This window comes from Mytilus galloprovincialis, chromosome 1, assembly GCF_965363235.1.
Source record: "Mytilus galloprovincialis chromosome 1, xbMytGall1.hap1.1, whole genome shotgun sequence".
Lineage (NCBI taxonomy): Eukaryota > Metazoa > Mollusca > Bivalvia > Mytilida > Mytilidae > Mytilus > Mytilus galloprovincialis.
The window spans coordinates 47381648-47525826 of NC_134838.1; the positions used below are offsets into that span (position 1 = coordinate 47381648).

General features: G+C 31.9%; 2 protein-coding genes across 7 annotated transcripts in view; one reads left to right on the top strand and one right to left on the bottom strand.

The window, feature by feature from the left end:
- Positions 1–16922: 16922 nt before the first annotated feature.
- On the top strand, positions 16923–78657 carry LOC143076212 (angiopoietin-4-like). 2 transcript variants are annotated; one of them, XM_076251925.1, is made up of 7 exons: positions 16923–17141; positions 20461–20589; positions 23913–24043; positions 39188–39284; positions 41322–41495; positions 66957–70876; positions 78101–78657. In XM_076251925.1, the coding sequence occupies exons 1-6, from the start codon at positions 17024–17026 to the stop codon at positions 66974–66976; spliced, it is 669 nt and encodes a 222-aa protein (XP_076108040.1). In that variant the 5' UTR covers positions 16923–17023; the 3' UTR covers positions 66977–70876; positions 78101–78657. The 2 variants fall into 2 exon arrangements, 1 of the variants encoding a protein (XP_076108040.1); XR_012978568.1 differs by lacking the exons at positions 16923–17141; positions 20461–20589; positions 23913–24043; positions 39188–39284; positions 41322–41495 and adding an exon at positions 65743–65841.
- A 19577-nt stretch (positions 78658–98234) lies between these two features.
- LOC143076223 (uncharacterized) overlaps positions 98235–144179 on the bottom strand; it is a 46058-nt gene continuing 113 nt past the window's right edge. The window contains exons 1-21 of one of the 5 annotated variants that reach the window (XM_076251962.1): positions 143248–144179; positions 124976–125210; positions 123027–123164; positions 121900–122191; positions 120734–120763; positions 116991–119542; positions 113338–115132; positions 112975–113096; positions 112171–112255; positions 111621–111749; positions 110641–110749; positions 110127–110218; positions 109583–109854; positions 108283–108321; positions 107937–108067; positions 107045–107229; positions 106164–106351; positions 105403–105472; positions 103640–103750; positions 100835–100886; positions 98235–99677 (exon numbers count right to left, since the gene is read on the bottom strand). The exon at positions 143248–144179 is cut by the window's right edge and continues 112 nt beyond it. In XM_076251962.1, coding sequence (XP_076108077.1) covers positions 100879–100886; positions 103640–103750; positions 105403–105472; positions 106164–106351; positions 107045–107229; positions 107937–108067; positions 108283–108321; positions 109583–109854; positions 110127–110218; positions 110641–110749; positions 111621–111749; positions 112171–112255; positions 112975–113096; positions 113338–115132; positions 116991–119542; positions 120734–120763; positions 121900–122191; positions 123027–123164; positions 124976–125210; positions 143248–143684 — 7020 coding nt within the window. In that variant the 5' untranslated portion in view covers positions 143685–144179 and the 3' untranslated portion in view covers positions 98235–99677; positions 100835–100878. Of the gene's footprint in view, positions 99678–100834; positions 100887–102320; positions 103751–105402; positions 105473–106163; positions 106352–107044; positions 107230–107936; positions 108068–108282; positions 108322–109582; positions 109855–110126; positions 110219–110640; positions 110750–111620; positions 111750–112170; positions 112256–112974; positions 113097–113337; positions 115133–116990; positions 119543–120733; positions 120764–121899; positions 122192–123026; positions 123165–124975; positions 125211–143247 lie in introns of those variants that run through there. The other 4 variants (XM_076251971.1, XM_076251940.1, XM_076251947.1 and 1 more) reach the window with 4 other exon arrangements.

Here is a 144179-nt window from a genome sequence, read left to right on the forward strand (position 1 = left end):
CTGTAATTAATAATTCTTCTAGAGGAGAATTCTATGGTAAATTCAAAAGTATATTTGAATTAGAACCCTATCTACTTCGATTGGGAAATACTGATAGATTGTATATGGCTAAATTTAGATGCTCAAATCTTAAATTCCCAATTGAAACGGGAAGATGGAAAAATATTTTAAAAGAAAATAGGATATGTCATCTATGTAATCAAAATATTGGCGACGAATATCACTATTTGTGTGTTTGTTCACATCCTAGTATATCACTTCTTAGACAAAATCTTGTACCTAATTATTACCTACAATATCCCTCAGACAAAAATTAATCGGTTTACTCTCATTTTGCAACATAAAGGTGTATAGGAAAGTATGTACTTTCCTTAGAAAGATTACTTATTTTTTGTAGATGCAATTTTTATACATTTATATATATTTATGTACTCACAATCACTGAACAATAAGAAAGAATTCTGTACATATGTAATCCTTTAAACTCAATAGGTAATATATAAAATGTATATGTCTCAATGTCATGAAAATCACGTGCTATTATCGCACACTACTCTGCTGTCGATTTATATGTATACTTTATTATGTTTTGACCTCTTGTACACGTTCGTGTCTGAGGAAATAAAATATTTTGTCTTTTGTCTTTTGTCTTTTTTGTGTGTGTTTTTGTTAGATGTCTTTCTTCTGTATATAGATCTGATGAGTTAAGCCCTTTTCAAATCAATATACCAGGTTAGGAGGTAGATTTGCCATTAAAAACTACTTGCCATATAGTCGAGCCCCCATCACATCCTTCATTATTAGAGCTTTCTTACAAATTGACGAAAGGTACGAACGAACGTAAAGGGAGCACGTATTTCATTTCCACAATAACAGATAAAAGAGGCTTTGTTTTATCCAGTAAAACAGCATTCTTTTCGAAATCAAGTTTATTTTTCAAAAATAATAATATGGCAAATAATACACGATTTTAATATAATCAAACAGAAAAAATAGTGTCAAATACACTTACGTCCGATACGTTACTTCCGTAAACCACGAGTACACACACTTTCGCGGGAATTTTTTAAGAACGAGTTTCACGATTAACTTTTCAATGGCTTTATTGAAGTACGTTAGTCTAAATTTAACGACAAGATTCACATTTATTTTTATTTTGTATAGTACACTTATTGCAAATTGTCAAAGTGGAATATCGAGATTTGATAAAAAAAAAAAAATGATGCTATAATGTTTTTAAAAAGTAATGTTGAATAAATCTCGAAAAACAGATTTTGTATATCAAGAAAATAAATCTACATTTTTGCACCATATACATTGTAGATTTTAATATAATGACGATTTAACAGTACACATGTTTGGAAGATAGACGCGAAGTTGTCACTTATCGTCCAGTGGCTAATATTTCATGAATGTTCTGGATTATAGGCAAAACGCAATTATACGCTAAAATATTCGTTCCATTGCTGCGGTGTATCATATATACACATTTGGGGGGGGGGGGGGGGCAATGAATATTACCAGAGGAGAGGCGATGATTCTAAAGTTATTAAACGAGCACCAGCATATGGCAAAGTATGGAGATCATCTTTTTTATAAATTTTCATTTTATTATTTTGAGCGTTGCAAATTTTGAATGAAGGAAGTATTTGTGTTTTATTTTTTTCTTATTTTTCTATAAGTGAAGATGACAATGTCTTTGCTTTGACATTTTCTGAGGTTAAACAGTGCAACATTGTAATATTGAAGAGTAGGGGAGGGGTCGGTTTTTAGTCCTTTAGAGACATTTTATTCGTCTGACTACTAGATGTATTTAGGATATTTTGTAGATTTATCTCCTCCGACCTTGTGGTCATATTTTAACCTATCGTACGTCCCGAAATTCTCAATATATCTCAAGAAAAGTCCAATTTGATAAGTGTCGTTGCATGTAGGATAATTGTCCGAAATTCCAAGACTATTATTTAAATATGTCAAAATAAAGGATCCCTAAAACGAGTCTTACGTATGATTCGTCAAGCATACGTACCTTTCGTCAATTTGTAAGAAAGCTCTAATAGTTTGTGCCTGGCCCATGCCAAGAGCCTGTAATTCAGTGGTGCAGGTTGTCATTTTTTGTTGTGTATCATATTTTGTATATAAATTAGTCTGTCCGTTTTCTTGTTTGAATTGTTTTACAAGTTTTTTATTTTCATTTGGGGTCATTTATAGCTGACTTAGTACTGTAAATTCAGAAATTATTGCGATGTTTTTATTATTGCAATAACGCGACAGAGTTGTAAACGCAAATTAATTTAAACTTAGCATTTTGAAATGTTTTATTTGAATTTAACAGGATTTTTCTCAAAATTGTAAAAAATCAAATCTCAATAATAAATGCACGCAATTATTTCAGAATTTACAGTATATGGTACAATGTATGTGCTTTGCTCTTTGTTAAAGGATGTATGGTGACCTATAGTTGTTAACTTTGATATCGTTTAATCTCTGATGGAGAGTTGTCTTTTCTTACATGTCTTATTAGTGTAAACAATATTTTATTTTGAAAATAAAATGCTACGCAGGGCTCAGCTTGATACAACCACAGAGGTCAAACTGAACAATATGTATGACAGTTCTATTAGGATTGTAAAACAATTGAATTTTCACTTTTACAAATTCCTCTCTTTTCTCATTGGCAATCATACCACAGTTTTTTATTTTTTATATTTACATTACGTACATATAACATGTATAAAGTAGACCTTTCATCTTCTTGTGGGGTCCACTTCCTAAGTACAACAGAGGGTCCTAGCATGATTTTGAGTCTGCTAAAAAAAACAATAAGATATATTATTATTATTATTATGATACAATTAACAGGTTTCTTTGCAAATCACTATAAACATGATTAAGCATGAAAGAAAAAAGTTGTTCTCCAATAACATGAATAAATACATACATGACATAAATGAAAAAATAGTAAATAATGAATCTAAAATTATATTTTAAGAAGTGAATCATCAATTAAATTCAATAAATACCATATATTAGATTTTGATTATTTTTTTTTACTCTAGTCTTGTCAGATCTGTTTTTATTTTTTAAAGAGGGCCAGTTGGCAGACCTTTATTATATATATATATACATTTTTACATGTATATTGATATTATATTTATTTGGATTTTACCCAAGTAATATTAGTTATCTTGGTGTAATCAGGGGTGTACAGAATTTTACACCGTTGTTGAAAATTCATACACCCTGAGGCGCAGCCGAATGGGTGTATGAATTTTCAACAACGGTGTAAAATTCCGTACACCCCTGATTACACCAAGATAACGAATTTATTTCTAATGAACAATTCCTTTACTCATTTTGAAACCAGGATGTAAAATTGTAAAAATGGTAAAGAAAAATTTTCAGCGTAACATTTTTTCAATGTCCATGTTGTTGCACATTGTCAAATACTTTTTTACTTTAATTTTGGAAAAATTCAGAAAATTGTTGTGATTCTTTGAGTTTTCAAAAAAAAAAAAAAAAATAATAATAAATTTTTTTAAGTTTTTAATTTTTTTTTTAATTTTTTTTTTTTTTTATTTTCTTATTATTTTTTTTTATTTTTATTTTAATTTTTATTTTTTATTTTGGCAAAATTTTATTTTTTTAAAAATTTGGGCAAAATTTCATTTTTTTTTTAAATTTTGGCAAAATTTTATTTATCCCGGGTGAACAAGGGTGGGGTGTTATTTACACCGGGGTAGTCAACCAATCAGATTGCTGTATTTTTGCTGCATAAGAAATAAGGTGAGTTGCCACTGTTGGCAGGAGTATATTTAGGGATTAAAGTTCAAATTTTGGCATAATAGCCCACATCTTATATTTTGTAGATGAATCCAATTTATATAATTTTCTATGTATACAATTAGGAAAGCAGACATTTTAGGGGGCATTGGGCATTGGCAAGTGGGCCCGGCCGCCCTGCTAATTTCAAACCCTCATTATTATTAAACTGGATTTAATCCTTAAAAAGTGGGGAGAGTAGATACGGTAGCTATCACTTGATTTTTGAAAATGTTATCCATGTTCCTGTATTTTCTTTACTCTTTTTTGGTCATGGTTTTTATTGTTTTACTCCCAATTTCCCCTAGATTTTTTCAATTTCACCCAAGCCATTCCCATCTCTCATACAATTCACGGATTATTCAATGTGAAGAGTCAAAAATTAGTTTTATGGTTCAATAAATTCAAAACAGATAATAGCCATTCATTAAATGGAGAGGGGGTCCAATCCAGGAGAAAAGGGGATTTCAAATATAATTTATTTATGTTCCCATACAAATGCGTTGATAGTTAAAAAAGGGTTTCAAACTGCCGGATCCCCCTTTTTTTTAATCCGTCACTGATATAACTATTAATTAATCTTATTCGGATTCTTTATCATAAATGATAATGACTGTATTGTGCACCATCTATTTCGAATTTTAGTAAAAATCTTTTATGGGGTTACTTTATATAAGATACGGACTTGAACATTGCATTATATGGGGGCACCCATCAGGTATTTCCAACACCTCCTAAACCAATCATTAAAGTTTTCTGAAATTATTCCATTTGTACTCGATTAATGCATTATGGACCTTCTATTTCTGTAAACTTACCAAAATTATATCACATGAATTAACCCCCTACGCAAAGCTGTCTTTATCCATTTTTTGTTATTTTAAAAGCGACAAGCTTGATTTATGTTATCATCAATTGGTCAACGGAGGACGGTGTAAATAATCTTTAAAAATGTAATAGCTATAACAGATAACTGTAAAGATACACTATTACAAAGTCCACAAGCGAATCATGTATTACATTTTAGGCATTTGATTTTAAATAAGACTGATGTAACAAAAATACAATTATTTTGCCATCTAAAAAATTTATCAGAAATATATTTGTATTGTCTGATGAAAGTAATTACACGTTATAGTTCCCTGGATAGTTCATAATATCACATATACACGTATATACCTTCAAATTGCTGTTGTTTAACTTTTTTCTTCAAAATCACGACTGGTCATACAGTTAAAAAATCTGAAATCGCTTCTAGAATACAGTCAGTTCTAGACTGATCGTACAGTAATTTATTTTGGGATCCTCAAGGAAAACATATTTTTTATGGGAAATACGAATATTCTACTTAAATACGAAAAGAATATTGAAACAGTATATATTTAACTGTAAACTGGTGCAAATATTTGCAATAAAAGATTATTTGCTTTGTACTACGAGAGCAAAATTGTCCATCGATTTCACCTTTTTCTACCAAGTTGATGTGATGCACACGTATATTTTATATTCTAATGCATATTTTCTGTTACAGTAACTCATATTTATGATGCTATATATTACCTTGAAGATGTTCAAAGCACTTTGTAGATATAGGAGTAAACAAATGATGAGAAAAGTTACCGTAGGCAAAACCGTCCTGTTAGCCGGTTGGAAATCATCGCTTCGAAAATCGCGACTTCCGGATAGCGTACAGAATAGTATCTACACTGTGAATAGAAAATGTGAATAATGCCCCCGAGGTCATATGTTATAGGACTATAAAGACACACTGAGGTCATGAGGAGCAGTAATATTTCAGTTTAAATTAAAGAACTCATACAAATAATTGTGGTGATTTTTTCATTGAATCTGAGACTAAGCTTCCTATTAAAACAAGAGTGAAGCGATTTAAATTAAAAAATAAAAAGAGTCGTGAAACGGTGTATTTAGAAAAAAATGGAGTGTTTGCCGGGTGGGTCTTTTCACCACCGAACACCCTAAAAAATGCCAACCACTAAGAAAAACCGTGAAAAGACCCACCGTGTTTTGCCAGTGGGGCGAGTTGACTTGCTTCCGTTTTTGTCAATCTTTGAATGATTTTCGGGTTTATGACATGACATGGATAACGTCAAATGGTTTTTCATGGAAAGTATAATACTAGGATATTCCTTAAACTGTGCATGATTATATTTACCCTTCATTGGAAATTGCGCTTTCAAAAAAACGAAACACTTTTGTCGCCGGTTGACTTTTTAAATGTATGTTTCGTTCTCCGGTTTCTTCCAATTAATCGCCAATGTAACACATTTCAATAAATCTGTTTATAATAACTTCTTAATTTGTATCAACTATCTAACTCACTATCTTTGTCCATTCTTTAAACAGTAAAACATCAAATCCAGCACAGCAGCAGACGAGCGTCCATGAATGAGGTATATAAGTGGACAAAATAAGTGTCGGAACGGAATACTGAAAACAGTGACGTATAACAGACGCATGCGCATTTGAATATAATTTTCAAAATGGCGGAAGATTTGAATATGAATTCTAATGATGTGAGAGATCAGGTAAAAACAATGAATGCAGAACATGCTGTGCCCTATTCATTAATCAAAGTTTTATCTATAAGAATAATATCTTTTGTGAACAGTTTTTCGATTATAATATATACCATGCCTTTCATGGGCAGCCTATTTGAAAGATCACATATTACAAGAATGATAGTGATACTCATTTTTGTACCGAAAAATCCCGTTTCGTTTAATGAAGATAAACTAACGTGAAGTTTGAATAGTTTTCCCACAATGCCAATGGATAAAACAACCCTCCGAACTGACTATTTGGTAAACTCGACAGGTGGAATAAGTAAAATATATACCAGTAACCACTCAAAGTTACAAACTTGTGCATTTTTTGTCACATATAAACTAAGAGTAAGAAAGGGGCCTCAATGGCCCAATGGTTTAAGTATTCACTACTGTTATAACAAGCCAGTCAACACTGAGGTTGTGAGTAAGGTGGTTTTCAGGCACTTCAGCTTCTTCCATCAATAAAAAACTGGCCACCATGAAATAGCCTAAATGTGCTGCTTAAAAGTGGCGGTAGCATAGAACAGATGCAGGTATACCAATACCATGCAACTGTTACAAGGAAAATATTATTGCATAGAACAGATACATGTATACTAATACCAACCAACCATTACAAGGACAATTTTCGTCACATAGAACAGATACATGTATACTAATAACCCCTCCTGATACATGGACATATTTTGTCACATAGAACAGCAACATGTATACTAATACCACCCAACCGCTACAAGGACAATTTTTTGTGACATAGAACAGATACATGTATACTGATACCCCGTCCTGTTACAAGGACAATTTTTGTCACATAGAACAGATACATGTATACTTATACCACCCAACCGTTACAAGGACAATTTTTGTCACATAGAACAGATACATGTATACTAATATCCCCTCCTGATACATGGACTTTTTATGTCACAGAACAGATACTGGTATACCAATACCACCCAACCGTTACAAGGACAATTTTTGTCACATAGAACAGATACAGGTGTACTAATACCACCCAACCATTAACTAGGACCATTTTTGTCACATAGATTAGATACAGGTATACTAGTACCACCCAACGTTTGCAAAGAAAAATTTTGTCACATACAACAGATACATTATATATATACTAATACCCCCAACCGTTACAAGACGTTTTTTGTCAGATATAACAGATACATGTATACTAATACCACCTTCTGTTACAAGGACAAATTTTGTCACATAGAACAGATACATGTATACTAATACCATCCAACCGTTAACAAGGACAAATTTTGTTACATAGAACAGACACATGTAAACCAACACCCCCTCCTGTTACATGGACATTTTATGTCACTTAGAACAGTTACAGGTATACTTTTACCACCCAACCGTTACAAGGACAAAATTTGTCACATAGATGATAGAACAGATACATGTATACTAACACCACCCAACCGTTTACAAGGACAAATTTTGTCACATAGAAAAGATACCAGTATACCAATACCATCCAAGCGTTAACAAGGACAAATTTTGTCACATAAAACAGATAAATGTATACTAATACCACCCAACCGTTAACAAGGACAATTTGCTACATATGTTTTTACATTTTACAGAATGTTGCAGAGGACGCCAACACCATTGAGCATGTTGAGACAGTTAAGGTAACATATGTCAACAGATAATTTAAATGTATATGCCGCCCTTCCCCCCTATATGTTGACAGTGGCATTAATATTTTCCCTTGTCCATACATCATGTACATACAAATTTGTTACTGTTAATCAATTTAGTTTGCCTCAACCAAATGTTTTGAAACTTATATACAATGCCAAGTACTTTAAAACACAGATGAAGTTCAATACACTTTTGAATCTATTTGTGCATTCATTATGTTCATGTCATAGTTATAAGTGGTTATGATTTTTAAGTCTCATGTTATGAAACTTCTAAACATTATGATTTTTATGCTTATTTTTATATGTTAAGCTTTATGATCATGTTAAAGTCACTTACATGTACTGTAAATTTATAAATGAAAATACAATATATGTTTTGTTTATTTTTTATCTACTTATTTAGGCTATTCAACCAAGAAGCCTGAAGAGGAGAGTCGAGAGACAATACCAACTTATTGTAAAGAGGGTATACACTTTTTGTCTATATTTTTTTATATATATACACATGTATATATATCTTCTTTTAAACAGAGAACTTTATCAACGTTTAAAACTTTGTTTTATTTAAGCATTACGTGATTAACTTAAAAATAAAAACAATAATTTATTAATTATTGATTTCACATCTCCAGAATTTCGTATTTAATACAGTATGAGTCATTGACTTGTCTATATATTCTTGTAATTTGCATTTTATTCATTTCTGCTTCATTATCTCTCTAATTTTAGGCCAAAAATTGGTATGAAGATGGCAGTACACCTCCAAACTTTGCAATGTTTTATTTGCAGAGAGGAGAAATTGTGACAGAAGGTATGACTGGTAATAAATATAAAAAGAACGGTTATGGATAAATGACACAAAGACATACAGACTCACTAACTGCAATACAATAAGAAATTTGGGAAACACATGAACTTTGATTAGCAGAAACTAACAGACAAACAACCTGGATGGTCCTTTACAAAACAAAATCAATCAAACCAATTAGAAAGGGCACAGCAAAATGTCCAAGTATTTAATTTAAAACAAATAGGTTTGATAAGACAAGGATACCCAAATGGCCAAAAAACTAATATTTATTAAATTATTTTCAAACATTATATTTATACAAGCCAAATACCTAAACAATTTAATCTACATTCAAAATATATTACAGGACCATCTCACATGGCAGGATTTCTAAAAGATCCTGTAGTTCTGAAAAAGTTCAAGGAGGTGGCACTGGAAAGGACAGTCAATTTTCACACTGCCTCAGGTATTATGATACCTGACACTTAGGTTATATTGTTATACCTAAGCTATTTTTTATATTTTAATGTGTTTTTTGCCTGTGGGAGAACACATAGTAAATAATATTTATTGTTGCTTTTTGTTGTTAGTGTGATGAATTGTGATATGACTGTATAATAACTTCATACATTGTGTGTAAACTTCAATCTTTTTGTCATTATTTTTAATTTACACTACCAGCATTTGGTTGAACCTTTTTTATACTATAATCCTGATAAAAATTTACTATTTTTTCTGCCCTTTTAGAAAAAGCAGCTGAACCTGAGACTGAACCGTTTGAAATGCCATATACCTGGGATGTAGGCGTTTTCCTGCTGCCAGTTTTATTGGCAAGAGAGGGAATAAACGGTATTAATTAAGATAAAATTTAAGAGGAAAAGTAACCTGAAGAATTTATCCCTTTCCATAAACAGGGACAATCTAATTTTAGGAAGCTGAATTCCATTTACTATGTTTACCCTTCAATTTCTTTGCCAATTTCTTTGAGTAAGGTTGGTGCTAGTTGGAGATATAGCCTAATTCCAAGTGTTAGATTTTCATTTTTGTTGTCTATGCATTTAGGCAGTAGCCATCAAAATAAAACAACAAAATTATTCAGGAAAAAAAAAAATTGTTTGTTAATTTGTATTACATAGAAAAAAACAGATGCCTCACTCAAGTTTAATAAACAATTATAGTTATAAAATGGAGTACCTAATTTATTCTTTTGAGTTAGTGACCAATTATAATAGGAGGTTTAAATGTGAATGTAAAGAGGATTTTTTTTTCCCCAGGGAAACATGCCTATAGGGAGGAAAACAGACCATCTTGGTGGCCCGAGCATGTAAGATTCTGTTCACCAAACAGTTTTTCAACAGGTAACTACAATGTTTACTACTTCACTTTTTTGGTCTTTCTTGGGAAGAACTCTGTTTGGTTTGTATATATGTACTTATTATTGCTATAATTCAGGATAAGTTTTGTGAAAGTGACATTACAATTTCTGTTGACTGAATTTTTTACATTTTACCCCAACTATATAGTACTTATGATCTAATGCATTTATACAAAACACCTACATATACCATATACACAAGGTCCCACATTAAGTGTACAGTTGAATTAATTAAAAAATTGATAAAATTTGTGTTTTCTTGATTCTAGCTAAAAAAATGTAATTATAAGTATCATGAGTATTGAATGCTTCTTTTTATAACTTCATAGGGATGGAAAAGTGTTTCTCTAATTTTTGTGCTATTTTTATCCTGACCGATGTGAGAAAAATATTTCTCCTCACTAGTGAACAATTTGTTCTTGGCAAATGATTAGTCAAAATTTGATTATGACGTCAAAATGTTTTGTTTTCTTCTCAATTTTCCTATTGTGACGTCATGAAAAAAGGCGACCTTGCCTGATGACGTCGCATTTAAAGAGCACAATTTTCTGAAAATCTTTGAAAAAGAATGCTAAAATGCATTAGAGAAACAGATTCCCACACTATAATTCATGGATTACGATATTTCTCCACTCTCGACAGTTAAATCTATTATTTAAAGGGCTCGGCAAGCCTCACGCTTTAAATAATAAGATTTAACTGTCTCGAGTGGAGAAATATAGTTATACACCTGTTGCAGTGTAAGAATCTATATTGACCCGTGCACACATTTTTAGAATGAAGCGTGGAACAAAATGTACTTCAGGCAATGCTTTTACACCCGTATAAATTTACGAAAACATTTATATATTTATACCTTGTTGAACATTCACTTTGTGGTATCCTGTACCAATCAAATCAATAAAAAAAAATTGTATCTCACGAATAATAAGAAACCCACAGTATATTCATATGGATATTTATAACTTTTTCATTTCTTTCTCTATTTTGTATTTTACTTATGTTGCACAAAGGCTTAAAAAAGTGTTTATCATCAGATGAAAGTGAGATACTTTGATGGGATTTAAAAGAATAATATATGTCATTTTTACCTGTAGATTCTAAACGACTTAATGTAACATAAGGGTTGTTATTGGATCATATATTTGCAAAACTGCAAACATATGTATACGCTGTATGTCCTGACTCAGAGTATCAAATTGCATTGTTCATGTTGACTGCTTGTTGTTTCAGTTTGCATATATCTGAATTGAAGTTTTGAGTATCTAAATATCCAATTGTATTAATCATGTCGACTGCGTTTGTTTTTTTTTTTTTTTTTGTTGCCTGCATTTCTGCATAACAGTTTTTGAGTATTAAATTGCATTGCTCATGTAGACTGCATGTTATTTTTTTTATTTGCATTTGTGCGTTAAAGTTTTGAGTAGCAAATTGCATGTTGTGTTTGTTCTTTATTTTCTGCATTGCATTGAAGTTTTGTTACAAAAACAATTTTATTTTATATTTTAAAAGTTTTTAACTGATTAAGGGCTGTTCTTGACGATAAGACAATGGGGATGGCTCTGAAGACACCTTTTTCAACCCATATCATGCAAAGATTTTTTTTTAATGTAGGCACAGTAACCTATTTAATTTTACATATAGGGCCTTTAAAGGGCACCATTTAATATTTTCTAGAAAAGCATTAAAGAATTTCACTTTTCTGTTTAAAAGCTCAACTTTTTCAATAAATCTATTATAGATATAAATTTGTTTGTTTTGGATCAACCTTAAAAGGCAAACTTTTGTCAATATTATGATAAAAATATAAATACCACTGTTTAAGGTGGTACCTAACACTACACGGAGAGAACTCTGTAAAGTCAGCTAAACGTTTTAATTACGTTCTGTTGTAAAAGGAATATTAAGCTTCTAAATGATTAAAACTGGTGCTTGTCAAACTGCTATATAACCAGTGTTTCTTTCCTGACCAAACGGTTGGTTCAATAAAAATTAAACGAGCCAAATTAACTTTAGTGAAATTGTTGGGTACCACCTTAAACATTTTAGATTGGACGACATCTTTTTTGAATTCCGAAATAAACCAATTAAATCGGTTCTTGCATTTGAAGTTATCTCTTGTATGAGTCTACAAATCAGCTGCAGTAGCTATTTTATCAACAGCATGTAGAAGTGCACTTTGAAGCTGTCTATGAAATTTAGGGGAGATACAGATTTTTGAACATCACCTCTTATTTTATTTGGCTTAAAATATATTCTGACTTAATGCAATCATTTCTATATCTTGATAGTTGTTGAACTGAAAGATTATCTCTCTTTTTTTCTGTTTTTTGAATGCTTAGTATCAACACTTTTTGGAAGAAACATGCATATGTAGATATTGTTTTTCATTCCCTATATATTTATATAAATTTTTATTATGTATTCTTTTCATATATATATATATATATATATATATACAAGTATGTAGTAACTGATATTTTACATACACCTCTAACAACGCAAGACTTATGTTATATGAACATTATCTACGGGTCATACACCTCTAACAACGCAAGACTTATGTTATATGAACATTATCTAGGGGTCATACACCTCTAATTACGCAAGACTTATGTTATATGAACATTATCTACGGGTCATACACCTCTAACAACGCAAGACTTATGTTATATGAACATTATCTAGGGGTCATACACCTCTAACAACGCAAGACCAATGTTATATGAACATTATCTACGGGTCATACACCTCTAACAACGCAAGACTTATGTTATATGAACATTATCTAGGGGTCATACACCTCTAACAACGCAAGACCAATGTTATATGAACATTATCTACGGGTCATACACCTCTAACAACGCAAGACTTATGTTATATGAACATTATCTACGGGTCATACACCTCTAACAACGCAAGACCAATGTTATATGAACATTATCTAGGGGTCATACACCTCTAACAACGCAAGACTTATGTTATATGAACATTATCTACGGGTCATACACCTCTAACAACGCAAGACCAATGTTATATGAACATTATCTAGGGGTCATACACCTCTAACAACGCAAGACTTATGTTATATGAACATTATCTACGGGTCATACACCTCTAACAACACAAGACTTATGTTATATGAACATTATATGTAAGTGATAACTGCCGAAAGCTATTCTTGACAAACTTATACGTAGCATGTTTTTAATCCTTAATACCCGCTTTCGGCAAAACGCGAATTAATATTATTTAATAAAAAGATATTTGATTGGTTTATTTTCCGTATGTCAATCAGTCTTTTGTATTTGTATTTTATATTTGTTTTTATGTTGTTATTCAGTTATCATGTTTTGATATTTGAAATATATGGATGTGAAATAAATATGTAAACTTTCCAGCGACTTGGACTTTATCTAAACTACCGCTAGTTTCCCCCGAAACTAATGAATGTGAGAGAGGTGACCAACAACCTGGTCATACTTTCATAACAAGGCTGTTTTCATCACTGTTTTCATCACTGTTGAAACAATATACAATTCTTTGGCTGATCTATTCTTAAACGACTTCTTTAGTACCCTCACAATGGTATTAATGAGAGTAATGCCTCCAACATTTATATTTATGTCTCCCTTTAAGTTATAAATAGAATACTTAATAAGAAAAATTGATGAAATTTATTCCACATGCTATAAACTTTAAAAGAGCACAAGCATGTGTAAGTTTTGACATCACCTGCAGGACAGTACTGCACGATGAGGTGGTCAAAAGTGGAGGTGCATGGTTAGTTTATAACAATAAACTCGCACATGATGTCTCAAACCATCAAATGCTTGCTTGAAACACAAGATAAGTAAAACAGAAAGCAGGTAATTACGCCCTTTGCTTTATCCAACACCAAAGATGAAGAAATGTATGATAAAGTTATGATAAAGTTATAAATAATGGTATATTATTCTGTATCAACATTGCAGATGCAGATTTAGGGGACAGACCCCCTCCTCAGTAGCGGATCTAGAACTTTTCAAATGGGGGGCCCGTTGACTGACCTAAGGAGAGGGACCTCCCCAGTCATGCTTCAATCAGTGATTCCCTATACAATCATCCAATTTTTTCCCCAAGAAAGGGGGGCAGGGCCCCAAGGTCCCCGTGGATCCGCCTGCCCTATGCCCCCTTTCTGATTTTTTTTTATATATATGGGAATCGCTGAAGCATGACAGAAGTAGGCTTCTCTTATGCAGTCAATGCATGGACCCCCACTAATATAAAATTCTGGATCCGCCATTTACTAGTTCTTTACTGCATTGTATAAGGGACGAAGGATGTCGACTACAGTAACTATTGTTTTTCGTCATTTAAACACGATAATAGTGTTTCTTTCCCCTAAATCTTATGAGCCGCATTGAACAGGATGATTACCTCAGACACTCTGAAACTTTTTCAAGTACTTTCTATATGCTCATGTGCATTTACTTGTAAGCATAGATTTGTACTTGGACAGATAATCAGAATGATCAACAATCAAGTATTGGCAATGTTAATTGGTCACATTTGAAATAGTTTGAACAACCAAACCAGGTAATTTTTAATTTAGCCTTGCATGTACAATGTCAATGTATATATGCAATTGGTCATTTCTATAACACAAGGGTTACAAATAAGAAAATCCTTAATAATATATGCAAATGTAATTTAGTGCCATAAATTAGGGTGGAATGTATATATATCTTGTAGAGTTATGACTCTAGAAAAGATACATATAAACATTGATAGAAATAGAATTTAAAACCAACAACTGTTTGTAATTGCATCTGATCCACTATCAAGGGAGATAATCTATGCCAAATAAAAAGATAAATATTAATCATTTGATGATTATATATGTGCCCCTTTTATGGAAATTCTTCAAGAAAAGGTGATTTAATGATTAAATTTTTCATATAGAAAATGGAATAAATATTGGGATGTGTGAAATTCAGGTGAATTTGTATCTCATGTTAGAAAAAATTAACTCAAGAATGTTAAATTTCTCTATTAATAAATTCAATGTTTTAATTCAGATAAAATTAAATATAAATTTTTCACATGAACTTTGTTATTATGAATTATTCACGTGAATTTAATGTAAAATATTCACATGAACTTCACTGAAAATTGATTTTTTCAAAGTAAATTAAGATTTTCAATGGAATACATACCTTACAAGGTATAAGATGTAAATAAACAATTTTAATTTCTAATTTTGATTTAATTTTTTTTCATGTGAATTTCACGTGAATAATTTAACGTAAAAATGATGTGAAAAATTGAACTTCATGTCAACAAAATGTGCCTGTGTAATACATGCGTTACACATGCGTTTTACTACATGCGTTACACATGCGTTTTACTACATGTGTTACACATGCAAATATCGCACGTGTCACATGCGTTATCCAACACATGCGTGACACAGGTGTATTTCTGACATGTGATTCACATGCGTGTGTTACGCATGTGAACCACACATGATTACCATGCGTGGCAAGAAACATGTGTATTACGCATGTAACACACCTGTAACACATGCGTTTTTTGGTACATGCGTGACACATGTGTGGCATTTTTGCCCTAGTATATATACGTCATGTTATCTTAGGTGTATAGTTGTCTAATTTACAATCATCTATCTCTTTTTTTATACCGAAGAGTAGTTTAGATCACGAAATCTACAACTTATAAATATTAGCAGAAATATATTTCTGTGAAATATCCAAAAACTCTGGAACGACATATAGAAAAACATTCCAAGTTGGCAGGAATATAACTGTTAAAAGTCCAATAACTCTGGAACGACAAATTGAAAAACATTCCAAATTGTACTTGATCATACATTCGCCAATACCATCAACAACATAGCATGTGAAGTATTTTTATCTAAGCATACACAAGATGGTGTGACTTGAAAAAAGAGTACCTGATCTTACTGGTAAAGTCATTTTTGCAAATGTAATATTCTGGACTTACCCATCCGGAGATTTTAAAGTCCAAGCTTTGAATAAATCGAATTGGTTTGACTTCCCCGACAGTCAACAGTATACTCAAGGTTGTATTTTTTTTGATTTTATTTGACTGAAAAAAATCCCGTAACTATAAAACAAAAATACAGGAAAAAAAAATCAAAACGGATAAAGGATCGTTCTTTTATTAGCCCAAAATTGACGTAATAGCGTAGGGAGTCCGTCAGAGCATATTGGAAAGTTGTCTTTATTCTGATGGTTTAAGGCCATAACTCTTGTACACCCTAACCATTTTTCAATCGAAAATGAGCTTACTTTCATATGTTTTCAATCCAAATTCCATGATGATTGATCAAAACATTCTGCATATTTTATACGACAAGTGAATTTACACACATATGAACAACGGCAATACAATAAGATACATCGCTTAGATGAAGGGTCTTGAAATAATACTACAAAATCTCCAAACCTTTAATGACGTATTATAAACCAGACTTGTTTGGAGACAATGTAATCAAATAAACACACAAGATTTTTAAAGATTTAAATCGATAATTATTAAATATATCAATACGTGTGTACAGTCGTAAATTTTTTTTCCATCGACACACACAATGTTTAAATGTAGAATGAACATTTACCGTCTTACCTGACTGCTTATTGGTAATATTTGAATTATCTCCCTTTGTTCTTCTATGTTGTACAAAGTACAAGAATTCGACAACAGCAGAAAACAAACGAAAGTCTAGTATATATCAACACCACTAGCAATTTATTGAAGAAATCGCTGAAAAGATATGGACTACGCATACGTATCATTATTCACCAATGCTATTGTTTTAGCATTGATGGCCATGTACGTTTACGAAAATGAAAGAAGAATGGGGGGAATTTTAGTCAAGCGTGATCGAACAAGTAATGAGAAGTAAAATCAATCAAGGACAAACAACGATTTGAATAAATTAAACTTATTTACGAATTCCAATAACGTTCAAAAAAATTATTCGTATTCGTATAGTTTTTTTACCGTGTATTTTGCAACTGTGTGAATTCAGTTAATAAACATTGACGGTATGCATACTTCTTCGTGTATCAAATAACTAAACAGTGATTCTCTCGAAAAAAACAATAGTTACTAGGGGACATGAAATCCATAAAAAAAAAATGTTTTCGAGGAGTTTTTTTGCGTTTTTCTGTATATTGTGTGTAAACATACATATATTATCAAACATAACTTGTATTTGTTGTTAACTACTAATTCCAAGATTACCATCCACAGCGGTGACTGATATATTCAAAATCAATTAATATTGATAGAAAAAAAGAAATGGAAAAAGGGGGGCTCTCCCCGTGTACCTCTGGAAGTAATAACCCGTTCATACTTTGCCTTTTTGTTCAAGTTCAACCCGAAATAATAAAGCTTATATTGATAATCAAAGTAATTCAACTAGCACGAGGGTACACAAGTCATAATTATTTTGACAGTTTTTTTTCACTTCGTACATTTATTAAACCATGGAAGTAATATTTAAATATTACTTCCATGATTAAACAGAGAAAATTTTCTCCCTGTGTTTATATTGTATTTGGACGATACCAGACTTATATACTATACAGTTAATTTTTAGTCCATACTAAATCATAAAAAGAAAGATTTAAATCGATCTTCCAATGAATCAACATTAGGTATTAAATGTATCGTCTAAAGTTAGCTGAGGAACCGTAGCTCTTATGTCATTACGAAATTGTTTTAATAAGAAGAAAAATACTCTGAGTAGTCATTCAATGCTTTTGGTCATGTTGACATTTTTATAGATCTTGTATTGTTGATAAGTTGTGCTGTTTACTGTATCGTTACCCATCATTATAGTTTATGCCTAAAATAAATAGAAGATGTAAAAGTATTATTTTTATAACCCTTACTTCTATGAGGGGTCAATTACTATCTTCGACCATCGGCAGTTAACTAATTTGTAGATAATTTTGGCTGAATATTGTGTCATCCAAATTTTCTCTGTAATTAGTTTTTGCAACAAAAATATCAATAAAGATAAAATATCGGTTAAAAGTCCATTTTTTTATAAGGACATCAACTCAAATATTTTGCGAATTGAGGATTATAGCCATGAAGACTTGTTTGTAGATCTTTTATTGTTGCCAACGTTCGATTTATTTTTAAAAGAAGTAAGCTTTATGAAATATATATTTTTAAGAACTAAATTAAAGCAATTTTGAAATTGTATGATAGAGTGGAAATTCAAGGCCTAAAGTGATGTGTATTACGACAATATCATATCACACTAGGTATGGCTTAGTTGGTATAACCTATATATGTATATATTTACAGCACTGTCCCAAAATTTTGTGGCAGTATTTATACTTTATCATCAATATGTGTTATGGTACAAACAATTATTTTATTGATACCTAATATCAATTTTGAGTTATATTAGGGTATCCAAATAATAAATGCCCCATATTATGATAAAATAATTTGAATTGTTGGCTGTGTTTCATCGTGTGTTTGAGAAGTACATATTCAGACTTGTTTTGTATGTTAATGGCAGATTTTAAACTTTCATTCGGTAAATGCATCACTTTTCAATAGTGTTGTCAACGGTTAACCGGTTAACCGTTCGAACGACCGAATACCAAATACCAAAATCGCTAACCGGTTAACCGGACTTTTTTCAATTTTGGTAGATTTGATATATTTGTATAGAAATTATTGAATAGTTATGTTTTATTTAAAAATTGTCGTCGTGTTAATTAATTAGACAGATCAATTATCCAGTATATTGATTGTTATTGTTAATCCTAAAAACATAAAATTAATTAGAACTTGTCTCTCAGCTTGGGGCAGGATCTTAAAGAGACATAATTAGTTTACATGTTTTTTTAACAGTAACTTTAAATCAGTAATGCGATTAAATTTTATGATTTACTTCATAAGTTCGTTTTTCATCTATTTTTGTGTAGACCTACATCTAAATGTGCAACCTCCGTCGTGCAAGGCGTAGTCTTACTTGAAACGAATTGCTTACTAAAAATTGTGATATGCAAACCAATGTGAATGTTCTCAATGAATACGTGATAGTACGAGTAACATGCTTGAAGAAACAAGCAAACAAAGCAAAGAAATAGGTCGTACGGTGACTTATAGTTGTTAATTTCTGTGTCATTTTGGTCTCTTGTGGAAAATTGTCTCATTGGCAATCATACCACATCTTCTTTTTTATAATTAATCATTTCAAATTGAAACACTTCACATTATTTTCGAAGACAACAAGAGAAAAGAAAAGAATAATTGGTTTCAGACATATATAATCCTACGAGATATAGAAGTTTTATTTTATTTTTCAATCTTAAGTTGGTACAGACGCTATAGTTGATACGGTGCATCTGATTATTAAAGATCAAACTTCATCAGGAATCCTCAAAGCAAGCCGTATAATGCCAAAAGGACAATATTAAATTTTAAAAGCGTAAATTTATGACTTGGATGAAAGGTTGTCAAATAACACTCATAGTCTACATCTTATATCTATGTGTAGGGTACTATTGATAAGGCTTTCAAACCCCAATCTGAACTATACCGGTTAACCGGTTAATCGGTCGAACGATTGTCCGAGTAACCGGTTAGGCAAAAGTGTACGATTTGACAACACTACTTTTCAGTTTTCATTTAAATTATGTTTTCAGGAAATACACCTACAGACAAAATTACGACTGGAAAAGGTATATTAACTTAAAATATAAAATATTTCATCTCTAGTCTGCAGGTATGTCGTTCATATAATAGGGGTCTATTATTATCAATACCCTTTAATTTCTTAAATTATGACTCCAGTACGATCTATACTTGTGTATTATGTAATTGTGAAGACATAAAAATAACATCACTCCATTTTATAAAGAGGAGAAATGCATGTACATGTACCAAGTTAGGAATATGACATATGTTTCTGTTCGTTATCTTTGTTTGGGCATTTGATTTTGCCATTTTATGGAGGTCGTTTTTTTTTTTGCTATTTGACTTTTTCCTAATACGTTATGATTATAGACAATACGAAGATTTGCATGTATTGAATTTTAAAGCTTTTGCTAAAATTCAACTCAATGCAGTACTAGTATGCTAAATAGAACCTCCCATAAATCAGTCTATATTTTGCTTTGTTTACTCATAATAAAGATGCCATCATTGTTGAAAAACACTTTTAAACTTTTTTTGAAGGTGTGACCTTTCACGGTGCGACAGCGGACAAAGTTGTAGAATTACTTTCCAATAGATGTGGTTGTAAACAAGACAAGAAGTGCAATAACGACAATGAAGACTCGGAGGAAACACAAGGACCATGTAAAGGTAACACTTTTAGACTGCAACATATTTAAACATTACAAATACAAATCAAACTTTTACATTTGCATTTGTCACGTACAGTTAGTCTTTCAATCGAACATCCAGGTTCTATTGTCATAATGTGTCTGACTGATTTTCTCTTTAGTTTGGGCATTGAATAGATTTTTTTTTTATTGTTTTTTTCATTTGTGCAATTTTTTTTTGTACATTGACTTGTAGAAAAACTTATCTGATTTTTATGTACAGTTTCTGTCTCACATTCAAACTTTAAAAGGGGCATTATCTAAGAGATATAAAAAAAAACATGATTTTTTTTATTAGTTTAATCATTAATGAAAGTGAAAAAGTGAGATACTAACTCGCTTTTAGCAACCAGTTGGGTTGAGTTTTGTCAAAACAAGCAAAAAACATCGCTAATGATTTATTCATTGTAAGTGAATTATTCGACCCATTAAAATCCGTATTCATTTGAACTTAAATTGAACCCTTCAGCTAGAGATGGGTTACGCATGAACAAGGCGTGTTCAGCTATCAAAAAGAAAAGATTTTCAACATTTGAAGATAAAAAATGGTAAAGCATTTGGTTGATTGATTCGATCTACAACATCCCATTCTTATACAGGTAAAAACGATTACAATCTAATTAAAATCAAATCCTTTAATTGCTCCTGTTCAAGGATGCGCGACATATCAGAACAGGAGCAATTAAGGGATTTAATTTTAATTAGATTGATACGATTATTAACATATTTTTCAAACATATACTATGAAATCAAACAGACCTAGAAAAATCCAATTGGTCGAGTTCGCTATCTATTTATATCTATTTTTATGTTACATCGGGTCGTATAACCGTCGGCAGTCTTCGGAGGTAACCTCGATGGTTATTAAAATGGCGTCTAGACTAAAGTGCACACGGAAGGCTGACACATTATAACAAAGTCATGCACTTTTAATTGTTTCTTTTGGACTTTTTGTAATTTCAATTTACGTTTTAGTATGTTATGAATCAAAGATAATGCCCCTTTAACTTTTCATTGATCTCTCCTTGGTTTCGGATTGGGGTGCTCGCTGAATTAGGGATTGGTTTTCCTTATGAATTTTTATAAGGACCACCTGTGGTAGCAATACACAGTTAGAAGTATAGTTTCGCATTATGGCCATGGTGAATTCTTTAAATATGAAAGTTTTTGTACAATACAATTGATTTTTAGATAGTTGAAGAATAAAATAGCCTTCCTAGTGGGGTTATATGAACATTTAGATTGTTTTTAGCATGTTTTATAGGCCATTTTTCTGTTTGACAGTCCGTATTTTCCTATCCGTACAACCCATAGGTCTAGAAATTATTGTAGTGTTTTTCAACAATGATTTGACGCTCGATCTTTTCGCTCGATCTTTTCAATTCAATATAATGGAAAAACGAGCAGAAATGCATATGATTTTTTTTTTTGACCTCTTGATAGATATATGTCTATGGTTTCAGGAAAAGTATCACTCTAATTGATTGAAATTTTCCTTTGGACCAAGTTTTTGAGACTTCTGTGACATGTTCACCACCCTTTTTGCAATATGTTGTATCAAATAAATGCAGATTGTTGCCATGGTAACATCAAAAAGAGATTATATCTCACCATTATAACTATTGGAAATCAAATCTATGGATGATTCTCTTTCCATAAATATACACATGCATAACACAAATATTAAGCCTTATTGGTTAGGAAGGAAAGGAAAGAGGGTGTTTACAAATTATGAGTGTCAATTTTAAGTTTTTTCCTAACTGTGTATTGCTACCTGTGTAAGATTCCGGATTAACAAACATATTTACGTGTACTTAACTTAAAGGTATATAAAAAAAACTTATTTTTGTATACAATGGCTTGACATAATTTATGTTGAACTGCTGCCGGGCTGTAAAAATCAAAATTGGCAGATGCACTATCGAATTAAAAATTCTTTACAATTCAATTTCACATGGATCCCTCTACCAATCTAAGTTGCTGTTTCAGTGACTCATTACAACATTCGTTTTTGTTTGATACATTGTTGCTTTAAATTAGACAAAAGAAAGACTTGGTGTTGCCTTTTGATACGTTTATATAGTCCATAATGCATTCTTATATTTGATGTGTTCCACTTGGTTTTATTTTGTAACCCAGATTTGTTTTCGCTAATCGATTTATTGAACAGCGGATTACTACTGTTGCCTTTATTTAAAAAATAATATTATATCCAGCAAAATAGATAAGAGACTACAGTTTACCACAGTCGTTAAACCATGCATTTTGAACGTACAAATTCATATGAAAGTTTCATAAGGAATCACATTAATAACAATTGTACGTCTCCTGGGAAAGAGTCTCCGTCGAAACCCAACTCAGTCAAATTGTCACAAAAGAAGCAGAAACATTGTATCGGGCAACTATATTATAATTGCTATTGTGAAACTTATGTTTTTATCGATTTTAGTCGTTCTTTCTTGTAACCCTGTTGGAGCATTTTTGTTTTAGTACCATACCCCTGTCAAATTACGAGGGAACATGATAGCTTGTGTTACTACTAAGATAGAGGAAGGTGAAAATGTGAAACTAATATCGTCATATTTACTGTAGATTCTAGTTTCAAGTTGTCAAATTCATAGAAATTATCAGAAGACGATTTCCATCTACAGTAGAATCCTTCACAATGTATTTCAAATTCACTCAGATATGTACAATGCAAACACTCGCTAAAATCTAAGTTATTGAGTGAAAGGACATCATCGATATATATTAACAAGAAAGAGGCAGGGTCAATATTGTTACCCTGTATTAAAAATTAAATGCGTTGTTCAAACATTTCTTGAATTTCAATAGGTAAAGTCTATACAAAACACTTTTAACTTTTTTGATAAAATTCAAAAGTTATTCAGCGCTACAAGCTGCTGTTGAAACATTTTGTTATTTTTTTTAAAATTGCACCAAAAGATGTCACCAATTAAAATGAAATAATGTGTATATCCGAGAGACAATATTTACCTTTGCTTCTAACAGAACATTGGTTCATGTAAATACGCTTCAATTACGATCGAATAAAAAAAAATCGAAAAAAGTTTGATTGAAAATTATTTTGAATTCACATCTGATTGACATCGCTGGTTTTAAAAGTAGACATTATCGCAGTATTTGTGAAGGCTCATCATGTACTGAAGAAAGAATAATTGTATAAATTCTAGAAAGATTTGCGGCTGAACATCTAAAGGTAAATTATTCTTATATTTTATTAATGTTTTAATTTATCAATTAAATCGATCCTTCTACAAATACTACATACATTAATTATAGTCAAGAGACCATCTGACTGTAAGAACTTGGATAGATCTACGTGTAAAAGTGGAATCTACAAGATTTACCCTGAAAAGAGTGACAGTTTCAGCGTTTACTGTGAAATGGAGAAGCATGGTGGGGGTTGGACTGTGAGTTGAATTCAATCGAAAATAACGTACATTTGTGTTAATATAAACTGTTTTAAAACCACATTTCCTCACATACTGGATCAATTGTGAATTTCAATATGAAGTAGTGCAAATATTAACAACAACTTTATAAGTTTAAAAAGAAACAAAACAACAAAAATAAAAATACGGTAAAGAACTTAATTCGTAGATATGAAATTAGAAGTGGGAATCGGCTATTAGGAATACTTACTAGAGGGGTTGATGTAAGAAGTCCATTGCTAGAATCGGAAATACGAAGGAAACACCCTTGATGAATAAAAATAAGTAAAGGCGTTATCAACAAGATTTATACAACAATAAAACAAAGGAAAATAAACTCATAATAGATACCAGGATTGAAATTTTATAATTACGCCAGACGCGCGCAAGTCCCTTAAAGAAAAATGTGTATTAGTTCCGTGAAAATGGACGTCACACTAAAGTCTAAACTCCGAAACACATAAATAAACAAAAATTTAAAAAAAGATACAATACTAACAAAGTCCAGATGTTCTTGACTTGGGACAGGCGCAAAAATACAGCGGGGTTAAACATTATATGTGAGATCTCAACCCTCCCCCTACAACTTAAGCCAATTAAGAATAAACAAACACACGGCAATACGTCCAGCCCTTCAAATAGTGATTCTTAAGATGGCTCGAGGGTACAAAAAAATCAGCAAAAATTGAAACATTTGTTTTTCATTACAAATTTTATTTATTACACTATTATGGGGACGAAGTCCCCAAGAACAGTAAAAAAATCAATAAAACAAAAAACAAATCGGGAAAATTTTCCAGAAATTTTCATTGTACTAATGAACTCAAAATCGTTCAATTTTTTTGATGTCATGTTTTGAATTCCAGCATCTGCGCAGAAATCTAAAATGTACTTCCTTTTCCGGTCTCGTTTGTATGAAACTTTGAGTAAAATATATATTTATCAGTCTAGTATAAAATAGGAAGGAACGCAATACCAATTTCATCTTTAATAATTCCTTGATATGAAAAAACGTTACCTGGCGTGCTTTCCATTATCCGGTTCGTATCGACGGAACCGGTTCAGGATAATAGAACATCCAAGGGCAGACGATACGATCCAAGATGGCTTCCGCTGTACCAGTTATTTCTTATAGTTATCCCTTTTTAGACGATTTTTTAGATACATCTACACTTTTTGATTATTTTATGCAATTTGAAGATTCAGTTTATAATGACCATTTTGTTACACCTTTAAGAAATAACATTAACCGTATACAAAATTATTATGAAACGGTTATTCCAATTTATACCTTGGATGAATTTAGGTCTCATTTTCGTATGAGCAGGTCTACTGTTGAACAACTTTGTTCACAGTTAGTACTTACTGGGGAAATACCCACCATACATGAACACGGAAGGTCCCCGATAGAGTCGGAAAAACAGCTCCTGATGTACATATGGTAAAATTTATCATAATAGTAGTAAAAAGAAACAAAAACGAACATTAGTATCCATTACACACGTTTCACAGAAGCCCAAAAGTATGAACAACACAAAAACCATCATATTCATGATATTATTGATTGAAACCCAGGGCTCTAGAATGGAACGCAAAAGTTACTGCTCCACATGTGGCACCAATTATATGATATACCATCAGTGGCAGTATCATTGAGACCTGCCAAAGAGATGTGTAGGATATAAGAATTGTTCTTTTGAATAAAATGTCAGGATTTACAAGAAACTGTACTGTCTTTAATAAAAGAGATAATGAAATTATATAAAAAAGAAGATGTGGGATGATTGCCAATGAGACAACTATCCACAAAAGACCAAATAGTTATCAAAAGTACCAGGATTACCAAAATGACACAAACATTAACAACTATAGGTCACCATACGGCCTTCAACAATGAGCAAAATAATAGCTATAAAATGCCCCGATAAGACAATGTAAAACAATTCAAAGGAGAAAACTAACGGCCTTATTTATGTAAAAAAATGAACGAAGAAACAAATATGTAACACATAAACAAACGACAACCACTGAATTACAGGCTCCTGAATGGCATGTAAACCACATGATAAATATGATATATTTCAGTTGACTTATATACATGTAATTTATGAAGAATAAACATAAACCTGTGGCTAGACATGTAAACCTTACAATAATTTCATACACCATGTACACCAAATAGAGTAAAACTGTTGTATAGAGTATAATAAAAAAACAGACCAAAACACAAATACTTAACTATAACCACTGAACCATGAAAATGAGGTCAAGTTCAGATGACACCTGCCAGTTAGACTAGTCCTATAATATATGGCTGAAAGTACACCTTATAGTCCTTCTTAGTTCTATACACCAAATATACTTGACCTATTGCTTATTGTATCTGAGATATGGACTTTACCAACAATGAGGTACACACATACCAAATATAGTAATCCTATTATCATGATTATAACAAGGATTTGTATAGTGAGATCTCACCATACAAATCCTTGATTATGATAAGAGAATTTAACATTACATAAAATTCTTTTTTCAAGTAGTCACTGATGTACTGTATTTGTCATTTGTTTATGTTATTTATACCAGTTTCTCGTTTTTTTTTTATATAGAAGGACAAAAGATACATGAGGGAAAGTCAAACTCATTTTAAACTCAAAAGTAAACTGACAAGGCCATGGCTAAAAATGAAAAACAGACAAACAATAATACAAAGGACACAACATAGTAAATTAAAAAATAAACAACACAAACCCCACCAAAAACTAAGGGTGATCTTACGTTCTCAGAAATGTTAAGAAGATCCTGCTCCATCTGTGGCACCCATTCTGCTGTTTATGTGATTGGTTGGTTTTCCCGTTTGAAAGGTTTAACATGTCTAGTACATTGACCTATAATCAAATTATGGTTTACTTTTATAAATTGTTATTTGGATGGAAAGTTGTCTTATTGGCACTCATACCACATCTTCCTATATCTTCTAAACCACAAAAATGAGGTCAAGAATATTGGACATATAAATTATTATTTGGATGGAGAGTTGTCTTATTGGCACTCATACCACATCTTCCTATATCTACTAAACCATGAAAATGAGGTCAAGAATATTGGACATATAAATTATTATTTGGATGGAGAGTTGTCTTATTGGCACTCATACCATATCTTCCTATATCTACTTAACCATGAAAATGAGGTGAAGAATATTGGACATGTTTCTGATAGAAATTTTGTAACATGAGGCATCTATATATAAATTATGAAGCATCTCAGTTTTCTACCTTCAAAATTATCAGGCTTTACAAATTAAAGATTGAAAACCCCAATGTATGGCGTCCATTATCACTGAACGAGTATATATTTGTTTAGGGGCCAGCTGAATGACGCCTCCAGGTGCGGGAATTTCTCGCTACATTGAAGACTTGTTGGTGACCTTCTGCTGTTGTTTTTTTTTTATTGTCGGGTTGTTGTCTCTTTGACATATTCCCCATTTCCATTCTCAATTTTATATTTGAAGTTTTCTTTGTTTGACCTTATTATATAAGTAGGATAAAAGATCAAATTTAATAAAGGAATATTTTGTTGCAGCAGATTAATGTAGTTATATATATGTTTTACATAGTCATTAGTTACTAGTATTTTAAAAAATCAGTTCATATTCTAGGTATATTGCTACATCTGAAACCTACAGATCAATCAGTGATCGCTTTGGTGTCACAATGTCCTCTACTCATCGTGCAGTGAGAAGATGCACAACTGCTGTAGTGCAAATTGCAGACCAGTACATTTGTTGGCCAGATGAAGGTATTTGAGGCATAGGAATAAAAACAATAAATTGTTATAGGTGCTTTCCTATCATAGATCTTTAATTATTCTCTACAGCTGAAGTATAAATATAAATATTCTAAATATATATATACAATTTAATTTTACTAAAATTTTAACTGGTTGAATGATTGATATCAACTATGAACACTGTTCTGGCAAAATGAAATATATTCCTTTTACATTTGTATAAGGGCATGTATAATGCAGATCATAAACATGTAGAATAAATATTGTTAAATTGATAAAATGTTTATAACTCATTTCAAATTTTGATAACATGTAAACCATTATCTTCATCATTGCAGCTGAAAATTGACTTTAACTCTGCCAGGTTTTACCTGCCGGTCCCAAGCCCGGAATAAAGAGGAGGGAAGTCAGCTACTAAATGTTACTAATCATATATTTTTTTAATTTCAGATCTTGTACGTGACTCTAACTCTGCCAGGTTCAATCCACAAGCAATTGTCTCTTAATTTTTTTTGTTTATATATATATATATATATATATATATATATATAATCAGAGACAAGCGCCTGAGGTTCAATCTGCCGGTCCCCAGCCCGGAAAAAACGAGGAGGGGAGTCATTGTTAAATTTAAAATTGTTTCCAAAGGTGTGTATATATGTAAATAATTCAATTTATGACTGACATAATACATGTTATATGAATAATTGAATTTTGTTTTAGCTAAACAAGCAGAAATAAAAAATAAATTCAAAGCCATCAAAGGTCTTCCAGGAGTGATAGGAGCTGTGGATGGGACACATATCAGTATAAGGAAACCAACGGACCATCCACAGAGCTACCTGAACAGGAAGAAAGATTATTCTATTATTCTGCAGGTAATAAATTTGGATATAAGATTGATTGATTGTTGGTTGCTTAATGTCCAGTGGCTAATATTTTATGCATGTTCAGGATGAGAGATAAAAGATAATACATTTGTAGTTACAGCCCTGTAATCAGCATTAAAAATTCTGAGATGAAATAAAGCCAGTTAATTTTTTCTATGCAGACATTTTACTTTCAAAAATAATTTTTATACCTGAATGTTACCTTTTTCAATGTTTCTTCAAAAACAAAATATATACAAAAAAAAATCTGTTGGGTACTTTGAACTGTTTAATTTAAGGAATAACTGTAATATTTAAAAAATATAAGTCATTTAATTCTTATATTCATGTAAACCAGAGTAAACCATGAAAAAAAGTTGAAGACATCACGGTCACATGACAAAATTATGTCAATGAGCTGAAATACAATACAACGTAAGCCAATCAGAAAAGGTGTTACATCTAAAATTAAATTATTAGCTTTTGAACTTATATGCATTTTTGTCTGATGAAGAAAAGTCAATTTTTAATGTTCATTTGGTGTAAATAAATGGACAAATAGACAGGTATTAGCATTTGAAATAAAAAAAAAAAAAGTCTACCCATTTAGGTGACAAAAAATATGATATGATTAAGACATATAGCCTATTGACTTATTTTACATTTCAAAGGGTGTTTGTGATGCAGACATGACTTTTATTGATGTTTTTGTTGGTTGGCCTGGGTCAGTTCATGATGCGAGGGTATATCGGAATTCACCGCTGGAAGAAAAAGTTTCCCATCTGCCAATTGAAAGCCATTTATTGGGAGATGGTGCCTACCCACTGACTAAGTATAAATCTTTAAAATATTTTGATAGGCTTCAGTTAATGCTCCTGAAAAATTTCATCACATGATATGATTTGATGAGAGAAATGAAATTCTTCTCAATTTTCTATATATATTGAGATTTTTATTTTCCCAGTCGACGACTTTGTAAATAAGGAATTCTATGTGCCTATGGGTAATACCATGCATAACTCACACTAAGGTTTTAAATAGATAAGCACAGTGTATCACAAATGGTAAGTTCATGTCATCACAATTGATTAGTACATATTATCACAAATGAGTAGTACAATTAAACACAAATGATTAGTACAGTTAAACACAAATGATTAGTACAGTTAAACACAAATGATTATTACAGTTAAACACAACTGATAAGTACAGTTAAACACAAATGATTATTACAGTTAAGTACACCTCATTGCAAGCGATTAGCATAGCCCTTTCCTCCATAATGACGCTTTTTGACGCCACCCCCTTTACTCCATAATGACACCTTTTGACGCCTGTGTAGTGCCTCAGTTGAAACGTCTTAACTAGGAAAAATCTTTATCAGATCTAATAAAATTTGTATCTAATATAAAAAGAATATTCAAGAGAATATCTGACTGGAATTTCATTGATGAAATATTCCTTTTTGCAATGCATTGATACTTTAAACCTGATGATTTTTTTTAATTGAAAAAATCCTATGCGAATCAGGTATGTGTAAAAAAAAATGTCAATGGAGGAAAGGGTTAATTAAACACAAATGATTAATCCAGTTTATTGCAAGTGGTTAGTACAGGTCTGGTCAACCCAAATGATTAAACCAGAATAAATAGTAACTACTATATATGTAGATCTTTTTTTCACAAACCAAATTACTGATGTAAGACATATCTAATGATTTAGAATATATCTTTTCTAACAAGAGTAACCACAAAACTTAAACAATGCAGGCTTTGCCTGCAACATCATTCTTTTAATCTAAGTACCGGTAAGAATAAATGATTATACTATTACGCCAATGGCCCCCAATATTTGGTGTGGGCTACTTAAATTTCATCTTTTCTTGTATAGGACTAAATATGTGGGTTACCATGCCAAAATTTCAACTTTCACATGTAACTATTTCCTTTTTGAACACCTAATTTGTGTTAAAAAAAACAACAAATATATATAGGACATGATCTTAAAATTTCAGTCCACTTCTTTTATTATTCTAGTGTTCTAATTATATGATTTCAGTGGGCTCATCACACCATACAGAGACACAGGCAGACTTGCAAATGAGGAATTGAAATTTAATAAAGTGCAATCTGCGACCAGAAATAAAATAGAGTGCACATTCGGCATGTTGAAAGGCAAATGGAGACGTCTCAAATATTTAGACATGCTAGACATACCATGCATGGTGGAATTAATTTTTAGTTGTACTGTTGTACACAATTTTGTTATTCAAAGAGAAGGTACTCATCTCGATGATGAGTTTGATGATGAAGACAATCTTCAACCTCCCAATTTGGATGTGCCAACACGTTTGGCATTTCAAAAGAGGGATATGTTAAAGATGTCCATACAGTAAATATTATCTTGTCCCAAGATTTTAATATTATTTTTAAAAGCCTCCATAGGTTATACAGCTCCTTATATTTTTTTTACATCCTTGAAATGACAGACTTCGGTAACTCATAAAAGATTATTTACCAAAGATAAAGCAGATTATAGATTACTTTTCTTTTGATTTGAGACTTAAACAATACCAATGCAAAACAGTTAAAAGTTTTCCACCCTTTAAACAAATCAAATATTTAAAAAAGGATTGAATGATTGTTGGTTGATTTAGGTTCAGTGGCAAATATTTCATGCCTGTTCAGGACGATCTCAAAAAAAGGAACTGCATAACATATCAATATCTTTAGCTAAATGCTAAATGTGTATCTTAACTTAAATATGCTCTTCTGACTTAATACACTATCTTTGTTAAGTTCTAGTTTGTACTTGAATTAGTTAATTCCTATACATTTGAAAATAAGTATCATTTATTTCATGCATAGTCATACAGGTTTCATTTTAGTTGACTTTAATGTAGGCCAATTTACTTAATTTACCATTTCTTAAAACACGTAAAAAGTTTTGTATAATAAGATGTTGAAATCTGTTTAAATTTGAAAACTATAAAAATTTGCCATGATGATACAAACCTTGTTACAGATTTAACACAATTATCATTGCTGGTGAATAAAACAATACAATTTTATTGTTATAACTAAAATTAAACCTGCTTTGACCTTTTTTAACATGTTTACCTCCACCAAACATTATAAATACCTTTACATAAATGGTATGCTGTTTTAATCAGTTACTTTACAAATTTCTGAAATAAACCTTCAACAATAAGTATGAATCATCAATCTCATCATCTGTATATATATATATATAATTAACACGAATACCTTCTCTGCAAAATTTTATATTTTCACTTGAAATCACTCATATGTTATAGAGAAATATTTTTCTCTCTTATCTTTATTTCTTTCTTTAACAAATAGATTTCTTGCATGAAATCTGTCTTTTTTCTTATTGTAATGAAGGATACAGATTGAACCAATGACTGTGTAAGAAGGATTTATTTCGTGTAAACTATCAGTTACAATTTGAATAATGAATACAATTTCTAATGTTAAAATAAATATCACAAGGAAAAGGGAAAACTGGGGTTTTTTTCCGGAATATTATATTTCGTGCAGAAGATAAAACAAATTTGAAATTTAATTTCATAATATGGTAGTGGTAATTGAATATGAAAAGCTAATGAACTAACAAAACAACATTTAATCCAATAAAGATATAGTTATATGTGCATGATGTGGGAGAATATTTATTTATCTGGTGTTATAATTCCTAATTGCAATAAAAATGTTTATAACTTTTGAAGAAAAAATTTGAAAGTAAGTTTCAATCATCTTATACAATATATGAACAAGTAAAATTTTGTTTTTTCTTTTATAGGAAGAGGAAGAGAGTGTTCTCTCAGAGTTTATCATAATAAAGCATTATATCAACAAAATTTGCAGAAGAAAATTTTTATGTACGTTTAATTTTTTCAAAACTTATTTCTATACATTAAAGCTGTTTAACTTTGCAAAAGTTCTAACTTGTCAAATTATTATATTGAAAAATTATTGAAGCTGCATCAAGTTTTATTGGATTAAATGTTGAAAAAATCCTTGGTTTCTCATTTATTGCAACTATTCTTAAACACATTTATAAACTCTCTCATTAAGTCACACCTCTCTTTATTTATCTCCTTCACCATACTCTCAAACCTCTCATACCTATCCTCTCTCTCCCTCTTCATTTCCCCCAAAGATTCTGTTAGTTCATTAGCTTTTCTCTTACGGGGTTGCTTCCCTTTTCCCTCTTTTTGCACTTTGTCTTTTTCAACACTCAAATCCATGGAGGAAATGGTCTTAGCTGGACGGATGTTGGGGTTGTCCCCAACAGCTTCTTCCATTTCCTCCATGTATTTGAAGTTATGTGTTCCTTCTCCACTCTTTCGATTTTTATCCTCCACCTGTTTGAACTTTGATTCAAGCTTCTGCCACTTGGATTTCAGTTGAATCCAAGTGACAGTTTTAGCTTGTTCATCGCTTGTAGCATTAAACTTTATAGCAATGATTTCCCACACTGCCTTCTTAGTTAATCTCCCCTCCTCAAATTTGTTGGAATGCTCTTTTCTATATTCGATGAGCCTCTTGATGCTGCAGTCATCCCAGATATATTTTTCTGAAATTATGTACCATTTTACTTACTTTACATGTTAAATTATATGTATTATTTCAAATCAAGATTATGTGGACTGTTATAGAAATATTTCTTTTTGTTAAAATGTTGGATTAGTTTTCATTTACCTTTTGACAACTTTCATCTGTTAAGCTGATTGGGGATGAAATAAACAATTACAGTATTGCCCTTTTGAGGTTATGTAGATCTATGTAGTTCTGCTGTCTCTGTGACTCAAACGACATTGGTGATGAGTACCATTATATTATGAATTGTGGATTTTTTATGTTTGAAAGAAAAATGTTTACCTTCATACTGCTGGTCAAACTGTAATATCTATGAATTTGATCAACTGTTATATTTATGTAATATTGTAATATTAGAAAAACTATGTAAATTTATTAAAGTTATAAATGTTAAAGTTAGTCCATCCAAGTTTATTTCGTTGTGTTGTTCACACATGCTTGTAAAAATTGTACCTTATAGTTATATTTATGTATGTTCTCTATAACTATGTAATTGTAGTTTTATGAGAAATATAGTATTCGAATTTTCGTACCCAGATATACCTAAAAAAACTACAAGGCAAAAATGTAGTTCAAGTTAAGTAATATTCATAAAAAAAAAAAAAAAAATCTCAAGCAATGAGAACTTTACAAATTGGTTTTGATTTTTGGTTGCTTTATGCTGTATCTGCACAAAAAGGTTATTCCAGTTATTTTTTTTTTCTCAACAAATGGGTTATTTAGTGAAATGACTCAGTTATTAGTTGTATGCATTATATGTATTGTCATTACAACAAAGTTTATTGTGTTTTTTCTTATTTTCCTCATGGAAGTGATTCAAAATTTGATGAAATCAAATAATGTTAAATTTTAGACACTTTAGACCTCAATGTGGACCAATTTTTTAACAGGGCCCAAATATTAAAAATCTAAATAAATGGTTAGATTCTGGATTCAGCATACTGAAGGACCCCATATATTCAAATTTTTTTTGCAATAAAAAAAACTTTAATGTCAACCCTTTTGGACCTTCATTTAGACCAATTTGAAAACAGGACAATACTGTGCAAATTAATATTTCTTGCTATTGGGTAAAACTGTGCACTGGAAAATTTCTTGCTTTTGCGCAATATTGTGCAATTAGATATTTCTTGCTATTGTGCAATACTGTGCAGTTGAAGATTTCTTGCTATTGCACAATACTGTGCAACTGAAGATTTCTTGCTATTTCCCAATACTGTGCAATAGAATATTTCTTGCTATTGCACAAGACTGTGCAATTGAAGATTTTTTGCTATTGCCCAATACTGTGGAATTTTAAATTATAATAAAAAATCTATAAGTTTATGTTCAGATTCAGCATATCAAAGAACCCCAAGAATTCAATTTTTGTTAAAATCAAGCTAAGTTTAATTTTGAACCCTTTGGACTTTAATGTGTACCAATTGGAAAATAGGACCAAAAATTAAGAATCTGGATACATGGTTAGATGTGGCATATCAAAGAACCCCAATCATTCATTTTTTTATGAAATCAAACAAAGTTTAATTTTGGCTCCTTTTGGCCCCTTATTCCTGAACTGTTTAGACCACAACTCCCAAAATAAATCCAAACCTGTCTTTTGTGGTCATAAACCTTGTGTTAAAATTTTATAGATTTCTATTTACTTAAACTGAAGTGAGAGTGCAAAATCAAATGTCTTTGGACAACGACCCCAACATGATACCAATATACGACCAAAAAAAACTTTACGATTGTAAACAAATAATGAAGCCTTTATGATATACATTATATATTTTTTATCTTTTGAATAAATTCCAACATTAACGGTTTTCCCTTCCATTCTGTTTAATCTACAGATACAAGTTAAGAAAAAACACATACCATTTTCTTCCTCTGCAGCCTTGCTTGTTGATGGTACTTCTTGATCTGTACATTTCTTTCCAACACTGGTACTTGCTGATTTAGCTATTGAAATAAGTTTTATTTTTTTATTTTTTTTTAACTATAGGACTTCAGTTTGAAAAGAATGATATTGTTTCTTGTTATATATATATATTTGTTGTTGTAATATATATTGTTTCCTTGTTATATTTACATTTTTATTGTATGTACTGTACATATTGTTTCCTTGTTATATATGCATTTGTTGCTCAATATTCATCATTTTTCAATGAATGAAGAAGGACTGTGATAAAACCTCTTTTATCAATTCTACAATGATAATAAATTTCAAAAGGTATTTAGTAGTTTTATTTTAAAAGAGTTATATATTTGCTGAATATTCATAAATTTTCAATTAATGAAGAAGGACTGTGATAAAACTTGTTTTAAAGCATTTTTAATTTTACAAGGATAATAAATTACACAAGGTATATAGTATATAAATGTACAAGTGTATATATATATGTGAAAATGGATAGCAAACAACATGCAGGCATCAAACCAGCTACTTTTATTTTACCATTATATTGTAATGTTATTATTGTCAGTTTAAACAAAATGTACATGTATTGTGAGCATTTTTATGTATAAATAGATTACAAATATATCAATATGTTTCTGAGTGATGGAATAGTTTATTACAGTGTTTACAGCTGTTTTGATATATCAGACGTAATGGACATGATTTACAAGTATGCCACTACCAATACCATGAATTAAATAAACAAATTAATAAAAAATACTATATATTAATATGTTTTAATAGGAATAAATAGAACATGCTTGTGATACTTATGGTATATTTGGGTCATTACCAGTCCAATCATAGTAATACGAATTGCATGTGTATTAAGATGAATGTATGCCAATGTGTTAAAGCTCAGCTCATATATCATTGTATATAGTATTTAAAAGTGCTTTTGAATATAATTATATTATATTATAATGATTAAAGATAAGCACATATTCATAGATCTTATTTGTCATTTACAAGGTTTTGTTTTAAGTTTCAGGGGAATGAATATGATATACTGTTGTAATATTATATTTAAAAAAAATAAAGGGTAAAAGGGGTGCTACTCCTATAAATTTAAGTTGATCATTGTTGATATGCACATCTGCTTAGTATTTTCTTATTATCTATTCATGAAATTTTGTTTTGGGTTTGACAGAAATTGCAACAACAAGAACAAGAATACAGATAAATAGAATCAAGAATCTCAAATAAGTCTCTCCATCAATGCTATACATACGTCTTGGTTCAATAACCAAATTTTTTTCTTGTTCTACAGAACTTTCTTGTTCTGTCAATATGTTGACTCCATCTTTATCCAAAAGATGCCCCTGCTCATTAATTAATTTTTGTAGATGCTCTGGATCTACAATGTAAGGATACATATTTTTAAATGTGAGGTGGTTTAGGTGAGACACATTAAAAAATATAGTTTGTAATAACAATAAAAAATGGAATTCAAATATGTTAGAAAAATGTCTATTTTTTCTCGCATACGTAAAATTACATTACATTATGGCAAGTTATTGTGATTGGCTTACATTTACAACAACATCATGTCATTTTAAAATCAACCTTCATTTAATTTCCAATCAAAAATGTAACATTAATGATGAAAATACATGGAGCTACAATGTACTACAGTAAAATGCATACAGTACATATAGTTAAATAAAATAAAAACTTGATAGGAATTGTATTTTCATTATTCTATCAAAGAAATGTTATTATAGGAATTGAATATGGTGCATACATGTAAATTTGTTTTTTCCTGTCCTAAGTCATGTTACTGACGTTCAGTGGTTATCATTTGTTGATGTTTTTTTAAGGATTTCTGTTTGTTATATATAGAGCGGATCTAGGCCATTGGTTGACCTCTTTGGATTGTTCATTGTTGTTTGGCACAGTCAATTTTTGGGATTTTAATAGCTTTGTGTTTAGTTTAAGCCAAGACTCTGTGTTGAAGACCATAATTAAATCTTTATTTGTTTTTACAAATTGTGACTTAAATGGAGAGTTTGGCCTTCGGGCTAGGGTCGAATTTACTTTTCAGTTAACCCCTAAAAGGGTTCGTTTAATATGGCTGTGTATGGGTTTGAAATTAAAAAAATTTGAAAAAATAAACCAACAAGTTACATGCTACACAATTAGCCCGATCTCCGGACTGGTTTAATTTTATTCAAACTTTCAGTTGGTTTGTTTTTACAAAATCTTATCATTTGCTTTTCATGTTTATGACCGAGATTACTCTGACGTCCGACGGCTGTTTTGCCAGGCAAGCTGGGGCCATGGGACGTCAGAGTAATCTCGGACTATGACAATGTATGATCTGACAATATCATCTAATCATGTTATTAGACAAACAGTTGGTTAATAATATTTTTCTGGGAGACAGCTTGCTCATTCATTTCATTGTTTAAAAAATTGTCAATATTAAGGTAAATCATTTATATAAACATGATTTTCCTTATTAATATTAATACTTACTGTCATGGTAAAAACTCATCATACTATATGAAGATTGAAACCTGTAATTTTGAAATTCATAGTTTAGTATGGCCTCTGCTTGCATTGTCTGTTAGTGATGGATACCTTATATATTTAAAGAAATGAATTGACTTCAGTCTACTGTATCGGAGGCAGATGTCAGATGAGAAGAGTGCAGACGACAATGAAACAATTAGAATTCAAACGACGAAAAAATTAATCTATCCTTACATATCAAATGGCACCTCAAATTTATAACAAAAAGGTGCACAAACGATATAAAAAGACGATTTTTATTGCATCTCAAGCAGACGAGAATACTGTTACTTTCATTCATGTATTTGGATGAGCTTTTATGAATGGGCTGGAAAATCACAAATATGCGGCATTTTCACAAATGAAAACCCCCCAAAATAACTCGGTTGTGTAATTATATGTTTTCTTTAAAATCGTAAGTGTTCTGTGCCGTTGAAACATCATCATATATCTTTCCTTTTCTGTAATCTGTAATTGCAAATTGTTTACATTCTTCTTAAACTCTATTTTCCGCCATCTTGGATCTGTATTGGATCGGGGAAATCGACGAATCAGACGAACCGTATGGTACGGCGCGTTCCATTTCAGGTTCGAGGGGTTCAGCTGGTACGTACCGCATAATGGAAAGCACCCCTGATGATAGCGTTTCTTTGTTTACATTGCATATGACGTCATAGCTTAAATAACGTCACAACTAAAATCCCTAACAACAGAACCAAAATCGGAAACGTAACGGTATTTCCGTTTCTTTTTTTTTAACAAAATATTTAAGTTACAAAAAAATAATTCATACAGACTTTGTACCCATTTACAGGTTATGGCTGCCTCATATTAGTTGTTACTTTATGATATGGTACAAAAATCGACCAAAACAATCAATTCGTTTTAGCCCCAGATGACTTTTAAAATGTTTATATCATTGAAAAAGCTCCAAATTATCTCTCTTCGGTGAAAAAATGCCATTTTTTTGCATAAAAATTGAAAAAAAACTTTTTTAATTCATCGGTGAAACATATGTTTTAGTATTTATTTCAAATGAACTGTACTTAAACCAAACTATTGTAAAATTTAAGCGATTTCTGTAATTTAGTTCTTTTTTTATTTCAATTTTACCTTTTTTTCTTCTATTAGTTCAACAGAAAAAAAGGACTTTAACAAAAATGCATGCTTCTTTCAAAGGCAAATTGTGAGCTTAAATGAACGGTGACCCCATATTTTTATTTCATTTTTCAATTACGTAAAGGATAAAGTTTATTTATAGAAAAAAATAGCGAAATCCTATATACAAAAAAAAAGATTTAGACCCGCGAGCCCCCTTAAACAGTTAGATATAAACTGATGTATACATGTTTAACGACTGTTTGTTCAATTTTATGTTCAGATATTCCAGCGGAGGATAAATGGGGAAATCAATTTCTTTAGAGACTGGGAATCGTATAAGCGTGGATTTGGTAATATGAATGGAGAACATTGGTTAGGTAATGACTATGAGTCTGTATGAGAAATGTAAATTTGAAGTTTTTCCCATGCCACTTTTTTTCAAACTCTTTAATATTTCCTTTTACTTTGGGGAGGTATACCCCATACTCTTGATAACTGATCTTTACGGTTTTCCTTACAAATTTAAGAACTTATTGTAATATGAATGAATTTTAAAAAAAATGTATACTTTTACCTGAACAATTATAAATTCTTTCATTTAATACAAATATTTGGTTTGAATGTTTGGCTGTACCTGTATCAATCCAACACACAGACATGCATATTATACTATTTTTACGGTGATGTTATTTAAAACATGATGAATGTCAGCGTATTGTTTTTTGCATATAAACTTATTTTTCAAAAACCATTGTATAAAGGGTAGTGCTTCCAGTTATATAGTACATAAAATTTATACACCAAACATGTATAATACAGTTGCTATCCAATTGTTAACACAGATGAGGCCAAACAAAAATACGTGTGTTTTGGGTTGACTCCTTAACGGTAAGAGGGTAGGTTGGTAGGTAGGATTTATCTTGCGTATACTACTATTGGTACCACATAACATTTTGTCACGTAATACTACCAAAAGTGCCCCAAAAAATATAAGGGTGGACTTTCTAGACATTAAAATAGGTAGGAAAACCCTAAACACAACTGGTTTTTTTATATTAGATTGCTTCTGTATCCTGTCTATATTTATACTACATTGCATTAGGTCATGATTCACCCAGATTGCGTATGACGTCTTTACAGCAAATTTATAGTGTACGGGGCGTAACTGAACCTATAGTATATACATTTATCTTACCTCCTATACATTTCTAGGAATATGATTGATTAAAAGCAACCGCGTGGAGACCGTGTATATGCCATATTAGGTTAGTAGGTGGGTGGAGCTTATTTCGACACGGTTAGTAGTGATGTCACGTCCCTTTATAAAAACAAAACGGTACTGAGAAAAAATCTTAAAAGTTGAAAGTTTGAAATTAATTCAAATTTGATGCGACTGTCATACAAGTGAGAGGTTTAGCGCTATAACACCATGTTCAATCCACCATTTTCTACATAGGAAATGCCTGTACCAAGTCAGGAATATGACAGTTGTTATCCCTTTGTTTGATGTGTTTGAGCTCTTGATTTTGCCACTTGATTAGGATTTATATCTAGAAATTGACTATGAGGGTCGGTTGAAAACAAAACTTTACGACAAAAGAGATGATTTCAGCTTCCCATTAGTGAAGCATTGGGAAGATGAAATCCTCACTTCGGACGCCATCACGAGTTGGTTGACCGTTATGGAATATCTGTTATATAGATGATATCGGATATGTTCCTTACGTCGTAACTACAATACCGTTCCCTTTTCACGAATGTGACCTCCCAAATTTTTACCTCTTATGTCTGTTTGTTTTGTTCACGCATCATTATCATATTATCAAATTTGATGCAACTGTCGTACAAGTGAGAGGTTTAGCGGTATAAAACCAGGTTCAGTCCACAATTTTCTACATTTGAAAATGCCTGTACCAAGTCGGGAATATGACAGTTGTTGTCCATTCGTTTGATGTGTTTTGTCATTTGATTTTGCCATTTGATTATGGACTTTCCGATTGAATTTTCCTCGAAGTTCAGTATTTCTGTGATTTTACTTTTAATAAATACTTCTCATATAACACATTTAAATCTAACAAGTTGTTAATGTTGGCGTTTGTTTTTGAATAGTCAATGGCAGTATAGTTTCTTGATGCTAACGATATTGAAGACTTGCTCACTATGATAAGTCCCTAGTCTGTGGCCACATGTTAAGATAGTCGGTAAGATAAATTCGTTACATAGTGTACTAGTGATGTGATACGGTATATATGGGGTCAGTAAATTCCATATTGGGACTCGAGCTTAGCTCTCACCCCATATAGAATTTACTGACCCCATATATGCCGTATTAGATCACTAGCACACTATGCATATATTCTTTCAATGAATTATTGAATAGCTTGGATGCACGGTTATATATCATTTTCTTACAGGTAATGAACATTTGCATCAGCTGACTTCCCAAGCAACGTACATGCTTAGGATCGACATTACAGACTTTGAGAGCAGAACGGACAGTAATAGACATGCTGTATATAGCACATTCTCTGTTAGTAGTGAACACTCAGGATATAAACTAGATGTCACTGGCTACTCTGGAGATGCAGGTGAGAAAAACTTCTTTAATTATTATAACCACACTCTAGGTTAGAAATGGGATATATTTCATTCACTTTGTCCGTCCGTTTGTCCAACAAATGTATTACGTCACAGATTTCACCAGTATCAATGAACAACAGAATAACTTCATATTTGACAAACAGCTTAGTAGTGATAGGTTGTGACGAGTGAGCGTCTATTGGGTCAGTCAGGCAATCTCTACCTGTTTTCCAATACTTTGTAATACGAGAAGTGTATGCTTAACACAACAACGCTTACACTTTTGTTATATTTAAGAATATATAGGCACTAAACTTAATCAATGGAAACAAGTTTCTCCATTCTTTAATATCGACCACTGACGAAGGATTATATTTCAAAGTTATATCTTTGGGCTTTGTACTTCACTTTGTGTCCGTCGTCAGTTAACTTTGACAAAGATTATCTCCTCTGAAACTCTTTGGCCAAAAAAGCTAGGCCACAATATGCATGTGGGTATCTATTTTATGTGTCCGATGATCTCGCCTGTCAACCAACTTAGCCGACATAGAACATTGAGGTATTAAGCAAGTTTTGTCTATTATTTGGAAACAGTAAAAAGGATGAATTCTTTTTTGAATTATGTATTTATACAAAGTCATTTGTTTTACAAAATCGCCTATACCGATTTTGGGACAATTTTTTGATTTATAAATATAAAATACAAAAATAGTAAACAAGTATTTAGTCTATGAGGTACTAAATGGTTAATGTAGTTGGCCCATAAGGTGCACTATGGTTTTGATCACGTCTACGAAATGGTAAGTGTTGGGTACGAAATTGTAATTTTGGCCTTTCATCTTGAAACTTGAAAAGCTTGACATGAACTTAATTAAAAACGATGACCAGCTTGTCGACGTGATGTACAATAAAGACTGCATGGCAAAAATCTTCAGTCGGTTTCTCGTTGAATTAATTGATATAAATTCAATTCAATTCAATTCAATTCAAAGTTTTATTGCCATATAAACTTTACAGTTTGTGACATATAACAACAACAAAAAACAAATAAAGACAATAACTAAGTAACTCAATATATATATACAAATTCAGGTAAATATCAAAGGGTCCCCTGTCCTCAGTTCCATTGACTTTTTTATAAAGGATCCTATTGTATCCACTTGTGTTGGTGTTGATGGGTTAAGTATATGCACAAGACGTATATAACTTTGTCATTGTCAGTGAGATTAGCAAATGAATTACTTTCTCTGTTAATGCAATTAAAATATGTTAATCTAATATTTGAATTATGAGAACAATTTATTAAGAAATGTTTCTCATCATCAAGTACTTTGCATTTTTTGCAAAGTCTCTCTTCGAGAGGAATTTTAAAATGCCTTCCTTTTTCAATTAATAATGAATGGTCAGTGTTTCTAAGTTTTGTTATTAATTTTCTAAATTCAAAGTTTGAGTTAGAGAGGTAAGGTTTGATCAATAGATTTGGCTCAAGTCCTTTATAAAAATTTAATTTACTTTTATCATCAATAGATCTCAACTTATCCATCAACAGGTTGTTGTAGTATGAGTTTATTTGGGGTTTAATATAGCTTTTAATATTTTTCAATTGTTTTAAATTATCACAGGTTTTTAGTCTATCTATATCAATGTTAGATTCAGAAAGAATATCTTTTGCAAAAGTGAACCATGAATAGGAGCCATTAGAATCCACAAAGTTTTAGTTAATTGAGAAGATTCGTGTAATAAGGGATTCAAATTTGAGGTGAAAAGCCTTGCTAAATAAGTAATAGTTTGGGTTTTTATATGACATTCAATAGGCAGTCTTCCCAATTCGTTCCTTGTACCAAAGTTTGAGGCACTTTTGTTAGTGCCAAGGGTAAACTTGCAATAACCAAGATGCAAGTTTTCTATTGGAGTCTTGTCAATAAAATTAAATGGGTCCACAATTTTTCCAGAAATCAAAGCTCTTTTTTTTTTAGCTTTGAAATATGTTATATATGAGTCCAAATATGTTATTTCAGAACTATAAGTCAATATAGGTCTCACTAAGGTGTAACTTATTTGACACTCTGATAGGAAGGCTGCCAAGAGAATTAGTATATGTTTTAATAGAAAACAAAACCTTTTTTGCCTTTTTTGTTAATTCAGCTGTACTATGACTGAGATTACCAGTTGATGTAATCAGCAGACCTAAGTAAGGATATTCTAAAACATTCTCTATTTTTTTTGTTTTTATATACAAGTATAGATGTTTCAGGCTTTTGCTTTGTTGTTGAAAAGACCATACCTTTTGTTTTATTTATGTTTAGAGAAAGCTGCCAGTTTTCACAAAACATGGAAACTTTATTTGACTATTTTGGAGACCCTTCTTAGATTCTGATAGTAAAAGCAGATCATCAGCAAACAGGAGGGAGCCTATTTTACTATTTATAAGCTCCAATGGACTTGAGTTGTCATCTTCCAAGCCTTTAGTGATATCATTTATAAAACTATTGAACAAAGTAGGACTTAATGAGTCCCCTTGTTTTACACCTCTAGTAATGTCAAAATAGTCAGAAATGTGATCTTTATATTTTAAAGAGGATTACGTATCCAAATATTGTTGTTTTATTACTCTGTAAAAAGACTTTCCTACTCCCATTTTGCATACTTTATATAGAAGGGCTGTCCTCCATACAGAGTCAAATGCCTTTCTTAAGTCAATGAAGCATGCATAGATTTTTTTGTTATTTTTGTGTATATATTTATTAATTAAAGATTTTAATATGAAAATACTGTCAGCAGTTCTGTGGTTTTCTCTGAAGCCAAATTGACAGTTATTCAGCTGTTTATCCACAACTGTGATTAGTCTATTATTGAGTACAGCATTGAATATTTTAGGAAGATTACTGATTAAAGATATACCTCTGTAATTATTGGGATCAGATTTGTCTCCCTTCTTATGAAGTGCGATTATATACGAGTCCTTCCATGATTTTGGGTATATAACGAGTTGTATTATATTTTGCGTTAATGCCTTTATCTTAGCTTAGCTTTAATGCAAAAATCATCATCATCATCATCATCATCATCATCATCATCATCATCATCATCATCATCATCATCATCATCATCATCATCATCATCATCATCATCAAGTTTTATACTTTATAGTCCTTAATCGCGTTTGTATTATAAAATGTGTAGGTGATGCTATGAAGATGCACCAAAATGGAAGCACATTTTCGACGTTCGATAAAGATAATATAGGAAACTGCGCTGTAAATCATAAGGGTGGATGGTGGTATGGTGCATGTCACAATAGCAACTTAAATGGCCTCTATCTGAAAGGACGCCACACAACCTATGGTGATGGTGTTAACTGGTTTCAATGGACGGGTTTCAAGTACTCACTGAAGACAACAATCATGATGATCAGAAGAATATAAAATAACGGACATAATTCCTGCAAAATAACAAATTATGATTTTAGTCTTTGAAAATTATTTATGATTTATATGCAGGCATTCAAGAATATTCGTTAGCAATATAACAAAGTGCTGATAATGTCTTCGTAAGCTATTAATGTGTATTTATTCATAAAGTAACTGTTTATCGCCATAATAATTATAATTTATATTACGGTATGTATATCTGAATGGATGCTACACTGGGAACTTAACCCTCTTGCTGCCGGAGGGACACATCTGTCCAAACCGACTGTGCCGGAGAAATACATATGTCCATGTTTTAATTTATGCAAGCTACTCATCATTGCTGTACCTCTTTCAACAGTCGGACAGCTGACCCCGGTTTGACCCCATTTCTTAAAGTAACAATGGAAGTCATGTGATTACCATATACGGGCATTTTTTTACCAGAAAAAATAAGGCCGTTTTTTGGAATTTGTAGTTTTTTGCATGAATTAAAACTAATTTGCTTTTACGTGAACATTCTTGAGTATATAAGAACTATATAGATCCACTCAATTATTGATTAAACTCATTTTTTCTCTCAAAATGTGTCTTCAAAGTCTAGGTTTTGACCAAAAAAATTGGTCACAGGAAATTAAAATCGTAATTTTCTTTCTTAACTTCTCGGGAAGCTTTGCTGAATTTAAATTATGTTATGTAACATAACTTGGACTATGATATGTCAAATTTGTGCCACTTAATACGCTGTAATACGCAAGTGTGCCACTTCGATGTGTCGATATTTCTGACGAAGCGTGGCCGATAGTAATTTACGAGTTAAGTCCCTTTCTTTGACACTCTCATGAACAAACTATGATTATATTAAGCACCATATGCTGTTATTTACATGTGGATATTATTAAAATAATTTTATTAAATATATTTTGATACTAAAGACATGTGCAAAAAAAAAAAAGAGTAACACATTTTATCACTTTTCAGAACTGAGTCACAGTGAAATAGGCCCTTTGTGCCATAATATTATTATTGTAAGAGTTAATTTAATATTTATATTTTGGTAAGTAGTTTAACTGCTGTTACCAAATTATTTCAACACAGAAATAAATTTCTGTTACATTAATACAAGGGGTAGCCAAAATAATCATGAATAATGGATCAAGACAGGATTAAAATGATCAAAAACAGGAATTCCTTTTCTTTACTGATACCTGGTCCTACCTTTTTCATTCAAACTTAAAAGAGATCATTGCTAATGAAAGTATTCTGAATGTAAATTCTTCATTATTTGAAATAAAAGGAAATTAGTTTGCAATCCTTGTAGGAACAAACTATATATAACAATAAATTTTGTCTCATTGATACCATGCAAGTTTTAATGAATGGGCTCAAATTATTAAAAAAAAAACTAAACCAATAAATAAATGGTTCCAATCATGAACTTGATAATAAATATGAACAAAAAAGACTCGGTCGAATCATTTTCTTCTTCTATAAAAAAAATAAATAATAACTATGCATTTTTATATTTATATAAAAGCATTTCAGAGAAGTTTCTGAATGCTATTTAAAGTCAACAATTATGTTTCAGATCACAAGTCATAAGTAATTCACACTTCATGTCAGTATGAACATGCTTTGAATAAGAGTGATTAATAAAATGCTAGTCTGAAAGAGATTGTTTTAAGTTCAAATTTAGGAAAAGACTTTTTCATTTACTTTTGCAGGATTCCTTCATCACAATTTTTTTTTATAATATTATAAACAATGATTCGAATGAGTTGTGTTTAGTCATCTTAAGCAGTAAAGTTAAGAATGTGCAAAGACAGTTAAGATTTCCTTACCTTGTTTTAGTTAAGTCAAACATTTCATCGATTTCAAGAGAAGAATTATTCCAGTCAAATATTCACAGCTGAACTCGCCGTTGCTTTTTCAAACAACCACACTAAAAGTGTGTACATTGTGTTCAGATGCAAGTTGACATCGATGTGTAAGTATGGAACGCCACAGCTGCCTTATGATAACAATAACCATATCATTACGGGTAAAGATATATCATGAAGCAAATGTTCTATACTATAACGACAGTTGACTATAATACTCTGTCAATTTGCTATACCACTAATATACATTTATATACTATAAAGACACATTGATACAACATGGAGCTACCTTTTCATACTATTCTGTTATTTCACTTTGTTATGAAGATAATATTTCATACTATGAAGACATCTTGATATAACATGGAGCTACATTTTCATACTGATTTGTCATTTAACTAAACTATTGTGTGATATTGCTATATCATAAAGATACATTTTATACTATAAAGATATATTAATATATCATGAAGCAACTTGTTCATACTATTTTGTCACCACAGTATATTATAACGATAAATTTGTATACTATAAAATCCTCTCGATACAACATGGAACAATTTTGTCATACTATTGTGTCATATAACTATCTTATAAGACATACCATAATACCATTTCACTATCATAAGACCATTTTACCATATCATAAGACCATTTTATCATATCATAATACCATTTCACCATATCACAAGACCATTTCAGCATACCATAAGACAAATCTATAAATAGCGGCGAAACTTTCACGCGAAATTCATCCGCAACACCGATTGTAATGAGAAAAACAGGCCGTGAAGGAAATCTTGTTGCGGCCTTAGGGAATTGCTTTCAAGATGACTGAATTTATTGACAGAAGGGGGTGCGGGTGGTGTTCTTGTGCGCTATCCTTTTTGTAGATGAATGAATGAATATTTTAATATTAAAGTGCAACCTGCATTAATTTATAACAAGCAATGACGTTCATATATACAAGTAATTTTCAGCCAGCCAAATAGGCATATGATGCACTGCATTGTGTATCATTATTGAAAATGAAATAAATTATAAATAAATAAATATATAAAGTTCGTTTAATTAAGATTTTTAAAATGTATATGTAATATTTAAACAATTGCGTATGTAAAAGTGTAACTTTTTTCCATTTTGGTTTGGTTTCATCTGGTGTGTTTAAAAACTGACTACTAAGTGTCGAAGAGGAAAAATTTGTGGCTAGAAACACAGCTATGAACAACCAGACTTTCGGCTGTGAAAATAATACCGGGCTCTCTATTTAACAAGCAATGGGAACAATTTTGTATCATATCATATATTTCTGATATAATCTACTACCTATTCACATACTTGTACTCAGCATGTATTTCTTGTATAAAACATGCGAATATTCAAACCGCGATAACTTACTCCTGTTCCGATATGAATGTAATACGTGTTACTGGACGATAAACACTTGTTGTTCACTTTAATTCATTTTTATACGTCCCCCAAAATTTTGACGGGACGTATTAAGGTATACAAATGTAAATTAATGCCCGCCGTCCGTCTGTATTTCTGTCTGTCCGGCGTCCACATGTCGCACCGTAACTTGAGAACCACCTATCCAAATTTCATGACATTTAACATAGTTTTTTCTTATGATGGTCAAACAATCTGTATACGTTTTGGTGAAAATAGGATTTAAACTTTTTGAGTTACGGGACTTTATAACTAAAACAGGTTTTTTTTTCACATGTCGCGCTGTATCTCAAAAATGATTTATGATTATTGCAAAAAACTTTACACACGTCTTAGCTATATTTATCCAAAGATCTGAATACTTTTTGGTGATGATTCAAAATTTTGTTTTAGAGTTATTGAGGGTTTTTTTTTGTTGTTTTTTTTTAAGTGTTTATTTGTCATTTGTCGCGCCGTATCATCAATAACGATTTATGATTTTTGCTTAAAACTTGACACACTTCTTAGATATATATCTAAAGATCTGTATAATTTTTTATGATGATTCAAAATTTTATTTTAGAGTTATTGAGGTTTTTTTAAAAGGGGGGCACATGTCGCACCGTATCTCAAAAACAATAAATGATTATTGTTTTAAACTTTACAACTTTACACACTTCTTTGTAATATAAATCTAAAGATCTGTATAGTTTTTGGTGATGATTCAAAATTTTATTTTTGTAAGAAAAGGGTTGTTGTTTTTCACATGTCGCGCCGTATCTCAGAAACTATTTATAATTATTGCATAAAACTTCACACACAAGACGAAGTGCGTATCATGTGCTCATGGCGCAGCTGTTTATTTTCAATCGTGACAATCCAGCTAAGACTTGAAATTCAACGGGATATTGTATATATATTTCGCATCGATGTTATTATATTTTTGATTAATTTTCATTTTGTTTCGTTTATTTCTGTTTATTCATTCGTTTCTCTGACGTATCGCACTTTATAGTCACCCAATAGTATCGTACCTGTCTGATGTTGGTACGGGGATTACCGTTCGGTTTGAGTACGGAAATCAGAAATGAACAATTTTTTTTTTAACACCTTCAAATAATAATATATCAAAACATAAATGTTTTCAGCATATTGTAATCTCAACTTAGACTTCCTATATACTAGGATACTAGGTTATAGCAAGGAGTTGTCTATACAAATCCTTGGTTATAGGACGTGCGGCTGGAATATGTCACATTTTTCTGCTACTTGTTATGTGAATAGGTAGGAGAAAATATCAGAAATATATGATAAGTTAAAAAAAATCCCATTACTTGTTAAATAAAAAGCTCGGTATTTTTTTTCACAGCCACAAGTTTGGGTGTTCATTGCTGTGTTTCTGTCCACAAATTTTACATCTTCGTCTCTTTGGTAGTAAATTTTTCAACACACCTCATGAAACCAAACCAAAATGGAAAAAAGTCACACCTTTACATACGCAAATTTTTAAATGTTATATGCATTTGTAGAATCTTAATTATACGAAAAGGGTAGGGTACCGGAACCCCAGCGTCACCCCTATCAATTGAGTATTGAAATGCACCCCTGCCCCTTTGACCCGAAGTAAAAATTTATATAGAAAAGTACAGATTTATCAACTTTCAGTATTGATTTGTTAACTTCGTTTAAAATATCATTATGATTTTAACATCATTTTAAACATATGCCGATCTGGCTCTCAGCTATTAAATAATAATAATATTCAAGAATACGGCTAAATTGTAATGGGTACGGGATACGGGTTACACATTTTTCATCGTACCTGTCAACATGATTTGCAAAGATGTACTTTAAGTAAACCATCTAAAACAAACAGGTTGCTGTCATGATAATTTAAATTTGGCGAAAAGAATATAGACCATCTTTTTGTTTTTGTCTTGTAGGAGGTATTGATCTGTGTGTGTCGCCTATCTTGTCGACACCAAGTCTTTGCAACTCCGCATCGCTGAGGACAAATGCAACATTAGAGTCAATAAATTCATTCATCTTGAAAGCGATTCCTTAAGGCCGCAACAAGATTTCCTTCACGGCCTTCTTTTTTCTCATTACAATCGGTGTTGCGGTTGAATTTCGCGGGGAAGTTTCGCCGCTATTTATAGATTTGTCTTATGGTATGCTGAAATGGTCTTGTGATATGGTGAAATGGTATTATGATATGATAAAATGGCCTTATGATATGCATGGTAAATGGTATTATGATATGATGAAATGGTCTTATGATATGGTGAAATGGTCTTATGATAAAGTGAAATGGTTTTATGGTATGACAAAATGGTCTTATAGTTTAATCAAATAGTCTACTGATATATAGATGACACCTCGTGATATAAGAACTGTAAGCTTGACATTAAAATATGTCTTTATAAGATAGTTATATGACATAATAGTATGACAAAATTCTTCCATGTTGTATCGAGAGGATTTTATAGTATACAAATTTATCGTTATAATATACTGTGGTGACAAAATAGTATGAACAAGTTGCTTCATGTTATATTAAGATATCTTTATAGTATAAAATGTATATTTATGATATAGCTATATCACACAAGTAAGAAACAGAAAAAGAAAAATTTCCAAAATCAGTCGGAAAGCAAGCCCTTAGAAACGACCGTTGTTGCTACTTTCTTAATACAACAATTGGACTGATATTAAAACCCGCCATTCTGAAATTGCGCTAATTTCTCGGAAAAATAATTTGGCGCCAATTTGGAATTTTTTCTTTTGTCTGTTTTTAAATTGCCATTAAGGTCAGAAATAGATTTTCTTTGATTTTTTAAAGCATGGTTGATCAATGTTTTTCTTATTAAAGAAAATAATACTTAAACATGTTAAATTGGCCGTCTTTTAACAATTACGTAACGCCGTTGATCGACGTTTATAAATTATGCGAAATTGTCTTTTAATAGTGTTATTTTTCTTCTTTTTTTCACAGATAAACAAAGATTATATATACTATATAAAAGATAACTAATACGTATCTCAAAGTTAAAAAAAGAAAACAAGTCTAACGTTCTATCACCCCTTATGAATCCCCACTGGAACTAAATTCCAAACGAAAGACATTTTTTGACATTGTAGTTTTTTGGTCTAACACATCGATGTCAACTGGCATCTGAAAACAATGTACACACATTTAGTGTGTTTGTTTGAAAAAAACAATGGCGAGTTCAGCTGTGAATATTTGACTGGATTAACAATTATCTTTAAGTCGGTGAAATGGTTGATTAAAAACAAGGTAAGGAAATCTTATACTGTCTTTGCACAACCTTAACTGCTTTAGATGACTGACACAAAACTCATTCATTGTTTATAATTTTTTTGTGATAAAGGAATCCTGCAAAAGTAAATGAAAAAGTATTGTCCTAAATTTGAACTAAGGCAACCAACAACCATTTGATTTTCTGATGATGGTGGTGGGGGGGGGGGGGGGGGGGGGGGGTGGGTGTATTGATTTTTTTGGAAATAAAAGTTTGTTTCCAATTTTTGGATAAAAAAAAAATTTGTTTTTGACCCTGAGAAAAAAAATGTTTGTTTTACCCTCAGCTGCCATTAACTGAAATGCTAAAATTGAAAGAGAATAATTGTTTTCAACTTGCCGCCAAAAAATTGATTGTTTTTCACCAAAGGCGAAAAAAAACTTTGTCTGGAAAAAAATTCAATGCCCCCACCCAAACACCCCCCCCCCTCCCCCCTCCCCCGAAAATCAAATGGATGCTGCCTTAAAACAATCTCTTTCAGAGTAACATTTTAATCAATTTTATATGCAAAGCATGATCATACTGACATGAAGTGTGACTTAATTTTGACTTGTGATCTAAAACATAATTGTCGACTTAGCCCCATAAACCGCTCTGAAATACTTTTATATTCATATAAAAATGCATAGTTTTTTTTTAATGTTATTATTATTTTTTTCAAATAGAAGAAGAAGAATATTACTGAGTCTTTTTTGTTCTTATTTATTTTCAAGTTCATGATTAGCACCATTTATTTATTGGCTTAGTGAGGTTTTTGATAATTTGATTCCATTCATTAGAACTAACTTGCATGAAATCAATGAGACAACATTTATTGTTATATTTAGTTTGTTCATACAAGGATTGCAAACTAATTTCCTTTTTTTTTTTTAAATAATGAAGATTTTACATTCAGAATACTTTGAATATTTTGACTACCCCTTGTTTTTAATTGAGTAGAAATTTATTTCTGTGTTAAAATAATTTGGTTACAGCAGTAAAAAAAACTTACCAAAACATGAATATTAAATTAACTCTTGGAATGTTAAATTAATATTAAATTAGTATCCCTATTATGGCACATAGGGACACATAGGGCCTATTTCACTGTGACTGAGTTCTGAAAAGTGATGAAATGTGTTTCTCTAATTTTTTTGCACATGTTTACAGTATCAAAATATATTTAATTAGATTATTTTAATAATATCCACATGTAAATAACAGTATATGGTGCTTGATATAACAATAGTTTGTTCATGATAGTGTCAAACAAAGGGACGTAACTCGTGAATTACCGTCGGCCCCGCTTCGTCAGATATCGACACATCGAAGTGGCACATTTGCGTATCTAAGCGTATCACGTGGCACAAATTTGACATATCATAGTCCAAGTTATGTTACATAACATAATTTAAATTCAGCATAGCTTCCCGAGAAGTTAAGAAAGAAAATTACGATTTTAATTTTCTGTGACCAATTGTTTTCGTCAACACCTTGACTTTGAAGACACATTTTGAGAGAAAAAAATGAGTTTAATCCATAATTGAGTTGAGTAATATATTCCTTATATACTCAAGAATATTCACTTAAAAGGAAGTTAGTTTTAATTCATGCACAAAACTACAAATTCCAAAAAACGGGCTTCACTTTTTTTGGTAAAACAATGCCCATATATGGTAATCACATGACGTCCATTGTTGCTTTAAGAAATGGGGTCAAACCGGGGTCAGCTTTCCGACTGAAATAAAAGACCGAAAATTAAAAAGTGTAATATGTTTCTACAATGGCTCTCAAATGTAACGGTCATTACGGCATGACGTCTTATATCGAATGACGTCATTGTTTGACATGTCATGTCACAAACGTCGAGCAGTCGTATTTTCTGGCATATGAAATGCAACCCTGAAAAACATCTGACAGCAAGACGGTTATATATAGCCTTTTCATCTAAATTTGGGTTTTTAATGTAAAATTAGAATAGAAGGTGAAAAAGCCTTTGTGAGACCTTGAAATGGAAAGTATTATCCTTTTTCTTTATCAAAATATTGTTAATCAATTAAAAATCATCAAACAAACAATCTTGCTTTGGATCTGGTTGTTATCAAAGGGAAACAATTCAATCTCAATCTCAATGTGTTTAAATCCCAGGAGAGATAAATCTTGTTACACGAAAGGGTAGCTCATCCACTATAGTCTATTTTTAAAACATCTTTTAGATATTTATTTTGCTTTACCAAATTGTTTTATAATTAATTCCTCACTTTGTACTCGCAAAGTAAACTTTATAAAAAACCCTGAGAATGTATTTGCTATGCAATTTTCGTGGTTTTGTGAAAAGATAGTTTGAATTGTGTGCATTGATGCCATGTAGTTGATAGTCACAAATACGAATGGGAGTTCAAAAACGAGATGTGTGAAAAAAATGGCCATTTATATTAAAGCAAAAAAACCTGACTCGTAATTTTTGCATATAGGAGACAAATCAGGTTGTTTAATATAATTTGTCGAATGGTGCATGGGTTGTTAATGGGTGCGAGTCATTGTGACACTTTAAAGGGGTTGGACATAATTATGGGAACTGTGGAATAAGAGGACTAGAAATGAGAATTTGATGGATGAAAGCTTGAGGCAGGGTGGTCTTAATCGTGAGAAAAGTTTGATAAAACAGGGATAATTCTTGTTGATGAAAAAATAAGAGTGCAGAGGAACAGAATATGGAGTGAAGTAGGAGTTTGGGGAGGGAACTGGGAATCAATTCCCTGTGTCCACCAAATAACTGAAAGCCATTACAGAAATAAAGGAGTGGGGTCTGACATTATGTAAAAGGATCAATTATGCAGGGGATGCAGACCACAGATTGGTCTAATTTGACAACTGATAAATAAAAATACGATGGATGCCGAATGTGATAGCGGTATCTAAATAAAATAAATGAAAACAAAAAATAGTTTTGATCAATAAGTACAATTTTTATTATGAAGATCTAAAGTAGAGAAATGTAGCATTGAATGACTCCAATAATTTAGCACGCATCCGGCAAAGCACAGCTTCCTATGGTCAGACTGAATGTCAGTTCATAAACATCTCAATCATTCAATGTTGTTACCAACCATATACAGTATTAGCGTTGGCAGTCCTTGAAAAGCGCCATTGACTGCTTTTAATCAAACAACAGGTGGAAGTTTGTAACCAACAATATTTTCAAACAACTTATCTAAAATGATTAAGTCTTTCAACAAAGGTTATAAATGATAAGCAACGATGCAAATATTGAATTTTAGAACATATATAATTCTCTTTAACAATGAATTCAAAACAGCAATATCTATATTATTTAACAAATATGTACTAAATAGTGTCATGCAAATCGTTAAATATAGAAACACGCAATTTCTATTTTTAAACAAGGGAAATAACAATTACATGACAATCCTGTCTTCCAAATGAATTTAAAAACATTTTGTTTTTATAAACAATCATAACTAATTAGAAAGAAAGAAATAACACACATACACACTGAAAATAACATGTGTTTATGTTGCAACAACTTTATTGTTGATAAACAACTGCCAACCTGTACCAGAAACAAACAATGGTTTGGAACAAACTATACACCACGAACGACAACTCGTCCTAGAATGTTGCTCACATTTGTTGATAATGTAAACAAACATCGATTTACAAAAAAGCGGTAATATGTAGCAATTAATAACAATCAGAATGCTGTAGTAAAGATCATCAGGAAATTAATCTGGCTTGCCGCCTGGAGATGCCGATAAGTGATATTTTACAAAATCATGTTTTCAGGGGACGTGATGAATTGTCCTTGCCAAAGTTACAAATAATTCAGGTATCTAACATTTCTAACATATATTGATACCACGATAATAAATTGATAATACTGCCTTGTTAAATATACCTTATTGTCAAAGAATGTAGCAATAATTCTGTTGTCAACGGCCAAAGAAAAAATCGGGATGATCAATCAGAATTCCGGAAATTGACCGTCTCCAAAAATATTAAATTCTAAAATTGAGTTATCGTCCTTTTCGCGCCAGACGACTATTGAAAAGGCTATTATATACAATATATGTACATTGTCGGAAAATATAATGGTTCCAAAGGCCCTGCCACTGGTAAGTCGGTATAATTAAACAATTGTGGCACTTTAGAAGCGATGAATATGTTTTCCGACAATATACATATTTTGTTTTTATCCTCAAATTTACTCTTAACGCTTGAAACTTTAGTTATTAAATCTAAATCAGTGTCTCTAATCTTTCAAAGAAATCGACATAGTTCAAACGCGGACCACGAAGAGGATACCAAAATGAACTAGTTCTGAAAAAAAATACTCAAAAAAAAATTGCTCAACATGAAAGCTGGGTAACAGGAGACTTTATTTGTACAAGTACAAGTACAAATAAAGCAAAAATTTAATTGTGTAACCATTATTTGTACAATAGTTGGCTGATTGCAGGATAAAATACAATTATGGCCCGTTGAAAAGTTGAATATCCAAAAATTATCAACACGAGAAGGTTATTTCACTGAGGGCGCAGCCTGAAGGGAAATAATTTTTTATGGTTGATTATTTTGGATATTCATCGCTTCTAAAGTGCCACAATTGTTTAATTATACCGAATTACCAGTGGCAGGGCCTTTGGAACCATTTGAAGCACATACCTTACTCACGGGGGTCTCAACATAGGTTTTGGGTTACAGATGTGCAGCTGGGATTAAACCCCCCCCCCCCCCCCATTTCCCAATCATACATTTCACAGTTATCACATATTACTTTTTTTACATCTTGGCTCGATTTTAAACGATAAATCACAATTTATACAAAAATATAATAGAAAGAAGAAAATTATTGACCCATTGACATATTACCTTGGTGAAATGCAACCCATTGATATATTTGATGTGTCAAAAAAGGGGACCATTTCAGCGGCACATCTGTATATACCTTCATAAAGGAAGATATCTTGTGTAATCCGACTTCTGTCGCTCTAACGTTACCCTTTTAGTTTTATAAGTTTCTCTCTCAGATAAATATAGGATCAACAAAAATGTTTCCTCTTATTTGTTTTAGAAATCATGGCAAGTTTATTTTTTTGTGTGGGAGAAATGTATAAATTGTAAGTCGTATGTCTGTCTCATTTGCCATAATGAATGGCCCGGTACAATATTGATTTTTATACCAATTAATATATGATACAATAAGAAAATCAATTATTATTATTATTATTTATTCCTCATGAATGCCGCGTCGATGGGTTGCAAAATTTTATGATAAATGCAGAAAGAATATCCCAGACGTTACATTCCGGACACCATGTACGGACTCGTGACTTCTTTTCATTCCTTCCACTGGGTGTCTGTCTAGAACACACATGACATGGACGCCGTGATTTTCCTACAATAAATGAAGATATCATTTTTTTTTAATTCATTTATATATCAAATTAATGAAAAAATGGTAAAATTTTATCCATTATTTTTTTTTTGTAAATTAACAATTATTGCAATTCTGTACATAAATTATGTCGTTTTTATACGCCCGTCTAAGACGGGAAGTATTATAGTATATCGTTGTCCATCCGTCTGTCCGTCCGTTGTCCACACTTCGGACAATTACTAAAAAACGCTTCAACCAACTTTTATGAAACTTTGTTGAATTGTTTATATCTATTGACGTAAGCTCCCTTTTGATTTTTATAAATTTCAGATTTTTCGTTTCCATGTTATGAGGTGTTATCCTTAAAAAAAGAGGGTTTTTACAGTTTTCGGACAATAACTCAAAAATGCTTCCATCAACTTTAATGAAACTTTGGTGAATTGTTTTTATCTATTGACATATGCTTCCTTTCGATTTTTATAAATTTCAGATTTTACGTTTCCGTGTTATGAATTTTTATGCTTAAAAAAGGGGGGATTTTCCAGTTTTCGGACAATCACTCATAAACACTTTCACAAAATTTTATGAAACTTTGGTGAATTGTTTATATCTGTTGACTTAAGCTACCTTTCAATTTGAATAAATTTCAGATTTTACGTTTTTCAGTTATGATTTTTTATACTTAAAAAAGGGGGATTTTTTTCAGTTTTTGGACAATAACAATAACTCAAAAACACTTTCACCAATTTTTATGAAACTTTGGTGAATTGTTTATATCTATTGATGAAAGATCCGTTTTGATTTGTATCAATTTCAGATTTTACATTTTTTGGTGTTATGCAGTCTTGTTCTTAAAAAAAATGAGGTTTTTTTCTAGTTTTTCGGATAATAAATCAAAAATGCTGAAATGAAACTATGCTGACTTGTTAATATCTATTGAACTAAGTACCCTTTTGTTTTTTATATAATTTCTGATTTGATGTTGTAAAGTTGTAGAATTTTTCTTTTTGAAAAAAATGTCGGAAACGGCCAAAGAAATGTATTCGTTGAAAAATCATTTAAAGCATAAAGACAAGCTAAAAGGGCAGAGGGCGTATCATGCGCTTATAGCGCAGCTCTTTATTATTTCATTTTAGAATAATATTTTTTTTAGTATTCACTTCATCTGCTCATTTATTTTGCTTTTGTAAATAAGGGACAGTCCAGATTAAAACTATGAATACTTATTTTTTTTATCTATTTTAGTTTTTACAAAAAAACATGTATGATCATCATTACCTGGCAAATTTACAATGAAGTATCTTTCAACCAGTCGGCGGCTTCCATTGTATGGCCCTCGTGGAATATTCTTGTGACTGGCAAATCTCCGATCAACTGGTGATAAATTTGGGAATAGAATTCCATCCTTGTCATCTTAGGGAGTAGTCGTCGGTTCCTCTGGTACAATACATATATGCGTTTCCTATGAAATAAAATTACAAGATGACCAATTACTTCCCGGAGAAACGAAAACTGTCACGGTTTTTTTTTAGAAACAATAAAAAACGTTTTTTCTAACTTTTGTATACATAGATAACAACAAGTTCAAAACGTCATAAGAAAATTGAATCAAACTAAATTCATAACCTAAACTCATCAAACCTCAATTAACTTTATACATGTTATAGCTGTTAAATTTATTTATGTAAAGAAGCTGATTACTGAAAAGCCAAAGAAAAAAATAAACGATGTCTGCTGTGCATATACACGGCAAGAGGACTTAAATGCACACGTAAATACTACTATCAATTTCGTGTTTATCAAAAACTTTTTCCAAAGTTTCACAGATCTAAAGTCCGAATAAACTTGAATATGTTGATTAACAAGGTCCACACCACTCATTTTTCTGTTGTATATATCTACTACTTTTGGAACATGTCTCTCCACACCTTTGCTGTTTTCAGTTATTTTTAAACTGTTGAAAAGGGAATGGTGTTATTGATCTTGAAATCAATATTTGTGGTAACATTTTTATTCAAAAAAATTTATATAATTAACTGATCTGAATGAATAACTGATTAATGTTTTGAAACATATTTGTTATGATATATATATATATACGAAATTATCTTTCTCTTTGTCATTGTAGAATTTTTAATTTCACCTACATTCATGACTTAATTGATTATCTTTAGGTAGCTGAAAATATTTCGATGACCAAAGAAAGTTTTGTTTTGTTTAATATGTTGACGGAAGGCCTGTTAATTTGTTGACGGAAGGCTTGTAATTTGTTGACGCAAGGCCCAGTTGATCAATGAACATGCGTGTTAAATGGCTATACATGCATTCAGAAGAAAATATTTTCCCTAGGTCCTTCAAATGTTTTGATAAGAATGTGACTTCTTTCCTGTCTCCGTACTTCATGGCCATTATGGGTCCTTGCTCATGTTGCTGTCTTGCTATTCTTTCCCCTTTTACAACTCTAGTTGTCTTAAAAGATCGAGGCATCCCTTTTCTGTGTGTCCGGACAGTACCCGTGTTGTAAATATTGTGAGTATACAGATCCCGGCATAAAGTAGCCTAGGACTTGTAAATGCGTTGTCCAGTACAAGATGATGATTTTTATCGCGATGTTTGGAGGATAAGTCAGTGACTACAGTATATCCTAGACCATTTACAGCTCTACGAACTCTATTTGTTTACCTATAATGTGTTTAAGAATTAGCGATACATCATAATATTCATACAAAAATGGCAACTTCTGAAAAAAAATATTTAATGCATAATCAGTGGATTAAAATATGAATGACCGCAATGACAAGTGACACCAGCTGACCTATTAACTTATTTTTGATAAACTATAGTTAATTCTTAACAATATGATTTATAACTATTCGCTCAGAAACATTATGAACTAAGTTAACATATAACTTATTTATGTGAGTAATTATAATTAAAAGTCTAATTTACCAGACATTTATATACATGTATCCCCCCATCGATGCGATTTTTTCCCAGGCATGTAGTTGTTTCTTCCCTGAAATCCAACCATGTACTCGTCAACTGTAAGATCTCTTGCAAGATTGTATTTTGTATGAAAAGTGTTATTTAAGATATCAAAGATTGGTCTAATTTTGTGTCCTGGGTCATAACCTGGAGAACCCCTTGGAATAGCAGTTCTGTTACAATTGCTGTGTAGAAAACGTAAAATATATTGGAATCTGTTTCTGCTGAAAATCTGTGCGAATGATGGTGAGTGATAGAGGTAATTGTCTCCCGACTTATTCCAGTAGGATTCGATGGTTGTTTTTTTCATCATCCCCATTGTCATCATAAGTCCAACAAATGCTCTCATTTCCGCACGCGGTCAGTTGGTAACCAGTGATGCATCCTAGAATAAGCAGATAAATGCTGTTGGTTTGTTTGCAAAGTTTGTGTGGCATATCTATTTGTTTCAGATACCAAAATATCTAGTAAGTTTGTATCGTTTTCATTATCCACTGTGAAGTATTCAAAATAATCAAATGATCGGGCGGTGACAGCTGGGCGATTTTGAGGTGCAGGTTCCTGTACAAAAGCGTTTAGAATTACAGGCATAACATAAGTCTCATCCGTCGGTATACATATCCATGGACCATGAGAAATGTCATCTGCCTCATCCCCATCCTCGTCGGTCTCCATTCCCCTTTCATTTTCACTGATATCAGATTCATCTTCTTTATTGTAATTAATGTCATCATTTTGCTGAGACATCATTCTAGCTAAAGAAGTTAGACGTATGTGAGGTCACAAGGGCCGGCTATTATGTCATCCGATATATGACGTCAAGACTAGATGACGTAACATTGGAGACCCAAATCAAAAAATCAATACACTGTATCATCTTTTGTGTTTTATAAGAAAGAAATACAGTAATGAACAGGTGCTTGTATGAATTAAAAGTACGGATATAAAATTGTGTGTCCCTCCAGCAGCAAGAGTGATATTTGGAACCCATTGAAGAAAGATGTTATTCTGTTTAATCTTGGGACAGCAATGACGAGAAGCTTGCATAAATTATAACATGGACATATGTGTTCCTCTGGCAGCAAGAGGGTTAACGTTCGGAATTAAATTTGTGTCTTTGAATTTTAAAAGGAACAACAAAAGTAGAATCTTTTTGTTAAATATTGAAGGCCCCAAAAAGGACCGTTTATTAGTGATATCATCAAGGCTAGATGCATGTTCAAAGCATTGTGGCCTCGTAACTCGATTGGCTACCTGCAACGTGAACGTTGCAAAATTTGTTTACTTATGTCTGTGACGTCATTTTCATGGGAGATAACTCTTGTACAAATCAAGAAACGAAAGGTTATTCGGCGGAAAATAACCACCGCTGGTGTAAAGTTTTAGGTTTATTTGTCCTTTCTTGCAATTAAACGAAAATTTACTCAATTATTGCATGTCACGTGATAATGTGTAACCCAACAGAATTGATTATATAAATATATATAAGGTATAATAATATTACTTATCCTATATCGCATGCCCAAATATTGCATTTTTTGCATACTTTGTATGCTTTAGTTCTCCATGTTGTTGTTGTTGTTGTTGTTTTTGCTTTTTAAGAATTTAGAAAAGTCCATGACCAATTTGCTATTTCTTAAACTGATATTAATTTTAACATCGAATTTAATAGGAGTCGGACTACAAGTGTCACATGCGGAGCAGGATATGCTAGATTAAACCGAGGACATAACATATTATCCTCTAGGGGTTTCGTGTTGCTCAATAATTTACTGGACCTACTCCTTTAATTTTATAGTATAGCGTTATTCATTGGCTGTTTCTGTATTGGCCATGTTATAGATTCGAGGTTAGCTGTATTGGACCCGAGACTAGAAGAGTCGAGAGCCAATACAGCTGATCGAGATTCTATAACAGGGCCAATACAGAAACAGCCAGTTCATAACGCTTGTATTAAATTATTTTAATTCTTTTAAGTAGAAAAATTTAAGAAACTTACCGTGAAGAAGATACAGAATTTTATATCTGATTTTGTCCATGTGCATGGATTTTTTGTCAAAATCGTCATGTGTCATTTCTGATTTCTCGTCTAAGTACTTATTATCATGCTTTTACCATTCATTTTATCTAACAAATATCAAGTAGCTGGAAAGAATTAAATCAGACAGTTTATGTATTCTTACTCTTGGATCTTCTGTGTTCTAATGATTGTTCAACGGAAATGAAACACAGCGTCAATAATCGAAAGTCGTACTCGAAAAGGCTGTGAAATATTGCCTTTTCAAGGTTGTAAGACGTTACAAAACACTGAACATTATTAAACTTTTTATTTTATGATATTAAGTTAAAATATATAATATAAATATTTGTTTATGCATTACGATACGTCCAAGGTAGGAAAGGCGTAAGAAAATTGAAACCGGAAGTGAGCGTCCAGTCATAGGCCAGTACGGCTTTTTTCCGTTTTGGCCCTGTCCGAAATGCAATATTAATTCTTGATTTATATCGACAGGGCAACGTCATCAATATTGCACATGCTGATTAATCCGTATAAGGGCTTATTTGCTCATATCGTTTAATAACACGTTGTACCAACCATTGGTTATAATATTGATTAGGCTTAACACGCGGCACTATGGCATATAAAAGTATAAAAACAAAGCATTTAGCTGAAAAAGTGATAGAATGATCGTAACTGAGTCGAATCCAAGGTTAACAATGCTTCTTCGAGGGGTAACAACCAGCGTTTTCACCCTCTCAGCCATGTTTTATTAAATTTATTTACTGAGTGTGTTGTCATTGGTGTCTTTTCAATATCAATTTAAAGTAACAAACTATAACCTCATGTACATAACAGCTTATCAATCAATAGAAATGTAACACACATAGTCTATGAAAAAGACCTGAGGCAAAAATTAAGAAGTTTAGAACTGCCTTTTGAATTACTGATATTGTCTTTGAAATCATCGAGAATGACATTAAAAACAAGTTTATCCGGGATAGAGTAGATTGTCTCCCTCATATTAACCTGGCACATCAAAGTAAAGTATAATAACAAAACAATGACTCAAAGTCAGAATATTATGTCCGGGTACAGTGGCAAGTCTCCTTGCAAACAGTTTATATACCTTTTCTAATCGAACGTGAAAAATACAGCTCGGAAAATGCCTGTACCAAGTCAGGAATATGGCAGTTGTTTCCGTTTGTTCGGTTGTAAGCGTTTGATTTTATCAGTTTTTATGGACTTCCTCTTTATACGTTTGCCTTAGAGTTCTGTATTTGTGTTATTTATTTTTCGGCCTATCGATTTAGTACAATTTACAGGGGACAACCTTATTTCTTATCGTATCATGTAATGTTTAAACCAGGCCTATATCGCATATGCGTGTCTGTTGATGTTAGAAAAACCAAAAACCATGAACATGTACATCTAATGTTATGTTAAACTTTGTATCCGGAACCAAAAAGAAGTAGAAAATTTCACCTTACGCTATAAACTACAATTTCAAAATATGTTTCACAAATTGTTTGAGATTTTCTTTTTCCACGTTTTACAATAATTGACAGGAACCTTTCATTATATGAACACTGTGTTAAGTTAATATTGAGATTGAATGAGATACTCTGGACTTATATCAGTCAAATATATACACAGTTTGTTCGGATAAGAACGTGAATTGATCAATTTCTTTTTGTAAAACACACAAATCTTTCACCAATACCTTCGATACCTTCGAGTGGTTGATTCTATTCTCATGAAAAACTCGCTGAAAAAAATATATCTGCCTATGAAATTTAAAAAATCACTTAGGTAAAGATATCTTTAGCCTTTGTCTTAACAAAATATGTTTTGTAAATAAGTTTTTTCAAAGTTCTATGTAATGTTCCAAATACACTGACAATATGAAAGAAACTTAGTTATTTTTTATGTAAATCTATGTAGTATATCCTGATTTTCTCATTCACTCAGACTATCCATTGTTTGATTACTGGCTTCGTATAAATGATATATTCTGTTTGTTAATATTCCAGTTAAATAAACAAGTTATACGGGTGTTCGAACAGTGGTATACTACTGTTACCTTTATTTACTCCCTATTGATTTGATATTTGATTTTTTCGACTGTTTTAATGTCTTTTTGGAGTTTGTTTATTTTATATTTTGGATATTTTTAATACGGTATATCGAATCTTGATAGTCAGTAAATCAACTCATTTGAATCCGTATGCATGAAACATTTTAATCTGACTTTTAGTGGAAAGATTGTCTTTGTGTTCATAATGTGGTATATTCACTAAAAAATAATAATAATGTCAGCATTAGATAATGAAACAAACAAGCCATCGGGAACAACCATTTCGTTGACGGATCAACAAATAATTATTCTTATATAGCTTAACAATGATTTATTTATAATATATATTTGGCCTATAGCATCAAAATCGAACATACCTAGAAAAGTCTTATTTAACGTGCTAACCATCTATTTCTATTTCTGTTCATGTCGAGTTAAATCGTCGACAGTCTTCGGATTCATATCGATGAATAGTTTGATGGCGGATGTCAAAAATAGGTACGAAATGCTGATCAATTATAGGGAGCCCATGTATTGTTAAATGATTCATCTGGGTTTGTTTTGGTAATTTGGATAAACGTTAAAGTACATAATAAAAAATATATATGATAAGGTCAAATCGGAGATCATGAATTTGACAGATCATAATGCCCCTTTAAAGATGTATCAAGATTTTATTAATCTTAGTTTTCATTCAAAAGTTGTGTTGCTAAATCTTTCATGAAAAGTATTTTATAATATATATTTCGTTAATCAAAGGACAAAATATATTAATTTAACTTGTGTCAGTTTAAGATTTCAATCATCTAACACTATTGTGTTGTACATATAATAGTTAATTTGTTTTACCATCAATATTAGGTTGTGTTTGTCATAAGAGAGATACGTATTTCATTTTTAATTCGTTCAATGACACATATGGTACTATTGATAAAACCATGCGATCTTAACGTGAATTGCTTATACCAGGAGACTATAACTAAGTGGTTGTTATTGGTTTGTGTCTGCCCTATTTATTTTCGTTTATTATTGGGTTTTTTAAAGCTTATATGATGATGCCGTTGATGTTTTGCATTTGGTATGCGTTTTTTCTAATTGTCGAATGGTGACCTATATATATAGTTTTTTCCCATAATAAACCTTTTACACTCAAAGAATGCAATTCATTTGAAAAGTCAAAAATTAGATTGTAACTTGTTCAATGCATCACAACTTTTCAATGTGAAGAATTAAAAAAATACTCTTAATAATTACAAATATATCTTCTAATAATGGATCCTGTATGAACGTTATCTAACAATATACATATGCAACATTTCTTTCATACATTGTATATTTTTTATTTTGATATGAGCGTCACGGATGAGTCTTATGTAGACGAAACGTGAGTCTGGCGTACTAAATTATAATCCTGGTACCTTTGATAACTATTTTATTCAAAGGACATTTGATCTTCTTTTAATTTATATTTATCATTTTTATATCTAAGTCCCATAGTATATCACTCTTAAGAACGGTTCGATGCGATAGACAAATAAGTTAGTATCTTTGTCAGTTTTTTATTAATTCATCTTATGGATCTTTAAAAGATCAGTATCAAACCGAAGAAGAAAAGTTGCTTCTCCCTTATATTTTGGGACTTTGATATCTTGAATTTCTATAAAAAAAAGTCATTCCTTGACATTCGACTTTTTTCTTCAAAATACAACGCATATCAACAATATTGATTGTTCATATTATTCATGATTATTGCTTTGTTCTCAACCCGGAAGTTTATTTACATCTCATCTATTACGTTCTTTAAATTTTCACCGTCCTATAAGTATACACATTACATGAAGTAATCCTGTTTTTAAAGGAATCATTATAAAAGAAGTAAGTTTGTTATTATATACTGAGGCATTTTAGCTTTCTTTAACATTTATAAATAATTATTATTACGTATACTGTAATTCATATTTTTGATTAAAACTTACACAAGTTGAACGCAGTATTTTTGAATAGTAGCTGCTTGACTATATTACATCTGATCATTTTACGTATCTGTGTTATACACCTTCTTCATGATTGCCGATATTTAAATATTCAAGTATGTTAAAATGAACGTATATTTTTCGTCACACTTTTCTCTAGTACTACTAAAAAAATGATTTCAGCAGCTTTGGAGTGATGCCTAGTAACACGTGTCGATCAAACACGTTTCCTGTTTTGCGCTATTTTGTATTTTAAGTGATGTTATGCTTAGCACAACAACATGTACATTCTTGTTTGTTGTTTGGTATTAATTTCAGTTTTTAAATTGATTGTGGCTATTTTTCTAATTGTCGAATGGTGACCTATATATTTTTTCATTATAATAAGAATTGAAAGTATTAAAAAAAAATACGATTAAAAAATTCTTTATATACTCCGTTATCAAATCGCAGTATTTGTTGTGGAAATAGAAAATTCTGTTTCTGCGCGTCTATCGTCTGACAGTATAACCATTTTTTTTTAAAGAATTATGTATAGCTTTGCGGTATGTATAAACACACATCCACGTCTAGATGCAATTGTGACGTTAAATCTGATGCATCGTTGGACTAACGTGACAAACACGCTGTTTTCACATGAAAGAACATTTTGCCTCATCTGTGCGTAGATGACCTGTTGGGAAAACGACTTTTTTGTCCCTATCCAACTTACCATCCTTTTCCAATGGCAGTCCAATTTCGCCTTTCATTTAGTTCGACCTATCTTGTAGAAAATACGTATTGAATAAGCAACATACATAGGACACTGAACATTCAATAACTGTAACAAATCACGTTATATGCAGTTATACTTGCATCAACCAAACCATATGTAAACCGGAAACCGATCTTAATTTAACTTATTTCAACCTATTTGTACTGAAAATATTTATAAACAGAAGAAAAATCTTAAATCCCTAAGGCAATAAACTAATGCAACTTTCACTGTACCTTCATGTTTTCTTTTGAAATATTTAGGATGTCATTGGAAGTTTTAAGTACAGAGGAACACACTGATGAAGGTCATGGGATAGATTACCACGCAAAACACAAAGTGAGGACAGAATATAAACACCCAAAGGGTATCAAGTTTATGCATATTCATGAGGACTGGAAAGACTATGAGGACCAATATCATCATGAGATTGTATCTATTGGCGATATTGAAATCAAATATTCTTATGATTGGGGAAACTATTTTATAATGGAGAGTATTGTGATATCAAAACAAGGCGAGGAAATAAGCTGTGCAAATAGAGAATTTGGAGCAGTCGATCCTTTGAAGAAGGAAGCTCGACAATGTAGTAAGGCAAATGAGATTTTAACACAACTAAGTGAAGATCTTGATTTATCCCTTAAAGATTTTATGCAAATACTTACGTCAAACTGCAAAGTCAATTCGGATGTTCTGAGTTTATTTCTGCGAAGATTTTAATATATTGAAAAGTATTTGCGTTGTGGAAATAAATATGCATATACAGTTATTCTGAAATATATTTGTCATTTTTAAAATCATAATATAGGGTTATTGCATGAATATTGGGGAATATTGTCCCGAGTAGAACTTTATATTGCACGAGCTTGCGAGTGCAATATATGTTCTACGAGGGACAATATTCCCCAATATTCATGCAATAACCCTTTTATTGTATAGCAATATAATATTTGAAAGGAAAAACTTGTTTAAACTAAGATTTTGTCGTTGATGACGTCATGAATTTTGAAGATTTATTGCACTAGTGCAATATTAGAATTTATTGCACGCTAACTTTTGGTTACTTTCTGTGGGGAATATTATATTGCTATACAATAATATATATTCTTTGCCAGTATTGTGATTTGAGTACTGTTGATTTATTTCACATGGGTATTGATTTTCGTAGATTGCTGAAAACTTGGATTTTCGTGTGAAATGGAGTTAGTGTTTTTCCCAATATCTGCAGTATACAAAGTGTATAGAAAATAAGTCATTCGTTGAACATTTGAACCCTGGTTCACATATACCGATGATATCCACGAATTTTGGATTCCACTGAAAAATTATCAATCCACAGTATTTGCTTTCGCTTGAGTAAACTAAATTTTTTGTAAGGACTGCTACATTTTATAGTTTTAGAGGGGGATTTTATAAGCACATTGTACGTACAAGTGGTATGTTTCAACGACTAACTTTTCACAGTAACCTACATTGTACAATATTGCCATGTAAGTGTAATGCATTAATCCATCACATGCGTTTTGCATATTAGCTCAATCATATTCTATGCTTCGTTTTTTTTTACAATTGTTGACGGATTATACCTTACCAGACGTGAAAAATGGCTTCATCGTTATGGCGTCGTAGAAGGCGTCCCGTATATTAAAAATTAGAATTAAAAAAAAGCCTTGCCAGACGTCATAATCATTTGGAATAAAACTACATGAGCTTATACTTGAGTGTTTATCTTCATATAAATATCAATTATTAATAATTATTTTCTCATTTTCTTGAGGTATAATCTGATGAGTAGCCAATTTACTTGGTTATTGGTGTCACGTGATAAACTAATATAAATGATACATGATGGTGTGAATATTCTAGGAAAATAAATGAATTTGTAAAATTGTACAAAGTATTAGGTCGTTAATCTATATGACTTCGACGGTTTTAAAGTCTTTTCGGGGTTTGTATGCTTTTAAAAGTTTATATATATTTTTTTTAAATCTTTTGTATTGATTGCAAATGCTTGTTTTTCAAGAGTCTCCTTTTGGTAATTTTTATATCTCGAGCTTTTCCGTTGAAGGTCATGCCATACAAACGAGTCATTCTCACATAATTTTAAGTATACCCCACGCAACGTAGTAATAATGTTTTTGACCCGTCCGTCCGTCTGTCTGTCTGTCTGTCTGACTGTCCGTCCGTCCGTCCGTCCGTCAATCCGTCAGTCCTGTTTCTTGTCATCGCAACTCCTCTCAAACAACACAACAGAATTTCATGAAACCATTTTAGATGATAAGGACATACTATGTAGATGTGCATATCGACAGGAAATTGCTATTCTTTTTTTTCTAGAAGTTATGCCCCTTTGAATTTATCTGCTTCAATATACTACTGCAACAGTTTCTCATCGCAACTCCTCTCAAACCACAAAACAGAATTTCATGAAACCTTTTTAGATAATACGGACATACTTTGTAGATGTGCATATCGACAAGAATGTAAGATTCATTTTTTTCTAGGAGTTATGTCCCTTTGAATTTATTTGCTTCAATATACTACTACAACCGTTTGTCATCGCAACTCCTCTCAAATCACGCAACAGAATTTCATGAAACCTTTTTAGATAATAAGGACATACTATGCAGATGTGTATATTGACGGCTATGTACGATTCAATTTTTTTAGGAGTTACGCCCCTTTGAAACTATTTGCTTCAATATACAACTGCAACAGGTTGTCATTGCAACTCTTCTCAAACCACACAACATAATTTCATGAAACTTTGTAGATAATAAGGACATACTATGTAGATGTGCATGTCGACAGGAAATTATGATTCAATTTTCTTTTTCTTACAGTTATTTTTTAACTCCAGTGCCAATGTGTGGACGTTGGGTACGTCAGCGCGCTCACAAAGGTTCTTTAATTACATTTACCCTCACTTTAACTTTCATTGATAAAATTTACTGACAAATTGTTTCACGATATTTTATTTAAACTTGTTTTACAATGGCTGTTGTTTATTCATTTACATGACCATTATGCTTGTATTGATATTTAAAACAAAACACTTACAAACACGTGCATAATCACAGATACAACCAAAAACTAACAACTTTGAATGTTTCAAGATTACAACAAATTAAATGTTGTTATTCTATATAAATGCATAACTATATGATACAGGTTTCTTTATAGTTATCAAAAAGTAAAATCGCAAAAATACTGAACAAAGGTTCCAGGATTATAATTTAGTACGCCAGACGCGCATTTCGTCTACATAAGACTCATCAGTGACGCTCATATCGAAATAGTTATAATGCCAAACAAGTACCAAGGTCAAGAGCAATGAGGATCCAAAATTCTAAAACGTTTTACCAAATATGGCTAAGGTAATCTATGCCTGGGATAAGAAACTCCTTAGTTTTTCGAAAAAATCAAAGTTTTGTAAACAGAAAATTTTTTAAAAAATGACCACATTATTGATATTCATGTCTACACCGAAGTGTTGACTACTGGGCTGGTGATATCCTCGGGGACGAAACGTCCACCAGCAGTGGCATCGACCCAGTGGTGTAAATAGTTATCAAAGGTACCAGGATTATAATTTGGTACGCCAGACGCGCGTTTCGTCCACATAAGACTCATCAGTGACGCTCATATCGAAATAGTTATAATGCTAAACAAGTACAAAGGTGAAGAGCAATGAGGATTTCTTAAATATCTAAATATCAAATTATCTACTTAACCTAGCTAGCACCTCAGAATTATAACATAAACATTTTGTTAAATTTATAACAAGAACGACATTGATTATTCTGTATTTTCACAGATAGATCCTTTGAAAAAAGTAATCCAAATAGTAAAAAGTAAATAAATTACGTAATTAGTATTTCTGTCAGTTTTTTTCTAATTTATCATATAGATCCCCAAAAGATCAGTATCGAACAAAATGCAGAAAATAGCTTCTTGCTTATCTTTTAAGATTCTATATTTCGTTCATGACTTGAAGTTTGACTTCTGTTTTCAAAATACAACGCATATCTACAATATTGAATACACATATCGTTAATTTGTGTTTAACCCGGAAGCTTATTTACACATCATGAATATGTATTGCGTTCTTTAAATGTTCTTTAAATAGAAATTTAAACATAACACGAAGTAATCCTGTTTTAGAGAGAGCATTTCAAAAGAGGTAAGTTTGTCTTGATAAACTCTGATATTCTTTTTAAATTCATACATTTTAATTTTCATGTAATTAGTATTTCCTTTAAAACCACATATACCTTATACAACGCAGTATTACCTCATATTATACTCAACAATTTAAGAGCACGCCAGCCTATAATATAGATTAAGTTGATACAAATAGTAATTGAACGGAAGATGTAACATCCATTCTTTGAATATTTGCTAGCAGTTGCTTTCAGGGACAAGTGATAAGGCGTTTGATGCATAAGGCTTTTGATGCATAGGTAGTTGTCTCATTTGCAATCTTAACACCTACATATCATATGTTTTATCTATAACATGAAATTAAATTTAACAAGAAAAACCAAAATGCACATGCTAGATATCTATTTGCATTTATCATGTTTATATTTATGTTTTCTTTGGATTATATGAACGCCTTGAGTCTTCTTATGTCATTTCAATGGACATTTAAATGGCATCGGGTCTAGAATAAAACGAAATGCTGATACATGAAAGAGTGTCCATGCATTGTAATGTGTCTATGCATTGTAATGTGTCCATGCATTGTAATTCGTTTCTTTTTCAACCTTTTTAAAATATGGATATACGTTTTAGTATATAACTAATCAAAAATCAAAAATGATCGGGATTTATTTTACTTTATTTTCAGTCAAAATTTATTTTCTACTTTTCTTTTGAAAAGTAAGTAAGTAATCACATATTTAATTTGAGAGGACACATGTGTTAGTTTAGAAATTACTTTTACAAGAGAGAGACGAAAGATACCAAAAGGACAGTCAAACTCAGAAATCTAAAATAAACTGACAACGCCATGGCTACAATCGTCTAGCACTTGATTATTTAATTAATTCGTTTTCGTCCTCACTTTTTTTGGTTAATATTGATGTTTCTTATTAGAGAGATAGATGTTAGATTATAACTCGTACAATGACTCATTATGTCCTATTGATCTTAAACCTTATGTAAACATGTATATATATATGAAACAGTTCTTCAATGCTTTGTTTTTTTTATTTAAAGGACATATGATCTTTTTTTTTTATATTTATCCTTTGTAATTTAGGGCCAATAGTATTATCATTAAGAGTTTGTCGATGCAATATTAACTTATAGATCTCCGCTATTTTCTTCTTAGTTCATCCTATTGATCACCAGAATAGCAGTATCAAACCTTAATAAAACTTGCTTCTCACTTATAGACTTTTTATATTTTAAGATTCTATAAACAAAAATCATGCCTTGAGATTTGACCTATTTCTTCAAAATGCAGTGCGTATCAACAATATTTATTATTCATATTTGTTGATTTGCTCTCTACCCGGAAGCTAATTTACACATCATATATTGCGTTCTTTAATTTTTTACCGTTTTTTATATATACACATTAGATGAAGTTATACTGTTTCAGAGAAAGCATTTTAAAAAGGGGAAGTATATTAGGATTTACCTAGACATTTGAGCTTTTTTTCAAATTTCCGAATAACATTATTTACTGTAATTTGTATTACATTAAGACACACATACGCATATAACTAAGCATTATAATTGAATTTCATACTCAACAATTTAAAAACGTCAGTCAATAATATTGATGAAATTGATACAAATAGTAAATGCATGGAAGATGTAATATTTAATGGGACTTCTCTAAAACTATTTTATATACTACCTGTTGTTTACATCAGAGACAGGGATTAGGTGTTTGGTGCATACTAGATGTATCGTAACCAATCTTACCACATCTCTTTATTTCAAAAATGGTGTGAAACGAAGTTTAAGAAACAGAAACAGTATTTTTATACATCCTCGGCTTTTGAAGATTTGGCTTTGAGCGTTCCGGATGAAATTAAATCAAGAAAAGTGGTGCAGACGGATGAAATTATTAAACGTGTTGTTTTCAAATTTTGTAACCTTGAATTTAAACGGCTTCAATTATTCAATTTTTTTCTTTTAGAAAACTTTAGAAAGAATTTAAAAACCAACGAACAGGTTAATGTTGCTTAAACCACGAAAATTGTTACGCCAAAATGCGAAACTACACTCCTAGCTGTGCTTTGATACCTTAATAAAATTTCATTTCAAGGATTTGTGACGTCAAATACGTGACCTGGTCATTAGCACTTTAACCAAGACATATCAACGTTAACGACGTCCTAATATTTTAACCGACGTTGATAAGTCCGACACGAATTTTCAGGTCATCCTACGGTTTGCGGGTAAAACAAAGGAAACACTACAAAAAAGACGCAAATACAGCGGGATATTTATTATTTGGTTATCTGCATATTGATATTGTACTGTCGGTACATATCACGGCTTTATCTCGTTCGCTGCGCTCAATCGACAAAAAGCTTCATATTGTGAATGGCAATTGATATTTAACAATATAATCGGTACGAGTCGATCAAACACGCTTCCTGTTTAACGGTACTTTGAATTTTGAGTGCTTATATGCTTAGCACGACAACACGAACATTCTCAATGTTGTTTTGTACAACATTGATATCAGATTTTAACAGGATAGTATTATCAATCGCACGTTGATTGCCAAGAATACGTTTTTCAATAATTTTAACTTTGGATGTAACCCGTTTCTGATTGGCTGATTGTCTATCAGCTCATGGACATATTTTTTTCATGTGATAGTGATGTCATCTACGTTTTTTCAAGATTTACTCCGACCCAAAATGGAATTTAGAATAAGGTTATCAGGAATGACTGTAATATTGTTTATGTCTATTCAAAATAACATAAAAAATGTAGTGCACGCTTCGCAGGTTATTCAGTGTGCACCACATTTTTTATGTTATTTCTTCATAAACAGAAACAATATTACAGTCATTCCCTAATTAAAATAAGCATTGAATTATAAAAAGAATGTTATTAGAAAAACTCTGTATATACTATTGTTACCGAATCACAATATTTGTTTTGACGAACAGAATAAAATATCATTCTGGCACATCTAACGTCCGGTAGTATGACCACTTCGCTAAAGTATTATGTATATTAACTTTAGGGTATGAATACACCAGCATCCACGCCTGGACATTATTGTGACGTTAAATATGATGCATCATTGGACTAATGTGACTACCACGCTGTTTTCACATTAAAAAGAACCTTTTGCATCAACTCTATGGGGTTCCGTAGATGACCTGTTGCAAAGACTTTTTCCCTATCCAACTTACCATCAATTTTCAATGGCAGTCTTATTTCGACTTTCATTTAAGTCAACCTATCTTGCAGAACCTACGTTTTGAATAAGCTATATTGTATTTTGTAACCTTGAATTTAAACGGCTTCAATTATTCAATTTTTTTCTTTTAGAAAACTTTAGAAAGAATTTAAAAACCAACGAACAGGTTAATGTTGCTTAAACCACGAAAATTGTTACGCCAAAATGCGGAACTACACTCCTAGCTGTGCTTTGATACCTTAATAAAATTTCATTTCAAGGATTTGTGACGTCAAATACGTGACCTGGTCATTAGCACTTTAACCAAGACATATCAACGTTAACGACGTCCTAATATTTTAACCGACGTTGATAAGTTCGACCCGAATTTTCAGGTCATCCTACGGTTTGCGGGTAAAACAAAGGAAACACTACAAAAAAGACGCAAATACAGCGGGATATTTATTATTTGGTTATCTGCATATTGATATTGTACTGTCGGTACATATCACGGCTTTATCTCGTTCGCTGCGCTCAATCGACAAAAAGCTTCATATTGTGAATGGCAATTGATATTTAACAATATAATCGGTACGAGTCGATCAAACACGCTTCCTGTTTAACGGTACTTTGAATTTTGAGTGCTTATATGCTTAGCACGACAACACGAACATTCTCAATGTTGTTTTGTACAACATTGATATCAGATTTTAACAGGATAGTATTATCAATCGCACGTTGATTGCCAAGAATACGTTTTTCAATAATTTTAACTTTGGATGTAACCCGTTTCTGATTGGCTGATTGTCTATCAGCTCATGGACATATTTTTTTCATGTGATAGTGATGTCATCTACGTTTGTTCAAGATTTACTCCGACCCAAAATGGAATTTAGAATAAGGTTATCAGGAATGACTGTAATATTGTTTATGTCTATTCAAAATAACATAAAAAATGTGGTGCACGCTTCGCAGGTTATTCAGTGTGCACCACATTTTTTATGTTATTTCTTCATAAACAGAAACAATATTACAGTCATTCCCTAATTAAAATAAGCATTGAATTATAAAAAGAATGTTATTAGAAAAACTCTGTATATACTACTGTTACCGAATCACAATATTTGTTTTGACAAACAGAATAAAATATCATTCTGGCACATCTAACGTCCGGTAGTATGACCACTTCGCTAAAGTATTATGTATATTAACTTTAGGGTATGAATACACCAGCATCCATGCCTGGACATTATTGTGACGTTAAATATGATGCATCATTGGACTAATGTGACTACCACGCTGTTTTCACATTAAAAAGAACCTTTTGCATCAACTCTATGGGGTTCCGTAGATGACCTGTTGCAAAGACTTTTTCCCTATCCAACTTACCATCAATTTTCAATGGCAGTCTTATTTCGACTTTCATTTAAGTCAACCTATCTTGCAGAACCTACGTTTTGAATAAGCTATATTGTATTTTGTAACCTTGAATTTAAACGGCTTCAATTATTCAATTTTTTTCTTTTAGAAAACTTTAGAAAGAATTTAAAAACCAACGAACAGGTTAATGTTGCTTAAACCACGAAAATTGTTACGCCAAAATGCGAAACTACACTCCTAGCTGTGCTTTGATACCTTAATAAAATTTCATTTCAAGGATTTGTGACGTCAAATACGTGACCTGGTCATTAGCACTTTAACCAAGACATATCAACGTTAACGACGTCCTAATATTTTAACCGACGTTGATAAGTTCGACCTGAACTTATCAGGTCATCCTACGGTTTGCGGGTAAAACAAAGGAAACACTACCAAAAAGACGCAAATACAGCGGGATATTTATTATTTGGTTATCTGCATATTGATATTGTACTGTCGGTACATATCACGGCTTTATCTCATTCGCTGCGCTCAATCGACAAAAAGCTTCATATTGTGAATGGCAATTTATATTTAACAATATCATTGGTACGAGTCGATCAAACACGCTTCCTGTTTAGCGGTACTTTGAATTTTGAGTGCTTATATGCTTAGCACGACAACACGAACATTCTCAATGTTGTTTTGTACAACATTGATATCAGATTTTAACAGGATAGTATTATCAATCGCACGTTGATTGCCAAGAATACGTTTTTCAATAATTTTAACTTTGGATGTAACCCGTTTCTGATTGGCTGATTGTCTATCAGCTCATGGACATAATTTTTTCATGTGATAGTGATGTCATCTACGTTTTTTCAAGATTTACTCCGACCCAAAATGGAATTTAGAATAAGGTTATCAGGAATGACTGTAATATTGTTTCTGTCTATTCAAAATAACATAAAAAATGTGGTGCACGCTTCGCAGGTTATTCAGTGTGCACCACATTTTTTTATGTTATTTCTTCATAAACAGAAACAATATTACAGTCATTCCCTCATTAAAATAAGCATTGAATTATAAGAAGAATGTTATTAGAAAAACTCTGTATATACTATTGTTACCGAATCACAATATTTGTTTTTCTATAATGACGACTTCAGTATGTATATTAATGAAATTTATCCTGTTGAACTTACTTTAAATAAAGCTAATACTAACAATGACCACTGCCCTTTTCTCGATCTTGATATCTATATCACTAATGGAAAGCTGAATACTAAAATTTATGATAAAAGGGATGATTTTTCATTTCCTATCGTTAATTATCCGTTTTTAGATGGTGACGTTCCCTTGTCACCATCTTACGGTGTTTATATATCTCAACTTGTACGATTCGCTCGTGTATGTAACAATGTTTTAGATTTTAACGAGAAAAATTTATGTATTACTGAAAAATTATTACACCAGGGTTTTCGATATCACAAACTAGTCAAAACATTTACTAAATTTTATCATCGGTATAAAGGCATCATTCGTAAATATAGTTCAACATGCAGACTTCTAATACGTTCAGGTATTTCACATCCAATTTTTTATGGAAATATTCTTTATAAAGCACAAAGGTGTCAGTATTCACCTCAGAAACTTACAAAACCTTTGAATAGACTTATTAAGAAGGGATATAATTACGATACTGTTGTCAAGTCATTAAAGATTGCATATTTTGGCGTTAATATTGAGTCACTGATAAGGTCTTTGCATCGGAACTAAACACATTTATTCTAAAAACAGTTGTTGGCATGACACGGGTTATGTTCTTCTCATATATGTTATGATGGTATGATACTAAACCCCTAACGGGAAGGATTGTGCCTGATGTTCATATGATGAAATCATAATCTTTCAGTCAGTTTAATTGAAGTCTGGAGCTGGCATGTCAGTTCACTGCTAGTAGTCTGTTGTTATTTATGTATTATTGTCATTTTGTTTATTTTCTTTGGTTACATCTTCTGACATCAGACTCGGACTTCTCTTGAACTGAATTTTAATGTGCGTATTGTTATACGTTTACTTTTCTACATTGGTTAGAGGTATAGGGGGAAGGTTGAGATCTCACAAACATGTTTAACCCCGCCGCATTTTTGCGCCTGTCCCAAGTCAGGAGCCTCTGGCCTTTGTTAGTCTTGTATTATTTTAATTTTAGTTTCTTGTGTACAATTTGGAAATTAGTATGGCGTTCATTATCACTGGACTAGTATATATTTGTTCAGGGGCCAGCTGAATTTCTCGCTACATTGAAGACCTGTTGGTGACCCTCTGCTATTGTTTTTTATTTGGTCGGGTTGTTGTCTCTTTGACACATTCCCCATTTCCATTCTCAATTTATATATATATACGACACTTAATATTAGTAAACAGCATTCAATAAATCCATCAAATCACCTTATATACAGTTAAACTTGCATAAACCAAACCATATGTAAACCGGAAACCGATCTAAAGTGAACTTATATATCATGTCCTGCAATGCATATTGTTTAATAATTCAACCTGCTTATACTGAAAACATGTATAACCAGGAGAAAAATCTTTAATCACAAAGTGTATGAGCTTATGCAACTTTTACTGTACATTCCTGTGTTCTTGTGATATTTTTAGGATGTCATTGGAAGTTTTAAGTACAAAAGAACACACTGATGATGGTTATGGGAGACAATACAGCGCAAAACACACAGTGAGCACAACATATAAACATCCAAAAGGTCTCTCGTTTATGCATATTCATGAGGATGGGAAAGATTATGAGGACATATATCGTTACGAGACTGTATCAATTGGCGATATCAATATACGTTATTCTTACGATTGGGGAAACTATTTTACATGGGAATATGTTAAGATATCAAAACAGAGTGATGAAATCAGCTATGCACAGCAAGAATTTGGACCAGTCGATCCTTTAAAGAAGGAAACTCGGCAGGCTGATAAGGGAAAAGAGGTTTTAACACAACTTAGTGAAGATCTGTGTTTATCACTGAAAGATTTTGTCCATCTTCTAACGTCAAACTTTAAAATCAGTTCGGATGTTTTGAATTTATTCCTGTGATAATTTGTTATACAGTGCAAAGGATTTGAGCTGCGGATATTAAAATTCATATAAATCATTCTGAAAAATATTTGTCATTATTAAAATCTTCATAAACAATTTAACAGTGTTTTTAACCTTGTTTGTATTTGCTTTTGCTTGAGTAATTATCTATACTTTTTAGGACTGCAGACATTTTTTGTCGGGGGATTTTATTGTGACATCATACGTATAATTGGTATGTTGTTCCCCACATTTCACAGGAACATGCGTCGTACGATAAGCAATCCATCAATAGTTTATGCATAATTCAAAAATTTAAATTTATAGCCAGAGAGAGAGAGAGAGAGAGAGAGAGAGAGAGAGAGAGAGAGAGAATCAAATGAACATTTAAAAGTATATCCAAAATAAACAGACATTCCATATTTACAAAATTAAAAACTACAAAAGGACACTAACAAAACATCTGATGAGAAACGAAAGACTGAGCAACGATAACCTCACCAAAAACCGGTGGTGAACTTTTGTGCACCTGAATCTAAAGCATTTCATGAGTCTAATTGCTTAAGCAAATACAAATATGGCAATAAGTCGCTTTCGGTAATGTCAAAATTAAGAAGATGGGGACAGGATTGTGGTTTCGTCTAGTGGAATGTATCCGATAAAATATGTGGTGTAGGTATTCTATATGGTTTAAGGGTTTAAAAGTAAACTGTTCTACTCAAAAATCAAGCATTCTTCATTCATAAAAATGAATTTAAATTTATTTCTCAGAGAGAGAGAGAGAGAGCATGTGTTCATCTCTTGTGCTTGACATTTTCGATGTTTTTATTATTTTTGCAATTTCTTTACTGATTGTATCTGTTTACATATCCGTCCAAGTTCTAGTATACTAATATCTTTGATGTGGTTTCCCAGTCCACTCTCTAAGAGACACGGGATTTTCTAGTCGAAATACGAAAGGAACGAATCATTCGCCTATGCAGCTATGAATCTGATATTGAATAATTAAGTATAATTTATAATGAGCAGTAAATGATAAATTAAAGTTGCTTTTTAATCAAGTTGAACCAACAACTGCGAAAAATAACCAGTTGTGTTTCAGTTGAACTACTTTTGTCTAAATGACCATTGAGTTTAGTTAATTCAATGCAACAATAGTTAAATTTCTTTTTTTTTTTCTTTTTTTTTTTGTTGTTTCATGTATGTAAGTATGTGCATATAGTGAGTACTTATGAACTTCAATAAACACTGATATATTAGTGACCGAATTGTTATTGATATTCGGTAAAACTATATTTTACTGATACATTGACAATAAACATATATTCTACACCCACGTTTCATATTACCCGTAGGTGTTGACGCAATGTTTTTTTTGAATAAAATCCTAGCTTTTAGGTAAAATAATGTTTAAGTTTAACGATTTTCATGCAACTCGTTCACATATCGTCCCAGATCTCTGAACGTCTTTTGCAAATCGAACAAATTATTTAACGATATCTTCGACTGGTTAATTCTGTTTTTTATGAAAAGCTCATTGAAAAAAAACTGTCCATGAATTCAAATTTTTTCAAGTGGAAGTTAGTAGAAACAACTTAGGTTCTAGGTAAAGTTCAAGTTAGAATGAATTTCTTAACAAAAGACAGGACAAGACAAAATATTTTATTTTCTCAGACACAAACGTGTACAAGAGGTCAAAACATGTTACATCCCAGCTCCTTTGTTCTAACAGGGGTGATCTGAGCCGGATCACCCCTACCAGATCACCCCAGTTTAAGTTTCTTTGTTATACATGCTTTCCTTTGTTCTGTAACATTTTGGCGGGAATTTCAAATCCACTATAAAACTTATAATTAAATATACAATTATATGGAAAAGACTATCTATCAAAATTCAAGTAGAAAACAATCCAGTGTATGGGCGTTTTTCAATAAAAGCGTACATTTCAGACCTAAAAAAAATGGAAAATTAACAAAATCAAAATTAATTTCAAGAGTTATTTTGAATACCTCTATAATAGACCTGTTTGTAAACAAAAAGTGCAATCTTAAATATTCTTTAAAATGATATTATTTTCATAATTTGTGTACTGTTTCGTAGGGGACAAAAACGAAACTTTTTCTAAACACACATATTTTGTGCAATTTTAAATGTCTCCTATAGACATTCCAGTTTGTTTACTTTAAATACTAGAAAAATATAAATTTTTTTCTGAATTAGAAAATCATTTTTATCGATAAAGATTAGACAGTACTTCACATATGAAGGTTCAACTCATGTTACGTAGTGGACATTTTGATGCGTTTCGTAGTGGACAAAACCGTTTCGTAGTGGACAAAAAGTTTCGTAGTGGACATCAACCCTATTATATGTTAATAAAAACATAATAAAAATTACATGAAACTAACCCTTGTTATTTGTTTTGCACGAATATAATTGAAAAAAGATTAAAAAAAGACTCCATGGTAGTGGTAGTGTCCACTACGAAACGTTTTTCTCCCATACTTGTTTCGTAGGGGACCGTTTCGTAAGGGACGTATTCGCATGCTTTATTTTTTCCCCACAATCCCTATATTGTAATAGTAACAAGACTGATTGTATTCATCAAAGCATTTATCAAGCTGTACACTGATATTTTTTTTATAATTTTAAAACCAAACACTGAAGGAGATTTGACCCGTTTCGTAGGGGACATTATCAAAAATACGGTATCACTCTTGTCCATTTGATGTGCTCAATTTTTCTTACCAACAATTTAATTGCCGTTATAAAAGCATCACTTCTTTTGTAAGACCCTAATGTTTATATCTCTTGCAAACAAAAATTACATTGATTTTATAAACCTGTTTATTGGCAAATTTTAATGACTTCGTTTCGTAGTGGACAATTTGTGAGGGACACACCTTCTGAAATTAAAAAGCCTATATTAAAAGCTGTTTATTAGAATATGTTGGCTCTGAACATACTTTTGAATTATTAAAGATCTTATGTAAAGTAAAAAAAACATTAATTTCTTCATTTTTTTACGATATTTTAGAGTATGAATGTTGGACAGGCGGTCTAGGGACATGCCATTTTGGTTGTTTTGGACCATTCAGGAGTCAATATCTTATCAATCCCTCTAAAAAATAAACTGTTTCTTTGCTTAAAAATGTTTAATCTAATTCAATGTACTGACTGCACAAAAAATTACTTGCAAAGATCAAACACATTTTTTTTAAAGTGGCTAGGACAAGAAAATACGTTTTTATTGAAAAACGCCCGTATACGCTGGGGTTTGAAATCAAGACCTTTAGCATATCAAGCCACGACACAACAACTACACCAGGACGACTGGATACGAATTATCAGTAATTTTACATACTTAAAGGAAGCAAGATATTATTATAAGTGGGGCGAGTTAGCAGACCTTTATGTAGTGGGGTTAAAACCCTTTTCGTTAATAAGTGAGTTGTCAGTGATTTTTCAGTTTGATTTTACACTTTTTTCAAAAATGGGGCGAGTCGGTAAACAAAAGTGGGGCGATTTTTTTTCATAAAGTGGCGATATAGGTTGAGCCGATTGGCCAGTGGTGCGAGTTGATATTATTTGATATTCTACTCATCGTGTTCGGGGTCAAAAAGGATATAAATCATATAGTAATGTATAAAGTATATTATAATGGTTGTGTGTCGTTCTAAACTAGATTTTATGCATTGTAAATGGTTTTTCGTCTAATCTGAAACAGCTGGGATGTAAAATAGTTATCCCACTCGGACTTAGTGTGTCAGTGTTAGATCACCGTCTGGCCTCCGGCCATCCGGGTGATTTTACACTGACACACCGCGTCATCGTGGGATAACTATTAAATAAAGTATACATATAAATCGACAGCAGAGTAGTGTATATTAAAAGCACGTGATTGTCATGACATTCAAATATATATATATTATATATTTATTTACCTATTAGTTTAAAGGATTACATTTGTACAGATATTTCCTAATTATTCAGTGATTGTGAGTACATAAATATATATATATGTATACAAAAAGCATCTACAACAAATAAATAATCTTTCTAAGAAAGGTACATACTTCCTTATGCACTTTTATGTTGCAAAATGAAAGTAAACCGATTAATTTCTGCTTTGAAGGATATTGTACATGTAAGTAATAGGGGTACAAGATTTTGTCTAAGAAGTGAACAAACACACATATAGTGGTATTCGTCGCCAATATTTTGATTACATAGATGACATATCCTATTTTCTTTTAAAATATTTTTCCATCTTCCCATTTCAACTGGAAATTTAAGAATTGAACAACTAAATTTAGCCATATACAATCTATCAGTATTTCCCAATTGTAAAAGATAGGGTTCTAATTCAAATATACTTATGAATTTACCATAAAATTTTCCTCTTGAAGAATTATTAATGACAAAAAACAACATTGTTGTATAAACTGATCGACAAGTTTTTGTTTGACAAGGGATTTCAATATTTCTCTATTCATAGGTATTTGATCATTCCATATAAAAGTAAGACCACATTCATCAAAAATGGATTTGATGTACGTAACCCATTTGAAATGTGTGGGTTTACTATGGTGAGGTTGTAACATAAGCAGTGTATATAAAGTGCGAATCCAGTTTGTTCATTTTCACCGTCAAATGCGAGTCTATTGATTATGTCTATTGTAGAATAAAGGATGCTGGGAGAAACTGCGTTTGTTTACTTTTTGAAAATACAAAATAATTGATTTGAATGTAACTATATTTTAACACAATTTCGTTAGAATATAACTTTTCAATGTATAATAACAGGGTTCAAGTCCAAAAAAAGTGTAATTATAGCAGCTGAATCCGTAATATTGTTCACTGAATGCGATTCAGTTTAACTATTAATGCGATGAATTATCACTGTAAGGGCAATCATTTCTGATGTGGAATTTTTGGAGGTGCAATTAATTTTCTTTGTTGTTTTATATGATTTAAATGACTTTAATATTGATGATATTTACAATTTGAAATACAAGCTAGTCGTAGATGCTTACTTGAATATACACGGGTATAACCAACATATGGTTTATTCCGGACTTTGTGCGTTGTTTACCGTTCGTCGATTTTTTTCTGTACGTTCGTTGCATGTTTTCGTCATAGTTCTGTGTCGTTTGTTAGTAAAACATCGAGTACATAGTTAGCTGTTTCTATATAAATGACTACCTTTTTTTGCTAGCAAGCAATATTTTGCAAATACTTAAACTATTTGACATTTCTAACATTTCATATTAAAGATTGAAACAACCTGAATTTTTTATTTGTTTGACGCGAAACAGAACTTACTGGAGCTAGAGAAGCTCCTTATTGGGAGCGCCTGGTTGCAAACTAGTTTCTTGGAAGTCCAGCATTTTGATCTTGAGGTAAAATGTTAAGCTCACACGAAGGTCAGGGTGATATGCGTCACATCGCCTTAAGGTGATACACTTTCATATCATGCATGTTCAAATATTCTTTATTAGTTTGTTATAATAGTTATCAAAGGTACCAGGATTTGTCATGGATCCGAAAATTAATTAGAGCAGAACATCAATGAATATAACATATTTATACGGCGAATTTTCCTAGAATAGTTTTAGTACTCACTTAAAAAAATCTTTGAAATTTGTCACACCGTTTCTGAAATAGTCACATGGTGTTCGCGTAATATAAATGATATACAATGCTGTCAGGAGCAGTAAACTTTGTTTTCATAAACATTGAGTTCAGTTAAAGTATTCACTGTTTATGAAAACAAAGTACTCTTTGGTGAAAATATAAGAACGGTCTATTTACCAACATCGATTCGCGATGTAGCGATTAACGTCCGGAATCAACTGTACGGCGGTTATCCTCCGTGGTATAAATAGACAATAATATTGCACAGCCTCGCATTTCCCCGTTTCTAAGCCTCATCCTTATATCGTTGATATGTCAAGTCAATGCACTATTATTGTCTTTATATTGCAATCTAAGAAAAACATTTTCAATTGTTGTTTAGTGTGTTAATCTTATTTATTTGATTTAAATATTGGGGAAAATCCACTCTTTAAAAACGCCTCATATCACACAGACGGAGAAATATACAACACAATGAAATGTACATCATTACCTGTTGAAAACATCAATCAATGGTGAACGAATTCGTTTGTTTATAGACTAAAATATCAACAATAAACATAAAATATTATACAATTACTGTCTTTTGATGAGGTAAATGTGTAGTTCTATTGACTTTTGAAAAACTGATATTCACTGAGGCCAACGGCCGAAGTGAATATCAGTTTTTCAAAAGTCAATTAAACCACATATTTACCGAAACAAAAGACAGTAATTGTTTTATTCCATATTCCGAGAGAAATGTATGTAATGGCAATTATTAACCAAAACCAATGGTACATCAATCGTTGTTTTTACCAAAATAGTGCAGGTAAAAGCACGCGACGTTATGCGCGGTGAATATCCTTTTCCGCAGGTGAATATGCTTATTTATTCAAAATCCCATTCATATAGAAAAACCTACTAAAGTTTTATCAATATGGAATAAAATGATTTATAGGTTGCATACAAAAAATATTAACAAGTGAAATATGTTTTTTCAAAAATTGTAAAAGAAACAAGTTTGAGTCCAGTCATCCACGCGTCAGTTGTTTGTGCAAGAAGAAAACGTGTCCACTCAAATCAAGATCGTTTTGTGATTGTTCTTTGTTATCTAAAATGCATCTATTAGGGTTTGGTTGGCTTGCTTGCTTTGTTTGTATAAATGTTTGCTCAATCTTAATTACAATGCTTAAGCAAACATTTATACAAACAAAGCAAGCAAGCCAAGCAAACCTTAAAACTACAAGCATTAGGAAAATAGCTCTAATGACGTTTTATAAGTATGTGATGTAGATTTAGACCGATACTGAAACTTTGCTTTTTCTGAGGAGTTGATTGGCTAAACTGTCCAAGATATATGTATTCCATGATGGTTTGTCATAGGAAGGGATATATTTTGTCCTACATGTAGATCTGGATCTTGACAAATTATTAGAGAAATAGAATTGACTATATTAGCAATAAATGTAACTTTACGGAATTAATTGATATATTACCTCAGACTTTCACTCACTAGGTATACATATATACTCAATCCTTATGACTTCATAAATTTTGTTCGAGTGTCGGCTGAATTAAGACTTTATAACATAAAAAATATTGAATTTCCTTTTTTCGAAAATGCATCGCATGTACAATAGAAATTAATCGCCCTAGAGTGAAAATAAAAGTCTAGTATCATTATTCGACAGTTAACATGAATCGCATAACGAAAACAGCATAGTGGAATTTCATTTAATATCAACAAGCTGAATAACAAAACCTGTGTTAAGTTATACAACATTAATAATTATGTTAAAAGGTATATTTTTTCTGCAAATGAAACTTAACTGCTACTTTTAAATCTCTTGCACACTCTGTTCGTGAACTATTCTTTATATGTGTCTATTTGTGTATCAATTTTGCACCTGGATAGCTGTAGTCGCGATGAAAACCCGTCCGCATTTCATACTTATACCATGAATTTATAAAAAAAACAGTACACATTATATATTATTTCTTATTTTATTCAAAAATCATGAATTTGTCGTCTGTTTATTTATAGTGGAGTGACAAATCAGGGAAAGTCGCTTAGTTAAGGAGTTTAATGGACCGAAATACCTCACGGCTGAAAATGCACATGAAGATAGAGTTAACATTATACTTTCATTTTAGCCCTGTCGTAGAGTTTTCCAACGGTGCATTTTTTTTTTTTTTTTTGTGAAATTGCGATAAAGTGTGACTTTCCGATTTTTTTCTTTTTCATTTTCAAAAACGGGACCGTTTATAACTAATTCCCAAATGAAGATATCATCACAAAAGTTGTAATCAGATGAAGCAGTAATGTATCAGGTTTAATTTGATATCAAACTGTCTTATCATATGAACATATAAATTAAGTGGATTGGACGATTTTCAAATGTTTATGTCACTTTTTACAATGTTACCGTCTGACAAAGTATATAACATTTCTTATATATATCACCAGTGGTACATTTTCACAAAATATAGTATGATAATCAATATGCAAGAAGTTTTAATACCTAAAATTTCTAAAAAGCATGCAAATTAAGTTTTTCGAACCGTTTTATATTACTCATCATATAGCAGTTTTACTATTCGATTTTCACCTCAATAAGTCTTGTTGCTTTCCCTTTTCCTATTTCCCCCTGACTTGTGATTTGTTGTGTTTTTACAGAAAATAAAACTGTGTATTTTCATTATTTTCATTTATAATAAGACATAATTATATCAATGTCTGTGTCTAGTTTTTGACTGAGTATATAGATTTTATGTGTTAGTGTTTTTTTAGGTGTTTTATTTCTTGTTGATTTTGTTGAATAAACTAATTTTAAACCACATTGGTACACCACCGAAATAATCCGGAAAATAAATGGACACGCGTCCTATTAAGTTTGCTCACTCAGTTCAAAAAAGAGTAGGCTTAATAGTAATTGGGAATTATGCGTTATTTGCCAAATACCTACTAATGAACATTTGTCATTAATGTAACAGAAAAAGTGAAAACTACTCTTTTAGACGCAATAGATGTTAGACGGGGTATTGTTTATCGCCGCCTCATCGCCGCCTTTATTATGTTTATGATGAATTTGAGTCAACGAAAGTGATTCCAATAGAACAAATAAAATATCATAGGTCGTGTTATAAAGCCTATACAAGCAGAAAAAAATTGGAAACATTTCAAATAAGGAAAGAACAATGCTCAACATCGAGTGCAAACCATTCCGTGTTTGAATCAACTTGCGTTAAAACACGCTCAACGGTATTACAATAAAACTGGTCTAAAGGTTTATTCTGTAGAGAAAAGTCCTACAAGCGAGATAAGCAATTACGGCGAGTCGAGTCTTTTGAACGTGATGATAATATATTAAATGCCGCAAAAGACAAGGTTGACTATCCAATGGTAAGTTTACTCTCTATGGAGAAATGCACTGTATCACTCAACACGCATTGCTAACTACATGCTGAACTGGTAAAGGGAACCTGCTGATTATGCTTCAAATGAGTCGGAGCATGACATTGCTTTCAAGAACCTGACGGAAGTTTTACACAATGATCTGTTTTTGAATAAGAAAGTATTTTCGTTGTCGAATTTACTAGACACGCCATATTGTTCCTTTTTCACAAGAAATTAGAAGTTACTGTAGATATACAACAACTAAACTGCAACATAAACTAGAAAATCACTACGGTGATCACATTGTTGTTCAGACTCAAAGAGGACAGGGTAAATTAAATGTGATTTTCAGTAGCTCTATCAGTGTTTCCGAGGCTATTCGTGCTGCCAGTAGTTTAAAAGCGGAATTAAAATTTTCTGAGATGAAAAACAGTTTTGTATATGATTCCATACATCAAGAAGATCAGACCCTACATGATGCGGCAAAAATTTTGAGAAGCAGTTTACAATCGTTCAAAATTTCGGCTGACTTTTATCCATCTCCTTCGGAAGTTTCTATCCCTACGGCTTTACAATTCATACCTACCTCTTTTATAAACTTTCTTGCCAGATTAATAGATGACAACTATTTTCATATGGAGAATGATTACAATTCACTCCCAGGAAATGTATTGCTTTAGCCGAGTGTGTGATATCTCTGCATAAAACCAGTTCACCCCTTTTAGCTTATCATTGGCTCTTCAGTTGCATCATGAATATATATATAGTTCGAAAAATCTTATTGAAACGTTACATTCACATGGCTTTTCTGCGTCTTACCCTGAGCTTATACAATTTCTGACTAGTTTAGCAAACCATGAAATTATAAGATCCCAAAATGGAACATACATCCCCAGTGGCATATGTCCTAAAATTTCAGGTGGAGGCTATATTCAAGAAGGGTCTGACAATGTTGATATCAATGCATAAACTTTGATGGTAAAAACACATTCCATTCTATGGCTCGAGCAGTTTTCAGGTTGTTAATAATCCGACTTTTCAGACAGACTTAGCTAACGTCAAAATAAAACGCGGCCAAAAGATCCCTCGCTCTGGATGAAAACACTTCTGCTCTCATGTCATGGGTTGCCTTTCTTTAAGCATAAAAAAAAGATTCGGCCCACCTAGATGTACCGAGCCATACAGCCAAATTGATTCATGTACAACAAATAGATCTGACGTGTCTGATATGTCTTGGGTATTGCTCCAAACACTTACACGCGATATTGTTGAACTACCTGGGTTTCTTTCAAAATGATAAAAAAACAAATAATACCTTTTAAGACAGGCTTCCACAAAAGACTTTCCGACTGAAAAGCAATTGATGTCGTCGTTGCATATCCCCTAATCATAGACGCAAAACCTGCTGACATGGCGACAGTGTATACGACAATGCTGAAATATCTAGAAATGTCAAAGGCCTCAGGTCAGAATAACCCAGTACAGACCTTCGTCCAACAGCTTTATGCCATAGCCAAACAGGTAAAGTGGTCTATGCCTCAGATTTTTCACCCGCACGTTGTGAGATTAGGTGGATTCCACATGGTTTCGTGTTACATTTCAGCAATAGACAAAATATGAGCATCAGCTGGGCTTGGTGATTTTTTGGTCTATTCAGATGCATATGCAGAATGTACTGTAAATCAGATTCTCCAAGGCAAGCAGTTTAATCGCGGAGTTAGAGCTTACACATTAACATATGAAACTGTGATGGCACTATGGTTCAATAAATTTTTTCAATGGTGTTCAAGCCAACGAAAAATTGCTAACATAGACGAAAAGTTCTGGCAAACAATGCATTATTGTCATAATGCATTCAGTGTGACCTTTATACAAACGTAGTAGATCGCTCTGAATATGTGTTAGTTTTTCATAACCACTTCAAATCATCATACGTGCATAATAATGTCAAATGTTACTGACATATACACAAATATCTTCATTTTAATCAAAATTTCTGTGAATCGTGTTTATAGATATATATAGTGCTTTAAAACAGTTAAAGTCAAAAGTTTACTCTTGATTTTTTGTTGTTTGTGTTGTTTTATAAAAAGGGGGACGCACATCGTCATGCATTTTCAAAATGCTATTACTCTTGCACTGGTTGACCTATTGTCATAAATAAAACTTCATATACTATCGAGTTCATGCTGATATTTATGCATCAAGACTATTTTTATAATTTCAACATTATTTTTGATTTAAAAAAGTAATAATGAATTTCATCATTTTTACATTGAATCATGGACCGGGTGTAAACTTTACAGTACTAACTTCTCTTTTTATTCTTTGTTATCTTAACAAAACTTTCCCAAAAATATCTTTATATATTGTTAAATAGTATTGCAAAGCTGAATATTAAATATGAATATTTTTTATCGATAATTTTTGTAAATAAAGATAATCTTTATCATTTTCTTCCATGTTGGCTGAGGGGGTCAACAGCACTAATCTATGTCAATATGGTATAAATATTACAAGCTGAATTTGTACAACATCCCCAGAGTTTGCTTCCTTTGAAATTTTTTTCTCAGTTATCATGAGGGACTACCTAGAAATTGTCCAAATTGTCCAAAAATTTCGATTTTTTAAAATCCCCCTTTTTTACCTTTGACCGCAATTATCACAAATCTGCACCACTTTGGCATTTTACGACATGCCTTAATCGAAGGGTATTATATTTATCTTCAAAATAAGACCAAAATTAGCCATGAGGTATTTCGGTCCATTAAATTTTTAAATTTACCTTACTTGTCACTGTACTATTATTATTATACATCAGAAATTCATAGCGGATACAGTAAAAATGACATTTCAGGATTCGCACATTACATACACTGATAAGTCTATATAAAGTATTAGATAATTTATTCTCATTTGAGAGCATATCTTTCCAAAACATAACAATGCGTTTAATAGTAATATCAATGGGATAACGACCCAGTTCCCTGTAAACCATAAAATTTGCAGCACTTTTTCTCGATCACGTGCAGAATATTTTTACAAAACTGCAAGTGCATCCTTTCCACCCCCTGTTTATTTTTAAATCCCCATACTTCACTAGAGTAAATCATTATACGTAGAATAAGACAATCAAATAGCTTTAGCTGTATATCTACGGGAATTGGATTATTTCTTATTTTTCTATATAGTGCATACAATGCTTTATTGGACTGTTCCAATATTTTTTTTCTAGCTGAACAAAAAGAGCCATTATCACTAAATATAAATTGACTACCCAGATAAGTATATGAGTCTAAGACATCAATATTTTTACCATAGATTTCAAAATCTGATTAAACCTTGTATTTCTTTTTTGCTGAAAATTACAATTTTAGGTTTCCTTGTATTAACTGTGAGTTTCCACTCATTACAATATTGCTCAAAAACTGTCAATGCATGTTGCAGATCCTCCTCTGCCTCAGATAAGATGACTGTGTCATCTGCATATAATATTATAAATATTTTTACATAACATAATAAGGTTTCTTGGCATTTATCTGATATATTTTCAAGGTATTTAACATCATTATCAAGAATAAGTTTCTCCAAATTATTCAAAAAGAAAGAAAAAAGAAAGGGGATAAATTCTCCCCTTGTTTCACTCCTATATCACAACTAAACAATGCAGAAATATCCTTTCCCATCTGGATATTCTGATACATATTTTGTATAACTCTCAATATTTTGCCTTGAATATTATACTGTAGCATCTTTTGCCACAGACCAGCTCTCCAAACTATATCAAATGCACTTTTGAAATCAATGAACGAGCAAAATATTTTTTTACCAAATGAAAAATATATAGAAATAAGTGAATGTAAAATAAAAATATTATCCATAGTAGAAAACCCTTTTCTAACCCAGCCTGTGCTCCTGTAATTAAGCCTATTTCATCTGACAATTTATTTAATATCAGTTATTGAGCACAGCAGTGAATGCTTTACTTAGACATGAATTGAGAGTTATACCTCTGTAAGAATTCGGTCAGATTTAGAACCCTTATTCTTGAAAATTGGAACCATTATTCCTTTAATTTGGTCCAGCATTCTGGTATAATACCCGTATCTAACACAATGTTAAATAACATTACATACACATTTATCATATCATATAATGTACATTTAATATATATTCATTTAATATATTATCATATCCGGCAGATTTATTATTCTTTAATTTTTTACAGCACATTTCATTTCATCTTCTGTTTTTGGAGAATTTAATAATTCTTCTATATCTGGTGGTAAATTATTAACGTCAATATCTATATCAATTTCATCATGTATATTATTTTAATTTGTGGATTTAAAATAATCATATAATGTTTCTACAGATATTTCAGATTTCTCATCTTTATTTTTAACAAATTTTTTTTTCCCACAACTCTTTCCCTTGTGAATGTTATAACGTTTTCTGGCTGTATGAATATTTTTTTTCGACGAAAGACATTTATTAGTGTACCAGGGTTTTGAGTTCGGTTTCTTTCGTGATTTGTAGTGCGGTTTTGAAAGTGTCTTCTTTTTATTCTTCTTTTTTTTATTTTGGAAAAGCTCATTTATTTCTCCGGTGACGTTATCTATGTCTTGTTGAGTACATGTATCACGTGTGTATTGGTCAGCTGATCGAGACTTTTGTGAAATGTATTTACAAATTCGTTTCGGTTATTGTCTTTCCACTTGATTGTTTTGTGATGTATAATGTGTAATTTCATGATGTGGCAATACTGATTTAAAAACAATGGTCCATTGTGTACATCAGAAAAAGTGGTACAAAATCAAGTTTTTCAAATTCATCTACTAAAGAGAACAGTGTTGATGATAAAAGCAAATTATCAATAACACAGGTATTTTAACATGTAGTACATCCAATACCTATAACAGAACCAAGTCTGGGGTTAGCTATATAAACATTGTTTTTTTTACACATATCCAACAGGTTATGACCATAATTATTAATATGACAATGACACTCTGATATTCGAGATAACGGTATATTTTGAAGCTTCAATTGTTCATAATCTAACATATATGACAAAATTTCATCATGACTTTCTAACTCAAAAATATCAATCAATGACTCATCAGGAACAATAAAATCATCTCGTGTTTCCGTTTTTGCATTAAAATCTCTAATAAGAGAGACCAATGCATTAAATGTATCAGCAAATGTCAATAATTCATTTTCAATTTCTTCGAATGCATCAGTATTTGCATATTTAGAATTTTCCGGTTGTATATAAACAGCACTTAATAAAACATCTTTTTCAGTTTAGAAGACATTTTTGAAATTTAAACACTTTTTTTAAAACTGATGTACTGATTCAAAATATTTTTGTATATAATTACTACTCCACCTGACTTTTTAGTTGCACCCTTTCTATTCTTTGTTACATATGAAAAACATTAAGATCAATTATACCTAAATCATCTAATTTAGTTTCAACAAAAACTAATACATCATATGATATGTTTGAAAGATATTTGAAAATTCAGTAAATTTTAGTTTAGACTGTAAACCACATACATTAAGATAATAAACATTTAGTCCAGAAGTGTTTATTCTGATTCAATACAATATTTTCCCGTTCCCTTTGTCCTCTTGTACGCCTGTCCTATTGTCCTGTGGTGTTCTGTGGTGGTATAGACTCTATAGGATTCTTTGGCATGGTACTGTTGTTGTTCACAGGTGCAGACATCGGAGGGTGTTGGTCAGATGGTTGCTGTTGAGGTCCATGATCAGTTGGTGGTTGTTGGGGTCCTTGTTGATGTTGTGGGTTCATCTTAGGCACAAATTCACGTTTAACGAATCGCCTTTTGTCGATAAACAATTTATCCTCTACTAAGACTGCTTCGTGTCCCTTTTCACGAGCATCTTTCAAAATTGGGATTAGTTTACGCCTCCTTTCTATTATTTCAACTGGAAACTTTTCATGTACCTAGTATTGAGGTTTTTGTTTAAGTTTGTTTTTGACTGCCTCCAAAACTCTATTTCTGTCTTTTTCCTTTCAAATTTTGCAAGTATACTGCATGGACCTCTGTTCTCTCTGGGCATAAGCCTGTGCACAGCATGTTTTCTGTGTTGTCTGTTGGATTATACTCATCAGAAATGCCTTTAAATATTATATTGTCTCTCATAGACCTTTTTTGCTGATCAATGATTTTTTCCTGTAGTTTATTCCACCTGACTTTTTATACATTCAGATATATTGATGATGTTCTTTCCATTAACAATCCGAACTTTTCTGATTGGGTTCAATTAATATATCCACCAGAACTAGAAATTAAAGAGACAACAGACACGGCTTCCTCCGCCTCATTTTTAGACTTATACCTCGAATTTGACATACACAGTCATCTTAGTACCAGAATCTATGACAAACGAGACGATTTTGATTTCCCCCACCTTAGTAGCAATATACCAACTTAACCTGCATATGGAATATACATTTCCCAACTTATTCGGTATTCAAGAGCTTGCAGCTCCTACGCAGACTTTGTAAAACGTCACCAATGTCTGAGCAGAAAGTTGATGAACCAAGGGTATGTCAAAGAACGTCTCGTCCTTTTTTTTTAACAGTTCATCGGAAGGTACCCAGAACTTGTTGATAAATATTCCGTATCAACTTCACAAATAATACACGATAGTCTTGAAGTATAGATTTTGCGTACTGACGTTGTTTATCATCTTAATAACGTGTTATATTATTCTTTTATTTGTCTTTATTAATATTACTTTTACTGTTAAGTCTGTTTTTTGAGATATCCTTTTTGACGTAACTCTGTGCTTATGTATCCCATCATACTTTGAACGACAAAATTATTTTATGATGTGACTCTGTACCTAATATGTATCGTGTCATACTTTGAATGACAAAATTATTTTATTTATAATTAATAGTACTTTTACTGTCAGCCCACTTTTTTTTGTTATATACATTTGATGTGACTCTGTACTTATGTATCCCGTCATACTTTGAACCACACTATTATTTTATCTATTATTACTTTATACTGTTTAGTCAGTTTTTGTTATATCTATTTTTCGTAACTGTATTTATGCATCCCGTCATACTTTGAACGACAAAATTATTTCATGTCTACCTGTGCGAATTTCAAACACGCAATTTTACACCAGTACTCAAAACTCTCCTTCCTTGATGGGTGCACTTTACATAGACAAATAAAATCGTATAATACAATCAAAATGAGGATGTTATTTTATGTATGCTCTTTTGTGCTTCTTCGTTGCATTTGTTGTTTTTATAGTGATTAAGATGATAACACAATGATGACTGCTGTACCCCTATTTTTGACATTTTAACTATTGTGTCTGTTTGTTTTGTTCACACATCGGTGGCAATATAATGGAATGTGATACGACTGTCATACAAATGAGAGGTTTAGCTAGCTATAAAACCAGGTTCAATCCACCATTTTCTACATTTGAAAATGCCTGTACCAAGTCAGGAATATGACAGTTCTTGTCCATTCGTTTTTGATGCGTTTTGTTATTTGATTTTGCCATGTGTTTATGGACTTTCCGAATTGATTTTCCTCTGAGTTCAGTATTTTTGTGATTTTACTTTTTATAATTTTCATTAGTTAATGACATATTTCGTGTTTCTATTTCTTGTAGTTTTAAGTGAAAACCACCAAGACTCTTGTCCAATGACACAATATGAAATTATGATCCTTTAAATCAGTTTTAATGCCACAAATTTCACTGTACAGCTTATTACAATGTTCTTCCATATCAACTAGTCTTGAGAATATATTTTCCAAAATGTCAAGTTTTTGTAATTTTATTCTGACTTCATGCATAAACTGTATTAAATCAGGATGAGGCGGGGTTGATATAGGTTGCATAGGAATTGGCATTGAAGGTGTCTGATGTCTCGTCTGAGCTGGTGTTGTATGTGGGGCTTGTAGGTGATATGGGGTGAATGCATATCCATTGTTTGCTCCATAAAGTACTTGTCGAGATGAGGAAATAACATTACTTGATAGCGGAGTATCATTTAAATTCTGTGTAAACTGTGTACGATATTGATTTGAACATGCATGCATTTGGGTTGGAGGCAAAGAGTACTGTTTTGAACCTGAGTCGTTCAGTTGTTCAGGTCAAAACCATCTAATTTGGTTTGTTTGGAGAAGGAGTATCTGTTGTTGTTTTCTGTTTATTATTATTCATACCCGATAAAATTCTTCATAATGTAGTTAGATCATCAGTTCGATTAATGTTCTCACAAAATAACTAATCAGTGTGCTATAAAACCACTTATAACTTCATGATAATACTTTTAGTCTCTGCACAATTTTTCATGACTCCTACTCCTGCCGCCATTTTCTCATCGATTTTGATATATAACAGCGTATACATGGACACAGTTATCAAATGTTATCGAGTGTATCACTCAGTCTGGCTGTCGACAACAAAGACTTTACGCAATTACAGTATGTCAGGAGCCACTCAATAGGGATATACCTAATTACTATCTTCACACATGTTCATTCATAAAATACAAGTTTTTGCATGAAAGTTTATAGGAATTTGTTTTTGATATATTTATATACTCACGACAAAAAGTTTCTTTTACTAGAATGAGTACATTCAGAGGTGATATGACCAAGTAATCTAGAGAAAAAACGTTGTTTGCAATTTTATTCATGATGATTTCGTTAGCCTGTCACATAGCCACCCCTCCCTTATTTTAACTTAATTAGGAATGATCGCCCCCTTACAATTTGAAATTGTTCTCGCTTATTTTTCGGTTTCTGTTTCAATATATATCCATGAATTTAATGATATGTTCACAATACATCTGTTTTGGAATAATAAATCATATGCACAAGACTAAACTGGTCAACTGTAACACGAGATAATGTACAGGTTAGTATGTCAACATAACAGTTACTGTTAAACAGTAACAGTGTAATAATAACCTTTAAACTGGGTGCACTCGTTTAATATTCTAGTATAAAAGGAATTGTGAACATATTAAATTCATGGATAGATACTGTAACACAAATAAAAAAGATAAGTACAATTCTAAATCAAATCGGTGTGATCCGTCCATTCGTTTTTTTTTCAAATCAACAGAACAGCTGCATTCAACAGGTCGGTAACATTTCCTTATACGAACATGTATTATTTATCATACTTATGCCCCCGTCAATGTACGTATTAGTGTTTGTTTACAGATAAAGCATTTTATTTTTATTTTGGCGATTGACCTATCCACTGAATGATTTACAATGGACTACTTGTCTATAACTGACACACTACTAAATTTTCCACTTATTGCCAGAAAAGAATGTTTCTTACTTTTTTTTCTTCTCTCGGTTACTTTGTGATATCACTTCAGAATATATTCATTCTTTCAATAGAAACTTTTTGCTGTGAGAATATAAATATATTCAAAACAAATTCCTATAAAATTTCATGCAAAAAAATTGTTTTATGGATGGAAATGTGTAAAAAAGGAATTATTCATATCCCAATTAAGAGGCCCTGACATACTGTAATTGCATGAAGTCTTTGTTGTTGACAGCCAGTGACCGACACGATATCATTTAAATATCAGGTGTCCATCCATACTGTTATGAAATTCATTCTAAACTGGCAATTTGAAAGAAAATTAGTTAATACTTCAGTGGTTTTTTTTTATCTATATCTATGTATATTATTATTTTCTCATTTACTTTTGTAATAATCCGATGAGTAGCTAGTGCTTGGTTACTGAGGTCACGTGACAAGGCGAGCGTGACCTTAACGGTGCATTCCGATGTAAATCGTCAAGTTAAAAAATACATGTTGTGATATTGTACAAAATATTAGGTTGTAACTCCCTCTGACTGTGTTCGACTGTTTTAATGTTCTTTTTTGGTTTGTATGTCTTGAAATGTTTTATAGTTTTGGCTTTTAAAAACTTTTTCACCTGTTGGTTTATTTTTAAAAGAAACACATGTTGTATAATTATTTTTTTTCACAACCGCTGAGTTAGTATCGTTGCTGATGGACTTTCAGGGTTGAGATCTCACAAACATGTTTAACCCCGCCGCATTTTTGCGCCTGTCCCAAGTCAGGAGCCTCTGGCCTTTGTTAGTCTTGTATTATTTTAATTTTAGTTTCTTGTGTACAATTTGGAAATTAGTATGGCATTCATTATCACTGGACTAGTATATATTTGTTTAGGGGCCAGCTGAAGGACGCCTCCGGGTGCGGGAATTTCTCGCTACATTGAAGACCTGTTGGTGACCCTCTGCTGTTGTTTTTTATTTGGTCGGGTTGTTGTCTCTTTGACACATTCCCCATTTCCATTCTCAATTTTATTTCAGTTCACAAATATACATCCTCCGAGCAGCCAATGCCTTGGTACTGACATGATTGAAAACATCTATTTTGTCAATGACTTTTCAGTTCTTGCAATTATATTGTTACCGTAAAATGTTTTGACTGATGGGTTTTATCTTTTTGTACGCCCTGTAATGTTTCTTCGACTTATGAGTCGTGAGTCTCCTTTTGGTCATTTTTATATTTCTAGCTTTTCCGTTGATGGTAACGACATACAAACGTGTCATACTCACAGAACTTTTAATTACACTTACCATCACTTTTACTTTCATTAAAATAAATCTATGAACACATTGTTTTTGATATTTTAATTTAACTTGTTTTACAATGGCTGTTATTTATTCATTTACATGACCATTATGCTTGTATTGATATTTAACAAAGCACGTACAAACACGTGCATAATCACAGATACAACCAAAAACTAACAACTTTGAATCTTTCAAGATTATAATAAATTAAATGTTGTTATTCTATATTAATGCATAACTATATGATACAGGTTTCTTAAATATCTAAATATCAAATTATCTACTTAACATAGGCACCTCAGAATAACATGACATTTTGTGAAATTTATAACAAGAACGACATAGATTATTGTTTTTTTTTCAAAGATCTATCTTTGAAAAAAAAGTGGAAGAAATTACGTAACATGAATAGATGTGCCTCAAGGAATTTGTTTCCGTCCATATCACCTACGTTGTGGTGATGATCTGGAATACAAGTTTATAAAACAAAATATTAACAAAGGATCATACTTCCAGCGGAAAGCTATGACAATGTGGCAGCTTTGGTTACCATGTCGTCGATTGATTCCACAGCTTATGTGATGATTATTTGTCAAAAAATACGATGCTTATTTTATTGTGTTTCAACTTCGAGATTTGTGCCAAAAAGCAACAGTTTCACAATTGATCGATTGCATAAAAGCAACAGTTTCACAATTGATTGCATAAAAGCAACAATTTCATATTTGATCTTATGTTTGGAATAAAAAAAAAAAAGATGTGGTATGATTGACAATGAGACAACTCTCCACAAGAATCTTCGTTAACAGATTCATACACTTTTGTGCAACATGATTATGTGCCACTAGTGGAGCACGAACGGCTCAACTCTAGGATCACTTCCTTTTACCCCTTATTTTGGTGGGGTTCCATATCTAAATCTTTGGTTATGGTGTTGTATAATCTAGGATTGAAGAGCCAGTACCTTTTTATGTATAAAAATAGTCATAAGGTGTAACAACTTCAATTAACATAACATATAACTATACTTTCTAAAACGTAAACAGTTTGATAAACCATTGAGAACATTTACATGACTGTCCCTTTGGTATCTTTCGTCCCTCTTTTACATCGGTAGGAGCCAATGTCGAAAAAGCAAAGGAAGCATTTGACACTTTCTAGTATTCGCAGTATCTAATAAGACTCATATTTATGTTTATGAACAGTAAACATGACTCAAAGAAATGTTCTGTTAAAGAGCAAAAACATAACAAAAAATGCTATAGAATCAAAATCGATGCTTATAATGGTAACTTGATTTTTATAAATGATTTGAAAATGTGTGTCTCTCTTGAATTTTGGCGGCAATAAAATTAGCTACCAAGTTTTTGAGACTACAATCAAACTACTTTGGCACCAGAGACATGTTTCCCCAAAATACAAAGATGAACGTGTAACAGCTTATAGTTTTCAGCTATATCACAGATAACAATATCGTGTATGCACCTGAAAAGAAAAAAGAAAAACAATATTTAACAATAAGAAGTGCCGTAAACGCCAATGCGACAGCAACAATGCAACGCACTATCACAAAAACGACATTTAGATGTCAAGATTACCTTTTTCGTTCTTCAGAACAAAATAATATCTCCCTTTAGAGGGCTGCAAAAGTTGTTTTTCTTCCAAAAGTACTATCTGTGTAAAAAGTGTTTTTTATTCTTGTTTAAAAAAAAAAACCTAATACAGACTTATTTTGGAAGTAAAACATGTAAGTAAATACCTACGTCACAACGTAATTATTTTTAAAATTACAACAAAAAACGGCTATACCCATTTCTATGTAAATCGTTCTTGGTGCTGAAGTTTGTCATAAAAAAATATAAATCTATTTGCCATATCCATATATCATGTATATCAATATGGTGACAATGCCCTTGTTTTCAGATCCGCCGTGTAGTCACTTCCTGTTATATACTTTGATTTTTCTTTTAACGTACTAAGCATGGAATTTTATGTCGATGTCTAATACATGTACGTTTGGTTGCTCTCTCATTTACTTTTCCTTTTCAATCATACAAAATCTACACATACATATTAAAAAAAACGAATCTATGAAACAGTGTTTTGTTTTGTCGATCTTCCATTCAATCATTTGCAATTTGCATTCGTTGAATTATTTTCTACCAAATTATAAAATATTGACTGGCGTCCCTTTTTTGCGTTCTCTTTGCAACACTAAATCATCGAAAAACATTTCAAATGGTTCAAAGGACATCAATGGTCGATTGGGACACGTAGATGTCAAATTCATTTCAGTTAGTCGGTACTAAAATGACGACTTGAGACTTGCTATAACCATAGCAAAATGGCTTGATGCATTCGACCATCTGAGTTAATTGGTGGTTTCCTGACCGATCCCGTCTCCATCAACAAAACAAAAATATACTACCAAGGATTTTCGGAGAGCTTTAAAATAGACAACAGTAGTTTACCATGTTCAAATCTCATTAATCGATTGAGAAGACAACTCAAGGTAACAAACATTAACTGAGGAAATTGAATAAACTCCAAAAGGGGTGAGACCGGTAGCGTTGACAGGGTAAGCGAGATCTACTTATAGATAAGTTTTTGATCGTATATTTAGCATTTCTGCATATGCTTACCATAACTGATGCTTAGTCGAAAGACTGATATCTCCAGTATGTGTTCATACTCCTAAAACGAGAACAGTATTAATCGATTAGTACATTTTGTTATGCTATTATTTTATATTAAAAAATATTGCTTAGATAATTATGTTATTACAGTAATAATTATAAAAAAGCAAAGGCAATTAGGTGGTACAATGTACAATAGTTTTGTTGTTCTTTTTATTGTCAAGTTTTAATGAATTTGACAAACAATGTATATTTTGGTTTTCTTTGAATAAAATTTCACAATTTTCTTTCTTTTTTTTTTGTATAACATTTCAAATGTAATCTTCCTTTGAATAAGGTGTTGATAATTCACTGGGAAATCCAACTTACACCACAACGAAACTTACTAATGTGGAAATAGGTTGGTTTGATTTTCTGTTGGGATTTTAACCAACGAAAGATGAATTTGAAATAAAGGATACCACATATATAGTTACGTTTGCTTCATATCTGGACTCTCTTGTAGAATTGACAATAAGAGTTCGATGAAAACTAAAATTTACAACACAGATTATTTTAATTTTCTATTGAAATTTTCTGTGTATGGGCTTGCATGTCCTATTATATTTTTTTAATAGGGTGTTAACCTCTAACAAGGCTTTTACACATAGGCTTCCAAATTGCAAAGTCATATTATACCTTGGAATGTTTTCGGACGCCATAATGATCTCTGATTGACCATTTTGGAACATTCGTGTCACAGATAACCACGGATATACTGGACGTAAAAACACTCCCGTTTTCTTTTTTTTTTATTGTGATATTATCGAATGCAATTTTTCATTTTTAATGTAATGAGGAGGATAAGTGCCACTACTAAAGAAGTAATAGCTAACCCTAAAAGAGCACCTGAGTACACCACAGAATATACAAGGGTCTAGGTTAAAAACTGTAGGAGGATTTGATTTAACAAAAGCGGTACTGTCTTTGGAACAATTTGCTGAACAATGTTTTTAAGCCTAAAAAATAAAACATTTGTAGTTCTATTTGTAAATTGTAATCGAAAATCAGAATCATGTCATATTTCAGAAGTTAGCATTTGTTTTACTTCCTATGCAGTGTGATCGTCATAAAATGCACACACAAAAGGTGACCATTCATTGCATTGTGTCTTATTCCCACAGACAGAAAACACAGTTTTTCTAAAGGATATACAAAATAAAGTATTCGATTGATCCGATGTTAATGACAGTGATTTGAGAGTATATGTTACCCAACTATTTCAAAAACTATTTCCGAATATAAATGTCGACAACTTCAAAGCGTTAAATACTCTTGTTAAATAGTTCTATTAAACGTAAAATGTGTTTAGGCTGTACATAAAAAATATAAAAAATAACATCATATGATTATGGGTGTAGTATCGTTTATAACTTTTCATATATCTCAAAACAAAAACAATTTTATGCTACATCAATACTATTATTATTTTCAATATAATTCAATTGTTCTCTAAATTAAATGTGTGGGTACTTTCTTATTGGTATATTTCAGTTCTTTTTAGAAAAATAAAATTGACAAAGGTTGCCTATAATTGCTTACATGCACTTAATATAAACTGTGGTTGATAGTTGTCTCATTGACAATCAACCCACATCTACTTTTCTTTAAACTGTTTTTATATCATTTACACGTATTTGCAATATCAACTGTTTTATCACCAAATAAACTTTTGCATTTTGGCTTAATTAAAATATATGCCTTTTGGTTTAATTAATATATATGCATTTTGGCGTAATTAAAATATATCGTCGCTGGGCTTCCAAAATGTTGTAAATTACAAATTTTTCAAGAAAAAAATATCTCACAAACAGGCTTTGAAAATTTTGACAAAATGCATGCTTCCAAAATGTTGTATGTGAACTTATACATATTTGCAAATAGCAGTGAAATAAAAACTTTGACATTTCTGGATTATCCGAGAACTTAAATTATTTTCACAGAAATAAAGAAATATACAATTATTTCATTCCTAAAGCAACTATACAACGATTTTCAAGTTTCCATACAACCTTTTGGAAGCAAACTTTACAAACAACTGACATTGGCGATTTTATAACATGTCTTATTTTAAACGTTTTGATTGGTCTAACCCGCCCAGACCATTGGTGTCAAAAAGTATTTTTAGCCAAAAAAGTCATATACGACATTTTGGAAGCCCAGCGACGATATGCATTCTGGCTTTATTAAAATATATGCATTTGATCTCAGTTACATATACATGCAAACATTCAAAACATGAATATACTAATTTTACTAATCATGTTGACAAGGATTATTACAAAGTTATGTATGGCATGCTGTTGTTCGTGTTATCATCCTTTCAACAAGTATTCTAGTCTAAAAGAAATCAATTGCTTATATATTAAATATATATGAAAACAATACTGGATACAAAACGTCCTACAAATTTCATGCTTAACAAACTACTAAATAAAATGTCATCAAGATTCTATATTCATATCATTCAAGAAAAAAGACTGAAAGATTTCGAAATCTTTAAAATAGAATTTCATACGGCTTTAAAGAAAAGAAATTGATTCACAAATAATTCATAATATATGATTCAAGCAGAAAGATGAAAAAATCTTTAAATAATAGAAATTATAGAGAACGGCAAACCAAAACAACAGTCATTTAACAATAACCTTTCATCAGTTTTTTTCTTGAAAGTAAGCCGACGGGAAATGCGAGTAGAACGAATTCTCTGGATGAAATGGCGTGCTAAGAACATGACGTGCGACACACCACTGAAACAATGGGTTACGTTACCAGGATGTGACGTAGTAAGTGCCGCAGTAAGTGGCATGTCATTTGAGTTGTGTCGTAGAAGAGGTGAAGAATGTGCAGAAGATACGTCTGTGGAGTCAGAGGCAGAAAGACCTATAGAGAGGAAGTAAATGTATGCTTTGTACAGTTTGTACATTAAGTCTAATTCGCCGTTTCAGAATCTAATGCATTCATGAAAAATTTCAAAATCGTACACCAAAGCGTCGTGATTGGTTAAAAAGTCATAAACAATTGAAATTCAACCAAATCCATGGCGTTATTTTGGGGTCAGAATAATGAAAGCTACCAATAGTCCTTTAGATTCTGAAACGGTCAATTGTACATTAAGTAACAGATTAAATGCAGTGCACAGTTTCAGTTATAAAGCTAACATATAATATCATATATTAGTAATGTGTAGAATTATGGATAAAACAATGAAGTTAACTTATGTATACTACTGAATGTACAATTTGGAATTTTCATAATTTGGTAAAACAAACATTCTTAGTTTTCATTAAATAATGTTAATTACAATAATTAAGATTTGGGAGGTTTAGCTAGCTATAAAACAAGGTTTAAGCTACCATTTCCTACATAGGATAATGTCTTTACAAAGTCAGATATATGACAGTTGTTGTCCATTCGTTTGAGTTTTTGATTTTGCCAATTGATTAGGGACTTTCCATTTTGAATTTTTCTAGGAGTTCGTTTATTTGCGATTTAACTTTTGTATACTACTGAATGTACAATTTGGAATTTTCATAATTTGGTAAAACAAACATTCTTAGTTTTCATTAAATAATGTTAATTACAATAATTTAGAGTGAGAGGTTTAGCTAGCTATAAAACAAGGTTTAAGCTACCATTTCCTACATAGGATAATGTCCTTACAAAGTCAAATATATGACAGTTGTTGTCCATTCGTTTGAGTTTTTGATTTTGCCAATTGATTAGGGACTTTTCGTTTTGAATTTTTCTAGGAGTTCGTTTATTTGCGATTTAACTTTTTTTTAAAGGCCATGACAAATAATTTCAAAGTTCTTAGATACCGTCTTAATATCAAATTAAAATCAGCTCTGTGTTTTATGTGTCCTTTTATTTCTATTTGCAAAAGAAAAATACTTTCAAAATTGTAATAAATCCTGCTAATTGATATTTGACAGAACAATCAAAGAACGACAAATCCAACAGAATTTTAATTACTAATTTTCATTGCGCGATTTGATGTAGTTTGCAACTCTCTAGGGATTAATTTGCCTTTGTTGGTCGTCAAATACATTTTACTGATACGCATAAAAGGGATAACGACAGCCTTCAAACTTCAGATATACAAAACAAAATATATTAAACAACGATGAAGTCCGTGGTAGAAAAATTAAATCCAAATTTTTAACATATTCTAAAAAGTATCTAACATCAACGTGTTGTTTATAAATTCTACTGTTTGTCTTTTGTGTCTTGTATTTTTATTTGTTGTGTTGTATGTCCGTCTTTGACTTATACGATTGTTTCGCTCTATTCATTATATCCTTATTCCTCAGCAATAAAAATATATAGTGGAATAAAAGTACCAGGCGAAGTTATCATTGACCCCCTCATTCATCAATTATAATAAAAAATCAGTATCAGTTGGGAACCTGAAAAATATTTTACATGACCTAAATATTGCGAGATGATTTTAAACGTAGCATGAAGTATTACATAAGCTAAGCATTAAGCCAAGGGATGTAAGCATGTAAGCAGCTTGTGCACTATATACATACGATCCGTATCAGTCAGTGTCCCTAACGAACGTCGACGTCGCCCCATTCCTTCACTCTTGCTTGTCGGCAGCTAGAAAAACAATTTACTGATTATTTTAGTACTAGTACAGTATATTACGGGGTACCATGTCTTCATCATTTTTTTTTTGTCATCATAATTTGCCGTTTCTCATTCCATTTCCATGAGAAAAGTTTGATTTGTTTTACAAATATATTTTAACCCTGCCGCATTTTTGCGCCTGTCTAAGTCAGGAGCCTCTGGTCTTTGTTAGTCTTGTATTATTTTAATTTTAGTTTTTTGTGTACAATTTGGAAATTAGTATAGCGTTCATTATCACTGAACTAGTATATATTTGTTTAGGGGCCAGCTGAAGGACGCCTCCGGGTGCGGGAATTTCTCGCTACATTGAAGACCTGTTGGTGACCTTCTGCTGTTGTTTTTTTTCTATGGTCGGGTTGTTGTCTCTTTGGCACATTCCCCATTTCCATTCTCAATTTTATTTGTATCATTAAATTAGAATTTTGAATTTTAAGTTAATTTGGTTGCATAAGTGCAAATCGAATGTGAATTACATTCATTTTGTTATGTTCTGTCACAAATAAAGATTTGAATTGAATTGAATTGAAATTAACTATCTAATTCTAAGAAAATAATGGAATCTTATTTAATTACTTGTACAAATCACGAAGTAAAAATTTGAAAAGATCCGTATTATTGTAAATTTGATAGTCCAAATTTATACATTGGTAAACCTCTTTACCTTCTGACGATTTGGTTTGGGTGATCCCTGAGAATTACAGTACAGGTTGGGTGATGGACACAGTTTCATGTCTGATGCACCACGTATGTCAGCTGGTAAAAGTGTAGGCTTAGGTAATTCCACACCTGTTGTGACGTCATGTTCTCGTAAAAGATACCAATGTGCCATATTATCCATCACACCATTGACTAAAATAGAAGGAAATTTAACTATGTTCTTAATCACTTGTTTGAAGTTCTTGTATAATCCTGGTACCTTTGACAACTATTAACACCACTGGGTTGGTGCCACTGTTGGTGGACGTTTCGTCCCCGAGGGTATCACCTGCCCAGTAGTCAGCACTTCAGTGTTGACATGAATATCAATTATATGGTCATTTTAATAAATTTCCTGTTGACAAAACTTTAAATTTTTCAAAAACTAAGGATTTTCTTATCCCAGGAGTAGATTAACCTTAGCCATATTTGGCAAAACTTTTTTGGAATTTTGGGTCATCAATCCTCTTCAAATTTGTACTTGTTTGACTTTATAACTGTTTTGATCTGAGCGTCACTGATGAGTCTTGTGTGGAGGAAACACGCGTCTGTCGTATTAAATCATAATCATGGTACCTATTGACAATATTTAATTTAGAATCTAAAGAACTCATGTGTAAATGTAACAGAAAATATGATTTTATAATTGTGTTTCTCAATCTTGTTCCTTCAAGCATTGTTTTAATTTAACACATTGATACTTTTTAAACGTACTTTGTTAAATAAAACTGAAATGAAATAAATCAACATTTGTCCGACTTATGAATTATTACTTTTAAACACAATAATTACAAGAAATTGTTTCAAATGTGTAAAAAAAAGTCAGATGATAATTACAACACATACCTGACAAGTCAATGATGACTTCTCCAAGGAAATCATTCGTTTTAAATCTGTCATAATCCCAGACTGTTATTTCTAACATTTTATTCTGAAGTTCCTCACGATGTAAATCTTGAAACATAACTGTTTGATGCCATTGAGGATTCAAAGTTCGTGATATATGTTTCGATCTTCTCTTATTTTCAAGGCTACAAAATGTAAAGTAAACTTTTATCAGTGGTATTTGTAAAAACAAAAATATATCTAAAAAATAGTTATTCAGATATATCTTTTTTTTCATAAAAATAAATCTAGGTGGATTCGATTATCTGTGAAAGATATACATGGAAAGTTCTTGACACATGCACATAATAGTGAATAGATACGGGTAATATGTAAAAGAGACAACAAGAACATAAAATAGCATGAGGCCACCAATGAGTCTTCAAAGCAGTAGAAACATATCTACGAGTTGTATGGTAAATGAATGAAGAATTTGCATGATATAATACTTATACGGACTTATACGGTTTTCTCAGTTGAAACTAACTCCACATGGAGCAATTATCCCTTTTTCCAAATTCTCGCGACTGTCATCAAAAAATTTAAAAAAAAAACAAGAATGTGTCCCCAGTACATGGATGCCCATCCGCACTACCATTTTCTATGTTCAGTGGACTCAAAAAATGAGGGGAAATCTCTAACTTGGCATTAAAATTAGAAAGAGTACATCATAGGGAACATGTGTACTTAGTTTCAAGTTGATCGGACTTCAACTTCATCAAAAACTACTTCGACCAAAAACTTCAACCAAAACTTTAACCTGAAGCGGGACAGACGAACGGACGAACGAACGAACGGACGCTCAGACCAGAAAACATAATGCCCATAAATTGGGCATAAACACTTTACTCACCACCTTCCTGGAAGTAAGTATATCTTGACAAAAGGGTCAGATAACCCATTTATATCTTTTGGCATCAGGTTTCTGGCTTGTATCAGGTGAACATTTAAAGTGTTGTCATAATCATCATGACTCAGTTGTAACTGAAATTTAAATAATTAATATGGCATACTGAAATCAATTTTATAAGATAAATATATGGATATTAATTACAAGTAGTAGAAGTGAAAAACTAAACAATCACATGTTTTTTTTTAACAAATTAGAAAAAGTTAAATTTAAAAAAAAATCATATTCGGTGTTAAGCTGTCAACACAGTAACACGTTTCTTGAATGACTGTATTTATATAATCCATACCTGTATTTCTCCCATGGTTCCACACACATTTTGAATACCCTGGAAATGAATAGGGATGGCAATAAACAATTAATAAATTCAAGAACTAGAACAAATGAAACACAACGTGTTTATCAATAATGTAATCTCATTTGTTTTATCAAAGGAAACAAACGCATATTCCTATAAACACCTGTTGTGCTACTCAACATTTTATATTTGAGCTTATTTACCTTAAATATTTTAGATTCGAGCGTCACTGATGAGTCTTTTGTAGACGAAACGCGCATCTGGCGTATATTTAAAATTTAGTCCTGGTACCTATGATAAGTTTATTTATTATATTACAAACTTCTGCCCATATTCATAATTTCGAAAAGGTTGACCACTTTAAGTGATTATAAAAACAACAATTTCCAGAATTTTCAATTTTGACTATATGATAGCTGACATTTAATGATACATCGAACCACATTGCCGTAGTTTTCTGGATTGATTGTTTGATTTAAGTAGCTGGTAGATAACTGATATGGTTTAAACAGCTCGTCAATAATCGAGACTATGGAAATTATTTTAAAAAACACATGATATTCTGTTTTTTTTTATTTGTATACAATTTTTATAATAACATTTGTTTTTAATATTGTCTTTTCATTTTCCTTTGGAAACTTATATCTGAAACAAAATTAACAACTACCATCAAATTAAAAGGACTAATATAAGTAATCCCTGATGTCAATAAGCTTCACAAGAAAAGGAAATCTTTCGATGTTTCCCTTACTTTCATTTGTCCATTGTTTCATCCTTAATGTCACGATAAATTTTGACAGCAAACAATATTTATTACAAAACACAACTTATGTTATCTTCTTCTTTTTTAAATGTAGAACATGAATAAAATGATATCGGCAAAGGGAAATGCTTTGGTGAAAACTGGTTTTACATTGCCGGTTGGTGAAACGTCCCCAAGGGTATCATCAGCAAAACAGTCTGACATGAAATATATTTAACATGGTATTTTTTTGTATATGTTCTGTTATACATCTTTAAATCATTCGAAGCAGTTCGGTTTTTTTTTTTTCAGGTAAATGCAGATAGTCTTGGTCTTATTTTGTTAACCTGCTCGATTTTTTTGGGGTAAAAATTCAGTTGAACTTGAAGTTCGTGTCTGATTTAATCTTCCATGTTTTGTTAATAGTTGCTTTGTATGTCCATCTTTTTTGGGAGGATCTGGTTCTTTAAGGTTGATGCAGTTTCTCTACTTTACGGTATTATTGAATACTTTAGTTTTTCCTTTTATGTAATATATAGGTATACATGCCTTTTCTGCATTTAAATTTGCCTTTGCATGTTTCAATTCTTTCATTTCTTTCTTAATTTCCCTCAACTCCTTTGATCTATTTCTATCAGATGAAGTAGATGTTTGTGATGAATTGGAAGGGGACGAAAGGCTTGGTGTGACATATTCGTCATGTTGAGATGATGACTGAGATTCTGGTTGAGATCCAGCTAAAGAATCACCCTCTCTTATACCTTCTAGCTGTGCTGCCAACTGTTTCGGATCAACTCCTTGGTTTGACTTCAGACATTTTTCTGATACAAAATCAAATAATAAAATATATAGTTTGGTCATTTTGGAACTTTTTACCATTAAAAACATATTCTTCAATTTAAAGGTTACACACCTTTTTGTCATATTGATGTAGTTAAAGACAAAAAAAAACATATATTACTTTTTATCAATTTGAAGATATCTGGCTTAAAGCAAACGTATTGTTGTCTTTATAATTGGAAAGAACTTTAAATCTTTCTGAAGTACAAATTTCAAGTGGTATTGCAAATAAATATTACAAACGTTAATTTACCGTAAACTTCATCTGCGACGTATTCCATGTTGTCATATGCTGCATTACGATCCCCTTTAGTTGTATCAATAGACTTGGCATGATGAGCAGATCTGAATAATAGATTACAACAATTTTATTCAATTTCACATTTTCAAGTTGTTGAAAATGTTACATATGCAGTAATACTTTCATAAATTGACAACCAATCATATCAAACATCGTATATCTTTTTGGACAAATAATTGCGACGGTCTAAGTATGCTTAAATTGTGTTTCAATAAAACATCTATCTAACAAAACAATAAAGTTAAGGTCAGTATTATATAATTGTCTTTATAACATATCAAACACAATGCCGCCCATACCATATTTTTCTGTTACATACATTTCTACATTTCCTGATCATACATTGTGTACTAGCAAAAAATCTACTTTAAAGGTTGAATATTAGTATCAAATTATGTAGATTTCTGTATATTATGTTTACAAATCTAAATGCATTATCAAATGTCCTCTAAAATGAAATACTCACGGTTTAACAACAAGTTCTATCTCTACATTTGGAACATTGATAATTCTCTGCACGTCCTCATATGTCTTGTTGGATAATTCAATACCATTCCATTCAAGAATTTGATCACCTAATATAAAAAAGATCAAGCAAACATTATGGATCTGTGAGAAAAAAAGGTATTTGAAATAAGATTAATATACATGTACTAAATAAATCATTCCATCAAATATAACACCACTTTCCTACTGAAATGACAGTAGTTTGATTATTAGAAACATGGTGTATCGAAGAATAGTTTTCCTCAAGTAACAAATCGATGAATATAATCATAGCCTAGGCAAATTTGAATTATTTTATGTTGGTTTGCAAATAGTTATCAAAGGTACCAGGATTATAATTTAATACGCCAGACGCGCGTTTCGTCTACAGAAGACTCATCAGTGACGCTCAGATCAAAACAGTTAAAAGGCCAAACAAATACAAAGTTGAAGAGCATTGAGGACCCAAATTTCCAAAAAGTTGTGCCAAATACGGCTAAGCTAATCTACTCCTGGGGTAAGAACATCCTTAGTTTTTCGAAAAATTCAAAGTTTTGTAAACGGGAAATTTGTAAAAATGACCATATAATTGATATTCATGTCAACACCGAAGTGCTGACTACTGGGCTGGTGATACCCTCGGGGACGAAACGTCCACCAGCAGTGGCATCGACCCAGTGGTGTAAATAGTTATCAAAGGTACCAGGATTGCAAAACTAGTTTCTGTTCATTATGCGTGGTTAAAACTAATGAAACGACGTTATCAAATATTTACAGCGTGAAAATATTTCTTTGTTAAAAATAATTAATGTGTTGACACTTTTTGTTTTCTGTGTTCTTAGCCTTTCATTCGTGGGTCCTGTTCAATTTTGTGTTTAACTGATTAGCAAAAAATATATTATAAATTTGGCTAATTTTACAATTTGAAATGATACATGTCGAGATAAGTAAAATTGTTACCTTCTTTAAGTTCTCCATGCAGTTGGTCAGCTACCCCTCCTGGAAATATTGCAGTAACAAAAGCACCAGATTCAGTTGTTCCTTTAACTGTTTTGCCTCCCACTATTTTCATTCCTATACCATTACCAGCTTTAAAAGAAAAAAAAGATGAAATTGATAATACTTTTGTTCATCAAATGTTGTGCTTTCTTGTATACAGAAGACTACTTTGATAATATTTGAATCAAACACGTGTCCATATACCAAGAGTCGTCATTTCTGTGGTTTGAGTCACACTTATTTGACACATTTTTCTCTATTCTTGATATTTTAGAAACCCATTTTTTTTATTCTTTTAAATCCTATTTTTCTATTCTTTGTGATCGAATCCCATCCAATTTCTCATATATATTAAACAGTTCGTATAAAAAAAGATATTTTTTTATTTACAAAAATAATCAGTTGAACACTAGTATGCCTCATTGTTCAATATAGTGTTGTCCGTCCTTAACGCTAAAATTCAAAATAAAATGAATAGAGGCAATGATAAAGGTTTTGATGATTGGAATACCTTTAATTGATTTATCCTTAGGATCACGAGTCAGCAGTATCCTTTTTATTCCAAAATCATACTTTTTCCTCGGTGCTGGAGCAGGCTGCAAAATATGTTAAACATTTGATTAAAATATAAGGCGTACTAATTCTTTGTAATCTGGAGGTCAATATTTAATTTAACGTCTTCACGTCATGAAACTTTTCATCACGGCATTCAGGTTCTGCCCGTTATATATTAGTTTGTTAATTTTTTTCCAGCAGACCGCGCATTTATTTTTGGTGCATAGGTATATTTTTTAAATTCAATAAATTAAAATACTGCAAGGCATTTAAACGGCTTCGTCTTAACCTTAAAAATAAATCTCTAGATAGAATATTTATACAAAATTGGATGAGGAAAAGATTACACCATAAATTTTTAAAAACGTTTCGATCTCCTAATTAGACAGTGGCTTCCTGCACATCTATCATTAAATTAAGGTAATGAATAACTGCATTTGTTAACAGGTCATAAATTTGTGATTCACTTTCCCGATGAGCTTAACCAATTATGGATCGATTGACCGGGCAGGCAATATACTCGTCACATAGAGACTTTTGAAACTGTTATCTTATAAATACATTAATACATTGTAATATGTTGTACATGAGTCACGATTAGATAAATACGTTGATCCTATGAATTAGATCTTTAAAAAATCATTCATTGGCATACGGTCAGGTATAAACGTACACACTGAGACCACTACTTACACTATTCCTAGAATAGATATATTTCAATACGAAGCTTTTAATAATCATGTTAGTGTCAAACCGTTACCTGTTTCTTTCTGTCTTTTTGTTTTAATATTGTAACACCACCTTCCAGCTTGTGTTTCATTAAAGGTTCATCAGCATCAACACTGTTGTCGCTTTCAACACGGTGCATACCGTTTAACAGATCTGAGAAATAACAAATAGCAATAGAGCTATATAGCAAGCTATTCATGATGTATCTTATATTAGTATAACCGACATCTCTAATGCACAATAGGTTTGCTTTCTTTAAAAAAAGGTATTACAATTACTAAACTAATTTCTTCTCAAATTTCATCCAAATAATTATTTTCAGTTATTATTTTTTAATCATTGAAAAAACATCGAGCAATTAATTGTCAAGTGTTTGCTTCTAGCAATATCTTACCATCACTAGTGAGGTTATACTCAGCTGAAACAGGTCGACTGCCAGTACCTATTTCATGAATTATTTTCCGTGAACGTGCCTTGACGTCGTCAAGAAGAGGCATTGCAGGTGTAGAATCACTAGGCGGACTCGCTTCAGTATCGGAAAAAGCACCACCTGTAGCAGAGGCATATTCTACTTGTTTCGTATGCAGTTCAGGTAAAGTAACACTACTGTGCATACTAAGGTCATTCCCATGATGAGGTCTTAAATAAAAATCTACTTTTTGTTTTCCCGGCCTTACTTCTTTTTTATCTTCAGCATTTCCTTGATATATATACGGACTTGAATGTGCACTAAGATCTGGTCCTCGACTTCGCTTGGTCCGTTCTTGTTTGTGAGCAAGATATTCTGATGAACTATAACTGGTTTCTGTTTCCCAGCGTCCCTGTTGAGAATCTTTATCTTCATCTGAATCATCATCATCCAAAGGTTTTATTATACCCGTAGGGATTGGTCGCATAATTGCATACATATTTGTAGACTTTTTGGGAATATCGTCATAGCTATGAGCCATTACTTGACCACTACGAGTCAACTGAAAAAGTTCATTTTGAAGCTTACTAGTCTCTTCTAATTGCCTTTTGCGTCGTTCAATTTCGTTTTGAAGTTGTTGTTTTCTTTGTTCTCTAGCTTTTCTTTCTTCATCATCGGATAAGTCTAAAAGAGCAGGTTTGTTCTGAATAAGTTCTGGAATGTGAGTTTCGGAATGACTTTTTGGTTTCATATCTGGTCGTAACACTTTTGAATAAACATCCCGTCCCTGATATTTTGTACTTTCTTTAGATTGCACAAACGTCTTTGTATGTGTAGGTATTTTTTGTTGTTTAGCAACCAATATTGGTTCCGATCGCGTGCTATCCGTATCACTCAATCCAGAAAGGCTACTGTCGTCTGCTACAAGTCTTAATAGAGATGCCTCTTTGTGATCTTTACCTTTGATTTGCATATCTCCCTCAATATCTTTGTCCTCTTTTATGGGTGAAAATTTCGAAATCATTGGATCAGATGATTGCCGCTTATGTCTAGATTTACGTGGTGCTACTTGCGGTGACGTAGGAACACGTTTTTTACCGTTTTGATTTGTTGGTTGCTTACTTGTTTTTGGTGAAAGAGTTCTTTTTGCTTGTAGTTTAGCATATTCCCTGCTAAGTTTTAACTCGCCTATCTGCATTTGTAACGCACGTATCTCCTCAAGTTCTTCGATTCTAGTACGTCTTCCCTCCGTTACACGTCTCAGTTCATCTTGCAATCTTTTTTTCAGCGATTTCATAGCTTGTGTAATTGGAGCTCCATAAATGTTTATCATTGAATCGATAATTGCATCTGTTTCGTCTTTATCCTTCAAATATTGGTCAATATTTCTCTCGACATTTGTAACTTTCTCGCCAGCACAGGCAATAGCTGGAATATTCGCTTTAATATCCTCATTATACAATTCTTTGATATTTTTATCACTGTATGATACCTCAGAAGGAAGATAATTTCCGTTCCATTTGTCAAGAGTAGGTTTGTCTAGATTATTCATATTCTTACGATGTCTAGTAAACATGGCAACTTCAATGTCGTCTTCATTCATAGATTCATCGCTGGTTGAAGAGGGGGTTGCATAACCTCTAGGTTTTCTTTTGTGATCTTGTTTTAAATGCTGCTTTTTATGAACATTATTTTGGCCTTTCGTCCTGCCAGGTATTTCCTCTGTTAAAGGAATAGGCGGTAGCTTTCGTCTTCCTTTTTTCTGATCCGTGGCTGAGATCTGTAAGATGATTAAAAAATGTTAATATTATTTTTACGCAATTAATTCAAGAATTACAGACCAAAGCTTCTTTGATACAAAATTTGTTATAGTGTATCTTCGATATATAAACAAAGCTATGCTTAATATCAGTCTATTTACTATACCAATGAAAAGCAATTTTGGTCAAACATGTCCAAAGGAAACCACTTTATGTTTTTTAAAATTATGAATTTTTCATTCCATCATTACATATTGTTTTCAAGGCATTTCTTCTCCGTATAGATGTTATAATTACATGTCCTGCCTTTTCAATCTTTGGGCGGCATATCGATCATTAGAAAACACATAGAATACTTCGAAGATAACTGTATGAAGGATTTGAAGCTATTTGATGGTCTCAAATTAATCTAATTGGCATCAGTAAACGGGTATTTGAAACCATCAAATCACCAATTGATGCCGTCGGAGCTTACAAAACAATATTGTTATCTCCATTCAAATAAAATTGACAGAAAATAACGTCAAATCTTAAATCTGGCATACGTCGTCTGCGCTTGCACGTACGTTTTCCTAGATTCAATTGCGAATTGAGGCTTTGACAATTGGTGACGTTATACAATCAAAATGAACGTTACAAACGACTTTGCATTAGAATTTGCTCATTTCGCGTTCAAAATTGTTTTACTTTAAGGTCCAGTACATTGTCTTGTGCAGTCAGAACGCGTGTCATGTGGAGCAAATCATAAGCTTGGTGACTAAGATAAAATGTTAAAGAATGTAAAAAAAGCTAGCCTCCATAAAGGTAATACTCCTTTTGTCAGAAGTTCAGAATTTCGATAATTTATGTTAACAAAAACTTCTGTTCAGAGGGGAAAATGAGAAATAATAGTCAACAAATCACGCACTAAACAAAACCTGGGATTAATTTAAATGAATAAGTCAGCAGCCCCCGTCTATTTCGCCATGAAAATATGATTTGTTGTTTTTCGTAATAAGAAATAAACGGAAAATTAAGGATGGGTTTGTGTATACGCTAACAAGAATGTTGGATCTAACTTTTTCGATTAACCGATTTCCACAAATATACATCAAACTCAATTAAATCAATAATATCTCTCAATAATGCAAACTCATGACTTATGACTTCTTTGTACTAGAGACGATACATGATTAAAACATAACAAGATACAGCTTAGTATTGTATTAACATTAATTAGCCATGAAAATTGAAACGACAACAAAATTAAATTAAAAAAAAGTCTACACAAGGTACACGAATGCAAAATTATACATCAAAGGTAGAAATACATTTATATTTTGTCCTTTTTGTCCTTTTTTAGAACTAAAAACTCAACTGTAATGAAAAATTAAACTAAATTTTATTGATAGTATACTGTAAATTTCAGCATGGGATTGGGAATGTGTCAAAGGGACAACAAATCGACCAAATAGCAGAAATCAACAGAAAACCACTAATGGTTCTTTTAAATATTGACCATCTAGGAACGTTTTTGTTCCAAAAAAATACTGATTGGCTGAATAAAATCAAAAACATATGCATCCCTACATAACATGTAAGTACTTCCATTAACAGATTCAATGTGAAGTTTTATAAAATAATACAAATGAATATGAATTATCTGATCATTTACGCAATTTTTAATTATAAAATTGAGTAAATAAATGGTATGAATAATTCATCGTATAACTTCATTTCAGTAGTAAAAACACCATATCATAAAAATGTAAGCATGAGGTTTCCCAGTAAAAGTCAGTTATGGATTTAAAAGGGGAGAAATATACCAAAGGGACATTCAAAATCATGAGTCGAAAATAAAGTGATTACGCAATGAGATTCGAATAATTTTCGTATTACCTGTTCAAATGTTTTGACCTTATCTTTGACCTTTGTGTGTGAAACTTCTTTATGCCATTCTTTGACAGATGTGGGTGTGATTTTATTAATGATAAAATTATCATCATCAAAATCAGTTCCTGGTGATGAAGGTGAATGTGGTTTAGGTGGAGAAGAATCGGAGTCAGGAGGTGTAACGGGAGATGGATACATGTATAAATCCCTATCTGGAGAAGACGATGGTGATACCGACGTACTGTCGGAATAATCGCGCTTCAATGATGACCTAGATTCTGGACTCGGTGGTGAATCTAAAACTCTATATGAGGGGGACACATTACACTCCTCAGCTTCAATATGCTGAATTAGTAATGGATTAGGTTTGGCCTTGAGGTGTTTGGTCTTCAAACGCCTTTCTTCAGATTCTTGTCTCTGCAAGCTATTTTCAGAACTACGGTCGCTTATCTTGTTTATTTTGTCGTCTGATTTTGTTGTATGTTTCATTCTTCGAGTGGTTTCTGATTTGTGAAAATCTAGCTGAGAAAATGGTTTTAGTGGTTCAATTACATCGTCGACTGCCGATATATTCGGATTGAACTTATGAGATTCTAAAGAGCTTGACCGTTTTTCAACCATTTTTCTTACATCAACTGGTTGATTATAATCTGTATTTGTTACTACAGTTGACACTTTTTCCGGATTATGTGGTGTTTCGTCAAGAGAGGATGATCTAGTAATTTTTGATTGAACACCGACTGCTTTTTTTACTGATGTTGTGTTTGCATCAATAACTTTACTTTCAGCAAGAGTTTTTGTATCAACAACTCTTTTCGGTGAGGTTTTTGCTTTTATTGCATCAATTGGCAATGGCGGTAGGGGTTTTTTCTTCCGAGATTCCGACACCATCTCTGGTGTAGGTTCCGGCAATTTTCGTCTCTGCTTAGGAGTTGGTGACACATTTTGCTTTATCGGCATGTCTGTCGACATATTTTGAGTAGGGTGAATGTAAACAGTCCGATAAGGATCTTTAGTTTCACTAGACATTTTAGAATCGACTAAAGCACACGATACAGCGGGAGACGATGTCACAACACTTCCTTGTTGAACAGTTGTATCTGTTCGTGAAACACATGAAAAGGGAATTTCAGATATAACTTCCTTCATTTTCGCACCTTGATCTAGATTTTCTTTTACACAATGCTCTAATTGATCGCCATTTACAACATTATTATTTTGCACTAGTTTACATATATCTTCCACTCGTTCGTAACGTTTTAATCCATAATATGCCAAAGAATCATCCTCTTCATTTATCGGTTTGAAAAATGGTTTATCTGTTGTTTCATCATCGTCTTCCTCTTGTGATTCCCTTCTCCTTCTTTCTTCTTCTTGTTTTTCTAACATATCTACTTGTTCAGCTTCCTCAACTGACGGTGAAACATCTAAAATTGGTGACAAATCAATAACGGGGGACCAGTCCGTAGATGGTGGTCTCGCTTTTTGTCGTCTGCTTCCTTGATAATCAATTGGTTTTGAAGCGGGGTCAGCTAGCTCTATTGGTTCTTCGGGAATCACCGGATTATCGAAAATACCAGGAGAAACTGGAGAAGAACTCCCATTACTATCTTGTGAATCTGGAGACAATCGATAGTTATCCCTCATTGAATATGCATCCAAATTTGTAGGAGATATTGTCATTTGCGTTAAATTAGCAGTATCGTTTGCAATGGAAGCGGCAAAGGAAGCAAGGTCCATTACTGCAGTCGACTGTGGAATGCCAATCTTTTCTCGGTGATTTGAAAATATAATTTCATCCCCACGCCTTGCAAAAATAAATTCATCATCACTACTATCAGAGATTAACTGATCTTCCGGTGAGTTAGAACCACTATCAGCAGAATATCCAGAACCAAAATATTCATTTTGTTTCGATTGACCTAATGTTTTGTTTTGTTGCTCAAAGTTTGCAAATTGTCCAGAAGGGGGAGTAACTTCTGTAAAGTTGAACTGATTTTCTTTTGGGGAGGATGCTGGTGATGTCACGTTTCGTTTTTTCCCTGGATATGAATCCCTACGTCTTGGAGAAAACGGGGGACTATCAAGACCCTCTCTCCAACTCGGACTCCTTGGCGCATGCGGACTACATTTGTTATTGTCACTATGAACTTCAGAGTCTGACTTTTCAGTGTGATTCCAACTTTCTTCCGATGATTCGCCTTTAAAGTCTCTCATTTCTTCTGCAAAGGCACTGGCAGCTAACGCAACACGAGCATCGTCTAACGAAGCAAATGGTGCTAGCCTGTTTTCAGTGTCCGTACTTAAAGCACTATCCGAGGTATCGTCATCTGATGACGTAGCACTCTGTGATTGGTTGAGATTTAAAGAAAGCGGACGATGTTTCCTGTAAAGTCTGCTATCATCACTACTGCCGATGCTCATCATTGAATAGTCATCACTGACATCATCTGTATCTACTCCGTCACCTTGGTAATATTGCATAGAAACATCCTCCATATCAACATCTGACGTAATGTCTGATAATTCGGAATCACTCTGTGTTTTCTGTTTCATACCTGAAAAAGAGAAGAAAACCATTGAAAATTTACATATTGTATAAGTTCATTTTATTTTGTAATCTTGTGTTGATTTTGTTCTTGGCGACACATATTGCATTGACTAAGCCTATGTTCTAATGTTGGTGTTAATTTCAAATTAATTTTTATATTTTTGAAAATTGTCCATAGTTGCGGAATACATGTGTCTCCCTTCTAAAAATTGTATTAAAACCAAGTGCATGTTTTTCTCCTGTAGACTTCATTTATTCAGTAATAACCGTCAGTATATAATAGAAGGAAAATGATTAATATAATCTTCTTCTGAATTGATGGTTACCTTTTTTATTGAGATTTGCGAATGTTACCTCATTGACGTTTATTATACATCTTGTTTTATTCATTAAGATTTTCTGTTGACTGTTCTACACATTGTTTTTCAGAAAACCTGTTGCTTTCAACAAGTATGCAATGAACGTCCTATGATCTGGTTTTCCTTGAGTCCCTTTGCCAATATTTGTATGGTTCGATCAGAACCATGACATCATAATTTAGATTTTTGTTTTGAAATGGACAGGCAAATTCAAGTTAAATTTGTGTTATCGATTTTTGTATTACAAAAAGTTCTACAATATTTTTTTTTTCAAAAACATTTCTTACAATATATATATTTGAGGTTGAGGCACTGTTGTTTTTAAAACATTAGAAATAACTACGATTACTTTACAACGTCTAAAGCAAATCGAACAAATAAGTGCATTTACAAGCATATTGAACAAAATAAAATTAAAGGATTAAATATATCTATGCTCTCTTTAAGAAATGTGTGGGGTTTTTTTCAAAGCAAATAGATGTTTGTTTTTTTGTCTTTATTAAATATCTTGTTGGGGATGAGAGGACCAAAATCGGTGAATTGTAGTTTTCTTCTTAGTAACGTCGTTCAAATTTACCAAATTTACGAAGAACATGTATCAACTCAGCCAGATGCGTGAAATCTGTATTTTATATAAACCCTTTTAACGTTACCAAAAATAAGTAAATATGGTATTGTATCAATAAAAACTAGTTTGAAATTAAGTAAAAGCTTTTCTTCCAGCTTTTAACTAATAATAAAATTATATTATAATTATCATAAAAACAAAAATGCATTTGAAAATTGAACCAAAAACCAAAAAGTGCTGACATTGAAAATGATGAAGAAAAGATAATCACCACAAGATCCTGCCATAGTCCGCAAAACACCTGAAAGGTAGTTCGATAATGGATTGACCTTTGATGTCAAAATGGTGTTTTTTGTGTTATTTTTTAAGGCAGCTATACAACAAGCCCTTCAATACACAAAAAAAAAACTAGAAAAATACACTTTTTAAAGGCGGGAGACATTTTCTGTGTATATTTGAGCTTTCCTGATGAAAGTAAATCAAGAAAAGCAATTTGGAAGAACTGAAGTTATTAAGAGTTATTTAAATTTCTTTAAAACAAATGCGTATTTTTCCTATAAATCACCTCTCCCGAGTTACAATCTGTGTTCAAATGAAAGCAACGCTGTACAGAACATAAAAGTAACGATGACTGTTATAGTTTTTAAAAAAATACATTTCCCTTCTCTATTTATTCTTCAATTTATTGTAGTCGTTTCACTTCTGACGTTTTAAAAATCCCTTTTGATGCTTCTCTTCAAAGATCAAATCTAGCTGTCGTTGTGTATAACAACCTAAATATTTTTCGGTTTTTTGATAACAAAGATAAAAGGTGTACTCGATTATCGAGTACGTAGTTACAACCAAAGTTCCGTATTTAACTCCTGGTACTGATCCAAATGAAATTTGTATAAAATAGTTTCCAACCTTTTAAAGTAAAAACTTAAAATAACAAAATGATATTGGGGAACCTTATCAAACACTCATCAAATATTCCTAAATGTGCGTGGAGTGCCACCTTTGAGAGTACGTACACGTACCAGTATAATCAGATTCGAGTATGGGCCATGTTGGCTTTTAAAATGTGTGATTGTACAATATACAAAATATCTTAAGATTCAATATACATGTACACCCTTTTTCTGTGTGTTGTCATTGCTTTTGTTTGGATAGTAAATGGTCTTTGTGGTGGATAGGTGTTCATAATGTATATTTATTAGCAGTATCTAAGAACACAGTTCTATATATTTATCAGGTACAGTTATTCAAGTATATTTATTCACTTGTATACCAGTGTTCTTTGCATAACACTTGGACTTGTCTTATCCTTCACATTTTAGATTAACGTTGACTGTGATGAACAAATTTGCAAAACTACCGCAACCACAATTCGTTCAGTCATTTGAAAAATAGAGAATAACATATATTTTATCTCTAGTGTATATGATTAGTAATTACCTTTGATTCTGGAAGTTCCAGACGAGGTAGATTGAACGTCACATGAGTCTGGACTGTCTAACGACTGAGCTGAGGGCTTAGTGTCTTTCCGTGGAATATTTTCCTGACTGCCTTGGTGGCTTTTTCCGGATTCGGCTATTGATCCGAGATGTTTTCCTGGATTTGCATGACTAACGATTGGATCTGGAAGTGAGATTTGTCTTCTTAATTTTCTAAATCCTTTATGGTGTTCCGTTGGAGATACTTCAACTCGATCTGCTGATATTGAACGCTCTAAAGGTGGTCTGGAATTCTGCAAAACAAATAATTATCTTTTGAGTACACAAACTCGTTCTTTTGATATTTATGCTTAATAAATCAACTGTGTCGTCTTACCATATACTAGGATAGTTTTCTTGAAATTGGCTGATTTTGTTCACAAATGTTTCCCCATAGCACGATTTAAAGATTATGTTAATGGAATATACAGACGTGAATTTCAAAGATACTGCTTACGAATGTGGAGTGAAAATATCATCCATGAAAAGCAGAACAGCAATATACACGTTATTACTTAAATACCGTTGTTCAAAATAAGTTCATTTTATACATTTTTTTTCAAAATCAGTGTTTTATACATCACATAGAATTTTTTAACGACTTTTACTAGCTATACAGTCCTTGCAGAGTCGGAATGGTGTTTTGTGAACACTTTCTCGATTTCTTGTGTAGAAAGTTAGAAATCAAAATTAATAGACAATTGAACTCTTGTTACTTCAAAAAGCAAATTGATCACCATTGCTTAAAAAAAACCTTAATCAATAAATAGAAATGTAAGATTGTTTAAAAGCTTTTCAGAAGGTGGTCATTTCCTTTTCGATCACCAGGTATCAACCATAATTCACACATGAGGGATAAGCAATGGGTGATAAATTGCACTCGGTGATTATCATAAATAAATTTGTAATAAAAGCATTAAAACCTTTGGTTGTTTTCTTAGGATTCTTAAGATTAGTGTTTGTTGCACATCTAAAACCTACTCTCGCTGCCTTGAAGACCTATTGGTGACCTTCTGCTGTTCTATGGTCGGGTTGTTGTCCCTTTGACACATTCCCCATTTCCATTCTCGATTTTATCTCTCTACTAACCTTAAACATTTCTAACCGGGATTGTATCTCTCTTTCTAGAGGGACGGTATCAGACACTTCAACACCAGGATGCCACAACCCTGTACTTAGCACCAGCATACGCCTTTTCTGACACACTGTACAAACCCACTCCTGCAGCTGCAGACAAAAACAATACAAATATTATAAATAAAATTGTGCTTATTGTATATGGTCAAAATCTTCATTTCGCTTTGATATAACAAGCAAATAATATATATTGATTTGTATAATGAATTGCGTTGGTCAATTAGATTTGTCTGTATTGTTTTCGTACTCCAGACACTTCGGTCTATGCTCATATATTAGTAAATTGTCTGCGAATCAAATCTGAGCAAACGGTAGTATGTGATGCGACTACCAAAGACAACAAATTGTGAATTTCATTAGATAAGAGCGTCGTAATAAGTCAATCTAATAAATATTGTTGAAGTAAGCCATTTCCTTGAACAAATAAAGTGATGCGCTACACAAAAACTACTTTAAATCAGTTTTTTTTTTCGATTCTTTTATATTATTGGTCAAATTGAAATAAAATTTGGTTCGTAAAAATTTAAATCGCATTTTAAATTTTAATAGCACTAGTTGCATTCAGTATATATCATTGCATGCAGAAAGTTCTGGATTTACAGTTTATAAAATGCATATTATAAATATACCAATATTGTGTACCGGTATTCCATTTTTTAAACTTAAACGGTATGATGAGAAAAAAATTAAGTAGATGTGCTATTATCTGTACTAGCACAGCAATACATTCATTTGTGCTATTATCTGTACTAGCACCGCAATACATTCATTTGTGCTAAATTCTCTTAAAAGTTATTCGAGTCAAAAATATGATAAAAACTCAGAAAGTGCTGTGGATTCCAAGGTTCTATTAATTTGAAAGAGGGACGAAAGATACCAAAGGGACAGTCAAACTCATAAATCTAAAACAAACTGACAACGCCATGGCTAAAAATGAAAAAGACAAACAGAAAAACAATAGTACACATGACACAACATAGAAAACTAAAGAATAAACAACACAAACCCCATAAATAATATGAATAAAGTCATTCACAGACCGATCAAAATGGATACTGTCCTTAAATATGCACAGAAATAAAAGTACTGAAAGTTATTTATAACAATAGCAATGAATAATTGAAGTTATGTCAAATGCCGGCCTGCGAAGGGAGAGAAGGGGCACTAAGTGGAGGGAACTATAGAGGCAATATCATGAAACAAATAGCCTTATACTTTGATAATGCTCTTTTCGAATAAAGTCATTCACAGACCGATCAAAATGGATACTGTCCTTAAATATGCACAGAAATAAAAGTACTGAAAGTTATTTATAACAATAGCAATGAATAATTGATTAAATCGACTTTTCCGGGACTCCGAAGAGACAAATGGCAATACTTGATAACATCTGATTGTGTCAGGAGTACTATTATATACAGCTGATTATATATCTATAGTAAATACAATTGATCTCGTTTTTGTTGTTTTTTCAAAAGCAGCCAATCTGTATGTTATATATAGGATTTTGTGTCGATATTGTCAAAAATAGTTATAATGTAAGTGAAACATATATAAAGACATTCGGGATTTCTTTCAATAAACTATATTTAATAATTTTTATCCGAAAGGACAGTAAAATGTGAAATTATGCAAAAATATCCATTTAGTCTAAAAACGCTGAACTGTGAAAAAGTTGGTATACAGAATACTGGATTCCTTAGAATAATTAATCAACGCAAAATCAAGAGAACTCTAGAAAATATTAAATTAACGCAGCGGCTCATAAGGAAAATCAATGGTGTCCTGACATCCACATCTGTATATATTTAATCTGATACGTCTTGATTAAATGTCGTAGTACGTACCTTATTCATCTTACTGTAAAAATTTCAAATTTTAAATGTGCATAATATATTTACCTTTGTATTGAGAGAGCTTTCAAATTTTCCACATTCTGAGCAAGTCATATTTTGACAGTCTACACAAACATGCTGCCATTTTCTTGGATTTTTATCATCCAATTTAAGTTCATTTCTCAAGCACACCGGACACAACATGATATCTGAAGCTTCTGGCTCCGCGGCTATTGTTAATTCCTCTACTGTCATGGCTGTATTCAGATAATCTTCTTCCAAATGCCTGCAATACACATCACTGTTATATATTATAACATCTCAGATATAAGGGTTGAATCAATAATGCTGTTTTGAAATTATTTTTCCTAACATTTAGGAAAACATATTTAGCAAATAGAACTATATATCTCAGCATACGCTTTTTTAATAAAATAACATACTGAATTATTAGATAAAAACGTTTGGGCAAAGGGCAGGTAATCGATGCTGTAATTTACTAAACTGGCATAAATATTTTATTGCACGTCTAGATTCCAAATTGTCGAATAACTTGCATTGCCACACATGTTCGTTTGATTAAAATTGTGCATTGAGTTATAAAAAAAAGATGTTGTATAATTATAAAATAGTTACCTATCATTCGAGGACTAAAGGATGTTACATGATTGTTAATTTTAATTATGCGTATTAAGCAGAAGTCATGTTTGCAGCCATGATGAAAAGAAATAGTATTTAAAAAAATATTGGAAATCTTTAGTCGTACACAATTAAAGGGGATCTCATCGCAATAGATAAAATGAAAAAAGAAACTTCAGCGTGATAAAATACAATTAAGTCGTACAACATAAGCTAAGAACCGGAATGACATGGTTTTATCAATATTTGGTTTTCTACAGCAAGCTTGGAAGATATAAAACAATAAACTAAAACATTTTATTTAAATAATGAATTTTTGCCAATCAAGCGTAGTTAAAAGAATTATCACACAGTACCAAAACGATCTTCTTAAAAAAAAAAGGCCAAAGGCATATTGAGTAAGTTTGTGTGTTACATATATGCCCGCTCCACCATTTTCCTTTTTATCAAATATTGGATTTATAGAATACTTAATCGTATATCCAAATTACAAAAAGTTTAAAATAAACAATTAATAGTGCATGAACTCGATATATGTATCAGCAATTCGTGTGTATTTTAGTCTAGAAGCCTTCTTATTTATCATCGAGATGACCTTCGAAGATTGCCGACGAGCATATAACCTAATTTAACATAAATATTATTAGAGCGCGTGCAATTAAATTTTACTAGGTCTGTTATACATAAAACATGCATAGAAAGCCATGTCTAGCTAAAGGGTTAAAGTTCACAATTCAATTCAATCAATTCAATATTTTATTTACATCTCACCTTATGTATAAAATTACACAATACATTTATAATTCACATGAATATACGGATTCAATGAGGTTATATTACTGACATGCAAGTCATTAATACACCAGAGATGTTTTGGGGCTAATTTTGACACATTTGGGTCCAATTGACAGCTTAAAACAAAATATTATTTCAAAATTCCGCTTTTACGAATACTTGAAATAAGACGAATAGTATTTTGATAGTTTGTCTAACGCGAAGTTAATGCCCCTTTTAACTTTCTTTTTTGTATATGATATGCGCAAATATTGATATCCCAAGTAATGTTTATGTTAACGATCATTTTGATGTTCTCTTGGCTTGCCGCATTCAAGCAATTTTGGTTTCTTTTTTAAACTATTAAAAACCACGACTTCATACATCATATCACATATTCCCTTTTTTAAATAAGACAGTTATAAAGGACATCTGTTCACATGTTGATAGAACCTTCCCTGTATTAGCCGGTTCTCTTCAAACTCGACCTAACTTAATATGTTTTTAAATAGGATACAGATCAATACACACTTTTTACATCAATGTCCCATGCAAATGTTATTGATGCAGACTTGTAACCTATATTTGCGCATGTTTTCACATGTGTTGAATAATTTAGAAGTACAAGGGAAGATAAAATATTGAAAAAATGAGTGAGACAAGCATTTTTTAAATGAAGCTAAACAACTTTCAAAAATGAATAGTTCGGTAAATGTTCTTGTATGGTCATTACCATTTATATTTAAAGAAGAAGAAATATGTACGTTCTATATACTTTCAGGGTTTTTTCTTGTATGTTTTATAGTATACTAATACAGTCCCTAGGCAGTGGTAAAGCCCCATCACAAAAAGTTAAAAGGGTCTTCCTTTACACAAGAAATAGCAATTATATTAATTTGAACATTTTATTAATTTGATTAAATTAGTTAAGATATTGCAACGCAAAAAAACAAAAAAAAAAACATTTTGTCTATATGCATATAAGTATGTACGTGATATACTTTTGTCCATTGAACAATAGATTCGCAGGGATGGTTGGCATTAACTCATTACTGGGAATAAGAATAACAAAAATGAAATAGAATGTCTAAGTTCTTTAAGAACTTATGATTGAACAGAACAGTTATAAAGGGGCTTGTATAGCGTATGATTATTCATGACAATATCTTCTGGAACAGACGAGAAGACGCCATTATGTAACTTCGAAGTTAACATTTTTATCTAATGCCAGTTTATTGGCAAGATTGTAGTAAACAGTCGTTTATCGTCAATATTGAAAACAGGATCAATAATAGTTCTAAAACAGATCTTTTTTCACTTTCTTTCCAGTAAAAACTGAATAATTTCCTAGAATATTTTATCCTTGTTTTAGTCAAAATATATTATTTCATAAGGATGTTATAGTGATGGAATTACGAAGTAGGTTAGTTCTAATTCATCTTATAGGTACATGCATATGATATTAAAACAAGAAGATTAATTCTAAAGGGTACGGTGACTGCAAATTTACATATTGCAGATCGTCATATATCACAAAATTGTATTTTCTACTTTGTCTTGGTTTTTTGTGGTTGAATACCAAATCTTTCTTTTATTCATATTGTAGAAGCGTCAACGTTGAGAAGCAAACTAATGACGAGTATGAACCTTCAAACTTGATAACCACAGGTTTTTAAGCGTTAGAATATGTATAAGGAAGTAGAGCTTATTTCTCGCATATTTTCTGTTTCTTATGTGATTTAAAAGTATTGAGTGTTTGCAAAGTGTTTTTTTTTTTTTCAAAAGAAAGTAACATAACACATAGGCGCTGTCGTTATCAGGTTTTGGACAATTAAGATGTTTTCATTATAACTAATGGTTTTCTATCGCTTCTATTCAAATTATGGTACCCTAATGGTATCTAAGAGCTTTCGAATGGCTTTTTACTTGACCTTGAAATAGCGATAGATTCTGACCGCAATTATACTTATAACGAACGTCTTATTTAAATGAACATCACTGTATATAGTCTTCATTGCTATTAGTCTGATCAATAAATATAGAATTTGTAAATGGAAACTGATGTCTGTTAAGGATTTATATAAATATACATATATATAATATCGATCAAGTGTCACTTTTATTGTAGATATAAAACAGTACCCAGAGACGATGCTTTCCGACAAGAAGCTGGCCAATAAATCAATGAATATGCAAATCTTAAGTAGGTATTTGGTGGTAAAATTGAACTAAGCAATAATGTTTAATTGGATATAAAAGCTATCTTAGAATGAAAAGCCAAAGCCTCAAGATTAATTGTCAATGACGTAAAATAATGTGTCGTTTTAAACAAAGTTAGTTCTAATGCACGATGAGAAAAAAATCCTACAACATTGGAAACCTATAATGTTTACACGTGTAGCTACCAAACATTCTTACTCAATCATGAGGTTTACAGTAAGACAAACTACTATAAGGACAATGAAAATGAAACGTTCCAATTTTACAATTCAAATAAGGAATTTTACCCAATCACGTCGCCTTTTATCTATTTTTGGTCGCACAAAACATGTGTAAGGGGTGATCTCATGTGCTCCGGGTATGTAAGCAGATCCTGCTTTAAATGAGACACCCATTGTGCTTGTGTAAGTACAAACCCGCTGATAAGTCTAATTCGGTAGGCCACGTTTGAGGAGAAAAGGACGAAATTGTAACTAGGAATGTTGTTTCAGAAATTATTTCAGTTTTCAATGCTATGTGTCAACTGGTACCACACATTACAAAGATTCAGTGAATCAGTACAAAATGAAATAACTAAACAGCACGTTATATTTCCATTGTTATTTTCCGACGACTGCGCTGTTATATATACAGTCAAGCTGTAGATTGCTGATTTACGTTTCCTGTTTAAATTGCATCGAAAACTATTCCTTAAATCTACTTCAAAACTCTACGGCATCTGTCATTATGAACATCACAACAATTCGAAATAAATATAATACGAAAATAATTGCCAATGAGATAGATCTCCTCCACTAGAGACCAAATAACGAGAATACTATAGGTTACCGATTGGCCTTCAACTATGAGCATAATCCGTCTCTTTGACACATTCAACGTTTCCATTCTCAATATTCAATTTCTGTAATGAATATTGCAATCCGTCTTTTTAAAGTTGACCTTATAATGTTTGTTTGTGTGTAATTTTAATTCTATTGCTTTATGCTCTTGCACGTTGTATAGTTTTTTTACTTTTAATTTTTGTCAAGGTCATAATTATTCCAAAAACATTTGTCGTGCACGAGTCTCAACTAAAAAAAAAAATTGTTAGCGACGTTCACAAGAAATCGATAGCATGTGTTGTGTTCAGTTTTTTTTTTTTTTTTTTTTCATTTCACCTCATCAGTCTAAGTTCAAAGAGAGCAAATTGTCATCATAATTTTTCCTAATTTAAAGAACACGCGTGATCTATTTCATTGAAATAAAGAAGAAATTTGATATTTGAATCTTTTGTCTCTGCTGCGACTGCTAACAAAACAATCGATATTGAGGCTTCATGATATCTTTAATAGCTAAATTGTTTGTCATTTACGTATCAAATAATTTGTTCTCGTACTTCTTTTATAGGTTAATCCATAAATATTCAATAATGTTTCCAGGAAACTGATATCGGATTATTATGATAAGAACAACACTTGTGTGTAGGATAGAATTAAACATGGATTGTCAATGATTAAAAAGGAAAGCTCATTTCGTGATAATGAAAGATAGTGCAAACATAAAGCTCTTGTATATGATCAATTCACGTATTGGGAGAGAGGATCTGATGATATGAAAATAATTCGTGACAGAATTCGATTAAATGGAATATGCTCCCATAAGTATCTTCCGAAATCGATTTCTGGAAATCTATTCCATCACCGATTTCTATACATTGTTTGAAAACAAAATAAAAAAAAGATGTCTGTATCTACTCTATTGACCTATGATCATATAAGGACACAAAATTGATACCATTAATTACATGAAGGCGTAACGATCTGACAAAAGAATCGATATGATGACCAGAAAAATGAAAGTCATAAATAAGACAGTTAAGTACTAAAAATCTTACAAGCAATCTACGTTTCTTTTAAATGAATTGAATGCTCAATTTAGAAACCTCCTTGTCGCCAGTGGAGGCAAGGGAGTGGGTTCAGAAGGTCTGAAATCCTCCTTTTTCGGTCAATGCTTTTGAATGGGGATATATGGTTGGTCACCTCCCACTTGTTTGCGCGTTTAGTCCTTTCTCAGAGATATATGTTCTTGATTTTCCATCTTTGTATGTGGGCTAATATATATGTGGAGATTAAAGTTCTAGATGCAAAAGGCGAAAAGTAATCGCTAGTTGTTTTACCTTAACTAATAGATAAAATTAAATGAATACCACTTGCAATGCACTTTTTGAGAGGTACAATTAATTATTCAAAACACGACCATACTCAACTTGTTAATTGGTTGACTTAAGGATTGTCTATCTTCCTTTATATATCAGTTCAGTGTACACTCATATATCAAGGTAAGAGAGCAAAAAAAGAGAAGAAGATGCTTCTTACACAAAAATGCAGTTTTTATATGACCTTTTCAAACTGTGAAGCAAATGAGATTTCAAACTCTCTTCAGTAAGCAACATAATGTACGAGTTACATAAGTATTTGTTATCTAGAACACAATTACTTTCTTGAAAACCTCTGAATTTAAAAAAAAAGAACAATGATATCAATTCTTTAATATGCTACTTTTAGTCAAATATATTATTAAATCAAATGAAAATTTTGAATAACCTTTTTTTTTCATTTCCTAAGGTCGTTTTTTATTCCCAATCTTAATCTTTATAACAAATTTTGAAGGCGTCATAACTCAATTTAAAACACGAGTAGCAGGAGACGGCTAATTAAAACTTAAAAATACGATGAAACATTATTTTTGTCTAGAAGAAAGACTTTCAAAACCCGTAATGAAATTAAAGCAATAGAAAACTAGGTTTTGATTATTGCCAAGTTCAGAAAATCGATTGGAATTCTTAAAATTGATGCGTCTGTAACATGACTTAGACATGTCAGAAGATTGGTGCTAAATTTGATAGAATCTTTAGAGAAATGCAACGCCACCTACTTTTATTTAAGAATATTACGATAAATATAATTCTAAGAACCAATAAATGTTGATGGATATATGTTTCTAATCTAGTGTTACCTCTGACATAATTGAATTGCATCAAACATTGAAATGTTTTAAATACGAAAGCGTGAGAATATAGCGTGGAGTTTATTTATCGTTGTATCCTTGATTGTGTAGCTTCGGCAGTTATATTTTTCAAATAATCAAATATCAAATGATTTTAAAAAGAAAAACAGGTAAACAAAAAGAACCAAGCAAAACCGAATTTAACAGGAAATTTAAACTTTGAAAATTGCAGCGCTAACAGATTTTTGTTTCATTTATTTTATGCAACGAAAATAAAATGTATGCGTTAAAACATCGATTTTGCGTCTTTAAATCATAGTTAACCTACAGGATGTAATTTGTATTCAGACAAACATTAATCGAGCGTCAGTGAAAATGTGTCTTTGGCAGCTCGATATTGTCTGTTTTCGATATAAATTCAATTAGGAGACTCACTAATACATAGATGTGTATAAAGTGTTTGGAACCAAAAACCTCTTGAAAAATAAAACTGAAGTGTGCATTATTATTGTACGCCAGAAATTTATTGTTTAATATGTGCAGAGAAAATGTTCAATTAAGAATGCATGTGTGCTATCAATTTGAAGTACTATGACGTGACGCAAACCATTCATGTGATGTCACTAGCCACATCTTACATAGCACTCACAATATTTACCATTTGCATTTCGCAAGGCTTAAGATATGCATTAAAGCAGAAAATTTACCGGCAATGGTCGATAAAAATCTGAAATCATTGCAAATATGCTTTTTTATAACATTGAAAATACAAAACAAAAAAGCAAAAACAAAAACAAAAGAAAAGAACAAAAAGAGAAAACAGGAAACAAATTTTAAGCTAAAGACATTGACTCTCACTTATACATCTACAACAGGTCTTTAGCTAACTGCCGCAAATTCACCTTATAAAAAGTCGTTTTTGATTATTAAATAAACTAAAAGCTGTATGTGTCCATTGAACTAGTATATATCATTTTTCTAATTACTCTGTTCACAGAATGTTTGCTGACGAAATTGATTCGAATTCTATAAATAACAATGAATCAATATTTTTGCTTATATAATGACTTTTTCAAAGTCACACAATGCCAGTTTAAATATTGCCTATGACGGCACATCATAGCTGCAATAAGCAACAACCAGTATATTCGATTGTTTCTAAAGAACATGTCTCCTTTGTTTTTCTATTATAACTCTGTAATTCTTCTAAATCACATCTCCCGTCAAAGACTCAATAAATATAAAATAACTAAGGATGGTTTTACAGAAATGAAGATACCTATACCACAAGAAAGATATACACGACAAGTACCATGAAAAGTTGATCATAAGAACGCCTCTTGTCTCTTCCTTAGCATTTTAACTGGTATAATTTGAGGTAATAGAGACTATTTTATCGGTTCGTAATTATATATTGCGGAAAGGGACAGAGACGATATATGGTCTCATTGACGTATATGTTTTAAGACCCGCATTAATTGCGTTACAGTGCAAGAAGCAAGATCAATGCATTAAAACTTAGCTTCCGCCTGTCGACAAAACCATCCTGAGCGGAACTCTCAAGGGAAAATTAATAGGTTAATAAGACCATAAAATATTCACAAATTGCACGTTTCAGCATTAAATGCAGTAAATTAAAGAACTTGGATAATTAGACAAAACCGTAACAGTTGCTTCAAAATTAACTAATTCCAACATCCATAGGTATATGTATATCAATTTACTACAAACACAAATTGTACCAAATAATTTTAACTGAAAAGTGATCATCATTTTATGTAATTCAAATAATTACGTAAATGAAGCTAGAATGAATATTAACTTTAACTCTCCTTGACATTTCCATTATATAACACGTTAATGATGCAAATGTAAAATTACCATATTGAATAGCTCTTCAAATTGCTTCTAAAATGTAAGTTGGTTACGTTAATAAGGTTGGCACGTAAAGGGTGGGCAAAATTGATAAAAGCACAAGATCAAAATGTTCTTTCCATAAAAAAATATGAGCAAAACCCATATTGCATAGTCATCTATGAATGGCCCCGAAATGGCAAATGTAAATAAAAATTCAAACGAGAAAACCAACGGTTTAATTTATGAACAAAAAATTAACGAAAAAAATAATGTAACACAGCAACAAACACCAACCACTGATTTACAACTTGGGGCAGGTTCATATATACATATATGTCTTTTGAGATTGGAATTTGAAACACGAATGGTATACTTCAGCTATCTAATGTTACTTGTCAAACATAGATAAGTAGCTCAGGCACATATGAATACACTTTTGACGGAAGCTAACAACACTTTTCAGAAAAATAAAGATACACATGATAACAAATTTTTAAAAAGATCGAACGAAATGAAGAACGAAGCAACAATGTTCTTGTCTAGATGTTACTCGATATAGGCAAAATTGGTAAAGATTTATCTTCCATTGATTTCCTGTGGATATTAAACGGTATATGACATTGACTTCAAAGATTCTAGCAATTGAAATCAACACTGAGTGAAATATTAATGAAGAAGCATTAAAAATCAATATCAAAACCAAATGTTAACCAACAATTTAAATTAACGCTAAAAGGGGTCAAACAGACAAACACTCAAGGTTGCAAAAATAACGGTATATTCTTGATGGCCATGTTAATTGTAAAAAGAAAATTATTTTAACAATTCATATAAAGTTATTTTAACGAAAATCTACAACAGTTAAATCGAAGATAACCTCGAAATTCTGCATTTCAAGCGAACAGGGGAGGCATGTATTGTACTCCAAGATACTGGATGAGACTGGTATATATCTCCATACCACAACGCCCTCAAGGTAGTAAATAGGCAACAATTTAATGTTTTAATGCAGTCTTCAGCATTGATATCAACGTACTAAACTACGTTAATGCTAGACAAAGACATGTCAGGAATTCAAGTCATTTATGTTTCATGATAATCAGATTATCGAACGATTTCTTAAGATTACTAAATTATATCGAGCCAATCGATAGCTCGCTTCATTGAAATTAAAAGTAAATAAACTTGTCACATCAAATTGTTCAATCGAACTTAAAATGGATAGCAGAAGAATATTTGATTATAGGATTTTATTGAGCTTCAGAGCTCTAATTGAGCTTTAAGTAACAATTCAATAGAATAGATATTGTAAGAATAGAAAGCTATACATAGAAGCGAATTCATATAAAAAAAGAAGAGTCAATAAGGAACCAATTATTCAACAGAAGTGGGATTTTTTTATCATATTAAAATGTAAGGCGGCAAGGTTTCAAAGTTCGGTTAATAAAAAGTTATCCCAGTCCTTTAATGTAGCAATTTCATGCTCGTTTGATGCAATAGTTTTCAACAGTCTATTCTCCTGTAGACACCAAATTTGCCCCTCTTCTTGCAGACAACTTACTATATTCATATGAGCAGACATAAAACATGAGTTTTGCAAGTCAAATGCAAAGAAGATAGCATTATCCCTTTACTTCACGTTCCGCTATATAGATTATGTCCAAGTAATGAATATATTAATTTCAAAATTAATAGATATAAAAGAAAAATACTACAAAAAGTGTTTAAGTCTGCTCAAGGATTTGTATAGTAAGAAGGATTGGACTGTAGTATAATGTCTTGTGCAGCGCGAGATTTTAGTGTGATTACCCATGATGCATTTCGAAGATGCTCGGCGTACCTTAATTACTATACAAATCCTTGGTCTGCTTCACAAACATATTCGTATACTGAATCAACAGTGCAACATGCTCGTAGCATTTAAGATTCTTGTTACTTATCACACTTTCTGCTTTAACATTTTATTGGTGGAAATTGTATTCGTATTGTTTATTATATGAAATATAATAAATTTGAAAAAGACCCTGATAATAATACAATGGTCCTAAAGAAAAAAGTTAAATCTCTAGCGAGTCATAAAGTAGGTTCAGCTGTTAGAATGTTATTTGCTTAGTTAGGTGTAAGTTCCTTACATTAGGGATAACCTTTAATTACAGGATATCTAAAGCCGTAACGTCGTTCGCTCAAATTTAACATGTTTGAAATAAAATTCCGGTTTCAATGAAACCTAACAATGGAAGCACAAGCTAATGTCATATTTATACAATCACGTGCTGAATTTGGATGAAATCAACTTTATTCTCTACATTTTTCTGTAAAAAAAGGTTCACATATTTACGAATTTATATTTCTTAATGGTCAAAGTACATGTTATATGCAGCCATGACCTTCTGTTTTATTATTTGATAAACTGCGTGATAGTTGCTGTCCTGTCAAAATAATTGAATCATTATGAAGTATCTATGTAAAGCAATTATTAATCAATCTCTTTTCGTTCCCTAAAAGTTTGAATTTATGTAATATTCTATATGAATGACATTTGCTAATTGCAATGAATACCGGTATACGGAACACTAACATCCTTGCATGCGATTCGATCCACATGCTACTTTTCGCGGCTTAATGAAGAACATGCAACGATTCAAAGAGTTTTCAAGGTGAACTTAGAAATCCCTCCATACAAATGTGGAAGCCAAACTTAATACACTTGGTATTCCTGTTTTTACTTTTCCGGCATAAGAAAATGAAAGGGTTTAATTCTAGTTTAAATAACAGCCAGTGGCAATATTCAATGTATATCAATTGCAATACAAGGACTAGAACATGATCTGTCGGTATGAAGGTGGAAATAAGTCGAACACTTTCATAACGCGGATATGTTGGATAAGGAGAGCAATTTTACCATGAAACAGACCGAACACAACCCATCAAGGAGTTGTTGCTTTGGTTCTTTAACGTGCAAAAACCTTTAATTTAACGTACGTGCCTATTCCTCAGACCGAACCTGGCTGAATATTAAAACACGCTCGCAAAGCCAAGGTCAAGTTCGATGATGATATTTTCTACAATTCAATCTAAAGCTGTAATAATCGTTCGTAATGTACGCAAGCGGTTAAACAATATAACTTGATTTGCGTGATATAGGCGGGAAAGAACACTGGTTAAATAACCATGGAACTGGAGAAAAATCAATGGGAAATCTGTGATATCTCTTGCCTTTGTGTAAATCATTCGTAAAACAGTTAGTACAATCATTTATTGGACTTTTAAAGCAAACGGTAGTTTGAATATCAATGATTTATACCGTTATTACGTAGAAAGAGTTATCAGGAAAAGAAACTACAGTCAGTGGAAGTTATATATAGTTGTCAATTATGGATAGATAAGACAAAGTACATTTTTCAATTAAATAATTAACCGGTTAACCGTAGACAACACTATTAAATATACATTTTTTAAACACGTACCATTCCAAAATTGTAATATGGCATGCGAGTTGGAAAAAAAAGCAAAACATTCTGATTTTTATGGTCATGATTTATATCTTAGTACGGTATTTTCGCATTAGGTGGTACTTGTCAGATTTATAATTTCTTACAAAAATAAATCATACTTATTGATTTTTATATTTTTAATAATTAACAAAAAAAATCCAATTTCTATTAATAAAATAATATATTCATGTTTTCTTGTTTCATTTCAATGCATCGTGACCTCATGTACCAGGGAGGACATCTCACCAAACTAAGCCCAATTTCGATAGTCTGCCTGTAATCGTGGGTTGTCAAAACATTACTCTAAAAGGGAGATTTTTAATTGGTTAGCTGATTTCAAAACCGTATAGCGACCTTTGCTGACTATTTTTTTTTTTTTTTCTTTTTTTTTGTTTCATATGGCACAATCTATCATTTTTAAGAGTATTAATTGATAATGCAATTTTTAAATTTAAATAGTGAGATGACGTGTCAAAATTCCCTATTCCTAATTGTATACATTTGCATGGATAAAAAAAGAAAGAGATACCTGGAGGACAATACAAAGTCATAAGTAGGCAATAGCATGACAAACAAAAACGTATAAAAAAGAAACAAGAGTCTACAAAACACTAAACAGAAAACTAAAGACGGAACAATTAACCCGAAGTCAACCGAAAACTGAGAATGATCTTAGATGTTCTGGAACGGTAGGTTGATTCTGCTCCACAAGTTGCACCTGTCGTGTAAACATTGCAGGTAAAATTCTGTGTAAGTTAGCAAAACACTTAAGACTAAACTTTTACAATATCGTATAATTGCAGAACAATAAGAATTAAAAAAAAACTTATCGGAATATCCCATATAATATTCGATTCATGATTTATCTTGGAGCTGTTTTGTAATCGCCCATTGGTATTAGAATGTCACTGAGATTTTAAGTAATAGATTCAATGTCTAATTAAATTATCGCAGACAAAATTTAATGTCTAAATAGAAATATTAAAGTGAATTAAGTGTTTAATGCCGATCATGTATATATTTACATATATGGTTTTTAACTACTTCTGTAATCATTTATCATTTCAATCCAACACAAACTCCAAACTTCAATTTCCATTGATCCATACTAAATATCAACGCAATCAAATTGGTATTTTCTGTTTGATTACATTTGTCATTCAGTTGCATTTGAAATTAAAGTGTCAGGTTTCAATCCGTGCCTTAAATGTTTTGATCAAGACGTCAGAAATGTCTTTTCTCTTTTATTGCTGTCCAATAGCTTTATATTAAACGGAGGAAACATTACACCCACTTTTTAATTTTCATTCAACATGTTTAAGACATAACATGTCACTATTTCTCTTTTTCATTAGTGTTAAAAAACATATCAAGGATAGGCAAGACATGCTTGCCCTTAAAATTCTGCTTTTTTCTTATGGGGAGATCAAAACACTATATGACACCGAGTCAAGACGCGATGGTTTACATTTTCTTGTTTGTTTGTTTGTTTCTTATTTGTTGGGTTTTTTTACACTCCTTTTCGAAGGATTGTGATAATTATCCACTCTTCCTTATTTTATATCATTCCGTGATAAAATTTTCACTTTCATTTATTTCAAATTTGACATTAATCTTTATATAAGTGAGATTAATGATGTTAATTCCACTTTAGTATTGTTCCCCTATTACATCAATTTGGTGTAAAGAATGTTTTTGATATTTATGAATGTTAATGTTTTCACCACATTCAAAGAACAATGTAAGATTTTTACATTTCAGTAATATGTCGAATGGATGTTTCTGATAGATTTCTCAACAAAATCTCTGTCATTATTAATTATAAAATTTGAAAATAAAGTAAGAGGCTATTGATTTTGAATCAGTTATGCATTTTCTGATCTTTAAATTCAGCCGTCGTTTGTCAAATGATGCCGTACCTTTGAAGATATATAATACAGTTCTTAGTCTAAAGAGACAAAACGTAAAAGTACTAGCTTTAGAGACGGACAGAAAAACGAGACTCGCAAAAAGATTCTGTTGTTTTTAAGCATGTACAATATATTTCATTACCGACAATATAGGGAATGGTTTTTGTTCTGCAGAATAAGCATTGACACTTTTAAGTGGAGACATATGGACCCAAAGGAACAATCAATTTCAAAATTCGAAGAAAAAACCGCTAATTATGGCGAAAACAATAACAATCAACAAAACACTGTAGACAGAGCTAAACAAAACTAACAAAAAAGTTGGGTTGATTTTTAGCGCTCCGCGGAAAAGGGTTATAAGATCCAGCTTAACACACGGGTTGATTTTTAGCGCTCCACGGAAGGGTTATTAGATCCTGCTTAACACACGGGTTGATTTTTAGCGCTCCGCGGAAAAGGGTTATAAGATCCAGCTTAACACACGGGTTGATTTTTAGCGCTCCGCGGAAGGGTTATTAGATCCTGCTTAACACACGGGTTGATTTTTAGCGCTCCGCGGAAGGGTTATAAGATCCTGCTTAACACAAGGGTTGATTTTTAGCGCTCCGCGGAAGGGTTATAAGATCCTGCTTAACACACGGGTTGATTTTTAGCGCTCCGCGGAAGGGTTATAAGAACCTGCGTAACACACGGGTTGATTTTAAGCGCTCCGCGGAAAGGTTGATTTTTAGCGCTCCGCGGAAGGGTTATAAGATCCTGCTTAACACACGGGTTGATTTTTAGCGCTCCGTGGAAGGGTTATAAGATCCTGCTTAACACACGGGTTGATTTTTAGCGCTCCGCGGAAGGGTTATAAGGTCTAGCTTAACACACGGGTTGATTTTTAGCGCTCCGCGGAAGGGTTATAAGATTCTGCTTAACACGTTTAATTAACTTTTAGTAAAAACTTTTAATTTTCATCCTTAAAACGTGGACGGCAAAGACAACCCCAAAATGAAGTGCGACGAAAACGGTTATTTTAATATTACTGCTTGCTAAAAATAGAAGCAGAATAATGAGAGACGCTTACTGTTATCTTTTATTATATCAGTTCATTAGTACACTTACAAGTATCTGGTACTATTTTTCACATCTAAAAAAGGACGATATTTCAACTGCTGAAAGCTTTCAACACTTTCATTAATCTTCCTTTGAATTTGCTGTGAAACGGATTTGATTTTCTCCAGTGACATTCAAGTGACGTTTTATTGGATCTCTTGATTTTATTGAACCTAATTTAACCACAAAAGCTTCCAAAATAAATAATGTCACCAATGATTCAGACTAACAACTACAGTATATGTAGCAATTATTTCTTCCATTTGGAAAAAAAATGATAATAAATAATGGGATTGCATATAATTCGGTTTAAAATGTCGTTATTATAAGCAATAGAAGGTCAAGCTAAAAATGGTCCAAAAGTGACAAAATGTAAACAACTACAACGAAAAAAAAACATCAGTCTGATTTAATTACATCACAATAAATGGATCAAAGATATTATTTAAGACAGCAACAAATTGCAACCACTGAAACATTAAAGCCTTCTGACTTAAAACAGACACATACGGAATGTGTCGATGTTCAAAATGTAAGAGAGGGTTAAACACTCCCCTAACCTTGGACAGTGGTGTTAAAGCACAACATAGGAAAAAACTATAAATTTCCATTTGAAAGGGTATGCTTAATCAGATAGGTACAAAGCACAAGAAACAACTAACAGAAATTGAAACTAAAGACACAACAAGAATGTGTTCCAATTACACGGATGCCCCATTCGCACAATCATTTCTATGTTTAGTGGACCGTGAAAATGGGGTAAAATCTCTAATTTGGTATTAAAATTAGAAAGATCATATTATCATAGGGAACATGTTTACAACGTTTCAAGTTGATTGGACTGCAACTTCATCAAAAACTACATTGACCAAAAACTTTAATCTGAAGCGGGACAGACGGACGAACGGACGAACGAACGGACGGACGTACGGACCAACAGACGGAAGAACGGACTAACGGACGAACGAACGGACGGACGGAAGCATGGACTAGAAAACATAATGCCCATAAATGGGGCATAAAAATGACCTAAAAGTAATCGCAGTCACTGATCTTATGAGCTAATTGAAACTGACTAATGAATAAATCAGGAATGGCAGACCAAAATAAATTAGACTGAAATTAAAGACACAAAAAAGGATCTAAAGTTATTGCAGTCACTGAACCTATGAGCTTATTAAAACTGTCTAATGAATAAATCATGAATCGCAGACCAAAATAAATCAGACTGTATTCATTCATTAAATTTGGCTTGAAGACGTCATTAACAGTTCAAGAAAAAAAACTTGACTTGTGAAATAACAAAATATAAGTATTGACAGGATGTAGAACCTTAGAAATATACTATTACTGTGTTAGATTTATAACCTTTTAGTTTTATAAGTTTTACAAGTTCTATAAACCAAATCATCAAAACTAGGAGGTGATTTTCCATTTGTAATAAGTTCTATAGCTGTAGCCAAACTTATAAACCAAGATGTATGTTGATCCTCTACCATGTGATGCGAAAATTTAAATTTATTAGGTCTATTAATGACATAACTGTCAAAATTATGATGTGATATCCCGTTTTTAATAAGTTTTCTACGTGATCAGCCAAACTAATATACCAATTATGTGCATGCTATACCATGTGATGCGTTTCCAGATCTAATGCTTTTAAACTCTCTGTTCACCTAATTTTTCAATAGTGGGGGCATCATTTATTCAGTGGACAATTATGAGTCGCAGTTTAACTTCAAGCACACATATTCAAGTGTGTTTTGCAATCTAGACTAGACTGTACTTCAATTCGACTACATCTATGACAACGTAATATGTCAGAATAGTTATACCAAGTATCAATTAGAAACACATGGAATAATCGAAAGTAATTTTGTTTGCAAATAGAAAGATACAAAATCGATAATCAGATCATTGTTACAAATTACGTAAACAATCAAAACTTAAATTACTTTTGTATCCCCACTTATCAATTCTGTCTGTTTGTATATTACCAAATCTAACAAGAGGCGTATGTTTATGTGTTTATGTGTTTGTCGGAATAGCCATTTCAAATCAGTAAAGACATGCAGACAGAAGTATTCCACAGAGAAAAATAATCAATTACATAATACCTGGAAAGTCATTGGTGCAAATGCAAGAATACATTTAATTTTAATTTCGTGTTTCTAGTTTTTTATATGTGCGATAATTTACGTATATGTACATTCTAAAATATATGATCAATCTTTTCAAAAAAAGGCTAAAGTCAGAAATCTGGTATAATTTGGTGGATTTCAAAAGGTTAATATCATTTATCAGATGAAAATCTATATTTTTACAATACATGAAGGAAATTGTTGTATGATGAAGGTCGCATAAGGTGAATAGAGTCCTTGCTAATTGCACTGAACTTTACGCAAATATAAATCAATCAATCACTACAACATTGAAATGTTAGGGCCCTTAGATTTTCTTTCGGCTGTAGGTGCACTTGGTTGTATTCAGCACATCAATCGAATACCATATGCATCACTTTCAGACCTTTGTTATTCAAGTATCTCTACATGTGCATCCCCGCCGATGGCGTTGAATAAGAAAAAAGCAGTAATTTTGCATGTATGTATAATTGTGCTGATACTTACAAAACGATAACATGAATAGCCCTAAACTGAATCTACAAAAGCATGTCAGCATTGTAAATTGTGTGTAAGCTTTTATCAAGCTGAATTTGTTGTAAATCTTTTAAATATATTTGTTCGTACACGCTACTACTATATTTTACACGTATACTGTCCTTCACCTGATAGTAAGTCCATCTTAAGCACTTGTTACTGCAAAACGAGGATTGATAGGAATCTAAAAGACCTACTACAGTCGAACCTTGTTGTGTCAAAGTCGAAGGGACCAGACGAAAGTATTCGACTTATCCGAGGTGGAGTGTATTAACATTTAGGACACACATTCTGATATTAAAGATCTCTTTTTAAAATAAACTGCCAATCAACTTAATATGAACTTTAGTATATAAGCAGGCAAATGTTTCCTTTATGTCAAATAAATGGATTAGTTCAATGTCTAGCGTCCAGTAGCAAATACTTCATGCATATTCAGGACGAGGATAAATTCAACATTATCCATACAATATGTAGGCTCTACGTATATAAAAAGAGTTAAAAGAGATAAAAGGCTTAACATCTGACATGAGTTCACTCACGTGCATCCCTCAAATAGTGTCCGCACAATTTTTTACGTATCGGGAGTGTGACATTGTAGATGCACCAGTCATTGTGTTTACAGGCGTAAGTCCGTTCGGTCAAGCATGCGTGTTTATACATCCCTAAAAATTAACAAATAAACAAAAAAGGGTATAACTAACCTGATTCGTTTTTCTTCAGCTTTTTGCATTTCCTTTGCTCTGCCTATCACTGATCGTATTTGAGATATTTCCTCTTCTGTTAAATTACTAAGATCCGGTTCAGGTGGTTCCACTGGAGATGGCAGTCTGGTGGACGACACGGAAGCCCGTCTTTTAGATCCAAATGAAACAACCGATTCTTGAATATCGGATGTTGGCGTTGTAACATCCGACGGTATACTGCTCGTTTCATTTCCCATTATTTTGTCAGAAATAAGGAATGTAGGAGTATACCATATTATAACACAAACTAAGAATACTGTCACCTGAAGAGAGGTTAAGCTAAGGACGAGGTATTCCGAAAGGAAGACCAAGATATTGCACGCGAGTGATATTATCCATAGGTTTGTTGTAACAAATCCCAAAACGTAAACACTGAGAATACATGACACTGACATTTGAGATGAAAGAACAAAATTTGATTGAAAAAATAACAATAATATATAGTATAAATATCTTGTTTCTTTACTCGGAATTCATGTATGGTCGGAACGTCTGTTGGTTGTTGTAATTTTCCGAATAAAATAAACTACTCCAACCCATATTCAGATAAACACACAATAATCATAATTATAAACTACTATTTCAAACATAATGTCTATTTGAAACAATTTGAAATTATAAAATTTTCCTATCTAATATAATGATCCAATTTTAAACGAGACAAGCGCGAATAACCACATAAACCACCATTTAAACACAACATCGTCTGAAAATGGCATCAACTAATATTTTCTGCAGAAATTGGTTTTCTATGTCCAAATCCTATCAGACTTTAGAATTCTATTGATTTTCTGCTTGGAATTCTCAAGCCATCTTTGTCGAGTTGTTTGGGAATTGATCTGTTCATTAAAATTTGACATGCGCAGCCGAGGACTATCAGTAATATCATT

Excerpts from the sequence above, each read along its gene's own strand:
- LOC143076212 (XM_076251925.1), top strand. The coding sequence starts at position 17,024 with ATGGACTACGCATACGTATCATTATTCACCAATGCTATTGTTTTAGCA. Across the intron at positions 20,590-23,912 it reads AACACAAGGACCATGTAAAG|TCAAGAGACCATCTGACTGT; the intron begins GTAACACTTTTA and ends CATTAATTATAG. Across the intron at positions 24,044-39,187 it reads AGCATGGTGGGGGTTGGACT|ATATTCCAGCGGAGGATAAA; the intron begins GTGAGTTGAATT and ends TTTTATGTTCAG.